The sequence below is a fragment of the Zootermopsis nevadensis genome, unplaced genomic scaffold (genome assembly GCF_977971745.1).
Source record: "Zootermopsis nevadensis isolate Lab colony 2312 unplaced genomic scaffold, Znev_1.0 Znev_ptg000011l, whole genome shotgun sequence".
NCBI classification, from domain to species: Eukaryota; Metazoa; Arthropoda; class Insecta; order Blattodea; family Termopsidae; genus Zootermopsis; species Zootermopsis nevadensis.
Genome location: NW_028259143.1, coordinates 6,274,261 through 6,418,439, shown reverse-complemented (window position 1 = coordinate 6,418,439; position 144,179 = coordinate 6,274,261). Strand labels below are relative to the sequence as shown.

At 36.7% G+C, this 144,179-nt stretch overlaps 13 protein-coding genes across 33 annotated transcripts in view; 7 read left to right on the top strand and 6 right to left on the bottom strand.

Moving 5' to 3' along the window:
- Positions 1 to 2,126, top strand: part of LOC110828098 (insulin receptor) — a 52,048-nt gene extending 49,922 nt beyond the window's left edge. For all 7 annotated transcript variants that reach the window (XM_022060443.2, XM_022060445.2, XM_022060441.2 and 4 more), the window contains one exon: positions 1 to 2,126. This exon is cut by the window's left edge and continues 6,679 nt beyond it. The gene's annotated coding sequence lies outside the window, so the exon portion shown is untranslated.
- The window catches only part of cin (Molybdenum cofactor synthesis protein cinnamon), a 114,871-nt gene extending 109,125 nt beyond the window's left edge, over positions 1 to 5,746 (bottom strand). Inside the window, exon 1 of one of the 2 annotated variants that reach the window (XR_015534689.1) lies at positions 5,624 to 5,746. The gene's annotated coding sequence lies outside the window, so the exon portion shown is untranslated. Of the gene's footprint in view, positions 1 to 3,232; positions 3,458 to 5,623 lie in introns of those variants that run through there. The other variant, XR_015534688.1, reaches the window with a different exon arrangement.
- Positions 3,634 to 16,669, top strand: LOC110828090 (uncharacterized). The gene is made up of 8 exons (XM_022060419.2): positions 3,634 to 3,859; positions 4,753 to 4,970; positions 5,445 to 9,931; positions 10,510 to 10,691; positions 11,344 to 12,064; positions 12,258 to 12,392; positions 12,960 to 13,080; positions 13,715 to 16,669. Exons 1-8 carry the CDS (start codon positions 3,780 to 3,782, stop codon positions 13,906 to 13,908), a joined length of 6,138 nt encoding a protein of 2,045 aa, XP_021916111.2. The 5' UTR covers positions 3,634 to 3,779; the 3' UTR covers positions 13,909 to 16,669.
- Positions 12,198 to 36,881, bottom strand: Sym (symplekin scaffold protein). 2 transcript variants are annotated; one of them, XM_087347163.1, is made up of 22 exons: positions 36,569 to 36,881; positions 35,098 to 35,291; positions 34,432 to 34,537; positions 34,010 to 34,137; positions 32,387 to 32,542; positions 30,362 to 30,510; positions 29,958 to 30,112; positions 29,172 to 29,456; positions 28,407 to 28,580; positions 27,636 to 27,779; positions 26,455 to 26,656; positions 25,692 to 25,899; positions 24,302 to 24,497; positions 23,818 to 24,059; positions 22,736 to 22,914; positions 22,117 to 22,288; positions 21,462 to 21,580; positions 20,910 to 21,097; positions 19,935 to 20,111; positions 18,636 to 18,722; positions 17,597 to 17,692; positions 12,198 to 17,210 (listed from the first exon to the last, which is right to left on the bottom strand). In XM_087347163.1, exons 1-21 carry the CDS (start codon positions 36,629 to 36,631, stop codon positions 17,609 to 17,611), a joined length of 3,408 nt encoding a protein of 1,135 aa, XP_087203289.1. In that variant the 5' UTR covers positions 36,632 to 36,881; the 3' UTR covers positions 12,198 to 17,210; positions 17,597 to 17,608. The 2 variants fall into 2 exon arrangements, with proteins under 2 accessions (XP_087203289.1, XP_087203288.1); XM_087347162.1 differs by having other exon boundaries at positions 12,198 to 13,885.
- Positions 36,882 to 37,019: 138 nt separating this feature from the next.
- Positions 37,020 to 39,005, top strand: Sbat (LSMD1 domain-containing protein Sbat). The gene is made up of 3 exons (XM_022060420.2): positions 37,020 to 37,448; positions 37,758 to 37,923; positions 38,867 to 39,005. The coding sequence occupies exons 1-3, from the start codon at positions 37,368 to 37,370 to the stop codon at positions 38,977 to 38,979; spliced, it is 360 nt and encodes a 119-aa protein (XP_021916112.1). The 5' UTR covers positions 37,020 to 37,367; the 3' UTR covers positions 38,980 to 39,005.
- On the bottom strand, positions 38,688 to 45,514 carry arg (arginase). Of its 2 annotated transcripts, none has more exons than XM_022060402.2 (6): positions 44,900 to 45,514; positions 44,712 to 44,784; positions 43,528 to 43,631; positions 42,809 to 43,074; positions 41,999 to 42,237; positions 38,688 to 41,285 (listed from the first exon to the last, which is right to left on the bottom strand). In XM_022060402.2, the coding sequence occupies exons 1-6, from the start codon at positions 45,017 to 45,019 to the stop codon at positions 41,026 to 41,028; spliced, it is 1,062 nt and encodes a 353-aa protein (XP_021916094.1). In that variant the 5' UTR covers positions 45,020 to 45,514; the 3' UTR covers positions 38,688 to 41,025. The 2 variants fall into 2 exon arrangements, with proteins under 2 accessions (XP_021916094.1, XP_087203296.1); XM_087347170.1 differs by having other exon boundaries at positions 45,342 to 45,514.
- Positions 45,515 to 47,521: 2,007 nt separating this feature from the next.
- LOC110828080 (fumarate hydratase, mitochondrial) lies at positions 47,522 to 54,543 on the bottom strand. Its single transcript, XM_022060401.2, has 7 exons — positions 54,410 to 54,543; positions 54,102 to 54,227; positions 52,649 to 52,849; positions 51,566 to 52,004; positions 50,478 to 50,681; positions 49,756 to 50,048; positions 47,522 to 48,070 (listed from the first exon to the last, which is right to left on the bottom strand). Exons 1-7 carry the CDS (start codon positions 54,524 to 54,526, stop codon positions 47,939 to 47,941), a joined length of 1,512 nt encoding a protein of 503 aa, XP_021916093.2. The 5' UTR covers positions 54,527 to 54,543; the 3' UTR covers positions 47,522 to 47,938.
- Positions 50,556 to 67,818, top strand: LOC110828083 (acyl-CoA:lysophosphatidylglycerol acyltransferase 1). Of its 6 annotated transcripts, none has more exons than XM_087347169.1 (8): positions 54,659 to 54,737; positions 55,685 to 55,838; positions 55,922 to 56,130; positions 57,138 to 57,352; positions 58,967 to 59,103; positions 59,579 to 59,727; positions 60,054 to 60,205; positions 60,646 to 67,818. In XM_087347169.1, exons 2-8 carry the CDS (start codon positions 55,825 to 55,827, stop codon positions 60,889 to 60,891), a joined length of 1,122 nt encoding a protein of 373 aa, XP_087203295.1. In that variant the 5' UTR covers positions 54,659 to 54,737; positions 55,685 to 55,824; the 3' UTR covers positions 60,892 to 67,818. The 6 variants fall into 6 exon arrangements, with proteins under 6 accessions (XP_087203290.1, XP_087203295.1, XP_087203294.1 ...); XM_087347168.1 differs by having other exon boundaries at positions 54,678 to 54,816; XM_087347166.1 differs by having other exon boundaries at positions 54,678 to 54,907.
- A 5,225-nt stretch (positions 67,819 to 73,043) lies between these two features.
- LOC110828103 (uncharacterized) lies at positions 73,044 to 101,609 on the top strand. Of its 3 annotated transcripts, none has more exons than XM_087347160.1 (4): positions 73,044 to 73,451; positions 89,470 to 89,593; positions 90,618 to 90,777; positions 96,122 to 101,609. In XM_087347160.1, the coding sequence occupies exons 2-4, from the start codon at positions 89,485 to 89,487 to the stop codon at positions 99,645 to 99,647; spliced, it is 3,795 nt and encodes a 1,264-aa protein (XP_087203286.1). In that variant the 5' UTR covers positions 73,044 to 73,451; positions 89,470 to 89,484; the 3' UTR covers positions 99,648 to 101,609. The 3 variants fall into 3 exon arrangements, with proteins under 3 accessions (XP_087203286.1, XP_087203287.1, XP_021916152.1); XM_087347161.1 differs by lacking the exon at positions 73,044 to 73,451 and adding an exon at positions 81,861 to 82,018 and having other exon boundaries at positions 90,621 to 90,777; XM_022060460.2 differs by lacking the exon at positions 73,044 to 73,451 and adding an exon at positions 81,861 to 82,018.
- LOC110828104 (uncharacterized) lies at positions 101,297 to 109,656 on the bottom strand. Its single transcript, XM_022060461.2, has 2 exons — positions 106,789 to 109,656; positions 101,297 to 105,407 (listed from the first exon to the last, which is right to left on the bottom strand). The coding sequence occupies exon 2, from the start codon at positions 105,340 to 105,342 to the stop codon at positions 103,423 to 103,425; it is 1,920 nt and encodes a 639-aa protein (XP_021916153.1). The 5' UTR covers positions 105,343 to 105,407; positions 106,789 to 109,656; the 3' UTR covers positions 101,297 to 103,422.
- A 142-nt stretch (positions 109,657 to 109,798) lies between these two features.
- Positions 109,799 to 116,440, bottom strand: LOC110828106 (dehydrogenase/reductase SDR family member 11). Of its 5 annotated transcripts, none has more exons than XM_022060462.2 (8): positions 116,181 to 116,440; positions 116,006 to 116,101; positions 115,053 to 115,216; positions 114,116 to 114,281; positions 113,127 to 113,256; positions 111,951 to 112,080; positions 110,763 to 110,912; positions 109,799 to 110,094 (listed from the first exon to the last, which is right to left on the bottom strand). In XM_022060462.2, exons 3-8 carry the CDS (start codon positions 115,209 to 115,211, stop codon positions 110,053 to 110,055), a joined length of 777 nt encoding a protein of 258 aa, XP_021916154.1. In that variant the 5' UTR covers positions 115,212 to 115,216; positions 116,006 to 116,101; positions 116,181 to 116,440; the 3' UTR covers positions 109,799 to 110,052. The 5 variants fall into 5 exon arrangements, with proteins under 5 accessions (XP_021916154.1, XP_021916156.1, XP_087203297.1 ...); XM_022060464.2 differs by having other exon boundaries at positions 116,204 to 116,440; XM_087347171.1 differs by having other exon boundaries at positions 116,251 to 116,440.
- Positions 116,441 to 120,082: 3,642 nt separating this feature from the next.
- On the top strand, positions 120,083 to 126,661 carry LOC110828093 (uncharacterized). Its single transcript, XM_022060421.2, has 5 exons — positions 120,083 to 120,125; positions 121,195 to 122,084; positions 122,984 to 123,094; positions 124,741 to 124,956; positions 125,667 to 126,661. The coding sequence occupies exons 1-5, from the start codon at positions 120,120 to 120,122 to the stop codon at positions 125,812 to 125,814; spliced, it is 1,371 nt and encodes a 456-aa protein (XP_021916113.1). The 5' UTR covers positions 120,083 to 120,119; the 3' UTR covers positions 125,815 to 126,661.
- A 3,336-nt stretch (positions 126,662 to 129,997) lies between these two features.
- LOC110828114 (uncharacterized) lies at positions 129,998 to 143,577 on the top strand. Its single transcript, XM_022060489.2, has 3 exons — positions 129,998 to 130,458; positions 135,321 to 138,571; positions 142,613 to 143,577. Exons 1-3 carry the CDS (start codon positions 130,453 to 130,455, stop codon positions 142,755 to 142,757), a joined length of 3,402 nt encoding a protein of 1,133 aa, XP_021916181.2. The 5' UTR covers positions 129,998 to 130,452; the 3' UTR covers positions 142,758 to 143,577.
- The last annotated feature ends 602 nt before the right edge of the window (positions 143,578 to 144,179 follow it).

Genomic DNA, 144,179 nt, shown 5'->3' with positions numbered 1-144,179 from the left:
TTTCAAGGTTAACTCCCACATTTCCTGGACGTAATGTAACTGGTTTATTACGTTGCGAAAATTTCCTGTATTACCAGTACTGCTAAAAGTCTTTTATGCGTGTATTTACTTCGCAATATCGGGTACAAATTGCGCTGAATCACTGTTAGTGCATTTTCCGTTCAACATTATATCTCTGAGAAGTAGTTTTATGACCGGTTGCCGCCGTAATAATTTATGTTTTTTTCCACAATACATTGTTACGCATTCTTCAGTTGTCTGTAATGGAATTCGTCATAACGTGACAAACTTTATTTTTTGTTTCATACGAAACACCATGTTTGAACACTCCTCCATCTAATTTTCTAAACTGGAAAAATCAGCAACTTTCCCGGGTTTATACGTATTTTGGATATCCCAGTGTGTAATTTTCTAAACAATAAAAATCAATAATTTCCCAGCGTTGTCTCTTCAAAAAGAAAATCTTTTGTATTTAGAAAATTAAAAATGAAGAAAAACCTGTTATTTTTCCGGGGCAGTATGTGGAAGAGAAATATTTGTTTACCTGTATACATTGTTCATACGATGCTATTCTATAATTTTTCTGGAGCTGTCTAACAAGAAAACTGTTTTTTGTATCTACGTTTTCCCTCCTCCTGATTTGCCTTTCAGGGAAAACGCGACGTTACGTATGTTTTTGGACACCCATGTTACTAGTTTCCAAAAAACAATAAATTGAATACAAGAAGCCAGTAATTTTCGCAGAGTTTTTACTCCAAGAAGAACATTTCTGAATGCAACATTTTTTTCAGCATGCCATTTGGGAGGAATGCATCACTAAGTTTCTTTGGACACCCCTGTACCCTATCCTTGAAACTGAAAAATTGAGGAGTATTTTTTTGTTCTCGCCATTTTCTTCTGTGAAACACTTTTTGGGAGAAATGATGAGATGGGCAGTTCATTGTTTATACGCACACACACGTACATACATAAATATAATTTCAGGGTGAAATTTGATTGAAATAGGCCAGATAATTGAGGTTTTGTTCCCTGAGGGGCCGAGATCTCTGCCGGCAATGAGGCCCACCAAACCTCTTACACAGTGGTCTCTTCCACAAGTTAAAGCTGATCGAGCATTAATATGATCTTTCTGCAGAGGTGCAATACTGCATGGAGCTTTACCTCCACTCCCCCATACAGTCACCCATTGACACAGCGATTATTATCATGCGGATATAGGGACAAACTGGAATTGTATTTATCCCTTGGATAGTACTGGAGTAAATCTGATGGCTTTGTTGATTTTATGGTGAAGTATATAGTTCACTATGGGAATATTTCATAGATGAGTGTCTTCTGGGTTGTACACTGTAGACTAAATGGTGCTACAACCCAGAAGACGGCCATCTTCATACTCACTGCTGTGAAAACCTCAAATCCTACTTTACAATATTTCATGTTTAAATATTGGCCAGTCTGATCAATCCACTCTAATATTTTAACGTGGGATCTATGAATATTAAACATTGCTCACAAAACAAGAAATGCTTTAGGGCCCTGATATATTCCACATATTATATTCCATATTATCTCACATTCAGATTAGGACAAGAACACAGGGCCATTTTAAGAAGGGACTACCTTTAATATATATTTACACAATTTTATAACTTCATCCAACTCATTCTAAATGCTAATATATATATTTAGTTCCATAAATTGCTAGTTTGAATCCAGCACAGGATTATTAAATGCTTTCCATTAGCCCCAGAGAAAAATATATGCACTGCTTTAGAACTGTTGTCATCTACGATCTGCACACTTCACGTTTTACAAAACATGAATAAACACACTTTTATGTCTTCTGGTAAAGAGAGAACATAAGACTAAAGAGTATTATGTAGAAATAATCAGGTCTCATATGCATCAAAGTGTTTTTGTATATTTTTATATGTGCCAAAACCTAAGAGTATTAATACGTTGATGTTTTTGAAGACAAGGTAATATGTTGTTTGCTGGACACAGTTGATATAACATGTTCCAACAAAAGTATGAATCTCTCTGATGTAAAGTTTATGTAACTCTACACTGGCAACTGTGTATGTAATTACTGTATTATACATTAAATATGAAGTCTCCCCTTGCAATCTCATTCCATTATTCGTGCATTTATCACAATTTAAGAGGTTTTTGCTATGTTACTTTAACTACTAATAATCTGTACTACATATAACATACGATTATGGATATGTAATGATGATGTTCTTCTGGATGTGTTTTATGATCAGACGCTTTGTAAAAGTTTGGTTAGTGTTAAAGAAAACAAGCCTTAAAGTTCAGTTGTGGTAAAGGAAGAAGACAAACTGTATTTGCAGTGTGAATTGGACTCTTTATGTTGTAATCTGGGGTGGGTAATAGCTTTGTGCCTTCCAGAATTCTAAATTTTTTCTCATGTATGAGGAAGTATTGAATAGTTGTTACAGATGTATGAATGCCTTGGCTGAGATTCATACCAGCCTTCATATGAGTTAGGAATTGTCACAAATTGTAAGAGCTCTAATGGAAGAATATTTGTTTGTGACCCAAAGAGACAAACCTACATAAATTATAGGTGTTTCAGAGTAAATGCTGAAATTAATATCTGGACCCAACAGAGAGGAAGTAACAGGATGGTATAAGATTCCATAATGAAGAACTTCATAGTTGGTATTCTTCAACAAATATAATTATGGCGATAAAATTCGGGAAAATGTGATGGACAGCATGTGTAGCATCAATGGAAGAGGTAAGACGCACACAATTTTAATTAAAAAAAACAAGGAAAATGTCACTTAGGAGACCCAATATAGATGGAAAGATAACATTAATCTGAAACTAGAGGGGCAGGGTCCAATGGCAGGTTATGTAAAAGGTAAGGAATATGACTACCAGCTTCTTGAAAAAGTGTCCTTAATGGAGTTTACTGGTGAGGAAATTTTTCTTTGATAAAGACAGCAAACACCAATAGTAAATTTAATTATGTATCCTTCACAGCATAGTTATTTGCACACAGAGTCTGAAAGTATTTTCCCCCATGATGAAAGAATTCATAAAAATACATCTTTTAGCACTGTCAATTAAGGGCACTGTTTTGAACATTTTGTGGAGTGCCCAAGTGGACTCAGAATTTTTTTTGGACATTCTATAACTTACTCACTCAGCTGAGATGCCTCAGATAAAAAATAATATTTTAAATTTAATAAACACAGTTTACCTGTTAGATAAATTTAACTAGTGTTCCAAACGCTATCCATAACTGATGATCTGAACACTGTATCACTTGGTAATGTGAACCACTTTATGAAGCTGTGTTGAAAATGAAATTGTTAACAGGGAAATTTGCTTTCGAAACATACTTGATACAGCAATTTATTTGTGAGTCTGAATTGGTATGCAAATTTATTAAAAGAGTAATACTTTTGAAGACGGCGTTTGGCAACAAATGCTTTCACTGTCCTGAAACGTGTGTATAATAATACTACTAATTCCGGGGTACATTCTGATATAATTTGAACGAATTTTAGTCCTGCAAATATACACAGGCATGCCATCTATACAGTATTTGATACATCTCAAAGATATTACTGAATGCTCAGATATACTCACAGAAACTATAACCTGTGCATTGCGGATTACGGAAGTAGCGGCTTGAAACATTCGTTTGTTTTCTAACCACATTAATCGCGCCAAATAATAGTTTATTCTGTGGGTTTGGTGGGAAATTTGTAAGAATTTTGTTTGCTAAGAAATTAAGTTTAGATATGGAAGATATCGAAATAGTGATCGACAACCTCTCAGATGGAGTAGAGATACTTCAGAAGAGTCTTCAGTGTGCTATATGGTTTGTAACACGAAAAGCTTGTTTGACTGCAATATTCAAGAGTCGCAGAAGTTGTTAATTCAACGTGAAAGTGCGCACATGACATTCATGTGTACGATATTAACATAATTTATTTGGCAAAATGTTATATCTTGTTTCCCTTTATTCTGATCAGGTTAGGGAATGTTGCATTTGGATGGCAGCAAAACAAAATTTTTCAATTCCAATTGTGCTGTTTTTCTTTTGACACAATTATATTTTAATATGATCCTTTATTTTGTGTGTCGTAAAGATCATAAATTGCTACTGCACTTTTGCAATATTCTTGATGACAATGTCAATTCATGTTTGACCACTGTCATGACAGTTCCCAGTATTAGGTCTACTTATGACATGGAATACACACCTTCCCATCTTTGCTACAGGTGTTCTCAAGCATTGCCCCTTTCACTGATATTTGAACATTTATTCTGTGATCCTACATGAACCAATTATAAAATGTCCCACCCTGTCAAATCAGAATAGATGAATGGTTACTAGGTCTCCTTGTCCAGTTGTACATATAAGAGTGCTATTATGCAGCAACTACTACAAACCTGGCCACTACATACAATTTCTATGCTAGTATCTCATAACATCTTCAGCCTGGGCTAGAATTTGGTTCCAGTGTTTGGTACAGATTTATTGTTATTAAACCATTAATATAGGGAGAAGTGCAAAAATATTAACTTGTTTCAGCAATCAAACAAAAATGCCATTTATCAGTTCTGATTTTTGTAAGACTATAGTAGTATCTTCACATGTGCAAGCACACACATAATCCAAAACTACAGTATGAAAATATGAGTCCCTTAACACAAGAGCTATAATTTTGATGGCTGAATGAATATTGATACATTTGATACCATTATCAGTCTAGAACTGCTGAAAAATCCAGTATATACACGATGCTCCCATTCTTTTTGCTGGGAATGCATAATGAGAGTTATGAAGAAGAATCAGACTGCCCATTGTCCTTTGTGCAACAAGTCAATTAACAGAAGAAGCATTACACATGATGAGAAGATTGGAAAGCTGGTGGAAAATGTGCAAAACTTGATTGACAGCATTGGAAAGGACACAGGATTTGATAGTAAGTATGAACTTGTTTTTATCCTATTTCCTTGTTTTGTAAGGAAAAACAGGCATATGAAATTATGTCCATGTGTTCATCTCCGTAAAAAGTTTTGAACCACTTGATGAAATTTTATGAACCTTTGTATGAAGATAATGTATAACCTCTGTTTTGTAACAACTTTGAGTACTGAAAGAATTACATGAGATGCAATTAGCCATAACTTTTGAACTTGTAGCTATTTTGTATGTCAGACATAGTTTTACCGATGTCTCTGTATTCCATCTATATAGACCATGCTGTATCAGAGATGAAAGCTACCACATCTGCTACTACTATTACTACAGTTAGTAACTGTGTCCTGTTTCATTCAAGTATTGGCTTTTATTTTCATTGTTGTGTTTTATCCACTGGAGTATTCATGTCTCTTCTACTGGCCTTGTATTATTTTTAAAACATGTTGGGGAAGTTAAATGACCTTTCTTATTTTAGTTACATCACATAAGAAGTTACCATATTCAACTCAGGAAGCAGTCCTTGCTTCTCCAAAGTTTCAGCATAACAAGCAGGAAACTGCTAGTATACAACATGAGGCTTCACCTCAGAAGCGTTCCCATCCAAAAGTAACTACTTCTAAAGAACGCTGGTTGAAAAGGTATAAAAAGTCTTACCCAGGAAAACGTGACAGTGATGTAGACCTTCTTTCTATCAGTCAGGAAGAACCATTTTTTCCAAGTTTCACATCAGGAAGTAAAACAATGCTTGCAGTGAAGAGTAAAGTTGACAAAGTGAAGGTTGCACCCATGGAGAAGGTTCAGGAGTGGTTGCAGAGGAACGATGATGAGTTTGGTGAGAAGCCAGTACAGTCTCCTGAATTACAACAGCAGAAATCAGAAACTGTTACAGCACCTGCTGATATTCACAAAGGTATGGATGATGAGACAGATCTAGTGTCTGTTTCTCAACAACGGTTCTATGTAGCCCCACCAAAAGCAGATATTGGAACACTTCAGAGCTCTTCAGATGGATTATGTACATATGATACTGTACAGCACACTTCTAATGCAAGAAGAGTATTTACTTCCAGAGATGGCAAAGAAAATAAAACAAAACTCAGCAAAAAAGTCAGTGAGGCACAAAATGCTGAAGGTGATCCCTACATATTTATTAGCAGTCAGGAAATGAGAGCAGTGTCTAAGAAGAAACTGAAAGAGAAAGGTAAAATGGCAATTAAAAAGAAAGTAAGTAAAATTTTTAAACCAAGCAGCCCATCTTTTGAGAAGTATAATAAAAAAGATCCTGCTGAAAATAATAAATCATCTTGTAAGAGTCCTGTATCTGATGTTTCCTTCATATGTCCTGTCGAAATTAATAATACATTTGATAACCTTGTGGCTAATACTCGCAAATTTGAACCAGAGAAAATGGTAAAAACATTTACTAGCAAGGTAAATTCTCAAGATGATGACAGTATTGAAGATGTGTATATATTCAGAACATCATTACAAGTTCCAGTGATAAACCAAAAGAATGATGGTAGCACCACAGAATCTATGAGTGATGTTGACTTTTCTTCTGGTAGTGATGATGAATGGGGTGCGGCCAACCGAGTTAATCTGCAGTCTATACAAGCAAGTGTTAGAAGCACTAGGAGTAGCACTTACGGTAATATTCATACTAAGAAAAGTTGTACCAAAAGTAATTTTAAGCAAAAAAACAAATTAAAATCTAGTGAAATTTGCTCTAGAAGGAATGCAGAGTTGGAGGTTCGTGAGGATCTCGTAAAGAAGACCCCTCTTAGTCCAACCAAGAAATTAAATATTTCTACAAAAATACATTTTGGTATTGATGATATGAAGGAATGCCTTGCTGTTTGTAAAGACACAAACAAATCAGAGGATGATTTTGTTACTTGTTCATCAACAGATAAGGCACACTCTGGTAAGGAAAACATAATTTGTTCATCAACAGTGAAATCTGGTAATGAGGACAGAATAAATTTAGATCAAGTCATGAACACGACTGTTATTTCACGATCACCGGGCTGGTCTCGTATTTCACAATCAAAAAAGGATTTTGAGAAGTTTAAAAAGCCAGTGCTTAGAGCACTGAATGTGAGTGGAGGTGAAGTGTGTATACCTAAAAAGCATGTAATATCAATAAGTGAAATGCCAAAGCAACCAGATATTACAAATGAAGTAATGTCACCTGTTCCAACAATTGATGATTCAGATAGTGTTATTGGAATTCCTGTGGTAGCATTTAATAGTCCTAGTCCTGAAGCACTGAACAGAGTTAAGATATTGTCAAGAATAGTGATGAATCTAGAATCTCAAATGGGACCCAGTTCTACCGGAAACATAGAAGGTTCCACAGAAACAAAGATGCATCAAACTGAGAAAGATGTGACTTTAAAGAAGTGTACAAGTCTTGGTTCTGATGCTTTCAGTGAACCTACTTGTGCACTGGATAGTCCCAAGTCTTGCCAGAAAAAGGAACTGATCAGTGTGATTGTGTCATCTTTAGAACACACGGATCAGTTAGATCAACATAATGAAGGTAATGAGCAGTGCATGTCTCACATTACAAAATCAGGCAGTAATGAGCCAGGTGCTCAAGACTGCCACAACAAAAATAATGATATTATCAAGAATTCAGTGACTGACATGGCCAAGGAGAATGTATTAATGGTCCAAGAGTCTAACAGCTCTGTAGCTTGCGAAGAAGCCATAGAAAACATTGAAAGAAATCCTGTGATCAACCAAGTTAACACACTAACCAGAGAAGATCACATTCAGAACAAGAGGCCTGTTGAGCTCATGTCAGAGTCTGGAGACAGTAGGTCATCAGACAGGCTAATATCTGTTGAAGCAGTTCAGAATGGCAGCATCAGTTCAGAACAGTCATTTATTCTTCAAGGGAAGGGAGAGTGCAACTCAGCAGTGCCTTCACTACCAGTAAGTAGCAGTCAAGCCCCACAGAATCTTATATTATCAAAGGAATGTGATCAAGAAAAAGTGGCAGCACCAACAGATGTAATTAATTCAACAGAAGAAGCTAAGAATTCTTTACCATGTTCAAGCAAGGAACTATTAGCAGATGTTCAACCAATAACAAGCACAGAGCCTATGGAAATAACCACAGAGACCTCTCATCAGACAGAAATTCATTCAAGTTATAATAATTCGGTTGGACTTGCGATCGCACATCTCAATAAAATTCACATTCCATTCATAAAATGTGGAAGACTGAAATCTTTAAGAAAATCAACAAAGTTTGTGCTTCTTGGTTCGTTAGCACCAAGAAGAATGACTATGTCTTCTGAAACATTTCAGGGATGTAGTTCACCTGATAACTTAGGGTTGAAGTTTCGTGTATCATTAGGGATGAACTGTGAAGTAGGAATACAGACTAGTCCCAGGTTGCTTTATGCTTGTCACATGTCAAACATAACTGATGCAAAAGTCCAGACCACTCCTGAAGGAAATCCACAATTTTCCCATTTCACTACTCCTACAGACACCATTAATTGTACGCAAGGAAATGAAAATTTTGTTCCTGATAGTTGTGACAACATTTATACCTTTTCACATGCTATTCCCTTACTACATCAGTCACTACAATGGCAGACCCTAGTAAATTCAAACACAAACAGTAAAACTGAAAATTCATTAATTAGCCCTATATGTAAAATTAGTGAACCGCTTCAAGTAGACAAAAAGGTTGTGCACAGTGAAATAGAACATCACTCAACAGAGAATGATACTGGTATGAATAAAACTATAGTGTTCAATAACCACTGTGGATACAGTAGTCCAGTTGGTGTTTGTACTGATTATGAAATACCTACTTCTCAATTCAGCACAGCAACAACTATTAAGATTCAGCAGAGGACATCAGATAATGAAGGACAGTCCCTTAGCAAGTCACCAGAATTATCTCCAAACTCAGCAGTACACTCTAGTCATAGCATATCCATTGTACAGAAATTAGATGATATAAACACTGTTGACATTACCAAGGATCATTGTGATACTCATGCCAGTGAGAAAGTAATATCTGCCATGCAATATGATAATGCAAGTAATGATGAAAGGAATGCAGAAACACACAAACAAAATAAAATAATTGAATCAGGGCAAGATAGTTTTGCAGAACAGGCTATAGGCGACTTAAATTCTAAACCAAGGAAGTGTAAACAGAACGATTGTGATACGTCTGTAGAGATGGGCAGCAAGAGAACAAGCAGAGTAAACAGACAACTTAAGTTTTCCCCAAAATTTAATCCAAAATTATCAGATCCATTTTTGGATGTAAGTAAAGAAGATAGGGAAAGAGACATTCAGAAATTACCCAATAAATCATATAAGAGGATCCGAATGCCGACTGACTCTTCAGCTTCTGTGTCTACTGGTAGTGAATCAAATGCGTCAGATTCAGAAACACAAAAAATAAAGAAACCACGTCATGCATCTCTTAAGAGAGCCTCAGAGGAGGGAAAGAATAATGAGGTGCTGCCCAACCATGAAGCTACAAATGATGAAAATGCTGATACCTCCATGGAAGTTATAGACTTACTGACACCACCTGAAGAAGCTAATGTTGACCTTACCCCTGATATTGATGACAGAACCAATATTGAAGAGAAGTGGCTGGGAGAAAGTATACCTAATTCAGAAGAACTAATGGCAAGAGTGATGGCAAATATTGACGCTGATCTAGCAGAAACAAGGAAGCGCAAAATGAAAGAGGGCACTGATAGTGATGTGGAAAGGCAGAAAGTGTCACCTACACTTTTTACACCGTCACCAGCTGTTGCTGACTCTGAAGAACTGGGTACCAAGATGACATGTGAACTGGTGATGTGCCATTCAGAAGTAGATCCTGGGAAGAAGCCTGTTAAGGAGAGTTTCTTAGGCAATACAACAGTAGGCAATGACAGTGAGAGCCTTTGTACGCAGCAAAGGAGTAAAATCCAGGTTAGTACTGCTAGTATTCTCAAAGAATTCAGCTTCACTGACTTTAGACTCTATGGCTATTGGTAGTGACTTGATTTTGGGTGAGAAAAAAGTGAGCTCTTTTGTGACTGGATCTGTGACTTGAAGCAGAAGGTTATTAGGTCAACATCACTGATGCAATGTAGGAGACTGGTTCATGAGTTGAAGCCAGTGGCAATTAGCAGTGAATGCCATTTTGAATAATGTATAGTGGTAATAGTAAAACCTGAAATATAAAATGTGACATATGAAGCTTAATGTAAGATTTATGCATTAAAACGTGCAGAATTTTGGAATATGTTTTTCAAATTCTCTGGCATTCCAACTGCAAATCACTGAATATGACTTAAGACAGGAAGCTGTAACCTCTACATGACAAAAAATACACTAAATTCATGTCCATTATGCAATCCTAATTTTTGTGGAAGAATATAATGCTTGTAATGCATAAATGACAATTCAGTTATTTTTACATTTTTATAAATAAAATATGGATTTTATAAAATCAATGGAATGTGTATGCTTAGAGATATTTTTATCAATATGAATTAATTTTTCAGGGTGATATTCACAATCTGGAGTCTGAAATCAAGGAATGCAAAGCAGAATTTCAGAAAGTGATAGAGAATAGATCAGTTGATAATATTTGTCCTGAAACTGTATGTGGGGACAGTGAAAATGAGTCAGAGGATGACTTTGTGGCACCAACACCAAGAAAAGAAGTTACATCAAACAAGACATGGTTAGTCTAATTAGTACAAATTCTTATTATTACAATTTGATATGCAAAACACATCATAAGACAGTCTGTTGAGAATTCTAATTTAATTATTATATGTTTAGATTTGGAAAAATAAGGAACACCTTTTTATAACAGGATCCTAAAACACTAGATAGTTTCACTTTTAATACAGGTACTCTCTTCCAGATAAAAATTTTCATGAATCATGATATGAGACCCTTTTGGTTATTAGTGGTATCTTCACAGTTCTAAATCATAAATTAATTATAAACACCTCATGACATGTCAAGTTATTTGTTTCTAAGCAAATTTTTCTAAATTTACAGAACATACTCTGTATCTTATACACTTCGGGGGGAAGGGGGTTCATAGCTCCTTTGCCCTTCTGATACAATGTTTGATATCACTGTCTTGTCAAGGCATGCCGGGGCAGTTCCTTGGCATTAAAAATGCACCAAAGTACCAACCTAGACCATCCTGGCTCAAATACAGCCTTGTCTATGGTGGCTTTGCAACAACAGTTCTGCATCTACTATAAAATGAACTCAGGCCAATAATGAATGCAAAACAACAAATAAAATATCTATATTCCATAGGAGTATACCATTTTAGTTTTGTCAAATTTTCTGTAAATTAACTACTACTGTTACAGGGATGGCAAACCCAAAGATGATGCCAGAGCAGAAAGCAAAGAGGTTGCTTGTTTTCAACAAATATGCCGATTGAACCTTACAACTCCATCTTCAACTGTTAAAAATTCTGAGAAAACTGTGTTGCATAATCAAGATTCTAATTACATTTCACCTACGAGAAGTCCATCAATTATTAATTCTACTGATATTCAGTGTAAAAAAACTGGTACACCTAAGTATCAAACTGCTGCTCTTAACAGTGAAATCAAATCTCACACAACTCCAACAACATCTAAGCAGTTTGTTCTTCGACTTCCTCAAACAAATAATTCCACAACTTCACCAATGACGAAGGCAGAGAATGTTGCATCATCAGCTGTAGTATCTAAATCATCTGTCCCAGCAAAAGAGTTAACGCCAGGAGATATCCCTAAGGAAGTTGTGCCCCAGTCTTCACTCCAAACACTGAGAGTTCAGACACAAGCTTCTACAAAACTTTGCTTTGTATGTAGTGGTTTGCACACAGGATTAATTACCAGAGTGAAAACACTATCAAAACTGCTGGGAGCAGAGTTCTCAAATAAATTTGAGCCACATACAACACACCTTGTAGTGAAGGCCTCAGATAACATGATGGCAGACAAAACATTGAAATACCTCTCGGCAGTAGTCAAGAAGAAATGGATTGTATCCATTGCTTGGGTAGATGCTTGTCTTCAAGCAGGGAAGCTAGTACCTGAGGTCAGTCATTATATTACAACACTGTATTGTAGTGTCTTTCCCTTGATTGATTAAGACAAAATATATCTGGATTATTTAGTACAATAGGAGGAGGTGATATTGAAAATAGGGGAAACAACTAAACTCACTCACATAATGGAGCAGAAAAATATGTAAACCTTTATTTTTTTTTAGTAAACTGTTCTAATTTCAGGATGAATATGAAATGCTTGATTCTTCTGGTGAAAATGGGCCACACCGATCCCGTACATCATCTGATCTACTGTACAAAAATTTTGAGTTTTGCTGCATTGAACCTTTCACTGATCTCAACAGAGAACAACTAGAGGTGAGAAATTATTACCAAATATGTTAACATTTCAATAATATGTTATAATTTAATGGTATATAGTAACTCATGTTATAAAAGTTCAACAAACTTTCATGTTAACACTGAAACAAGAATGTGTGTAAGTTTACAGTATTGACTTTTTTACATTGTTTACTGCATACTATACTAGCAACATTAATAATTTTTGTGAGTTTTATCTTAAATTATCTTGCCTTCCATCATGACTTCAAGTTCTCATTCATTTTACAGAATACCCTGTAAGTCTGGGGACATAGGAGAACTCTGTTATTTAGCAAAATATGGAAAAATGTAGAGGGGAAAAGATGTTGAAAATTATGCGTTTGGAATCTAAAGTGTTAGAATTTTTTATATAGGATGGGCCATTATGGTGCTACACTCTACATTATCGATAGTGAAAAGTTATGGTGATGGTGCCACATTGACATGATAGCAAAGGAGGAATGTGTTTCCTTTAGTACCTGTGTCTCTTTTATTACTTCTTCCACCTAATCTGGAAACTACACTGCACTGATAATTGATTTTAATTTGTAGTATGTTTTGTAGGAGATTTTAAAAGAATGTGGAGCAGAAATTGTGAGTCATCCTGAAGAGTTTTCATTCAAAGCTGGACAATGTGGTATGATTATTGTCCAGATGGATACAGAGAGAGAAGAAGAGTGTAAAGGTAGGTGTTACTAAATTTCTGCACCACATGTTTGAAGAATTTTATGTTGGGGCTAATAGTGAGTTTGCAAAGCCATTGGGCTAGAGGACCCAGATTTATATTTCAGTAGACAAATTCAGATCTGCATTCACAGAGAAATTAAGAGCAGATTACATTCGTGTTCCATGAAGAGAGGAATGCCTTCACTATGGGTGCTGCTACTCAGCACCGCTACTTTTAGGGGAGACCAGTTATCTCTGGTAAGAGAACTCCTGCCTGCCTAATTAGACATCTGGAAGAATTGTTCCAGCCTAATCAATGAAGTAAAATGATGATATATTTTAAAACTGAAGCTCAAAAAAGCTGCAGTTGTTTGGTTTTCGGGACACTATAATGATTAATATATGGATGTATATATATCTACATAGCCTATAAAAATACACTGTTTCTGAGTAGACTATTTTTGTTGTGGATTTCAAAGAAACAGGATGCAAGGGTATGAAGTGAATCTAGCTTGCTCAAGTAAGTGTCCAGCGGCAGGCCATTGTGAACATGTGTGAATTTCTTGGCCAGCCGAATGACACAGCTTTTCACAGACTATGCTTCATATAGTTAATATGTTTGGAGTACACTATAGTTTCTAATCCTGTTTCAGAATGGTGGGAGCGCTATGGAGTACTTCCTATTGGACATGAATGGGTGTTAGAATGCATTGGCAGATACCGGATAATACCTATCTGGAACTTCTTAACTTGTCCTGTCAGTGAAGATCACGTGAGAGCACTAGGGTACCCTGAAGATGCCCTTGTTAGTGATGATGATGACACTGTAATGGAATCACAAGTGTGAGTGGACAGAAGTACAAAGAAACTGTACATAAACTTACTCACCAGCCCTATATTAACTATAATTTTTCCCATAAGATGTTACAAAATAAAGTTTTGTTTTTGAACTTGTACAAACTGGAGGTAAGATTATCATGTCAGATGGTAACCATGGCTTCTTTTAGATGTAAACAGATTACAGAAGACATCAGTAAATTCTTTATTTCAGATTCTGGATCTTAAGGTGAATGTAAGGACAATAATTAGAATAACAAAAAAATTATGCAGTCAAAGCATTTTGTACCAACAGAAATAAGGCAGTGAAAGTTAATATAATAGATGAAAGAAAATATGTCTGAAAACAGTAATGGATGAAGTAACTGCCTGATGTTTTATGTTCATTTTAGATGAATAAAATCCCACAGGGGCAAGTGAGTTTCTTTGTGAGGGACACGGCTGGCATGTATCCTGTAATCTGTCTACTCACAGTTTGAGGGAAGGGTGGAAGAATCAGACATAGAACAGGATACGTTTCAGATATAAATGTGTATGGAAAAGAACCGAGAATTTCAGTTTGATAATGGTTTCTATAAATTACCAGTTAATGCTAGTGGTTGAGGATCTTGTTGCTTTACATTTACTGCATTCTTCAGCTAAAACAAATAAGGGTAAAGTGGTCCATATTGGATTCTAGACTTCAAATCCCAGTAAAGAGATTCAGTATTTTCTATTTGTATGATGTTGGGACTTGTCTCTCTAGGGATACAGAGGTGAGACATAAAGCTAACCAACAATCTCCTACTGTCAGATCAGAGTATGTTACTTCATTATTCCCTATTATTCATTTACTGCAGATAAGCTGAAGACATCACCTTGCTAAAAAGTATTTTATTTTTGTGGAGATTATATGGATCTTGTAATTTTGAAACTTGTACATATAGGGAGTGCCACTTAATGTGGAACCTGCCATGACAGCATTAGTGAGCAAACTACCAGGAAATGAGTTTGGTCACAATGCAGAACATAGCTGTTGCATGCTAGTAGATGGTTTCCAAGTTATGTGGGACTCTGTAAATAGAGAAAGTTTTTAATTTTTGTAGAGAATATACAGTACTTATGACATTATAACTGAAAAATTTAATCATACTGCAACAGTGTGTTTATTGAAAGAAGTCTCCAACGGGAGAACTTCTGTGATTAATTCACTGGTTGTCTTGCATCCTACTACAGCTGATGGTAATGTAAAGACAGAATACTTTAAATAGTTTCCATAGCACTGGGCTATAGAAAATGTGATACGAAAAAGAATTAACTACTTTAAGCATATTTCTGGACAATCTGAGGATAACGAAAAATAATTGACTGAGGATTTAACTCTAAAACTTCAAATATACCATAATGCACAGGAAGATAACTTAGTGATTGTGCATTAATTTACAAAGCCATGGGTTTCAAATGTTATGTGGTGGTTGACATTCAAAATTTGCATTTCATGGATTTCAGTCAGTAGACTGACTATCCTGATATTTCACTCCATTATCCCAATTCCCTTGGCAAACTCTGGGATAGTACAGTGAAACCTCTATCCATCGTTCCCGGAACTATCGTTTTCCCGGATGCATCGTCCGTTTTGTTCGGTCCCGAATACATCCCATATAAAATAATGTTACATTTTCCCGCTTCTATCGTTCCTCGAACTATCGTTTTATCGCATCGATCGTTCAAAAATCTTAGTCCCGGCCCACAATTTTCCCGCAATGATCGTTTCTGAGAATTTAAAATGCTGGGTTTAGAGATAAATTAATACCGAAAGACGCACAATGTTTTTGGAATACGCAGTAGCCGTGACCTGTTATGTCGCCCAACCAGCACATTCTTTTGGAATGAGGGTCAGCGGTGCAGGGGTGATAGTTGGAATGAATGGCGGTGCTCATTGTCAGAAATTTTACGATTTTAATTAGGGTGCACTCATATTTCGTTCCAGCGATGCCAGATGGCATGTGCAGTGTGAATTTCTTCACAAATGCTTTTATTACAAGTACAAAGGAAAGGCTGGCGGCACTTTTCATTCTTCTGGTTCATCTCGTTTCCAGCGGTTCAGGGTCTTCTACAGCTACGTTTCGTTGAGTTCGGCAGTAATAGTATTTCCATTCTTCCTGTTATTGTTCGCGAAGAGGGTGGGAGTGGTGAGGAAGAGGAAGACGACGAATGCTAGCCCGAAGCTTTGCCGAAGCACACGCTGCATTGGCGAAAGTGAAGTCGTTCTTTTATGCGCTTAATATTAGTGAACGTGACGAAGAAAACATTTTGAACGTGGAAAGTGCTCTGTTTGGTCTAAAACGTAAAGTTTCAACAAACCAGTTGGCCATTAAAGACTTTTTTGGTAAAAAGAAGTAACTTTGAAAGAGAAACATTGTTTTTTTTTAATTTTTAATGCTTTCCCGCATCTATCGTTTTCCCACATTCATCGTTTTTATTTCCCACCCCCGCCAAAAACGATGCATCGAGGTTTCACTGTATCTTAAAATAGACCACAACCACTCCCAAACAAATGTTTGACTTAATCTTTATTATCTCTAAACAAACTGAATTTGTAATTTTTTTTTCTAAACTACATACACAGTATTATATATTATCAGTTACAGTAGAGGACAGGACAGACTCAATTGGACAAAGAAAAATAAATGATGGATCTGATGAAATGGGTTCAAAGTCATGTTCTGCAAAGTGTGTGTGTGTATCCATATTTTAGTATAAGAAGTAAAGAGATGCTACAATTATTTTCATTTATAGTATTTTTTTAACCCCACCCCCAAATTTCATTAGCTAGCTTTGTGAACACATACCACTGGTGTCAAATAACATACAGGAGTCTTGAGCTATACAGAACACAGTGGAAATGATAATGATTTTTTAATAGAAGTCATTGCACCATGTACCATTTTAAATATGCTGTGAAGATGTACTCTGGGTGAAGAATGAGTCTTGGAATGATGGTGGTGAACTTTCACAATAAACATACTTTTGAAGATTTCTGTCTTCTGGGTTGTTGCGCTGTGTAGTCTGGTCAATGTTAACCAACGTTTCAGAGGTCATACTGCCTCCGTCATCAGGTTGGTTAACATCGACCAGACTACACAGCGCAACAGCCCAGAAGACAGAAATCTTCATACTCACCGCTGTGAAAACCTCAAATCTTACAAACATACTTTTATTAACATGATTTTCATATATAACTACACTTTCAGCAGCAACATTCCTGTAGATTCATACCTACAAACTGTTGACACCTCTGACCCTTGTGGGTTTATTAAAAAGACTGCAGTTCTGGAAAAAAAATTGTGAGTTTTTATGGAATGTTGTTTCCTGGTTTCCAAGTTACAGTTGGTACAATAAACCATCTGTATTTTGGAAAAAGAGTAATTCTGAAACTGGCTTCAACAGTACAGTGTCTGTTCTGCACAGACTATGTGAATGCCAGTATGAAAGGAATGTATGCCAGTGAAGTAGTGAATGACTAAATCTCTCACTTTGATCTCCATAAATGTTGAATGTATTTGTCAACTCTTATCAATCAATAATAAGAAACCAAATATCAGTAGCACACACAGAAATCAGCCTAATACTGGAAAACAGGATTTGGACTGATGCACTTCTTAATGATTTAAAGTGCTAATTAGATGGCATAATACCATGGCTGACTAATTACATACCTGAAGTCTGTCTCAGTCCATGCCAGGAGGAGCTGGCTCAGATCGAATCTCGTCAGGTTCATCTCTGATATCTATTGTCAACTCAGTTGGAGACACCTACAACAGATCAACCTGTCTTGTAACACACAATGCTAGAAAAATCACATTATACTCCGGAATCAGCTATGAGAATCATAACAAATTATGCATTCCCCTAATATGAACAAGAATGGCACAGTTTAATTCAATTTTAAAATCCAAATACTGCAAATATCTTCTAGTGTAGTTTCAGTTTCATATTGGTCAGTGGCGCAAAATGACTTGTGGAGGAATATTGATTTTAAGCCAGAACCCCTATTACTGCATTTATTAGTAAAAGGAGAAGACTCAAAGAAATAAACCATCATCATTTTGTAAGTAAATCCTTCCAGCATCAGCAGATATTTTGCCACAGTTTTTATAACATCCTATGCTACTTCTGGAAATCACAAAGCTGCCTTTGTAAATGGTGTGCCAAATGATCATGAAATATCTTACTGCTTTTCTATAAACTACGTGTGTTTTGAGCTTACATTTATGTGAATAACTTATAGACAGATTTTCTTTCTATGTTCAACCTTCCATTCTGACAAAGACCTTAAACAATTTTTTGTATTTCAGAAATAAAAATGAAGTAATATTTATTACATCATTTTTAATTCCTTTGTACACCTTGTTGAATGCCTCGCTTTGTATCGAAGTAAAACTGTCTAAGCTGTGTGGTACAGAAATAAACTTCCAAAAAGACTGAATCATGGTCAGTGATCTTGATTCCACACTCCATCTATGAAAACTGAGTTGACCCAGTCTCTCATGATCAGGCAATTCAGAATGTACTTGACATATATTTAATTTGAACTGGCTCTATGTATGTCATTTACATTGAAAGAATTTGTTAAACACAGAGAAAGGTGTCTGTTAAAACTAAAAATTCAGCACTCGTGTTTTCAACATTTTACAGAAAATGTGTTATTCTAATGATGTAGAATTAGTAAATGCTGACTGTAAGACCCATACTTACAGCTTCCATCTTGACATCATATTCTTCCAAATGAGGCCTTCTATTACCTAGCAGGACATCCATGATCGACTGAGGAATGTGAGCACGCTGCAAGCAACACATCATCATATAAATATATAAACATAAATCTGAACCTAAAAATACAAATTACAGATCAGAGAATAGAACACTTACTAGAGAACAGCAGAAGAAACAGAGTGGAAAAATGTATTCTAATTAAGTCGCTGGTAGTTGCTCAGCTGGTCAATAAATCCCATGCCTTTTATGACACTTGAAGGTACATTAATATGTTCACAAGATCCTACCACTGGACCCTATTCAATCTGGTCCACACCTTTACATTTATCTGGTATATATAGATTCTAAGCTCAGAAAACCCCTTTGACCCTGGCCACATGACCATACAAAGTTCGTCCGTTGCAATTCTATGACGGGCGTCACGATGTGTGTTACAATGGACGTACAGTAGGGCACCGCTTATACGGCGGGTTAGGGACCAGACCCCCGCCATAAAGCGAAAATCGCCGTAAAGCGGATCTTTGCCTTTTTTCACTTGCAAATGCAAATCAAAGCCTAATAAGATGTTTACACTATCATTTAGTAAGTGCACAATAGCGCTAGGCCTAAGAAAACGATATGAAAGTAAAATGACTATCAGTAGTACACACATTGTGGCTGGTTTGATCTTCAATCCACACAACTAAAAGTTTTTCCATGTCGGCAATAAGGCAATCTCTTTTTCTTATGACTTTAGAGTTCATTCGTGTGGCACTTTTAATTTCATTTAACACTTTCTCCTTAGCGTTCACGATGGCAATAACAGTTTGGCGAGCTAGGCCTAGCTTACGTCCTATCTCGGCCAGACATGCCTTGTTCACGAAGTTTAATCATCTCTAAGTTGGTATTTAAAGTAAGAGGCTTACAACTCCTCTTTTTATCGCTACTACCCTTTGACGCCATTGTAATTACACTAAAGTAACACAAAAATATTATATAAATACACAGTTTGTAATAACTTTGAAGAATTGCTAGAAATACAGATAGACGCAGAGCACACAAAAGCTGTAAACAGATTGAATCAGCGACGAAAAAATGGCGCCGGACGCACTTCTCTGACTCAGCTGTTGAGCGCCGTATTAGCGAATCGCCGTAAAGCGGAGCGCCGAAAAGCGGGGCCCTACTGTACTTTGTACGGTCGTGTGGCCCCAGCCTTAGGTGGAGGACAAAAGCTGAGAATCTGGAAAAGAGAGAGGGATCGTAATTTATATAACAGAGATGAAAATAAAAGTGTATGCTAACCTGATTCTCTGTGAAAGCCATGACATGGGAAAGGAGTGGTTGCTGCAGATCTGGTGAGTTGACTAGCACATCACTGAGTTGGGCAGGTGGAAGCTGTAGTAACACCTGGAAACTTTGTGGTTTTGTTCGCTGACAACACTTGATGAAACCCTCCCATACTTTCTTCTGTTTCCAAACCTGAAATACAATTACCAACTACTATAAATGCTAGTTCAGGATGTTAATTTCCCTCTTTAAGTTTCCCTACAAGGGGGGGATGGGACTAAAGTTTTGGAAATCAGTAGAATCTTCCACATGCAGGTTGAAGACATTCATGTCCTTCTGAAAGTCCTGGTCTAAAAGGCATACTCTGCTCAAAGGAAAAGGACTTCCCACATATTAAAAGATCCTGGTTATTGGCAAGAAAAAATAAGTCATTTTAAGAGCCAGAAAGGAGAGATTTCATATCTTGCTCTGCTTGGATTTATCTGTGAATGTCCTCAATTTATTTCTCAACTTTGTAGATTGTTTCAAAAGAACTCTCACTCATACTGACATTATATATGCAACTTATGATTATTTTAATGGTCTTATCAAACCTTCAAATTCAAATAAAACTGCAGTGCACAGCAGACTCAAGCAACAGACTGGAAAAGAAATGTTTACCAGTCAAAAAATCAAATTACATTCTGTGGGGAATAAAACCACTGAAATTGTAGGAAAATTAATGGGACTGAAAAAACACGTAACTCGCAGGAAAACGCATTCCAAAAATGAAAATGCAAGATTTTACTGTAGACTATAATAGAAGAATATTATGAACTCAAGCAGGAAGCATGATTTATGACAATAGTGTATCACTCCTATATTTTATAGCTGCATCTTAAAATAATCTCCAACTACCACACATATTCCCCTCAGTTTGATATATTAGAAATTTATCTTGTGTAAATGCATCTGGCATGTCAAATAAGTCATAACCTGGAAGATGTTTACCTGTTTCATTATTAGCCTCTGTAGGATGTTCATGACAAAACCTATGAGCCGTGGGTAGAGAGAGAGGGACTGTATCACTGTGCGCATCAGTAAAGTTGGCAATGGGTTCAGCTCCATCAAATGTTGCATCACCACAGCCAGAATTTCCTGTGTGTATGCTTGTTTCTCAGCAAAGCACAATGATGTAGCTGCACATAAGAATAACATAAGATACAGGAAACCTGGACATTATTAACTCCATCTGTGCAAAATATGTAAATTTTGTTGATTCTGCATGTGCAGATAGTTCCCTACTCAAAATACAGCAACTGGCATGGTTTTACTGTGATGACGATAATAAAGGAATATATTCAATTTAACAATGTCAATGGGGAAGGAAGGAGGTGGAATATAGTCAAATACTGATATTTAAAGCTGTGTACATCAATGTGGTCGCTAAATTGCATATTTAGAAAAAATGATGGGTTGAATGGAAGAATTTACAGATGGCAATGAATGTGCTGAACTAATTACTTCAAACATTTATTAAGAAGAACACAAGAAACATGTTACCTTTGATAACAGTTTTTAGCTCACACTTGGAAGGATCAATATTGTGCAAAGCAATGAGAAGCTCTGCAGGAGTAAGAGGTGATGTGTGGCTCAAGCCCTCTGAATGTGTTCCCAGCAACCTAAGAATGAACAATAACTGATCAGGCTGAAGTCAATCAAATTCACAAAATTAAATGTACATAAAATTACAATGAAATGTAGGAGGAACCATCTACCTAACTATGCAAGGCCATGGCGGTGCTGGAATTTATATTACATAATGAGATTAAAATTACCCCATGAAGGAGAGTCGTTAAGAAGTTGCGAGTTGCTCTAATGGTAAATATTCCAACCTTTCTGCGGAACTGTAAGTTTCATCATCATGTTAATGTTGGTCTTATGGGTAATAATACCAAAGGACTTGCAAGTAGATACCAACATTTTAGACAAATATTACACACATTAAACAAAAACTTTTTTTCAGTATATATTACACTGTCTTATGAAATTATTTCTTCTAGTCCATGTATTTTTTTCTCTTTTACAACTCTTTTTTTTTCCTTCTTTCTTTCTCATGTAAACTGAACTACAAAAAAGGTGTCATCAAATCAACTGACCATATTACAAAATTATATTTAACACTGTACAATCTCTTATATGCATAATAAAATCAAACCTGTTAAAGACTTCTTTCACAACCACAGGGTTCAGCTTGATGAGCTTTGGCAATGCAGCTATTACTTCCTTCTTTGTGAGCCCATTTAATACAGGAATCAAGAACCGCACATCAGACACACGTGTATGGTATAAATCTCGCACTCGTGCAACCAGCTCAGCACTTGGAGGAGCTGTTAACACAAGATACACAACCTGGTAGAATATCACTGGACGACTTTATGACTTCTACAACTTGAATAAACATAAGAGAATCGTTGATATTTCTACAACCAAAGCTGTACTTGATTAGGTCATCAGAAGGATGGTGCAGGTACAAAAATGTAAATTTTACAAGATAAACAGAACATAATTAATTGTACACTAATACACATCCTGTAAATCCAAACTCAGAAAATTTAAAAGTTGTTAACAGCCCAAAACACAAGTATGTCAGAAAAACAAATGTAAAGCACAAAAAAGATTTAAAAAATTATGAGCCTAACAATATCAGACATAAACTGGACAAGAAATTTATAGATGCTATGTTAAAAATCATAATATGCACAATAATAAAATTTATATACAAAGAACACAGAATTGCTGGTATGTTAATTGACTGATTCAAATTTCTAACTTACTTTTATCAGTCAGTATATGAATAACCCTGGTGACGAGTGTTTCAGCACCTTTTGGACACTCCTCAACAAGCTTAAGCAGCTGAGGTGAGTCCATTCCCATCCCTCTAACAGGCTGTTCCAACAGGCGCAGAATTGTTCGTTTTACATCTGCCACAGTTTGCACATACACTCTTGCCAATCTACAACATACAACCACCAAAACATTCCAGTCTGAAACTACAATGGTCTATACTGTAATAACTAATTATACAGAGCACAGTATTTCTTGATAAGCTGACAGTAACTCAGTGTTTATCAATAAATTCCCTGCCTTTTATAAAACCTGAAGGTTCATTACCATGTTCCCAAGATCCTGTCCTGAACCAGGTGAACCTAATTTCCATGCTCACACACCATTCCCATAAAATCCATTTTAATGTTTTCTCCTGCCTATGACTAAGGCACCCAAGTTGTCTCTTCACTTCAGGTTTTTCAACTAAAATTTTTAATACATTTTTTGGCTATTTCACGCAAGCTACATGTCTTTCCAATATCATTCACCTTGATTTTAATATAGAATTTGGTAAAGAGTACAAATTACTAAACTACTCCTTTTCCAAACTGAAGAACCATCAACACAATGTGTAGATATATAAATTCATTATGGGTTTTCAGATAATATATTTGAATATCTACACAATGTGTTAATAGTCCTTCAGTTTATAATAAGTAATGAGCACATGACAGAATATTCTCCCCGATTATCTTGGACTTTCCTGATGACATAATCTAGAGAAAAATTAAAAATCACTTGAGATAAAGCATCCATTTGTGTGTTTGTCCACTAAGAAGTGGAAATGCCAGAACAAAATAAACTAAGTTCAGTGAATGTATGACATTGTAACAAACTGTGCCGTAGAATATTTAAAATATAATTTATTACAAAATAAAGGGACCAAAATATATCTGCTACTCATTACATAATATCCTAAGCTCATGACTCTAAGATCCAAATATTTTTCTGAGCGCTATGATTTCAAAGAGTTGTATATATATATATATTTTTTTTTTGATATTCACATCAGTGTTTAAAGAATACTCACTCATGAATTAGCTTCTCATTGACAGGAAGCAGGGCTAGGTACAGATATAGACATACTCTGACAGTATCCTCATTCCAAGCATCAACCTTGATAGGACGTCCTCTGTCTACACCAAAGAGGACATCTGGTGGTTGAAGCAGGCGAAGGAAACCCAGATAAAATATAGCATACTCTTCTATGATACTCCTGAGGTCCCCACGATCATACAGTTCCGCCACAGCCTTTATGGCACGTCCACGTACCTATAAAACCCCATAGTTTTCTTAGGTAACAAGCAATAGCAATGATCCAACAGCATAAAGTAACAATGTTTTGCTGACCATTACAAAACAACAACCAGCATTCAAAAGCATAAACTGCCACCTTCATAAGGCATTCCATGACTACTCACTCATACACCCTTCCTGATTCATAACATCCATCATTCACTGAAATTAGTTTCAGAGGAATAATGAACAAATAAGAGAAGGATAAAATACTTCACCTCTGGATTTTCATGTGCAGTATGCACAAGAAGAGCATTGAGGAATGTGAGCTGTTTGGGTGGTCGACGGATCACCAAGTCTTGCAACAGATGTAATCCAACAGGTGCCCGAGTCTCATCAGCACACATGTTCTTCAAGAGCTCTGTTGCTTCTTCTGTTATCAAGGGTGCTTCCAGGTACAATCGAGCTAAAAGGCTGATCAACAAACATAAATAGCATACGACCAATTATATTACAGACTATGATTTACTCCTAACTTTTCCTTGCTTCTGAACAATTCTCTGTGTGGGGCATGCTAGTCAACAGTTTCTTCCTTCACTGTGGTATGTAGGAAACAAAAAAATTAAAACATCATAGCTTCTACTTAAGTTCATTTATTATTTGCATAATCCATACAATTGTACATGTATTCCATGATCCACATACAGTTGCCATTCAACTGAAGATTTTGATTCTTTTTGGGATGGCAATGATTACTGTGGCATATTTCTAAACCTGACTAGCATGGCACTCTTTTCTCTGTAATGCAATTTATGCCCTGGCTCAATATAACCTTTCTAACCACATGGAAGCTTGTGAAGACAAATCCATTTTACAAGCTTGTACTTTTAAATTCAAGAATAAATCCCACTCATGAAGCATTCGGGCTTGAGAAAATTTTAAAATAACTAGCAAATTAACTCAAAGAGCATAAGAGAACAGTTCATATCCTGTTTTACTGGTGCCATTAGTTTCGGAGCTATAATGTGTACAACAATTTTTTATGATTACATACAGACAGGTATGTGTGTGTGTGTGTGTTTGTAACACATTCTATATAGTAAGAATGAACTAGTAAAAACCAAGTTTTAAGGAAGAGCCCTCTTAAATTTGTACCCATAAAAACTGATACTTCCTCATGAAAATGTGCCATTATTAACAGTTTATACTACCATGTGGTTCAGGAATGTATGCCCACGATTATAAATACACCTTGCTGTGTATCAAAGAACACCTTTCCGCATGTCAAAGTTCACCTCTCATATTTGCTCAGCTTTCACATGTCTGTCCCATTTCATTTCATGGAATCTTCAAGATTATATATGAAATCCATTCTTGGTGCTTAATGTACTTCTACACACTTCAAAAAATATGTGGGGGGGGGGGGGGGGGGACTATATTTTGCCCTTTCTACTTAGAATGCTTCATATGTAAGAATAATTTTGTATGTGATAATTATATTTTTAGAGTTTTTAAATTTCAGTTTGTACTTTGATATACACTACTTCAGTAAGTTCTCTTTACTGTGCTACCCTTTTTTAAAAAAACTAACAACTTTCTAATGCATCTTCCTTTTCAGAACATGACCTACAGAACTGAGAGTTGGGTTTTATACATATATATACTTACACATCTCTGTCTTTCATTTCTGCCTTTTCAATGAAATTGCTTGCCATTGCACATAAGAGTCTGTTGTAGCTGTATTCAGGACTTTGCTCTTGCTTGAGGAATGGTGGCATTCTATTGAATCCTTGCATAAAGCTGTATTCTTCATAAAGCCAAGCAAACCCTAAGTCCAAATGGGTTCTCACATCTTCCAACAGGAAATTCAACACCACTGCAATATAACACTACTGTCAGAGCTCTCACATTAAGCAATATAGCATGACAAGGTATTAGAGAATTGGTGTACTGAGGAGGAATGAATATTACAGAAATAACGTGATTTTTTTTTATTTTAAACAAAACAATTGTTATCATTTGAATTGCCTTCATTATACAAGAAATCTGCATGTCATGAATATGAATTGTTTTTGGAATCATCCATCAGACACAAATCCTTTCCCATTCTACCGGCCTAGAATATATACTCTGCCATTATGATTCACAGGCAGATATAATAGCTCATTTGATCTTGTCATTGCATCCTCAACCTTTCTAAAAGAACACATCTTAAGAGTACACGGCTTTCATTTGTTACAATACAAAAAGTAGATGGCAAAAGTCTGATAATCTGACACCATACAGGATAAAGAGAGTGAAATCACCAAAACCTATAATGAAAACCACAGTGTAGTCAAATGCTACAGCAGGAAATACAATCACAATTCGGAGTAAAAATTCTGTAGTTAACATACATAATGTCTACTCAAACAAACTTTTCATAACTCACCATCTCTAACTTTCCTATTGAAAGTAGCAGCCAGGGTGGTGATGATTTTGGTGCGCACTGCTGTCACACCACCTATTGCCGCATCTCTCTCTGCTTTCAATATCCGTTGCACAGCACCAGCCATCATTTTTATCATCATCTCATTTTCTAAAGGTTTTGTGATCTCTGAAAGCTTCAATGTCTTAATGCGCTGTTTCACAGCCTACAATTTTAGAACAAATAATTTATAATATTTTATGCAATCAATGCTGATGAGCAACAAGTATCAAGACTGCCATTAGCAATCAGATGAGCAACACATCACTAAATCAGGTGCAAGAAAATTACTAAAACATTTTTGTGACTGTAACAGCAAAGTCAATCAGCCAAAATGTCAAACATAAAATCAAAACAATAACAAGTCCAGCTCCATTTTAATGTGAAATTAAAATCAGAATATGCAATACTGAGATGACATGCACTATACTGCCTTCCCACACCATTTAATAATGTTATAATTCTTTAAACAATATTTATAATATGCAATGATGGTAAAATAGATCAGTTTTCATTTTCTGTAATGTATACATCTGTAACTAGAAGAGTGATGGAATGGAGACCGATGGGAAGAAGGATTAGAGGGAGACCACGGAAACGATGGATAGATGACGTGGAGGAGGATGTGAGGACGATGGGAGTGAGGGTATGGAGAATAATTGTGAATGATAGGACAGAATGGAAAAAACTCATCGAACAAGCTAAGACCCACACAGGGTTATAACACTACAAGAAGAAGAAGAAGAAGAAAAAGAAGAAGAAGAAACATCTGTATCTCTTGCATCATTTGTGTTGCTGGTCAATGAAGAAAGTCACAAAAAATACACATTTATAGAACTTTGAACCAAACTAATCTGATCACAGTGTTTGTACTAGTAATTAATCTAGGAGTGCCATAAAAGATTAATTTATTGACTAGCTGACTATTAGCTTCTCAAGAATGACTGTTCCACAGAGGCAATATCTACTTGTATTGAAATATTGCCAAGTAAGTCACAGCACTGACCAATTTTTTCCACTCTGGAAATGTTTCTGGTAATGATTTGTATATAAATTTTAAAGGGCAAATTCTTCCTGAACTAGCATGGCACATGCAGAATACAACAAACAAGAAAATAAGCTACTACATAAAATAAGTTCAGCACCTTGAGAGAGCCACCAGATGGTAATAGTGTTGCAGCCTTTGAGCGGCCCTCCTTCTCCTTTTCCATCAAACCACTTACAACAGTGGATATTGAACTCTTGGCTGAGCTAGACATTTGATAATTGTCATCAACAACAGACGCAACCTGGCGTAGAAATTGTATGTATTAATGATAAAGTTTAGTTGTTTTATTACAAAGATCAAATATAACTTAATTCAAAATTATGTTAATAAATTCCTTACCCCAAAATACTCAATACAATACAAGATCTAAATCTGAAATGCCATTTACATACATATAAAGTCCTGAATCTACGCGTAATCTGTAGAATCAAATCAGGATCATTAGAACTGCATCTAAATGGTAAGACAAACCCATAAGATTTGTATGAATTCAAATCTGCTGACACAAATGGCACACTTACATGTTTAAAAGTATAAAAGAATTCAAAATAATTCAAAAATCAGATAATTATATGTAATCATGTGTAAAAACTGTTAAAAAAATCCATCCATCCATCTTTTAAGTGAAAGAAACAGTCGACATGTTCACATCTGCTGTCTGAATGTACAAGATTCACTCTCCTTCAGTGCTACTGTATATTTATAATATAACATTTACACTTTATTATCTCATTAAAATTTTATTTACCTTTTCAGCTGAGACTAAACATAGAATAATCTGAACAGCAAATCAATCACTGATGCTACTTCTGTATACTGTGCTGGAGGCAGAGTATTTTATCAAGGTCATTATGTGTTAGGAACTTACTTTGGGAATTACTTGCAGTTTCTTTGCCTGTCTTGCTCCTGGCCCAAGTCCAATTGCAGTAAGCTGTGTGGCAATCAGTCGAGCCACGTGTTTGATCTGACCCTGGGTACCTGCTGCTGCAATTGGTGTGTACATGGCACTGAAGTGTGGTGGCATAGAATCAGGAAGTTTTGCCTAAAAAACACACAAAATTCAGGTTCTCTAACATACTGAACTTACAAGAAGTGTGAACACAATAAACATATTTTAAAACTAAGTTATTTAGACTTCAAACAAGAAACACCTCATACACTATTTACCTTTATATAACACTAATGTTGTTATATTTGTTCTACTTTAAACTTTCTTCTAAGGAAAAATAAGCCATATTAAACATACGCAAGAATTACTTTTGATGTAAGTTGTAAAATCCATATTTGTCTTTACAAAGACTCATCTTACCATAAACTTATCACACAGAAAATCATGTAACTCTTGAAAATGCCTGTCTTCTGAGATACAGCACCATGTAGCCTGGCAGATACAGACTGACATTTCAGACCAGCTTACACGTCACCCTATTGATGAATGCAGTTAGCTCCTATGAAATATTTAATACCTACCAGACTATACAGTGCACATTCCATAAGACAGTCATCTTCACACTTGCACTATTAAAATCTCAAATCTCACAAAAATCTTACTGAAATGTAATAGTCGTTCATAACTCTGCTATTTCTGAATCACTGCAGAAATGTCACAAGAAAATCAGAGGTCCAAACATACCATAGAAATCATGACAATCTGAGCAGCCAATTCTGGAGACAATCGCTCAACTATAAATTGCTCTGTAACATCAATGGCCAAGTCAGTGTGCTTCTTGTGATGAATTTCCATGCTGTGACTACTGATTCCATCATCCTCCTCTTCCTCTTCCTCCTCCTCATCATCTTCTATATCCAACCGTGGCTTTTTGTTTGCACTTACAGAAGTCTGGGACGATGACAAGGTCTCTGCCATGCGCTTTTGACGCTTCCGAAGTTCATCAATCTTTGGATAAGACTTGAGCACCTGTAAGTAAACAGTGTGTTCTTGCTGAACTATTACAGACTACACTTGGCCTGTCAAAAAAGAGCTGTGATTATATAAAGAAATCTTTAGAGGAGTAAAATATTTTAGGCATCAGATTTTGAAATACATTGTAAATATTAATTCACTGCAAGCAACAAATGATGAATTATTGTTACTTACCATAAACTTTAAGTTATAATACATTTTCTATTATTTACTGCTATGGCACTATATGATAAGCATTACAAATACCAAAAAATAAATTTATTCATTAAAACCTAGACGGTTGGTTACCTGATGGAAAATCATCAGTTAACAGCTTTATGAATTATACTGTATATAATCTCAACAACAAGAGGTTATTAAAGATGACAAACAGAAGGAAGAAATACCATGGCAAGAACTTGACACAGAGGAGCTGTGGGAAACAGATATAGACATAGAGACCTGCTTATCAAGTGAACCACTTAAAACAGAGAAGATATATTTTAACTTACATACCTCTTGATATGTAGCGCCTAAGTCAGTAAGTAATGTGGTGATATTATTGTGGTAATCCACTGATGATGGATGTTTCAGTAGATTCAGCAATTGCATCTTCAAGTGCTTCCTCACAGAACTAACTTGAGATTTGGACAATGTTGGTGGAAGGTTTGCTAAAACAAGAATAAAAGAAACAGATTAGTGCAAAAGCATTCACAAAAATGTTCAAGAAATTAAACATTAACTCTTCATTGGTATCTACATGCAAGTTCTACATGGTGTCACAACCCAGAACAACATAATCTTCTGTCTCTTTGGAGATGCTAAATTAAATTACGTTTTGATACGTAAAGTCTCATTATGCAGAGGGAATATAAAACCAGAAGCTTGTATGAAACATTACATTCCATGTTTTTACTTACTGTGCAGTGTCTCCAGAGCAGCTATTACCTTCCCCATGAACTGTGGCCGCATCTTTGCAATAAGAGTAAGAGAACCCATGCAAGTCATCAAGTTAACACTGCTGACATGCGGTGAACCATGAAACTTGACCAAAAGGTTAAACACCATCCTAGAAACAAATCCATTGACACAGAAAATAAAATCTGACTCCTCTAACTTGTGAAAGTAATGACTGTTACTGTTTTTCAATTCCAAGTGTGTGAGATACTAAGTTATAGCAAGCAAAATGAGTTTCAGAATACATTCTTACAGTCACTGAAATGGATGAATAAATTTATATGCAATTACTTAAGAAATAAATCCATTGCTATTTAACCTTTATTGTATGGGAATATGAGATTTAAACTTTCATATTATGGGCCTGCCAGGAGGAATTTATTGAACTGTGGGGTAAACAGTTTAGCAGAATATTACTGCAACATACAGATAACTAAAGTACACATAACGTACTTCACAGCACTACTACATAGTTTGTCCATTTAAACCTCAAAATAAAACCTATATCATAGACACGTGGTTATACATACATTATGTATATATTTATTTGTACTCAAAGCATTTTAATTATACTAATGAAAATCCTGATTTTGCTAAAGATCACTGTCTGTTTTATTTAATGCATACAGCTTAATGCAACAATATTTTTCTTATCTTGGAGCATTGAGATGGAAAAATCACAAATTGAAGACTGAGAGGAATAATGTCAAAGACTTATATGTGTATCCTTCTTTGTATAAAAGGTAACAGTATTAAAGTGAGTTACACTGAAGCACCCCTGTGAGGTTCCAGATCTGCACTGTTTGTGAGATCACGCCATCAGATAGAGACTGACGGAAGCACAAAGGAACGAAAGAAAGAAAAAATAAAAGAAGCATTTCTGCGGATAAAAACACTGTTTGCTCCTAAATACACATTTAGATGCCACACATTTAGTCCTCTAAACTATTTATAATTCAACCATCTCTCTTTCACACTTCCAAAGAAATCCATAAACATTCAAATGAAAATTAACTTAAATAACCCAATTTATATCTTGCCCATGCCCTATACGAGGTGCGATCGGAAAGTTTCAAGACTGTGCCTATAAAAACCCGTACACTTATCTCAGGTATTACATTCATCCATCACCCTCGAAGTAGTTCCCCTGGGAGTGAACACAACGATCCCAGCGCCGCTGCCAAGCCTGGAAGCATCCCTGGAAATCTTTCTTTGTCAGCCTGTCAAGCACCATCTGCGATTCTGCCTGAATCTCTTCTATCGTCTCAAATCTCCTTCCCTTTAGCTGAATTTTCATCTTTGGGAAGAGGAAGAAGTCACACGGAAAATAAGGAGGGTGCGGGATGACGGCCATGGTGTTTGAGGCCAAAAACTGCCGAACTTTGAGGGCGGTGTGCGCTGGCGCGTTGTCATGATGCGTCGCATGTGGAGTTCTTCCTTTAGAATCAGCTGACAGGTCCCATAGCCTATCCCAACAATGTCGCACAAGTCGTTGATGGTACGACGTCGATCTTCGTGAATGGCCTGCCAAATCTTCGTAACATTTTCGGGCGTTGTGCTCGAAGATGGTCGTCCAGAACGCTCGTCATCATCGACAGAGGTTCGGCCATTTTTAAAACGTGAATGCCACACAAAAGTTTGTGCTCGACCCATTGCGGACTCCCCAAATGCTTGCTTTAGCATTTCATAGGTTTCCGTAGCCGTTTTGGCGAGTCTTTGGCAAAATTTTATGCACACTCTTTGTTCATGAAAATCCGCCATTCTGAAATTGCAGGAGGGTCGGTGTAATGCACTACCAAAACGCCCGTAACTAAGAAACAAATGCTAATTCGATGATGCCGGCTGGCACACTGATTCACTATGAATGTAGGCCGCACCCCCTAGTGGCAGAAGCTCGTACTACATCCGGTTCGCCCTCTATTGACACAGTCTTGAAACTTTCCGATCGCACCTCGTATGTAGGAAAATACAAATTACAATATACTTACTTAGCTTCTTCTTCCAGTTTCCGTCTCCGAGCAATCTTCAATGTTAGAGGAACATCTTCCAAAGAGAAGTCATTGTCCCTTTTCATACTGTCTGCTTCAGGATAGGTCTGCAATAGCACTACACATTCCAGGAACTTCACAGAGTGGGTTCTAATACTGAAATGCATGCCAATTAATCAAGTATGACTGACACAAGTCACTCACTATCAACAAATTACAAATATAGAACCACTTGTGTCTCACATGATGTCACATATTACAATAATACTACCCAAATTAGTAAATCATGTTGTATACACTGCAATATGAGCACACAAAATCAAGCCTAAATATACTGATAATGTTAAACTCCACAGAAACAAAAGTCTTTAATTTGGTAACCACAGTTATCACATATCTCAGCAATTCAGTTAAATTTAATATGATTTCTTAGAATTCAATCCCTTTATGAAATTGCTTGCCAAAAGCAAATGTCTGTAAAACAAGAGCACTAAAATAAAACAATCAAAATAACAACAGTAGACGAGCAAAATCATACAAATGAAAGTCATACAGGGAAAGTGTTACTACTAAAAACATAAAAAAATGTCAAGTACTATTTTCAGTAGTGGAACATCTAGCTGGAAGACTACATCTTAAAACACTGCATACAGTTCAACTGAAAAGTCCATAATTAGTTTGGTAGGCACAAGAAGACAGTAACTAGTCAGATAATATAATTTACATTAAAAAATTAAATCCGTGGCGTAACAGCTCCAGAGAGCCAAAGCCGACTAGCTTAACTGCTGGCCTCACGTTCACATGCCTAAGCAGAGGTTAACGATCATCCAACCAGATATAGGCTGATGTGTGGTCAGCACGATAAACCCCCAGCCATTGCTAGTTTTCATGACCGGATTACGCTACTCATTGTAGCTCCCCAATTTCCTCACGATGCTGGGTTGGCACCGGTCCCTTACACTGGTCGAAAGCTCATGAGAAAATTTCTTCTCCCCCGAGACTCGAATCAGCGCACATTCCGTATCGCCGGTCCGAAGCATGATGCCTCAGACCGCGCGGCTACGGTGCGGGAATACAATTTACATACTTTTATTATTTGTATAACACATGGGTGGGGAACCTTATCATGTTGGAAGTCCGCATTAATTTAGCTGTAATCAAATAAGGCCGCATTCAAGAAACTTCAATTAGATATACTTAAAAATGTACATTATTTTGTAAAAATCTAACTACTATGTACTTAATAATTTCAAAAGATGAAAACTATTTATTACTTTTAAAGTTAACTAATCTTTTAATGATTTTGTTATTTCTCCTTTTTGTTGGAAAGCATTTGAATATTTGGTTGCAGCAAGGAAGTCTGCAGTTTCAGTTGATCCTAGGATTTGTTCTGTAAAATTTGGATTCAGTCAAAAGGCCACACTTAAGGACCTAGAAAGCCACATGTGGCCTTAAGGCCACAGGTTCCCCATCCCTGGTATAACAGGATCAGACATGAAGTCAGGTTAGTGTGACTGAGGTCCTTCAAGAAACGGGATCATGCCATAGTCATTTTTGCACCAGATGTGACAATTCACTATATTAGCATTGGCAAAAACTCAATTACAAAACAGTGATATTTACCCATCATTATCACTGTCAATCATATTTACAATCTGTGCTTTGATGCTTCCCATCATAGCCCATGCTGCTTCCATTTCCTCTGAGACGGCTCGAGCTTTAGCAAGCCAAGCCAGTGCCCCACGATAGACCTATAAAAATAAAAAACAATGATAACCTGATCATCCTCTTCTCTATTTATTTTTCCCTCCACTTCCCAACATTGCCACTTCAGCGATGAAGATGAAGAGAGTTATGTTTCTCCAAAACACTGGCATCTACCAATGAGTCTAAACCCACATAAACATCATCATCATCATAATCATCATCCTCACGACTGTGAAAACCTCAAATCTCACATATGACACTCTGTCTTGATACTATTCCTTACAATATTGAAAATCACAGAAGAGTGTATCCTTGATACAGCAGCCATCACCACTTACCTGGCTTGCTGCCTGAATGACTCGTTTCTGGACTTGGACTGAAGAATCCTGTAATAGCATAGACAGATTTGCCACAACTTTTGGTAACACATCAGGATCTTTCTTACTGAAACCAAACACATAGTAAGAAGTGAATTTTACCAACTCTGAAGGAAAAGTGGTAACATATAAGACATAATCACAACTGACATTTATGGTTTAACTACCTTCTACATCAATGAAGTTCAAATGGCAGCCTGTAAACCATATCAACATCACATATCCAGTCCCTAATCCTGTATGAAATTAATTTTGTTTAGAGATACAATAAAGTAACACAATTCTGTAGTTTTATGCCAATTACATAAAAATCAGTGCAACCAAAACTGAAATACCTGCCCAAATCTAAACGAGATCCATCATTTTATCTTGCTTGGTATACAGTCATAATAATATTTAAAATAACATTATTGTATTCACTTGTATACCCTTGACTGTAGAATAATCCAGATTATTGTTCTTGTTATTATTATTGTTAAATGTTATTTAACTACTTCATGTCTGATCTGTCTCTACACTGAAATTAAATATGAAAACTAAATCATGATGATAAAATTGACTTTTCTGCAAAAGCTGAACTGTTAGTGTCTCCCTAGAATTATAATCTATAATACCTGCATAACTTACAATGCTTCTTCAATAAAGCCTACAATGAATTTCCGTACATCCGCACTGCGATCATTTTGAAAACCTAAAACTTCATCTAAGAAGTTATCCAACAAACTTGCATCCTTGTTGATGATGATTTCTTGAACTCGACGAAGATGGTCAGTTTTAGTGTTGTCTGTTGCCAGAGATGCTTGATTTAACCATTCAACAATCTGTAATATATGCAAAGTAAAATTACCTTAATATTCCTTCCAGTTTAGTTTTGTGAAGGCACATGTCCGCATTTCACAAAACCAAGTTCATGATATGTAATTGTCTCAGAAGAAACATTTTTACTGAAATGACTGTGAAGTCCAAAATACTGTATTTTCTGGCATAATTTTCTAGAAAATTGAGACAGAAAAACAAGGTGTATAAATTACACAAGACAGCACCTATTGACTAGTCATAATAAGTTTTTGCATGATGTCTGTGCACAGGTAGTTCTGGGAAGTTCCAATACAGTTGCAAATATTGTGTTCCATATTAAAAACTATTCACTATTGTGATCACTTTTAGACTGCTAAGGGCAGGTGCTCAAAGGGATATAGGTAACCTTGTACCCCTATATAAATGACATATTTTATTTATTTAATTAGTGTTCTGTCTGACGACAGGTCCATATGAACAGGATCCTTCCATCCTTTTCTCAGACTGGCAGATGATCCAGAAGTGGTTTGCCATTGCCTTCTTCTGTGTGTGAATGGAGTACCTGTTGGGATGCCACGGAGAAACCGGGGAAGCCCCCGGAGGAAAACTCCGTGTTGCCTAGACCACGGCCTTGCCCAACACAAGTTATAAATTCGGGCACCGCCGGGAATCGAACCCGAGACCCCAGGATTACAAGGCCAGCGTTCTAACCGCTAGACCACCATGGCTAAATGACATATATATCTATATATCTACAAATCCCAACTAAATTCCTGCTTAAATAGTCCAAACAGGTGGAAAAACAATGAATTCAAAGATTCATAAACTTCATGTCTACATTTTAAATGGGAAGAACTATTACAGCTATGAAATTACCTGTACTGTATCTATTTATAAAATTAAAACAAAAATGAATTTAGTAATGTCTGCCAAATACCATTTTTGTAGACTTCATACATAATGTAACATGACAGTATTTTAGAATGATTAATACCATGTGTAAATAAATTTAGTCGTGATTATCAATGCAGACTGCTTAGTGACTGGTCAATTATTCATCAAATCGTTTGTATTTAACAGAATATGCAAAACAACTGGATCAATACAACATGCATAGGCAGTGTATTTCCAACACTTGTTCAATGCATTCAACCACTTTTTTGAAAAAGAATGTAATAAATTAACAAAACTGCACTTGTCTGTAAAACGCGAAAACTGAACCGAACGAGTTATCCGAGGATCGTCGATATCTCCAAGAATTCGCGTGTAAAATGCAAGCTGTAACAGAGATCAAACACACCTTATTGTTATCATCCTCAATAAAAGACTGTGCAGCTGTGCTTCGCCGAGAATCCATATCCATTTAAGTTGTCTTCGTCTGATTTCCTTCCACTAGAGGTTAGGAACGCTTTAAATAAACGATCACCAGTTTCCTTATAATTTTTTATTTATTATTATTATTCATTCTTCTTAACACACAACTTTTGATTCCAAACACAGCTTATATTTAATGTCAACATAAATAAGTACATCTAAAGGCTATTTGTGTTCTTTAAGACACTTCAACGTAAACAACACCTCATTTCCAATAACCATCAGAGCAGTCATACAATGTGAACATTTAGGTCATTTGTGGTTACCTTTCTTTGCGACAGAAATATCAACGTCGCGGATAATAAAGTTAACTTCATATAACCTCCGTGGGCACCAAGTACATTAATCTGCACGCTGTATATATAACGCAGATTACAAGTATGGTATACAGTAAAAAGACTTTCGTGCTTGTCTGATATCAGGAAACATAGCTTTGGTGTAAAATGTCTAATAATCTACTCCAATCGTTGGATAATGCGTACCCAAACCTTAGCCTATTCATTGCAAATTAACAGAAATAGGAAAACTCTGGTGAAAGGAAAGTGTTCGCCGTAGTTTATGAATATGGCCCACAAACCATCTAGAACCACATATGCTGGTGTGGTGTTTGTGTGACATTTGTTTTGATTTTACCGTGCAAGCAGACATGTTAAAAGTGTGTGCTTGATTGACATATTTCAAGGGCTAATTCAAAATGTAAATACTGTGGAAGAAATTTACATAAAATGCATGAGTCTGAAACATCAGAATCCATAACTAAGGGGTCACCAGAAGACAAGAACACAGAAAGTGATGGTAAAGGGAAGGTAAACATGTAGGGTATATTATATAGAACTTTTGAAATGTGTAGCAGAATTTACCAAACCTTTCAACAGAACATAGGTGTACTAATCTGCTGGTTCACACTCCATTGCCTAGTGAGGACCCTATGAGATATCCTTTACATATACACAGCTATTGTCAGAGATTTGGCTTCATATTTAAGGACACTATACCCATTCCAGTGATTGTGCCAGTGTCCCAGTAGGTTTTTTCAACAAGTATATATGCAATGAACACAGTAGTCCAGGGTCTAGTTAAAAATATACTGAAAACTTTTATTTCTCGTACCACAGAGTTCCACTTCTGAAACATCTGGAAAACAGAAGCTATGTAGCTGGCTGAACAAGAATTTCAAGATAGAAATGACAGATGGTCGAGTTCTCATTGGAGTCTTTCTTTGCACTGATAGGGATGGAAATGTCATCCTTGGATCATGTAGTGAATACTTAAAACCTGAAGGTAAGCGGTCAATGATATTTAGGTATTCTGCTCTCATTATGCAGAGTTGTACAATTTTGTATAAACAGACTTTCGAATTAAACATAAATTTATAGTTTTTTAGAATAAAAATTCAAAAGTAAATGCCAAAAATGTTGCTGTGTTTATAGTTTGTGTGCATTAAATGTGTGAATAGCCACAAATCAGTTTACAATGTGACAGGGTGTAGAATGTTTGAATTTGAAGCAATGTTATGGTTTATAAATGTAAATAACATGGAGCCTATGAAATAGTTCCCCATTATTTGATTGCAATTTGGTACAACCAGAAAACTCCATGAAGCAGAATTCTTAGGATGCTGACAGTATGCTCAGCCAGTCAAATTCCTTATCTTTTATGGAACCCTAAGGTACATGAACACTCTTTGCATAGACCTATAATAATTTTCTCTGTATTTATCAAGATGATATCTTTGTCTGTCAGTCTGACAGAAGATAACAGGTGAAGGTGTTTGAGGAAGATATTTTGGACCTCAATTGGTAACAAAGAGCATGAGCTTTGCAATTTGTATTTTTCATATCATTTTGTAAGATTCAATTGAAGATTCGATCAGTAATATATGTAGCAAGCATCTTGTGAAAAGGGGCGCACCAGGGAGACTGAAAGAATAGATGGGAGGACAATACAAAATGGATCTTGGAAAGAAGTGAAGATATGAACTGGAATCAGCTGACAGGACAGGGTTTAATGGCAGGCTGTTTTGTACACATTAATGAAACCTTGGATTCCATTAAAATGAAATTTATTGACAAACTGCATAACTACCAAAAATGCTCAATACATTTATAGTCTGAAGAAGGGACAATATATTTTTAAAATTTAAGCAAATTTTCAGGTGTCATATTTTCTTTGGCAGTGTATTCCAAGACAGTACCTTTTATAAAAGAAATTTGATTGATTACAGATAATGGTGTAATTGAAGAGCCACGTGTGTTGGGCCTTGTTATGGTTCCAGGAAGACATATTGTTTCCATACACTTAGATGATATTACAAACTGTAGTGGAGAAACTATGTAATGTGGGAACATTCATTTTTATATTGGCATTTTGGCAATATATGTACAATATTTTTCATGGCAAATAAATTGTTTCCAAAAAAAATGGCAGTACTTCTTGATAAAGTAATTTTATTTTAAGGTTCTGTAGATGCAGTTAGATTATTTTTTGCGTTTCCTCTAATCACTCAACCTCTCAGATGGAAGTCAGATGCTTCTCCCATGGCCCATGGAGACAGAGATGGCTAGCAGAACCAACAGACCTAGCTTAAACACTGTAAAAAGTATATATTCACATGCTGAAGTTCAGGGTGGCCATTCCAACATTTGGTAGGGCACTTGGAAAAAATCTCACTGTGTAAGTAAGATATACTTCATTTCTGTCTTGTGCTCCCAATCACTGATTTGTATTCAACATGTATTGCAAACTGTGTTGATAAGTCATAACCAATTAAATAATGACAATCAGTGATGATATATGGAATATGATTAAAAAGTTACAGTGGAACCACGGTTCCGGAGAATTTGACATAAATACGTCTATACAGTAAGGAGTTTATATAGTGGCTTTATTCTAAATATTTTCTTTATACACGCTTTACAATTGATTAAAGTTTGAGTAAGACAGTACTGCCTACCTTGAATTAGTTATGCTTAAGATGGGTCTGTGGTAGCTGAAATATGTTATAAAATTTGTACATTTTAGAGTATCAACATATCGTGCAAACACCATATCTATACAACTAACGCAACAATAGATTTCTTAATAATTCTTATATAAGATAAGTACTTGTGATATTGTAAAACGTTTTTACCAGCACAAAATTATCTAGTCTACGACGCACTTCTTCTACAAGCAATTTACAGCTCAGCTCTTTCCGCAATAACGAAAGTGGATTGTTGACGGTAGTAATGTAACACAACTATGCCGAGTGAACAGATGACATTTCCTAGGTAACATAACAATACATGCAAGCTGACCATTGTTGTCAGTCCATATTTACAAATTGTTGATATTTCCTAGGTAACCATCTTACACATTTTCCTGTCACTTTTTTGTAACACTTTTTTGTGGAATGACCCTTCCATATAGACGTATTTACATCAAAATAATGACAAAAGATGTCAGTTGACAGTTGAGCAGCAGGTACATACGTTTTGAGAACAAAGTTCTACTTAAAGAGTTTTGAATGACACTGGAAGAACAAGCTCCAATATGATTTAAAAAACTAACCCAAAGAAAGAGTTGCTTATGAAGATTTCTAGAACTGAAAATTCTGTTTTAAAGTACTTGTAACAGACCAAATACTGCAGAACATGTGATGTCAATATTTATGTTACAAGTTCTGTAGCTCACTTCAATTTCTTTTTATACCTCATAACAGTTCCAAACTTCAGGATGGATCAAACTCAATATGGCAGACCCATACAAAATTTTGTCAAACAATTTTCATCTTCAGTTTATTTATGGACCTAAAATAGCCATGTGTATTTTTAAAATTATTTAGTCAATTTTTATGAAACCTGCACTTTTATTATGAAGTGTTACTGTGTGCTCTTTCTTTAATCACTGGAAAGACTGACATAATACATTATTGGGAGCAGCTTGCATAAATCTGACAATGTATAATTGAAAGCACTGTCCTCTGGCTTGCAAAGAATTTGGAACTTCAGAATTTCACATGGATGATATCTGACACCCTGCCGTGAAAACTCTTTGGCTACTAGTTTGGGATTTTCTGATATTCTTCCAGGCTTTAGTAAATCTTTTGAAGTTTAATGAAATTGCAAATCCAATACCATTATTAAATTCATTATTAATTTCATTCAATTAACTCTATACATATTAAGTCCTATGCAGTATAAAGAAGAAAAAGATTTAGTAATTCAGACAAAATATGCCTTTTCTAAAATATACAATTCATGAACAAATATTCACTAATTTGAAAAGCCAGTCTAGCATAGTAATAAATATGTAGACATTTTACATTTTAATTCTAATTTATAAGATGAAGATAAAGAATACAGTACAATACATTTAATAAGAATTTTCTTATGCTACATTTTATTAACTATTGTGTGGAGATTGTGAGACAGAATGGAATGTCTGTTGGGGGAGATCAAGGACATTCTCTGGCGACTGTCCTCGTCTGCTATGTCCAGAAGCTGCTCTGATAATATGTTTTGCTGCCTCAAGTGTTATCTTCACATCAGTTGGGGAGCCCAGTCCTGGATTCACTTCAACCAAATCTACTGCTGACAATCGTTGTGTTCTGTATGATTCCTCCATTACCTGAATACCTTCTCGTAATGTTAAGCCTCCACGAACTGTTAAAAATAAAACAAGCACTAATAATATATTATAAAATAATAAATATATTTGTTAAAATTTTATGAATCCAAGAAACAGGGCAAGTCTGGTAGAACACATTCATCTTCAAAATTTTCTAATCTACACAGACATGTGATTGTGCTTTTGCTTCAGGAAAAATGTGGTATTCATATGCAAATTGGATAGTATAATAAATGGATTGCTCAGATACACTGGACAGTGAAACACAGTGTGCAAACGCCAACAACAAACATTCATCTACCAGGGTCCTTCTCTTGTTCACTATTCAGTTTTTACATATTTGTGCTGTACCAGGTTTTCCCATTAATATTCAATTGTTTGAAAACAAACTGGCATTATCACCAAGTCCAAATTAATTTATTTACCTGGCAATAACAAATAATATATCAGTTAAAGTAATAGTTCTGGGTAGAATTTGGTACGTATTATTAACCGAGTATAAACTGAGTACACAGACCAGCCATTCTTACAGATTGAAAGTGGTGTAAATTAATAACCAATATTTTCACAAAATTTCTGCTAACAAAGACATCTAAAACCTGAAACTTGTCAAATGTAACTGCACGGATTTGCACCATATGCAGTCATTCCAAGACATGCTAAAATGGGTAATATATTAGTGCATAGTGTCTGCAACAGTCTTTAGATGTGACAAAAATGTGTCAATGTTTAAACTACGTCACCTTACCTGGTGTCCCTGTACTTGGGGCTTCTAAGGCATCCAGACTGTCAATATCAAAGCTCACATGGAGTGGTAAGTTATTATTTGGATCAATTCTTCTCAAAGCCATATTTGTCACTTCAATGATGCCATATCTTTCAATATCTTCCATTCCAAAAGCTGTTATTGCAAATTTATCAATGACAAGTCTCTCATATGAATCAATATCCCTTAAACCAATATATGCAATGTTCCGTATAGACAGCCTGAAAAATAAATGATTGACTTTTGTATTTTTAAAGACAAGTGCAACAACAAAGATATTTCAGAGGCATTAGGTGTTTAAATCTATTATGGGGGTGGGGTGGGGTGGGTGGGGGGGAAGCAAAGTCTGGTGCACAACACAGGATTTTAGTAGTAATGTACATGCTGAACCCTGCGAATACAGTAAAGTCTTCATTACCTGTGACTCTACCAAAGAACTTTCACACATCCATATGAATTACTTACAGGAACTATGTTTGGAGGGACAGCACAAATTCATTTTTCTGAATTGTGGAGCCTTGTGTCTAGTAGACAGTGACCAATAATTTGGAGAAACATCACTCCCATCTTCAGGGAGGCAAAATATTTCTCCAAAACACTTATAAGACTACACAGCATTACAATCTTGAAGACCGTCATATTTTAACTGATAATGCACCAACAAGATAACATGATAATAAAATGGCTGTCATAGCAGTAGTATATGAACATATGAAAGAAAGAGCAGACTAGAGACACAGGGAAAAGGAACATTACTACTACTATTAAAACAATCAGCTGACTACAAGTTACCTTGGTTGTTGCCAATCCATGCCTGGTAAATATGGCCAGTAATCTGACAACTCCTTTGCCAGTAATGCTACAGGCATACCATGGACATTTCCAGTAGGAGAAGTAGCATTTGTGTTGAGATCAGCATGAGCATCCACCCACAATAAAGCAATATTACCTTTTGCTTTCACATGACCATCAATAGTTCCAATGCTACATGAATGATCACCACCAATTGTTAGGCACATACGTCCTTCATTTATGATACGGATTACACTGTCCGACACCTAGAATGAATCAGTGAAACATTTGCTTCTTTATACACTTTTTTAAGGATGAAGTTTCTTAAGTAACTTTTGTATGCTAGACTCACCATTTTGCAAAGAGAAGTTCATGAGTTCCTCCGGATGAATATACATACCTGGGGAGTATCCTTTAACACAGCTTTTTTTATGCTGGTTATAACATTGTATGCTATGATGGCCCCATTTGGGCACAAATATTTATGCTGACCAGGCTCACCTCTTTGCAAAATGTATTTTTTTTCAGGCACAAACCCTCACGACATGCAGATCAAGAGATAAACATATATTCACTGGGATAAACCTTGCTCTGCACATATTTTAAAGGGTAACATGTTTACTGCTCTGCATATACAGTACATTTTATATATATTTAATACAAATTAGTCTATATCAGTATGTAATCTACTTCAAGTTCCACACACACACAAAAATTACCTCCTTCTGACATGCCGCAATGTGTCCAAGTGCAGTCATGTTTTTAACTATTAATCCTTCTATTTGTTCATATGTAACATCTCCAAAATCCTTGACATCACAACCTACAGAGAACAAAACAAACATAACTGGAGAATCTTTATAACCAGGAGCAGATGTTTTGATTCTTTGGATGTTCTAGATGATCAGCAAGTTGCATTAAGATACATATGAATTTCTTTAATACATTCTATAATACTGCATATACACAGTTATAAAAAATATGTTTAGTAACCCCCCACTCCTGTGCCACAGATGAATTCCAGATCACTTGCTCTTGCTCATGTCCTGTCTCACAAAAGCAAACAAAAAAGCATCATGCTATGGTAATAAATTTTCTTCCGATATATTTTGTGGGCAAGTAAAAATAAATTGTATAAGCAATATACTAATAAAACTTGATTCCACAAACCTATGTAATTTATATCTGTATTAGAAACAAGTATTGTACTCGCGCTATGACATTTTCTATATTCTTGGCTCAGGCCTATGAATGATCTATAGAATGTAAATAAATTAATTAATTTTCTATTCCATTCATAATTATCTAATTTTATTTAGAGAGTAATCATATTTCTATTGGGACAAACATTTTTAAAGTACTTTTGCACTTCAACACTCAATATACGGGAACCTTCCATTCACAATCAATATTTAGCATGTATTTTATTTCCAAACAGCAGAATTGTTCCCTCCCTTCCCACATAAAATAATTGTGAATTCTGTTTTTACATCTTGGAAGTCTTGAACGGTACAAACTTTAAAATCCCTTTATATAGAACAATGTACATATGGAACACATTTGTACATTTTCAGACAAATTATATGTGATTCTGTGTTAAACATTTCTCCTCTTGGGATTTTTATCATAGTAAATTAAAGTAAAATTGAGGCTTTGATGCAAACATTCAGGACAGTAAAACTGGATTTAACCTAAAAAATACCACATACACCAATAATTAAATAATACTTTACCCCATCTATCCTTTAAACATATTAAATATAATTTAAGTGAGAACTAGAGGCATTTACTGGCAAAGTCCAAAATAATACTGAGAGCATTATGCATCATGACATCACATGCCTTTACTTTAGTAAAGCTTTTGTTACCAGACTTTCAAATACATATAATTGTGGCAGCTTACCAAGGCCTTGTAACTCTTCTATTAATCCAAGATTTCTAAAGGCTTCTGGTCCAGATCCTACACCACCCTTCAACTGGAAATTAAATAAAAGATATCTAATATCTGGGTTGCAAATACAATCAGTTGTAACAATGAGTATTAAAAAATCCTATCAGTTTCAACACTGAGTACAGAAAATCTTGTATTACCTGTCCTTTATCAAATGGCACTCCAATAACACCAATTTTACTATGGCTTCTTCTCAAATTTATCACAAGATTATTTCTTGAAAGTCTATTAAAAATTCTTAAGCTACACAATTTTAACATGACTTCTTCTGGTATAATACAAGCTCCTTACTGAATGTGATGAAGTCCTCTATAAGACTGGTTACACACCAAGGCCCTTTTGTAACACATATGAACAGTGTTGCAAATATACATCTTTGTGCTAACGAAGGAAGGATACTCACTGACCTACCACAGACATGAACACCACGTTAGGCATACTGCAATAGTTTCAACATCCAAACTCTAATAGGTATCTAACAGATTACAGTCATCCATAAGTAGTTTCTTAAACTCTGCTTAAAGCAGTAAATGAAAGGCCCTTCCCCATTAACCACTCATAAATGACAAATGCTCAACTCACTTGTGCTGATAATTATATCCTACATCAAGTGCCTTCAACTGTTAATTATTTAGTGACTATATGTGAGCAAGGATATGTATAAGGAATCCGAAGTCCATTTCACTTTGTGATAATCCAAAAAAATAAAAGACTGTAACTGCTACAAAAAATAATCCTACCAGCAAAGATCTCGTGACCATTCTAAAATTTATTTATGTGCAAAAGTAAAAACTAAGATAACAGAATACTTAAAAACAATAACTTTGTACCATAGATGGTTTATACTCATTTAAACTAACATAAACTTGTAATAAAACAAAATCATCTATTTGTTCCTGGCTTTTGAAATTACACAATCTGTATTTCCTATCTTTACCAGTACTGCAATGCAGAACAGATGAATACTAACACTTTCAATTGAAAATATTTAGTAATGTGTTTTTAAATGGAAGGGACTAGTGACAGATTTTCAGCTGAAAAAAAGTGGCTTGTGAAAAAATGTGATTGACAGTGATATAAAAATCTGTTTGAAGTATAATTAAAAATCAGGATAAGGTATACATTAGTCCAAAATACATACTTCAAACACTTTTTCTGTTTTGAAAGGAAATTGACCTTAAAATAGTAAGTTGTGAGAATGCAAAATGGATTTAAACTAGAATTTATTTAGAAAATGAACAGTTATCATTCTTTTAGTGAAAACCCTATTCCCCGGGAGTTTTGTATTAAAAAACTTGGTCAGTAAATAAAATAGAAAACGGATAAGCAGGCATAAAAAATCTTGCATTACACGTTATTTCACCATCTCCATGTTGAACATTACTGGCTGTAAGATATGGAATGTTTAAGCTGAGTGGCAGAGATACAACTATAAAATTACAGATTTCAGTCCGGTGAAATCAGCATGTTCTTGGGCATCTTAAAAAAAGTGTTATGGTATCCAAATTCAAGATCATCTTATTCATAGGCTCGTTTGAAACTTACCTTCTTCTGCAACCAGGATCCACATGTCAAGACTGGTGCAAGTGTAAATTAGCAACTCAAATCTGAATTGCACACTTATGAAAACTGATATGCACAAGAACCCCTTTTAAGCATCATCCACAACAGATATGAGAAACAAAACGTTACTTCTCACAAAAATAAACTGTGTTAATTTCAGGTATTGGAGATAGCACATGAAAATGCTTCAATATTATGATAAACTGATTACAAAGTGAAAAGATGATCAAGGAAATTTAAACCACTCTCACATATGTTAAATCAGACACAAATCAAGCAATGCTGTCGATATGGGTCTTCTGATCTGCAACGTCATGTGGACTTTGTGACTAACCATGTAACACCTACAATGCTAGAACACACTTAACGAGAATTTGCATGGAGATTCAACCTTTGTATTTAATAAACACAGATCATGGTGAATCAACTTAGCAAGTTACTCTACTTGTTCATTCCAACATGTGTTATAAAGCAATTCTCAAATTTTTCTAATGGGCTGTTTGGCTCCTGGGAACCATGTGTGTACAAGAATAGTTTAAATGAATATTTCTTAAAATAATTACCATGTCAAATTTACCATAAAAGCCAAGATTATACAACAATATAACAAATTTATAATAATGCATCCATTACGTCAGTGCTACATAATACAAAATGTACAATAAAGACGCAATGTAGTTAAGCTAAATACTCTTGCCAGTTTTCTGCAAGGCACTAGTATTTCAATCAGTTGCCAAGTATTACTTCTGTGTGCTTCCTAACACAATCTAACTGGCACCACTCTTCACAGTGTGTGCATAAATAAGAGTACAGTACATTTAAAAATGTTTGAATGTGGCAGAAAATATTTATATTTAAGTGACAGTTTTCTTTGTTAAACTGTGCTCTGACATACAGTATTCAAATATTTTATCTCCGTATGTCATAGCAGTGAAAGATACAACACAATCAGCTGAGATTATACTCTCTGTTTCTTTAGGTGGCTGTCCTGTAGTCATCCAATACTTAAGCAAAATGGATTAAATTAAATTCACACTGGAATTCCTTTATGACCCTTGAAGTACACCTGTGCCTGTGAATCCAAGATCAATGGGCTAGTTAAAGAAACAATCTCTCATACTAAGTATGTTGTAATGCCAGCCCAGCAAAACTAATTTCATAACAGGACACAATAGAGAAAAGATAATAAGCAACATTAGTAAGAAATATAAATAATTTAACACCAATCATATCTCTTACATTACCAAACACACTATACAAAACTATAATAAAATATTTATTATTGTCATCAGACACAAAGCATAAAGGAAGAAAATGACAACCAATTTATGGAATGCAAAATATCAGACATGAAATTGCACAACAACTTTTCTTTAAATTCTGTATTTGTCCAGCCTTCAAATTATTTATTTAATAATGCAAAAGAAGAAGAAGAAAACATCAATACCGCGACTGTTATCTTTTATCTTGAACACTGCACTCTATATTTCTGCAATGAAAGAGAGACAGCCTGTATTTTTGACTGAAGAAACATGTCGGTATGCAGAAAATTTAAATTTGCAGAACACGGCAAAACCTCAGGTACTATGCATATGCATTAGACTTCTCAGGCTGTTTTACTTGGGTCCCAGCATATCCTGAGGTCTCACAAATTTCCCAAAATCTGCTTCTGAGACAAGACCAAGCTTCAATGCTGCTTCCTTCAGTGTAGTACCTTCCTTGTGTGCAGTCTTCGCAATTGTAGCAGCCTGTAACAGTGGAGGGTCATTATTCTATTACATTCTGCTACCTGGTGGCCTAATTTAAGATTTTAATCAAGTACTGCCTTGATTTTGTTTTCTTTGTTTTTATGTAACACAATTGTCAACAGCTCAAACTATAGTGTTAAATGATAGGATAATCAATTGTTAATCAGAAAGGCTATGGAATTAAACTTTCATGGCCTAATTTTAGGTATTATCCTGGCATTTGCCTGAAGGGACTGAGAAAAAACCACAAAAACCTCAGTCGGGACAAATGGTCTTCAGCCCAAGATTTGAACCAGAGAACTCCCAAATACAAAGCAGGAGAGCAAATCACTTGACTGTGATGTTTGATGGAGGGACCAAGAACTACAATAAAACCTGTATGTTCCTCGTTTACGACTTTAATATATATTTATACGATTATTTATTTATTTATTTCCTATGTCAATTCATACTCATTCCAAGAAAATAATTAAACATTAATTCCACAGATAAATATAACGTCTGACTACAATAAGCAACTTACCATGAAAATGGAAAGCTACAAACAGAACTACGGATCATTATAATATATTGCATTAAATATCTAATAGTTTTTAAAATATTTTAAATTGATAAAAACCTGAAGACGACGGTATTACCCGTCGAAACATGTCGTTTTAATAAAAAGAGCTAAAAAATATAATGTAAAATCGTATTTACGATTAAGAGCGCTAATATAATATTTTACACAATAAAATGTTTTAATATTATATAAGTTTTTTACAACACCAATAAACTTCAAACGTTTGTGTATAGACTGTACAAAATAAATATATTTAATCAAACACAAACATGACACATATAAGATACAAAACAAATATATATATATATATATATAAAAAACCTGTTGTGATAGTCAGTCTCTGGGCTGAGATTTGAACCCAGGACATTCTGAATATGAAGCAGGATTGCTAACCACTCTACTAAGACGTGTTCCTTAAATTATTTTGTGCTCCTAGTTTTCATTTCTTAAAAAGGCCATTTTACATTAGTCTTTACTCAATTCTAAGGACCACATAAACAGTTTCTGCTTGAAACAGTTTTTTGACGTAAATACGTCTATGCAGAATGGTCATTCGGCAAAAAAGTGTAACTAAGATGTGTAACGAAGTTGTGTAAGATCCATATCAACAATGTGAAAATATGGACCAACAACAATGGTCAGCTTTTATATGAACTCCTATTATGTTACCTAAGAAACTAATTGTTACGTCATCTACTCGGCATTGTTGTGTTACATTACTGCCGTCAACAATCCGCTTTTGTTATTGCAGAAAGAGCTGAGCTGTGAATCGCCTGTAGAAGAAGTGCGTCGTAGACTAGATAAATTTGTGCTGGTAAAAACGTTTTACAATATCACAAGTACTTATCTTATGTAAGAATTATTACATTACATTACAGAGACGTATTTACGTCAGATTCTCCGGAACCGTGGTTCCACTGGAAACTTTTTAATTTAATTCAGGCTGTTTTAGAGATGTTCAGTTGTACATAATGTTATACTATGATACATATTGGTTTTGTACATTTCAGAACTTGTAAAATTTCATTACTGTAGCTGAAAATCTGGAGGCATGATAAAATATCAGGTTCTCTCTCCCAATATTTAATATAGTTCTGAGCTATTTGCATAAAACAATACCTACCTTGTCATAACCAATGTGTGGATTCAAGGCTGTGACCAGCATCAACGATTCATTCAGAAGTTTTGAAATTCTATCTTCATTGGCCTTGATGCCTGACACACAATTATCCGTGAATGCCTTACAACTGTCACCTATAAGTCGTATTGAACGCAAAACATTTGAAACCATTTGTGGCTTGAAGACATTAAGCTCAAAGTGTCCATTACTGCCACCAACAGTGACAGCAACATGATTACCCATAACCTGAGCAGCTACCATTGTAATGGCCTCACACTGGGTTGGATTCACCTTGCCTAAAAAATTGACAACAAACACTATATTAAGTACAAAAAAGATTCAACTGCTGTTTAATGTGTGATGAACAAAATTAGAAAACATATCTTCAATAACAGCATATTTAAAACTAAACTACAACACAAGATTCAGTCAAAACTTACTGAGTATCTGAGTAAATGCTTATATATCACTGCAAAACAGAGAGTTCTTAACTTCTCAAAGACTCTGTTCCATGGCATCAGTCAGACATTGGACAACTTACAAAGAAAATCCTCCATGACAATACTTCTATGAAATTCCATGCATCACCAACATTTTTCTGGGCTTACAAAATGCCATGTTCCAACAAAATGTGGTGCATGGGTTTTAATGATACACACTTTGTAAAACTTGAGTTCTTAAGAAAAAATAGCACAGAACTGTCAATAATGCAATTTCAGACACACCTGGCATGATACTGCTTCCAGGTTCATTTTCTGGTAACATGATTTCAGCAAGACCACATCTTGGTCCTGATCCAAGGAGTCTGATATCATTGCCTATCTTCATTAAGCTGCAAGCAATAGTATTGAGTGAACCAGAAACTTCTACCATTGAGTCATGTGCAGCCAAAGCCTCAAATTTGTTTGGAGCAGTAACAAATGGAAGACCTGGTAAGACACAAATATTTTATATTACTATATTGCCGCATGTATCCTACAAATTTAGGTAACAACTGCTTTAAAAACATCATGTCATCCTTTGAAAGGCATTGGAAGAATATTCAAATGCCCAAAACTTTAGCATTATGTGGGAAATGTTAAGTTTTGGCTTATTATTACTACATAAGATGTTAATTATCTCTAATCAAATTGACTATTTACCACAATTTCACATTAATTTTCTGGTAGTAAATTAACATATCATGACCACCATCACTGCTGACTTTAGTTTTTCACATAATTCTGATTGTGGTTTGTGTTCTGAATTGACCTTCCCACCTTTTATACCATCTTCTACACGCAGGGACACACAAGTATGTGTGCAAGCGCACACACACACGCTAAACAGTAGCGATAAAGGCAGAATGGGATAGAAAAAAGGTAGTCGCCAATCACGTATCATTTTGTGCAGCAGTGTTTGCTCCTCTGTTACATGCACACTGCTCATACTGTGCTTATAACAGGGAAATGTTATACTGAATGTTAATAATGAACAGGGCATACACAGACCCTTCTGTACGAAGCCAAGCCTACTGTGCACAGCTCTGCTGCTAGATTAATTTTCTGACTTCGTAACCATACCAATATCTAAGAATGTATTCAAACCTTAACATATAGGAACAGGAGATTTGAATCCCCATACCATGGGATTGTCAGTTCTCTATAAGCCTAGGGTTAAAAGTTCAGCAGTATGTTACTGCAACATACAGACAACTGAATCATGCACAGATAAGACTTGTCATTGAACACAGAAAAGCTTGAAGGCCTAGTATGGATTAATGTGCAACAGTACATTTTATAGGAAGGCGTGAACCTAAACTGGCATATTTTACCTGTAAGTTCACTGATCTTGCTAGCACACTTCTCAGCAAACCCAATCCTGGTATTGAGACCAGTACCCACTGCTGTTCCACCCAGAGCCAACTGGTAAAGTCTTGGTAGCGTATCCTTCACACGATCAATTCCATACTGCATCTGTGTTGCATAACCACTAAACTCTTGACCTAATGTTATAGGCACTGCATCCATAAGATGAGTCCTCCCAATTTTAATGATAGTTTCAAATTCTTTTGCTTTATTTTCCAAAGCTTTCTGTAACACATCTAGACCTGGCATCAAAGTATTATGAACCTCCAATGCTACAGCAATATGCATAGCAGTGGGAAAAGTATCATTTGAACTCTGACTCTTGTTGACATGGTCATTTGGATGGACAGGGGTTTTAGAACCAAGCTTGCCACCTAGGATTTCAATGGCACGATTGCTGATGACCTGTCAAGAAAGAACAATTTAATAGCACATAAAAATGTTATCAATGTCTATAATAATAAACTATATTTTCATGACTATGAGACAAGATAATATTGCTTTCAGTTGCTTTACAAACATAGGGCACTGTCTTACATTCCATAATAAAGAAAAATGTGTTAAAATGTGATTCAACAATTTCTAGGAAAGTGGAATTTAGGAACTATGGTATATCTTTATTAACTCACACATCCATCAAGTATCATATCATATAATATGATATTTAAAAAGCTGAAATCATCAGACATTTTAATACCAACAATACTATAGTTGGCCATAATCTAGCTAGATCAGTGTTTCTGGAATCATCACTCCACTTTTGAGGCACATTTCCTAATAAACTATCAATCTAAAACAAAACCATATACACATATATATGGAGAAATGGTATATTACTGCAATATGATACAGTGTAACACACTTCCAATATAATAATTAATGTAGCACTGACTGTGACACATCAATGTATCTATTTAGAGACATCCCTTTTTATTTCACTGATATCTCACCAAATCTCTTAACTTTGAATCTACAGTTTACAAAATGAGAAAGTTTTCAGAGACAATTTTCTCCTACAACACATACTGTTTGTAATGTAACAGCCTTACCTCATTTGTATTCATGTTTGTCTGAGTACCTGATCCGGTCTGCCATATCACAAGAGGAAAATGATCATTGTACAGCTTTCCACTGATAACATCATCAGCAGCTTTGGAAATAGCATCAGATATCTTCGGATCTAAACCATAATCTTTATTGACAATGGCAGCAGCTTTCTTCAGAATGCCCATTGCAGTAATTATTGGAAACTGTGATAAAACATCAATCACCACCCATTTTATCACTACTTCTTTCAAATAATAACTGCTTAAGCATTAACTCTGAGGCTTACTACAAAGTGTTACATTATTTCTTTCAATTCTATTACTGCTACATACTGTGACATTACAATTAACAGGAGAAGCAAAAAATTGAGTTCACAGTTTGCTACGTAAAACCCGAAATGACAGAATTATAAATTTCACCAATAAACTGAATAGAATATACTGGGAAAGAAAAAATATATGTTTTCAGAGCAGCATAACTGTGGACTGTGGTCTTCTTGTAGAGGTTCACCAACTTTTTAAAAAATGTATTGCTTCTGTTTATTTGGCAGAAGTGCCTAAAGATGAAGGTTCCTCTGAAACTTTGGTGAACACCTACAACAGCATCATAACCTACACGAACACAGTTCACAATCTAAGCCTTTAAAAAGATACAAAAGTTTTGTGTATGATACTCAAAAATCGACTAGGGTTATTATTCTGAAGGTTGATAAATGGCAACTTAGGTAAAATTCTGCCAATACCTGTGTGAATATCCATAACTAATTTATAATTTCAAGATGGTATAGAAATAGCAAAAATAGGCCTGAATTCTTGTATCATAAAGCTAAATTATAACACTTCAAAGGGCCATCAATTACTTATCTTAACACAGACTTGGTTCTCTTCTTATGATTAAATGACATTCTTAACTGTTTGGAATCTTGTCAGGGTGATGTATGTCACAGTCCTATTTAAGCCCCTGAACTTTAATACTTACTGAATTATGCACACAATGAAAGGCCAAACATCTCCCCTACAACCGACACACTTGTCCTGTTCAGATAGTTCTAGCCCTTTCGTCACTTAAACATAATTACCACATCATAAAATATGCCACTTAAACACATTTTGTTGAAGTTTTAAGAAAGCCTGAAGGATATAACACAAATTTTTACCTAAAGATTTACATCATGTAATTATGTCTTTTGTCAGAGTTCAGAATTATGGATCCTTGTTATATGTTAATTAGGTGTGCAACTAACATGCCCCAGAACTGTGATGGAGGGAGAGTATACTTAATGACAAATGTGAGGAAGGATGGTCTGTGCTACAAATGTTGACGCATTGGGCAAGCCACATCTACTGGTGACTGAAGCGAAAGGATAATTCGTTAGAACAAGATTTTGGGATATAAAGACTTAATATTTATGTTTATTGTACGGTAATACAACATATAAGGACATGAAATACTTACAGGCATCCTCTCCGTTTCCACGCCAATGGGAAAATTTTTGATTGATCGTACCGTTTGTGAGCCATAATACTTATCAACCGGCACTTGCACTTCACCAAGGGTGTCCTTCTCAGTTCTAAAGTTTGCCTGTTTTAAAATAAAATAATGCAATAACTGTTACGAAGTTTGGGTCACATGGAAATTCTAGCTTTTGCCACTTTTCATCATTCATCAGTATGCAATTGAAATTTATAAATAACTTCACCATTTGATCTCTTCTATTTTTGGTACCCAACTGATAGCATACCGGAATACTGTTGTTCACTCACCATACTTGCTATTTGATGTACGTTATATATTATTTTTACTTTTCCCCCATATAATCTCTCCGCCTGCACCGCTAGTTTTCTCCCTGTTCGAGAAACTTGCATAATTGTAGAAGTCATATTGCTCCGCTTAAACCCTCCTCCTTCCTGTGAAATAGACCACTCGAAACGGCAAGATCGGTATATGACGTAAGATTGTGGGCAGTAGACAATCAGGAGATCCGAATACTGGTGAAAATTACGATACCTATGGTTGACGCCATGACACTCTGAAGATGGCACCACTGCCGACGTCGGCAGTAGGAGAACGAATATTTTGCATTCGCTACAGGTTTTGATGATTATGTGTGATATGTGTGTCACTAGTGTTAAATAATGTGGATTTCATGATGAATATTAAAGTTTTTGATGTAACGTATTGTTGCTTCACAAATGAAGTACAGTTTTTGAGAATATAATTCAGTAATAGGTGATGGCATGGGGGTAATAGTGGTGATAAAGGCAAGAATGTAATAATCAGCGATAGTACATAAAATTATTGGTTCATACTCGGTTTCGAACTTCGTGTTAAGACATGCAGGATACAGGCACGCACATGAGCAGTTTAATTTGCCAAAGATGTGTCGTGAAGCGTGGTTTTGTTTGTGATAATATTTATGGTTATTTTCATTATTCATATTTTATTTTTTAAATAAAAATTATTTTGCCTTATTTTTATATGAAAACGGAAATATAGATTTTCTATATTCATGGTTCTTTAACAGGTATTATATGTAGCTTTGTGCATTTGTTTTAGCTCTGTATTAGAAAGCTTATAATGGACTCATAAATTTGATTGTGGGCTTAAATTATATTGTTTATTACAATTAGTGCTAAGTATTGGTCAATTTAAGAATGTAGGGTGTTCGTGTGCTTTATCAGTAGATGCTGACCAAAGCACAATGATTGAGAATAAGAAAATATTTTATAGGATTTGAGGTTTTCAAAGTGATGTATCCGAAGATGGCTGTCTTCCAGGTTGTAGCACTGTGTAGTCTGATAGAAATTTATCAACGTTTCAGAGGTATTTGCTGCTTCCATTATAAAACTCGCCCTGATGATGGAGGCAGCAATGACCTGTGAAATGATGGTACACTTCTACCAGACTACATGGTGCTGCAGCCCACATGACAACAATCTTCAAGAAAATATGTCTGTTATGTTCATTTACAAAGATTAAATTGTATTGTTTTACACATATAATTGCTAATGTTTACATATTTATGTTTTTTGTTATAGGGTCATTTATCAACATGGCCAGTTTAAATCCTCTTGAGTGTAAAGTAACTTTGAGACTATCGATGTGAAGATTTTAGGAATAATCTTGCCTAAATATTATTATAACACTTTAACCTTATGTTAATTGCCAAAGCATCAAAATGGAGTTTATTAGGTAAAAAATTAATTTACTTCCATATTAGTATTTACTTGAATTGTTTGGTATTCTTCAGAATTAATTTATGTAATCTGTTTCAGCTGTATTGCATTCCTGTGTAAATGTTTCCTGCGCACCATATTTGTCATATTGAACAATGTTTATTGCATCCCTACATATGTTGTATGGATGGTGATGATTTTTCCACTTAAGAGATACCACCCCGACTTATATTGGAAGATAGAAGGCCATTTTTTTCATTGGTTGCTAGCAATGGTCAGCATGTGGAGCTGGTCAGCAGGATATGACAGTGAGTTTGAATCATTATAAAGTTATTAGTTAGAAAATATTAAAATATACTCAATAATGAAAACTTAGTACAGTTTTGTAACTTTGGCTTTTGGTGTGAGCTATGCGGAATGCTGCATATTAACCAATATTTTGGCAATAACTACAGTTGCCATCTTCAGGGTGAGTGTATACTGGGGTCAGTTCTGGAAGCCTTATGTAGGGTAGGTATAGGTGGTGAATTATAGTTGATGGTTCTGATTGGTGGAGTGGGCCACTATCCAATGGGAGAGCAGATTTCTTAGCCCTTTTGAGGTTCTGGTGAAGGAGAAGAGATTAGAGGAGTCTTAGGGCCATAAGAGGTGAGAGGAAAGAATTTTGAGGCATAATGCAAGGAGAGGAGGTGAGAAGAATGTTTCATGTTTTGGAGAGGAACGTTAATCAGTGTTTATGGATAGTGGAGGTAGGGTCAGTAGCTGGGTGACAACAGGTGAAGTCAGTCCTTGCTTAACCTATAACCATCTTCACAGTTGTAGTTGTGAGGGTGTTTAGTTATTTTGATTGCTTCTCTGATTATGCAGGAATTGACAGTATATAGAGACGATGTGGAATAGTACTTGTATCAGTTTGCTAAAACGTTCTTTCAGTATTCTTTCCTGCATTAATGTAATAAAAAATAAGTAACATGTTTCCACAAAGTAACCTTGCATGGGCATGAACATATGAAAGACAAATTAGGTTATTGTGCTTTGAAACTAGATTATAGAGCCAATTAGTCTGTAAAAGCAGGTGAGAGCGCACAGAGACTTACCAACTAAGAACACATAGATTAAATAATTGTGCTAACTATTTTGTCTGCATAATTGACTTTCTCAACAAGGAAATAATGGGCCCTTATTTTGTAAATATGTTATAATATTTTATCAGTTTTCATTTTTTGTTTTTAACAAGTGAAGGCATTACATTATTTTAGACATAATACAATTTCTGTCTGTAAATAAGTATGGATTTTCTTCTCTTTTTTTGTAGTTGTAGAGATAGGGGATGATATTAGGATTTGCCTAGAAGATCGTACACTAGTCATAGCTAATCATCAATCAACTGCGGATGTGCCACTCTTAATGGCAACATTCAACACAAAGAAAAATGTCCTGCCAAATCTTATGTGGATAATGGATAGAATCTTCAAGTACACAAACTTTGGAATAGTTTCCATACTTCATGAGGATTTTTTTATTGTTTCGGTAAGTTATATTGTCTGTCTCCTTTGTTTTTGAAACAAGGGTTAATGAAAAGTAGCATTATTCTCTATAAAAATATGTGTTCTGTCAGTGTATGTTTATGATTTATCTTTTGATACATTGAATAGTTAATTTCTGTTGTATTGTTTTCATTACTTTTCTTGTATAATTTTAAATGATCAGTAATTTATTATGTCAGTCACTTGTTTGATTAATATTCAGCATTGAGTCATTATGTCATTGTATATGTGATGTCATTGCCAGTGTCTTGATGTTCAGTTTTGGTACTCCTACTTCATTTAGCTGAGAGATCTTTCAACTTTCTTTCATGCAGTGGTGAAAACAGTTTACTTTTCTTTACTGGTTCTGTATCTTACCAGAGTGGGAGCTTCCATATTAGTTTAGTATCAACATCAACCACTCCAATTACACCTTTCTAGTCTTGTTGAATTTAACATATTAGACCTATATGTAGGAAGAACTTATTACTTAAGTATGGACTTTGTTTATGTTAAAATTTTGTTCGTAAATCTTCAAGTACAAATGTTTCTTTTTCTACAAAATGAAGTAGGAAATATATGCATAGCATAAGAATGCTGGCACATCAGCCAAAATCTGATCTTTACGAATGGTGCCAGTGATGTCAAAGGTGTCTGGCCTTTGAGTAGGTGCCATGGCCGGCCTGAGAGATTATTTTAGAAGAACTTCTTAATATCAGTTTTCATGAAAATATATTCGCACTTCTTGAATGGTTCCTTGCATACAGATAGATAGGACAAAGATAACAGGTGCATTTTCACAATTATTAGTTATGAATTTGACTAAAAAGCACTGCTTCTTTGTGGTTTAAGTGTAAGTGGCTATTTGCTGCAAAATAAATATGACTGCTGACAAGAATTTTGTGACGTGGGGTATCAAATCATCTCTGAACTTTGGACATGAGGTTAAGATAAACCGAAGAGGCCGATGGTCATCCACTGTTTTTCATACATAATCACAGTTCACTTTTTTTGTTGTCCTGTTATGTGGTATTTATCTATTTCCTCGTAGTAGTTTAAATGGAGGCCATAGATGCTGCAATGGAACATTTTCACAGAATCACTGAACTGTAATTTCATGTATCTGTGGTATCCTGTTTCTCATAAAAAAACTGATGCTGTTTTTTTGGTTACTGACTGACCTTGAAATGCACGGTAGTTTCCTTCATTACTCGTCCCCTGGTCTGTTGTGAAATTGCAAATAAATTATTGTCCCCACACGACTACCTGAATCTCTATAACTTACGTTAAGTTCCCTTCTTGTACTGATATTATTAAAGACCTTGAAATAATTGAATATAGTGTGGTACCCTCTCTAGACTAGGCATCATGCTTCATAGTTTTGTAAGGTAAAATTTAATTAGAGAAGTAATGAAAATATTAAAAATATTGGTAGACTTATTATAAAATAAGTATACTTTACTGTGGTTTTGTTGTAATTTATAGTGAATTTGTAATTTTTTATACAGGTTCTTTGTAATGTAGCATTTCGTTAATACTTAATCTGAATTTGTTGTGTTTAGAGGCTAAGTAATGCTCAAATCTTGAAAGTGATTTGTTATTCTTGTTTTTTTTAAAGGGTAAAGACAAACGTGGTGAATCTCTGCAAGCTCTTGTTAAACACCTGCGTGACTCTTACATTCCTCGCAGACGTAAGTGGATGGTACTCTTTCCAGAGGGAGGATTTCTTAGGAAGCGCAGAGAAACTAGCCAGAGGTAAAGAGAAATATTTTCCTAATGCAGATGACAGTTGATGATGTCCACACTACAAAATTCTCATGCTTTTCCTGAATCCTTCAATTATATCTTATAATATTTTTCTAGGGGCCATTGAATTCTGGTATTAAACTTGAAACATTTTATGGGGGTTATTAACACAAATGTAATTGGGATGCAAACACAGAAATAGGAAAAATATTGCATCAGATATTAAATATGCATTTACTATTCATTTTTATAATATTTTACTATTACATTACTATTGAATTCATTTAGTTTTTTGAAACATTAAAAATTTGGGCATACATCACACGAAGGAAGTTAAAAAAATAGTGTGTGTTGGGAACAGTTAGAGGAATGTACTAGTAAAGAATGGGTATGATTGTCATAATTAACTTCTGCTCCCTTTTATTATTTTAATAACTATGTACATAGAGCGTGTGAAGTGAACTATTTATGTTTTCTTGTTCAGGTTTGCAATCAAGAACAATCTGCCAATATTACAGCATGTATCTTTGCCGAGAGTTGGGGCACTTCAGACTATTGTAGACATTGTTGGTCCACAAAAGAGTAGCGGTTCAGGAGGCAACAATAATAGAGATCCTACAATGAACTTTGATGGTATGAATTATGTGTGGAGTTTAAATATTTTTTTAAAAAAGAGGGCATCTCTAAACTTTTATTTTTTGTTAGATTAGTTATCATGAATTTGATGTTTGTCTCTGTCTTCATAATGACAGTCATTTAAAAATGTCCATTATTTAGCAGTTTTACTCAGTTAATAAGCTAAAGATAGTATTTGAAGTCAAAAAATGGTTTGCCTGTTAATGATCCTCATTTGCATTGTTGTGAAATTCTGTATGGTTGTTGCATGTGAACATGTTGTCAGAGAATGGCCTGTTTCTGTAACTTGTTTTTGCCTCATTGTGTACTTTGCCGATATACAGGTATGGGCGTGTGTCCGACTCACGTGAACTGGGTACTGGACATAACAATAGCATATCCTGAAGGGAAACCTCTTGATCTTGGAGCAATTGTGACTGGCTACAGGAAGCCCTGCAAAACTTTCCTCTTCTACAGACTTTTTCCATGCAGAGATGTAAGAATTCATATTTTTGTTGCTGTAGTAAATAAAACAATAACAAAGTGGCTGTTAATTAATGAATTTTTCTCAGATATAAGAATTCTGTGTCCTGCATGGTAGTTAGTAAAGTTGAAGAGTAACATGACCCCATATTTCAGATATATTTTTCTTCTGGGTTGTATAAGAAAGTCTACAAACTTATAGCATTAGAAGATTTTCTGTTGTTTGTGTATTTTAAGGGACTGGAGGAAAGATGCTGGTTATACAAAATGCATATGTTTTCAGTTATGAATAGTTTGTTAATATTTCACTTTTAGAATATACCATGTCTATTGGATGACTTTTGACCATGCATGTAGTGCTGAAAAGTTGTTTGATACAGTATAATGTTGCAATTGGTTTTGGGGTGCATATCTGTCATTCAAACATTTAGATTATTACCGATATCATTACAGGTTCCACGTGACCATGAAGCCATGACTAAATGGTTGTATGATCGTTTTGTGGAGAAAGAGGAGCTACTTGATGCCTACTACAAGACTGGCAAGTTTCCTGTAGAGGGTTTCTGTGCTTCTCCCATCCCTCCTCAGGAAGTTTCTCAGGATTGCCTACGGTTTGCCATCCTCCATCTCTTCTTCATAACATCAAGCTACATCCATTTTCAGCTTCTCTCTTATGTTGTGTCATATTTCTGGTATTGAAACTGAAACATTTGAGATCAGCTTTAACAGCAGTATTTCAAAGTTATTTGCATCACTAAAATATGGGCATAAATAACATCCTAGAGTTTAAATTATAATTGTTTTCAGACAAGTATTTTCATTTATCTTTCACAAATTATAGGAGTAGTAACTCTGTGTCTGATGCAGCTCCAAAAAGAAATTAAATCTTTATTTGAGAGGAATTTATTAGTCATGAAATTAGCGTCCTAAAAGTTTAGTTATGTTTCATGTTGAATCCTAAAAATCACATTTGGAACAGTTTATTGTCATTCTAGTGCACTGAAAACCTTCAAAACTATTATGAACCTATAAGAAAATTGTGCAAATGACTGTGAGATATGTGATATGGCTGCCGTTACAACATGGTACAACCTGCTGTGGTGATGAAGTATTGCGCTCCAGTCTCATTTACTGTGACAGAACTCAGCCAGCATTGTATATTCAGTAGGAAAAACTTAGTCTTTGGTGCAGTGGGGACATTTGAGAGAGTACACTTTTGCAGTTATATGAAACATGAGACTTCTTTACTTGGAATGAAATGCTGCCAAATTAAATATTTATGTGAGAAATGTTTTAGTGGTATGAATTTAACAGTGTTGCGTTTTATTATAGAAATCATTCAAAATTCATGCTTTAAAGATATGGCTATGCTGTTGATGTCATTGTAAATGCTTCTATCCTACATGAGATTTGAGGTTCTCGCAGCAGTGAAGATATCAGTGTCGATCTTTTGGGTAGTAACATCATGTTTACATGTATGTAGATATCACCATTTTGGAGGAAAATGCTACTTCCATCTTCATGGCTATCTAGTTGCGAGTTGCTCGGTGTTACTGTCCAGAAGACCGACATTAACTTGCTTCTGTCCCATTTTAGCAATTTTGTGGGTTACACACGCAGGTAACTGAGTGGGAAGTGTGAACATATTTGTTAATATGCTGTATATGAGTTTTTAACTAAATCTTAAAATGTCAGATGCTAACTTATATCTCTTTGAATTTTCACACTGCAATGGATGTGAATAGTTCAATTTATTCTGATAGGTTACCACTATATCTTTTAGATGATTAATGACTGATGTATATGAAAGAATGGATTTCCATTGACTATTGATTGATTAATCAATCAGTCTTTAAGAAAAGATTGTGTTGGAAATGCAGTTCTGCCTTAGTTATTATTTATGCAGGCTGTAAGTTATAAGTAATCACAGTAACTAATTTATCTACAAAAGTCATGTGATTAATTAATTTTTCCTGACCAGTCAGTGGTTTCTTTCTAACAAAATGTATTCACATGGATATTATACTATAATAAAGCTGTGTAATATATAGTCAAATTCATTGAGCCAGTAATAAATGCAGCTGTTACAGTCCAAGTATTGCAATTTGGGAAAAGTTAGAACATATATGAGAAAATTATACAAACCTGTTTAATAAATATTCATGAATTATTCAGAACTCTTGCATATGAAAATGGTTTAAAAATTATATAGACTTGATAATGTCCACTGCTGGCTTTCTCAACTGCTCAATATTTTTCTCCCTTTGGCAAAGGTCACACCATGTTGTGAGCTGCAGTTAGAAATTAAGTACATCACACAAAATGGCAGCTGTGAAGAAATTTTAGAGTGCTACAATTCTGGACTAATTTCTGAACAAGATTTCTTGTGACACATTTCCATTCTAGGAATAGTTGGGTTGTGTACTAATGCATTTTCCATTAAATCAACATATTCCATTTTAATCTTATGTGATTTACAGAATATTTTAATGGTGAAACATTTTTTAATTTGCACAATATTTCAAAACACTTTATAAAACTGACATAGAAGTGTTTTACTGTTGATTAAAATTAGTGATGTTTTGCAGTAAGTTTCATAACAGCTGCATTTCATTTCTTTTATGAAAATAATTCATGTAAAAGTTAATTTTCTTTGTGAAGCCTTGGCGAGGAAATTTATCCCAGTCTGCCTTATATGCTCTTTGTGTAATATTTTGCAGGTAATTACTATAATATATTTGAAATTAAAATCAATGTCTGAATAAGGTGTGTCATTCTAACATACCTGTCTGGTTGTGCTTTTCAGTAATGATCATGGAATCTCAAGTATTTTAAGTAGCAAACTAATTTCTTAATGTTTAGTTGCTAATTGGCTTTATTTTTAGCTTTTCATAATTTTCTATTTGAAAACAAATGTACATTCCACTTTAAATTAAGTTTATTTAATACCAAATGATTTAGTTCTATTATTGCAATGTAGAATTTATTTTGAAGTGTTTCTCAAACTAAGAGGCACTCTGGAATTCCTACTGACATTTTTTACCATACAAAATACATGTTTTGAAGTGTATTTTATGTATATGAATGAATATGCACATGATGGATGTCTCCTTAATAAACTTTATTCACATATTTAATCCTTCTGTCTTAAGATCCCAGGACTAATAATAGAGGGCCGCACTGATGGCCTGATTTACCAGTCAAGCATGAATTATCATTTTTCAGGTTGTCTGCATTAAAAAGACATGAAATTTATGTTATTTTCTTGGCATCAGCTATATTATTTACTTGCCAAATGTGAGGTTATGAATACGTGCCATTTGCATTGTGTGGGAAATCTGAAATTTTTTGGATTTGAGGGGCTTTCTTCCACGATCTTCAAGTGTGGCATATTTAAAATAGTCTTCATCTGTATGCACCATATTTTTCAGCACAACCTCAGAGTATTATGGAATGTATACATGTGATCAACATTTGACTTTTCAGCAAAACGCATAATACAATTTTAAGGAAAATGAAAAATGGTGATTGAAAATGCCTTAAAAGTAGTATACATGATATTGGTGATCAGGCCTAGTACACAGTGTCTCAATATGTGGACCAAGTGAGTGTAAGAGTAGTTTCCCTCTAATATTAAAAGTGAATCTCCATACATCCCCATCACTGCTTTGGATTACAATGGAACATAGATTTTAGAGACTGAAATTTAGAATATTCCCCCCACCCCACAAGAGATCAGAGCTTTAGTATATAGATGATCAGAAATCAGGTATTAATGATGTGAACAGTAGATACTCATAAATGTATTTATTATTGAAACAGAAGTGAATGTCTTGAATATCTGCCCTCTTTTTTATAACTATCCCAGAATGTAGACCCCTAAAACATTGCTCATTTTTTAACACTTTTATTAAAACTAAGATTATATAAACTGGTGGTACAGTTAGGCAGTGTCTGCTGATATTTGGAGAATTAGACACACAGTAACTTAGCACGTTGTATAAATACTCTTCACAGTAAAGTTCTTAAAGTATTTGTCAGTTTAAGGGATGTACACCTTTAAATTTTGTTCACATTAAGTCTTGCATTTCTTTTAATGGACTGTCTTTTTTGTGCATATTTCAGAGTTCTCTTAAATAATTTACTGTTCTCCTGTGGTATGATATTTGTAGAAACATGTACTATAAACACTTTTTTTAATAATTGTTTATTATCTATCTTGACCATAAATGACCACTTTTTGGTAATGAGTAGTGCATTTAAGATCTCAAACTGCGAATCATAGCAGTATCGTAATCAATTGAAACATGCAAGTTTATTAATAAACTGATTTAATCTGCTGTATTGTGAATGTTTTATATATTAAATCTTAACATAAGGTTATCATTTGTGGCTGAAATGTATTCTGAACAGTTATATATAAAAAGTGACCACAGACAGTGTTTTTCTTATAAATATAAAAAATTGCAAGAACCAGTCAGGAGGTTTGAAATACTTTTCAGTTTGACAGATTCTGGATTTCAAATATTGTGCCAGGTAGCCTGTCTCAAGCCTATAAGTGATTGTCTCGAAGTTTGAGAAACACAACATAATTCTAATAGCATATCAGGTCAAATAAGGAACATGACTACTATTGTCTTGAAAGCTTGCATTTGTATTGAGAATGTGAAGTGCTTGTTCTGCTGTAAGGCTTTAAATTTTCAAATGTAAACAACTGAAATGTATTTTTTGAAGTGGGACTTGTGTTAAGACACAAGGCATCAATTTTTAGGTGCTATTCATACTCTAGCATGGGTGAAGAACACTTATGGGCTCATGTGTGTCTATCACACTTCTCACAACAATGAGATCTAAGGGTTCCAACTGTTTGGACATACTCTGGCACAACAATGACCTGGGATCACACTAGTGTGAGAATGAACCAAGGGTCAACAATGAACTGGGATTGCGGTGGTAGCACATATGCACTCTATAATAAATCTGTTCTATTCCATATTTGTATGGTTGCTGGATATATAGGATTTTTTTCTGTTTGAATTTATTTCTTGTAAGTGGAAAGATATGTAAAAACATTTCTTTGACTGGAATGAAATTTATTTAATGACATTTACATTCTTACAAAATTAAATCATGTAAAAGAGCTTTATTACAAAGTTATGCTCACTGCATGTTCCAGCACTGTCCACACACTCTTATAATATTATCAGTGCATTTTGACAGATATGCTTGAGGAGTAATGTGATACATTACTAAAAACAATGAAGTTCATTTTCAGTATGGCCCTTGGTGTTCAGTACATGTCTTATTGTGTTAGAAAAGTGTGAAAGTGGTATTTTTACCTGACATGATGCTGTCCTCAAAAGACTATAATGAATATACATTGCTGTGTAAACCTCACCTTTCATATTGTCCTTGGTTCTGATTTATAAATGTATTCTTTGGTCCATCCTCACAGAAAGAATTCTCTTGATGCTATTTCTGGAATTCAAAACATATCATCTATGTCTTCATCAAACTGTCCACCATTTTGAGAAATGCTTATCTAACCAGCTACAAGGAGTTAATGCACAGTGTGGTAGAGTTCCACATTGTTGTCCTCCAGATGTGATAGGTTGTACAATATTTTAGGCTACCTCCAAGTGTCACTTACTGGCTCATAATAAAAATTGACCAACAAGTGCCAGAATCACTTGACACAAAACTGTTAACTAGAGCCTAGACTGCAATACATCAACAATTATGTCTATCAGAGATTTAAACTGCTGCTTGTGACAAAAGGCAGTCTTTAAGTTCAAAATATTGGATGCCCCCCCCCCCCCCAAACACACACTTCATTGTTTCCTTCTGGTAAATGCTTTGAACTTCCAGCAGCAAGTGGCAAATGAATTGATGCAAAATGATACTACTTCATATTTTGTATTATCTTTTTAAGACTAGTCTTGACTGATTTATTTTGTACATATCTGTGTTAAAATTTATGCATTAATACGAGTTTTTTTTCCAAAAACTTTTATACTCTATTAACTGATTTACTGCTACAGTTGACTTTACCTCATCATGTTACATTATTTTCTCTGTTGACTGTGACATCTGAAGTCATTTTCTAGATAATATGGTGGTGCAATTTATCAGAAGACTGTAAATATTCTGCTAATAAAGCAAAGTACAGAAAATATTAAATTCTAATTTCTTGGAGGGAAAAAAGATGATTTTAAAATGGCATCTTTTATTAGCCATGGTGTATTTGGTAATGTCTTTTATTGCTTTGCTTTGTTTTTGTCTTCATCTTATCACCTTGTGTGAAGCTAAGTTGTAGCTTTGAATTTATGCAAATGCAGGTCACACCTTTTGTGTCACAAATAAACTTCATACAATTACTTCAACCATTTTCAAAGTCTGTGACACTGCTTGTTTTCATATCTCATTCCTACTATTAAAATATTTTAATGGACAAAGTGTAGTCCACTTATCAGTGTTGTTTATTTACTTCATTATTTGCATGGGATGGAGGTGTAGCACCTCTTGCTTCTACAAGAAATGAAAAAACAAAACAGTGATCTTCATTTCTCTACCTCAGTGCAAGAATTTTAAACGTGACTTATATGCTATATGAAGAATTTAGTAATGTGACATAACCTTGTAACTTGTGGTGAGTATATGTGTGGTTTTTAAAGCATGGTACAATTGAGACTTTTTTTAATATTCTGAATTTTAATTAAGTAAATGTAGCCTGCTTTGTGCTGGTATCAGTTGATAATTCCTAAATGTGCACAGGGTACTTATGAAGAACTGTTGTGGTTCTAAGGAGTCATTTTTGCTATATTTGTTGTAATTCCTTGGCTTCCTAGCAGTGCTTGGAAGTGAGGCAGAATGTCATTCTGCTTCTTTTAATTTCACTACTATTTAGTTTGTAGTTGCCTTTGCATTGGTATATCGATAGAATTTAAAACAATAAGGTTCTGCCACAATACATGATTATAAGAAACTGACTTGCAGTTCAGTTTAATGGTACTGAGAATTTAATTGGGGGGGGGGGGGGGGTTTCCCCCATATTTACCAGAAAGTTTATCCATATTCATTAATGGATGAAATGGAATTGAAAAACTGCCATCCCACAAAATCCTTTAAGTAGCACTTGGTGTTACTCTTATTGTGTACACTTCTTTCTACAAGGTGGTTGAAAAGTCATGCAACCCTCTCCTGATGCATGTTCTGTTTGTCAAAAAATAAAATATTATTAAGTGTTTGAAATGACCATCACATTCAGTGATGCATGCATTCACTCTATTCCTCATCTTTGATGCAACCCAGTAAATATTTTCTGTAGTGACAGAAATTGTTTACCAGATCAGGTACCGAGTTTGGCACAGGAAAATTGGGAAATATATCTGTAAACTCATTCTGGAAAGTCAATGAGATGCAAGGTAGTGTTCAACAGTGAATACTCATTGCACTTGTAAAAGATAAATTTCTGAACTTTGTTGAAAGATTACTGATGAACTGGTGCAAGGAGGTTGTAACATGATGTGACCTGTGTGGGCTACTGTATAGTCACAAAAATATTGTGTGTATATTAATAAAACTGTAATGAATTGTAACCATCAATAAATATTTTAATATAGGTTGCATGTTTGTTTGATTAGCCTTTATAATAACACTGCTGGCCAAACGACAGCTGAAAATAAATTAAATTTGGGATTTAACAAGGAAAACACTAAATTATAGAAATATGTAAGCGTAACATCACTATTTGTGTACATTCACTCACTTAATTTTATTTCTGCAGCATGTTTTAAAATCCTTATTTGTTTTAGCTCTGTATATGTGTGAACTAACTCATTTTCAGTTGCAATGTAGTAATGATATTTACTTGTCTACGTCTTAGAACATTTTCATATTACAGATTTGGATATGACTTCAGAAACTGAGAATTTTGGCCATTTCTGCTGTTTGCTGCTGTTCACATTAGTCAGGCCAGGTGCCTGGAGAACTAGATTTATGCCTGTAATTATAGTTTTAAACAGTTTCACAATTCTGCAATAGTTATAGAATATGCTATGTATAATAAACATCTGTAAGGAAATGGTGCTGTTTCTGTCTACACTATGTTGTACACCAAAGTTATAGTCTACTTTAATTTCTTTGTGTATATCTGATTACTACATGTACATTCAAAATTTATGCTTGTGTTTTGTTCAACTCGTGCCCAAACTTTTATCCCATATTTTTGTGACTGGCGTAGATTTGCGACTTATTGTGAACAAAGAACTGTGTAATTAAACGTAGGATTACTGCCACATTTCACTTTTTACTTGCTATTATGTTTTCACGATCAGTACTTGAACAAGCATTAGAAAGAAGCAGTAGCTCTAAAAAATTATTGACTCTTAACATTTTAAAGGAATTGATCTTTTTGGGAGAAAAAAGTCTGACTTCCTTTGAGGTTTGCATTTGAAATTATTTTTCTATTCTCTGAGGTTTCTATATTAAATGATAATGCAGATGAAAACATTGTAACACTATTTTAGTCCAATTGTTGCTAATGTGTCATAGTAACTGATGCCGAGTCTATAAATAAAACACGTGCAATTGGTCTTATGAGTCCTGCATGCTTATCATTTATACCAGGTGGAAGTTTGGCAATGACCCTTGACCAATACACAGAAAATATAGCTAAATTTAGTGTCTATGAGGGCTCATCAGTGTTCATTAAAGACTTTGTGGCATGCATAGAGTATTTTATTAAAAGTACCATGCACCAATGATAGAATGGGATGTATCCAACAGATTACGAAGTTGAAGAGATTTAAAGAAACTATGTATGATTATTTAATGTAGAAACTCTTGTCTGTCTTCGAAATAAATTGATGGGGAATTTGAAATGTAACTGTGTAGTACCATTACAAGTTTTTACACAGTTTGTTTTGTACACACACTCACAGATAATGGGACTGACATTCCTAGAATTCTATCTTATTATTCTTCATCTAAATTCCTGCTGAGGTTACTATTCCTACTGTAGAATTTTGAAGTGTGATGGAAGACAAAGTACATATGTTAAACTTGAATTCATGTTCCTGTTTTGTATTTTTTTTTAAAATTTTATTGGCAATTTTTAATCTGTTATTCATCATACTGATGAATTAAGAATTTTGGAGATGAAATCTGTGTTATTTTGTCTCAGAATTCAGACAACATTGACACTAGTTTTTGAAGAAGAAGAAGAATAAAATGGAAGTTTAATATCTTCGTGAGGGTAACTATATCTGTACAATTTGAGTTGAACATATTTAATAAAAATAACCCTTCATAAAATGTTTATAATAGTTATGTAGTTCAAGTGAGTTCTTGTAATCAGATTTTTTAAAAGAATAAGTATTGAATATGAATGTTACTGTAGACTATATATTAATATTTTGAAAATATTTGTGCAAATCTTTCTGCACAAATTAATAATCAAAGTCATTTGTTTTATACAAAATTTGACATTTCTCAAAACCATGAATGGCTGCTATATGTAGGACACTTAACAACTTGGATGTAAATAATTTTAAGATAATTACTATAATTAGTTTGTATAAATAATGAATGGCCAAATGGCATGGTGCCTTTGACCAAGAAAAGGTTGAATGTAATTTTCATAGTATTGTTGCCAATTTCAAGTTGGCAGGAGTGAACATGTTTTCAAAGTCAGGATTAATTTGTTTAAATTCTGCTGTACGATAAATATTTCAAATGTTGCTACACGTGTAATTTATACAAATCATCTTACAAATACAATACATTGAACTTAACTGTCAGTTACAAAGTGATAAAAGCTGATAAGGGTATGCAAATCACAACATGAAAATAATATATAGTTTTCTTAAATGATCAAAATTGTACCAATTTTGTGGTAAAAATTATACTTGTTTTAAATTTAATTTGCAATAAAGATGGAGAAAAATGAACACCCTTCTATCCATCATCACATGTTACTTGATTTCCACTAACCACTCCTTACTCCAGATGGATGTTTTACATCCTAAGCTTTTGTCATCTCATTTTATTGAACCCTATCTTATACAGCACTAATTAATTACGTGTGAATATTTACCTCGACTAGAAAAGTCACCAATGCAGAAAAGGCAGCAGTTTATAAAATGCAAACTAACACTGTTCTGAAGCTAAAATATAAATGATTGTAGCCGATGCTTGAAATTCTGATATCAATTTCCTTATTCTTATCCTGCATCCTGGTTATACAAATACATGATAGGAACAGTTCTTTCTTCTATGGCTCTCCAGTCCGTATTCGGTCCATGGCCTCCTCAATTCTCCTCTTCCATTCGGTCCTTCTGTTAGGTCTGTCTGTCCGAGGTTGAGGTTTAGAAACATCTTCCTTTTTACGGTGCAAGGTTGTTAGCCTTGCGACCAACCCCCAAACCTCCAACCTGGAGGACCAGGGTACCTGTCTTAGTCTGAACTCTCCCCCTCGACCAATCTGGATAGTATTTTAATTAGTATGACTCTTAACTCTGGACATTGTGTATTGTCTAGTTTTCAAAACATAAGGAAGAACCCAATTGGATCGTCTGTCCTCTGGTGGAAAAAATGCAGTACCTACTCATTTGGACTGGTATGTATGAACTTCACGTTAAATAGACTATAATTAAAATGCATTAACCTTGATACTTTCACGAGTATTCAAAATTAAATTGATGTACTTTTTTTTAAATAAGTCTGCAAATAAATTACGCACTGTCCCTTTACATTCAGCTTTTCTGCAGTATCTGATAAACCCATAATATGGTTTGTAATTGATATTATCTGTTAAAATTAAACTTTATAACCGAATGTGGGAAGGAAGGTAGAAATAATTAAAATATACAAGAAAAAATAAATACAGAAGGGAAAAAACTTAGACAAAAGCAAAGGAAAAATGTGGACACGGAAGACGAGTTGGGGTGCATTATATTAAAATGAATCTTTCAGAAACAACTGAGCCAGAACAGAGTCCAGTGGCGAACATATTTGACATTAAAATGAGAAAATCGGACAAACATACTTCAATATATTCAGCATACTCACCAAGTCATGACACTGGTTTTTATAACACGGGCTTACTAACGTGTGGTTAGTCGTCTGTTAAAACTAAGAATTCTGAACAGCATGAATAATAATTGACAGTGAAAAACGTCTATTTTCTAAACACGTTCTTTGTGGTCTTACACACTTTGTTTGACTTGATGTTCATTTACTACAGATACAAATCTAACACTGAGTGGACTACACAACCGGCCTGGATAGCTCTGTGGTCGAGTCCCGGTCTTATAGGTTGTAGTCTAGTCACTGCAGTGACTGTGTTATTCGGCTTAACTGATGCGGACCAATCAGATCCGAAATACCAAATTTACTCCACATCCATTAAGTATATTCTAAGGCCAGGCTTGCACGAGTAGACTGTATGACACGACCTCACTATTACGTGCTTTGAATTTATGCAAAGACCGCACAAAAACCAGTACGGATACCACGCGTTCTCATCGGATTTATTAAGACATTTTGCATTATACGCGAGCCGCACTTTAATTTTCAAAGCAGCTTTTGTGGGTTGTAACTCTAAAAGGTTCTAACGATCATGTGTTATATTAACATTGTTTTTCTTATAGACTAAATCCATTATTCTACACATTTCAATGAAACCACGAAGCCTCCATCTTCAGGTGAAAAAATCTATACTGTTGGGTCCTTAAGAAGGGCTAATCGCAATCTCTGGACAACTTTAAGTTAAATGATAGGTGCTATATTAGCCTCTGAAACAAAGCATGGTCCGTATGAGATGATAAGAATATATTGGAGTAGAATTTTTCTAGTTCGTGTTTCAGATAGTTAAACTGTATTTGACAATGAAGTCTTAAATGTTGACGCCTTATCTAAGCTTGCTATTTGCGATCAGAAGGTAAATGATCTGCAAGAGTTGCGGTATCATTAAGTTGCTGCATAAATTTAAGATAATTTGTCTCTCTCGTCTGATGCTTAAAATTTTGTAAAAATGTTGTCACTAGACTTATTTGTGAATTAAGGAAAGTGCTGAATTAGTTACATTCACCCCTTTGTGTAGCTGATTATTACACTTCCCTTCTTGTATTTTAAGCGAATTCTCAGATTATTAAACTTAAAGTACCTCAACAGCAGAAACTGTAACAATAACACACTATCCTTTCTTCTTCGTGCTCTACTGAGAATGGCAGAGAGAGAACTTCCTTCTCCCACTACCACTGCTCGTGTCTTGTTCTGTTACAGCGTATCTAGGGTCTTATTTGATTTCCTCGCCTCAGAAATCAAACCCGCGGCAGTGCAAAAGCCTTATATTCTTCCACACCACAGTCACACGAGATGACTCAGCAAACGCAATCTTCGTTCTTTGCGCTAAAATACAACATTAAGATCAACTGAGAAAGATGTTCATGAGGAGACTGGATTGCGGAATTATATTTATATGTGTTAACAATTCGTCCGAAAGAGTTATTTAATCTTGGATGCAGTGAGCTGTGGGAAGAAAATTATAAATTTATCTTTTATCGTGGTTAATTACAAAAGGAGTGATTTAAAACCAACAATTTAACAAACTTCATACTGTCGAGTGACAATGGCTGTACTAGAAGATATTACAGATAGTTCATTCGAAATTGTAAGACAATTTATTATGTGATCTGTGACATAAACTCTGTGAATAATAATCACTCTATCGTGTACTGGCAGTTAGAAGACGAGAACAGTTTTACTAAATATGTTACAGAGTTGTACACATGAGGGTTTGCACCAGTGATGACTTATGAAAAATACGCTATATGCTATATGTCTTTTAGTATTCCCTTTGTTTTAACTTAAAACTTGACTGGATGGCATCTAAAATTATAAAATATTCGAGACACAAAATATTATTTTACATGAAGTTTGTGTTTTGGTTATGGAAAAAACTTGACACCAGGAAATTTGCGCACAAGATTGTTCGTAACAGTTCGCCCTACGAGTGTGTGTGATACTGGAAGACTAATGAAGATATGAGAAAGGATTAGCTCAGTTATCTTCCTGTGTTATAAATTCCAAACTCTATCAGTGGGTTACGTGTGTGTGATCGAAAGTAATTATATAGGACTACAAGTTTACTTGAGACTGTCCTCATGGAGCTGCCATGCATTCTGTTTCATCTTCCAATCCTATGGGTTAAGCGGCGTTGAAGGTTCAGGGAGCTTCTCCCCTACAGGCATGGCGAGGTATGACAAAAGTATTTATACTTACACACACACACTATATATATATATATATATATATATATATATATATATATATATATATATATATATACAGCATGCAGCAGTCCTTTTTTTAAAGATACTTGTCATTCAGTTAATAAATCCCGTTTTAATATTATATTCCCATTTACGTCTAGGTCTTTACAGCTCATGCCTGGCATCTGTATACGTTTAGTTCATATTCATACTGAAAAAAAACGCATTTGGTTTTACTGTGCTGTTAGTACATTTGAAGGATTCTTCTGAACACCGTAATGAACCTTCGTGTTCCGTAAAAGCGAAAAATTTCTTGTCTAGATGAGCGACTTACAGATTCTCAAAAAGGACTCGTTATATGGAGCTGGTTATCGCATCCAAACATCTGCAAGTTTTACGTAAACCACCAAGTGTCTAGTCGTCTATTTAAAAGCAAACAGTGGCATTACTGTTTGAATTGAAAGCAGATCTACATGTGTCACTATTTCTGAACAGCTGGTCATAAACCCACTTTTATAGAAAAACATTTTCTGGAAACAAATATAGACCTAGAGTTTATACTATAAAAATAGAAGCAAACTTTCGCATCATGTTATTAAACGAGTAAAGTGATGTACGCGTAGAGCAATAATTCTGGCGTTTTTGATGTTATTATTGCCTTTAAATATTCAATTCATGAATGCTATATTTTCTGCCCATCTTATAAATAGTGTAAAAGAGACGAGGTGGATAATAAAGGATCTCTAGCAAAAAATTTGATCAACATTGTTCCAATTTTTACCTATGAATGAGATGACAACAAACATTTCTTTGGTTAGCTGTAATTATCTCGAAAACAGACTTGCAGGAAAAGTGTTCTGGGCTTTAAATAGATGTTTCATTTTTCTCTATAACGTTTGTTCGAAACAGTTTTTGCTCCGATAAACACGCTCCAGATGCGTGCAGAACGCACCTACGTCTCACATGTACACAGTGAGGTGTTGATGTCTGATTTTAACCAAGACTGCAATGTGCTGGCACAATTTAATAACAATTTCCCAGTATAAAATATAATGAAAATCCGATCAGCGGTTCCCGAGTTGTTAATGCCGACATAACAAAGTAAAGAGTGAATTGTTGCATTTTCATTCCGAACGCATCTATAAAATATATTTCAATGCACAGTCATATGAAACTCTCCCACAAAGAATCTACAAACTATACATATAAGAACAATTATGTTAGTAACAATATTTTTGATACATCAGACTAAAAACAGGCAAACAATTAGACCTATTATTGTATATAAATACGCAGATATTAATATGACGCCATCGAAATGGAATGAATATTTTAAACAGTCGAATAGATTAAAACAAAGATGCTAGGTGCAGTGAATATATATCTTGATGCAAGAACAGAAATCTCTAGAGCGTACAGTAGTCTCGTAAGAAAGATCTACAGTAGGAATTTTCTTGCAGCTGTTATTATATTAACAGTTATTTCCAAAATACATTAAAGACTTCGCTAGGACAGACTTTCAAATGACGCTGTTTGTGGCGTTTCGTGTCACTGCGTTTTGTTCTGAAGTTGTAACACGGTAACTTCTGTCTTCATAACTGTAATATGATTGTCCTTACTCTAATTTAGGATTTTAGAAAGAAGACATAATTTAAGCAATTTTTCACGCAAAGGAAGTTGTTACCAGAGATGCATGCAACGCTAATCTGTTACAAATAACTCATTGCAAAATAGGCGTACTTAAGATTCCATACACTCTTGACCATTTTACGTAATCTATATGGCTGAAATCTGTAGGCCTTCACGATTTATTCAGCCCCTTACATATTATAACGAGGTATTTTACGAAAAAGCTCTGGCCTTTCTGGTCTGCATTTAATTGATATCTGAAAAATATCAGTGAAAAAACTTTTCCTGTCATCTCTCAGCAGTTAGAAAACAATAGTTCGGGAATTCCGAGTCCAAAACTTTTGTTTTTTAACGTCCTCTAAATAAAATTCGGGGTACGTTTCTGATTATTTTGAACGTTAAGAGGACATAGTTTGAAGGTTTCATAAAATATTCAGTAATACATTTGCACAAATATTGTTCGTGATATAACAATCCTTTCCATAAAATCACAGTAAATTAATACATTTCATCCAAGGTGAACTAGTCAGATCAAAAAAGTTCAGCCCAAACTTGGTTTGTTGTTTGAACCGCAAACCGCTGACCGTACTTCACCTGGTTTAAAGCATACACATTTTACTCACACCACCGCATGTAATAAAATACTCTGACAATTCTGTCAACTTGAAACGTTATATATTTAAGAGTTTCTTATTAATTCCATCATCTTTCGTAGTCACGCCATTTTGAGCTAGGTCATCGAAGCGTCTACAGCGAGAACTTTTAAAATGAAGTGAATGTTTATCGTTCCGGAATCTGCTTCAGAATGAATGCTCATCTGTCAAGGCAGAACAAAGAAGACTCCGCCTTGTTCTTGAAGATACACAGCCTAAAATTATAAAAAACAAAAATATTAAAGCAAATCTCTTTTTCCACATAAATAGGACTTCATTTTCAAAGCTTGCTAGTAAGAGAGGCAAGACAATTATTCTGCTTGAAGATGGCGATCTCTCGGAAGTTGCGCGCCTCTGAAACGTTGATCAGTATCTACCAGACTACACAGCGCAACATCCCAGAAGACAACGATCTTCATATTCTTCGCCGTGAGAACCTGAAATCTAAATTATTCTGGTTACTTGTGTTGCCTGTAGTAGTCGCAGCGTTCCGTTTTCAACTGTTTGTTAATTATTTCAACTAAACTTTCGGCATACAACAGGAACACAAAAATTCATGAACTGTACCCTGCCATAAACCGCACAGTAATTTAATGTAGTGGATATATTACATTCAGCAGTTCTGTTGTTAGTATTCAGTCCGGCAAATGTCAAAGAATTTCAACACGAAATATTGTACAAATTTTGTGTAGAACACCAACCCTTCTCAATCTCGTTCGGTCACTCAGACATATGACAAATTTCCCATCAAAGGACTGGAAATATTCGAAAAGTGTCCTTAGTATGGACACTCCAGCAAATGCCCTCCTTACCACATGCTTCTACCATTCCCATGACATTCAGCAAAGTCTTCCCAATGCTCTTGCATATACGAGGCTGCTTCTTGCTTCTGTTTCGATCCAATTGGGAATGGCAACGTTATAAAAATACTGCATAAATTTTAAATTTTATCTGTGGTAATTTACTGTGCTCTAATTTTAGGACTGCCTGATTTGCACTGAAAACCATACGAACCCCATAAATACAAAACGCAGATTTACTGATTGCGTAGTTGCCACTGGGCTCCTGTTGGTTTGCGATGGAATCTGTTTAATCTTGTAGGTTTTCTAATAGTCTTATACCCTCAAGATAGAGGCGATATGTTCTGCTGAAATGCTGGTGTCGGTGTCATGATCAAGAAGACTGCAGTCCTCAGTAGAAAGTAGTTGATCATTCTAAAAGGAATCCAGTTCCAATCCTGCACCAGTCGCGTTGCCGGAGTAACGGGAATTTCCCGCAAGAAACGGGGCGATAAGGCAGACCTGGAGACGTTTTTCGTGTGTCGCTCGCCCCGCTCCGCCTTCAGCTAACAGTAAGAAAAAGTTCAGGGAGCTACACAATACGTCGCATCTTATGATACTGGTATTTACAGAGTAAGAACACTCATCCTGTACTCTTATCAAAACGTATTTTATATAAATTGTATCTGACTTAGGCTACTCCAAATTGCAAGGGTCCTTGTTTCACATTCTACGGAAAAATATGTAAGGCTTGCTGGAATTTTGCTAAAGAATAATTACATAAACGGACGTCTTAACAAACGTTATTCAAAGATGAGTAATAGATCCCTTTGTGTATGTTCCGAATGTTGAAGCTTAGACTTGGGAACAAAAAAGGAAGACAGCTTAATTATGCACTGAAATACACAGAATTTGCTATATGGAACTTTCGAACATAGTTTCTCTCGAAGTTGTTTCCCAGAAAGATAAACACAGGTTTGCTACTGTTTGTATCAGACCCAGTTCCTTGTGTTTTCTCTCATTTAGCAACAGCTAGCTTCATAATTTATTCTAATCCTAAATCGAGATGGTTGATATCAGCACCATCGAAATAAGAACTGGGACGACTACACTGTAGCCCTATAAATGTTAAACATTCAAACAAAAGAGTCCCACGGTCAATTTGGATTGTGTTACACGGTCAAAAACCTCATACCGTGCAGCATCCTTCCTCCACATGCAACCGATGTTACCCTGCAATTTGAAGATGCAGCGAACATTGAATCTGGGGCGGGTTCACACGTGGACCGTGACGGCGCTACCCAGATTTTGCATAAGAAAGCAACACGAACAATTTGTTGCAGACTATGTAAGACAACAACTGGATCTGCATTGATACGCATGCAGGCTGGATGATTGTGAATCGATTCCCGAAATAGTTAGAAACAACCGAGCCATCTTAACACGAAAAGTTCAAATCCATTCGTACGGTGCTTGTGTTGTTATTTTCTGTCTTAAAACAACTTAGACATCAGAACGAGTTCTGAACTCATCAATGACCGATCTCCCAACATGTTTTAATTTTCTCCAGCAGGCTATTTGCAAATCCTTTTTGTCATATTTCTTTGATAAATTGTTTATAAAAAGAAAGGAATTTAACTTTCCCATTCGATAAGAGGCTGGGTAGACCCCACAGTCTGGACGCAGTGGATGGAGGAAAAATACTGTATTCCCGTCGCCCTTTTATGCATATGTTTACTATAGGCAGTCACTGCTCTATTGCTTTATTGTTAACTTCAGTTGTAAAATTTAATTTTAATTTCACTTTAAAAACCAAAGGTTTGGTCGTAGTACTTGGATTGGGTGGTGGGTATTGGAATTGAGCCAGGAGAGTCTAGACAGTAAACAAACTGACAAAGGCTAGTGTTCGATTCACAGCAGGGATTTTTTATATTTGCACCGCCACTATGCCTGAGGACCAAGGCGGGTTATTTTGGATTAACCTATGCTTGATTGGAATAAGTTACATTGGATTAGGTTGCATTGTAGTGGCTTAGGTTGGGTTAGGTTACGTTAGGTTAGGTTTAGCTAGGTTAGCCAAGGCAAGGTTAGGTTAGATAAGGTTGTTTTGTTTTGAGACGGGTTACATTGTCGTGAGGAATTTCTAGCATGTTCATCGGGTGGTCGTGGGGATGTCCTGGAGAAGTGCTGGAAAAGTCATGGAGAATTTCTGAATAAATCTTAGAGTGGTGTAAGACAAGCCCTGGATAGTTTATGCGGTATGTAATTACTTATGGAGAAGTGCTGGGGAAGTCCTGGAAGGTTATGTGGAAGTCCTTAAGCGGCGATGGATGTCATCATATGTGGGTCGGTTATTTTGGATTGGTTTATGTTTGATTGGAATAAGTTGCATTTGATTATGTTACGTTGTATTGGATTACGTTTGGTTAGGTTAGGTTAGGTTAGGTTTAACTAGGTTTGCTAAGATAATGTTAGGTTGTTTAGGTTAGGTTAGATAAGTTTGTTTTGACTTGCGATGAGTTAGAATGACCTGGAGAATTTCTAGCGTGTTAATTGGGTGGTCGTGATGTCCTGGTGAAGTGCTGGAGAATTCATGGAAATGTGTTAAAGAAATTCTGGATAAGTCGTAGAGTGATGTAGGATAAGTCAAGGATAGTTTATGCTGAGTTTGTCATGGAGTATTGCGGGAGAAATTCTGGAGGTGCTGGAGAAGTCCTGGAGAAATTCTGGATAAGTCGTAGAGTCGTGTAGGACAAGTCCTGGATAGTTTATGCGGAATTTCATTGGTCATTCATAATTTCTGGAGAAATTCTGGAGAAGTGCTAGAGAAGTCCTGGAGAAATTCTGGATAAGTCCTAGAGTGGTGTGGGACAAGTGCTGGATAGTTTATGCAAAATTTCATTGGTCATGGAGAAGTGCTGGAGACGTCCTGGAAGGTTATGTGGTAGTCCTTATATTGCTGAAATTGTGATAACTCGTATGGAATATTATTTCCACCTTTACTAAGAGTTCTACCAGAGCTCGTAAGCACTACGTCGTGGAGGCATGCAGAGGAAGACTGAAAAAGCAAGCCAAGTGGTATACTTGCCTCATGGACTCGCCTCGTAAGGACGAACGACATCGGTACTTTGAAAAAGTCGTAACATATTAGCCTGTAACATTCCTGAAATTGAGTCCTTCTTGAGAGGCTGACAGTCGTTCGGTTGGTCTATGCAATTCCCGACTTTTATGGAGCCCAAAGCTTTATTACAGTGTTCACACTTGCCAAATGACTCCAGTATACAGCTTTTCTACTCTGTTTAAAACTCGTTTTAATATTATCTTCCATCTGTTTATGTGAAAGACTCAAGGCCCCGAAAGTAAATTTTTGTACGCCGGTCGTAACTCCGTTACCCGGATACGCCGCGCGGTTCACCGTGCCTGAGATAATGAAATCGCTTCAGGAGGTGGTCACATCTCCTCCCGCCGGCTTAATAAGGCAGGTACAGGTAGCCCGTGACATTCTCCGCAAGACATTCATCGGGCAGCGTGACCTTCTTGTGGCTTCTGCGTGATCTTATTCGGAGTTCAACGTTTAGGCCGGAGTGTATGTGGTCCCTAGGTGAGGGTGAAGGTCTAAATGTCTATGTTACGTTCCTTATGCTTGTGGAATTACCGCAAGAAATCTGGTGACCATATTCCTGCCTTCTGAAGTTCTAGTGTTATTTTGGTTAAATATTCCTCCTTTTTATTAAAGTAAACTTGCATGCGTTCACTGTAAGTTAATAAATACAACAACAAAAAACACCGTGTCCGTTGTCCATCCATGTACATATGCTGTCGCTGAGACTACTTAACGGATACTGATTAAAAATGGTATTGTGGGGTTTACATTAAAATAGATGAGGGAACTTAATTTTGGTTCGCATCGGCCCAAGATTTCTTCACACGAAGTTCTACTTAGTTCCTTTTTCCTCCCTTCCTTAATATTTGTCTTCGTCTCTGTATTTATCAGCTATTTACATTTTCCACCAAACGGATATAACACCTTTAATAAAGGTATAATATCTTTCTTTATTTGATGATTTTCTGCCTTTAGCAGACGTTTAAATACGTCCAGGTTTTACATCTGTCTTCCTTATGCCACTAAGTAGATCTACCCCCATAGAGGTAAAAGAGAACCTACGAGTCACAACTGAGGAATTCTAGAAGTGTATTCGCTCAGCGCCGCGTGACAACGGAATTAATCAGATATATAATATCTTCTGCTGCTTCATCATGTAACTCAAGTCTCCCGTCACAGTGAAACGAGATACAAGACGCCAATGTATCACAGAAATACACAAGGAACGGGAGACTGGGGAAATAAAAGTAATAAGTTTCTTAATTTGTACAACACTCTTTGCCAAATGTTATTGAGGTGATAGAACCTAGGAGGCTGAGAAGAACAGGTCATAAAGCAAGCATGGAAGAGATAAATATGTGCAGATTTCAGACGGAAAACTGAAGAGAAAAGACCAATTGAGAACCCTAAACGTAGAGAGGAAAATAATAGACTGAAGAAAATTGCTTATTAAGGAATTTTATAAATTTTACTCATTACCATATAAGCATAAGCATAAGTTGGAGAGGTGAGAAATTCGTACAAGACTGATTGAAAAATCCGAAAGGAAGAGACCGCGAGGTAGACCCAGGCATTGGTAGGAGGATAATATTAAAATAATCTTAAATGAATATGCGTTTGTGGACTGGATTTGTCTGTCTCAGGATAGAGTTCAGTGGCGATCCTTGTGAACATAGTAATGAGATCTGGGGTTAGGATGAAGATAGTAATCAGTGCATCTACCGACGTACGAACACGGTGCCGAAACCCAGAGGAACAACTAAATCAGAAGTGTCTCGATTTGTAATACACAAATAAAATAAATACTTGTGTAAAAGTGAACTTTGACACTGTCTGGAAAGTTTAAACTAGCTATTACATTAACAGAAGTAGATCAGAAGGTGATTTAAATGGGCTACATTAAGGCAAATGAACAAATTAAATGCAATATCAACTCAACAATTACAGGCCACATAACTTGAAACGGCAGAGATAATCTGACATATAGTATCTTTTGTAACACTGGCGACACCAAATGGCGTAACCAACACAGAGTGAGTGGACGCTTTTTCAGTAAGGATGAGGAATTTATTCTGGTGAAACACGTATTTTGTGTCCCTTGTTTCTGAAATCTGCCCGTGCTATAAAGATTTCAATGGAGAAGGATTTAGCCCACATATTTGAGGAGTTCTCCCACCATCTATCCTCATCTCTCCTCCCTCCAGGAGTTCACTTCACCGTTCGTGCTCAGTGAAGAGTGACAGAAGAAAGAATTTCCAGAGGGCGGACGGTCAGTCGAACCACGAGGGGCAGTGACGCGCAAGTTGTTTTCATACAGTGATCTTCAGTTCTTTACTACAGGTGTAACTCACTGACATCTCGCGATAGACGAACAAGGATTCTTCTCAGGTACGACCACTAACACAAATATTTATAGATAATTGCTCAGATGCAATTAATTCTTCTAACTTGCTCTTTGATGAGGCACCGGAAACACTAGGAAGTCACATTCGAAAGTGCATCATTACTGGGGGTAATATTTTTTCTTATTTATTTTCTGTTAATTACGTAATCTCATTCTTTGCGACGCTGTAGGCGTGGGTTAGAAGACCTACCATATTTATGAAAATATATGTGAGCGAAATATCTTATTTTAAATTTATTTTTATGTCCATTAATTGAGGGTAAATATTTTAGTTGGAAAAAATGGAGGAAAGAGAACACTTGGGAGACCTAGGCGTTTATGCGAGGGTAATATTAAAATAGATCTTAAAAATAGGGTGTGTGGGCGTGAACATGTTTAGTCTGCGAACACGTTAATAAAATTTTGGGCTGCGAGAAAATACGAAATTTTTAGACCGGCTAAGTGACTACCAGCTTCTCAAGTACTCTGTGCCATGGGGCTTATCAGAATATTATCAAAACTACAGCAGACTTACGGCTTCCTTAAGTTTATACATAATTTTTTTTATTTATCTGCGTTGTTCCATCGATCTTTTAAGATTATTATTTGCAATGTCTGAATTTTATGAGTGGTATTTATATCAGCTTCTAATTGTTACGATGTTGTTTATTCTCAGTATTTTAAAAAAATTAAATCCCTCAGGCAGATTACGACCATTTCTATTCTAATTCCTAGTCTGTAATTAGGTGAAAAAATTGTTAATGAAACACCTTGGAATGTGGGTGCGCAATTAATAGGTTTTGCAGCAGAGTGTTAAGTATCTGTCTGCAAATTACTCATCATTGTATTACATAAGACATTAACCCTGAAAAAGAGAAAGCATGTCTATACTCTTTGCCATAACTGCAATTAGAGTTCGCTGCCAAGGTTACAAATGAGAGCAGAGAGTCACAGGGCATAGGAAACGTCTCCTCTTACGTAAGATGACAGCCACACTTTCCACTTATACGTTTTATGTAATTTAATTTAAACTAAAGTAATTCACAAAGTATAAGTACGCCTACAGAATATTTCATATACAATAACTGGGTACTGTAATTCATATTATACGTATTGTAGAAAGATGTAACAGCGGAAGAAACTGAATTACATAAGAAAATGAAAAAGCGTAATTTCAATTTTCGTAAGAGTCGATTATGTTTATTGCTCAATTTCGTTCTATATTCCAAGCTCATTTCACCCATAGTAAAAAGCAGGAAAGAATGTCTTCAAACTCGCCGCCGAAAGAATCTCAAATCGTACGTATTGGATGCCATATTTATACTTAAAAATGTCAGCGTTACAAATGCCACGATGAATGTTACTACTGCAGGTAACACTTTTTGGTCTGTACTCCTAGTTAAAATCTCCATTGAAAGCGAATTTTTTATTTCATTTACATGACATCGCTACAGATACTTATAAAAATATTACTAAATCCATTTTAATTGCGATAAAACTAAAAGTTTCGTTCCGACTTGAACTGCAGCCTGGAACATGGCCATGTCTACTCACAAACACAGAGGTGTGGCCAACTCGCAACCCTGGCGTCTGTTTTGTTTGTGAACAGATGTGTTTATTTTGTTCCGTGTTTGTTTGCCCAAGTACTTAAATGAGTAGTGACATCTCAGAATTCCAAGACACTTCAAATCAAGGGAGAGGGGGAATAAACCCTTGCAAAATGAGTGCATAAATGAACAGCAATTCTTTGTTATGTGGTTGCCTTAAAACGAGGAAGTAATCGTCAATTGTGGCTGTTGGTAAGGCGGGGAAATTAAAGGTTAAAATGTGTTTTAACGCGTCATGAAGAAGCAAGACAGGGTGAAGGCGGTCCTTTGAATTTCAGATCGAGGGGCAAGTGAGTGGGCAAGTTCAAACGTAGGTCGCCATTCAACCGTGGGAACATATCCTCTTACCTGTTCAATAGGAGACTGTGTGGGTACCAGAGTCTGGATGCGGTGGCAGAGGAAACCTTTCTTTTCTAAGCAGGGGATTGAATAAAATCGTCCAAATCGTAACTAGTCACTTGGACTGGCTGAAGTGATTTGAATCACACAACGAGGGAACATTAATTCAAATAAATGAAGCACAGTTTTTCTGTCCTCTTCCAAACATGATCGACTCTGGAGCCCATCTAATGCTTCACTACCCAAAAGGGTGTTGAGGGCAACGCGTCCTGAACAGGCCCAGACTTTGACATGATGCAACGTGGCCTTTAGCAATGTTTAGCTTCGGAGGCCCCATAACATTAGAACATTTAATACTAAGGACAATATGGAATATTTTTATCTTTAAGATTTGGTGTGATCTCTAACGAAAATGCAGGTAACTAAACTAGCAATAACGTAAAATTTCAACAGCAATTAAGGCTTTTAAAACAATACAATTAAAATAAAAACTTATTTCTTTGTCTGGGGCTCGTAATAACAGGAGGTCCCATGCTGTAGTTTCTTTAGGTTTCCGACGCTGAGAACTAGTGTGAAATTTCTCGCTTCCATCTAATAACAAGACCTCATGGGAGCTTTGCTTCCAATCGCCGTATGTCTTCACAGCTTGGTGCTTCCACGAACAAGAATTTCAGAAACTAAAAATTGATACACGAGTGTTCTGAATATGTCGGTAGCAAGGGATAAGACAGGCAGGTAGGCAGTCGAACTGCAGCAGAAAGGAATGCATGGAACGGTTGGTTGTGTCCCGTTAGGTGGCGAAGCCCTTCAGAGGCAACAGGGTGAAAGTGGTGCTTCATAGTAACGGTATTCCTTCAATAGCACAGGTGGCCGCCACTACTAGACCACATTTAGTAATAAAATAAGTGACGCAACCAAAACAGGAAGACACGGAAAAGAGCCTTTCTCGAAAAGGCAATGGTTGCTCAGCTGCTCAAGAAATTCCCCGCCTTTTATGGAACTACAACGTTGATAAACGTGTTAACAAAAGCAGCCACTTGCCGGATTAATCGGAAATTGGATTCTCCTTCCATCTTCAGGTAAAAAAGGACAGAACCCTATATGTTGGGCATTTTATGTTTAAAGTACTTTTAAGTATGGTTTCTAACTGATGAAATGTGAGCAAAATAATACACATTCTCACTCTATTCTACACAACTCTCTTGTTTTGTGTTACTACGGTGTAGTGCCCTGCCACAGAAATAAACAAATGTTTAATAAATCTGAATAAAACGCAGTTTAAGTAACAAGTTAACATGTTTCCGTTTGAAGGCTGAGGAAATTCCAGCAGTCCGTTATACCGCGATGCTTGATCAGCAGCAAGCGGCCATACTAACACCACGACCCGTCTGGAGGGTTAAGGTCACTGCTTCGTGATCGGAATGCAGTTTCCTATCATCCTTGACAAGAATCCAAATCTACATCACATCCTCTAGTCCTCTAGGCCGTTGACCCGCACAGTCTGTGACGTAATGTAAACAACAGAAAGAAAACTATCACACTTACCTAGAAGGAAATGTACCGAAATGCATACGCGTATAGTGGGTAGAGCCTAAAACTGTACTGTAACCTAAAAATCTGCTCATGTCATGAAATTAGCCTACAGTTTTGTGGTAAAAAAATTGTTTCGATATGACTTTGCAGTATAGGAAACTTCTCCGTATTCGAAAGGTCCCGGGTTCAAATCTCCCCACGGTGATCGACTATCCTCGCTGAGGAACTTAACCTCTGCGAGACATTATAACTTTTTCATCCCCTCTTTTACAAAAGTTTTCTTTTGTGATATGCGCCATTGTCATTCCTACTAATTCAGTTACAGTTCTCATTTTAACGGAATGCTGGTAGATGCATTTGACCCGTATTTCCTTCCCCACTTCTGCTAGCAGAAAACACGTTTTTTTTATTAATAGGATTTCGTAGAAACGATTCTTGTAGTAAGTATTACATTTATGTCGCAGAAGTTAATGTACTGCCACCGGACATTTTTAATCGCCTATTTTGCTTTCATGGATTACGTCGCTGCGCAAAGGTCAGTGCATGTAAGATTCGAGGTTTTCACAGCGGTGAGTACGAAGATTTCTGTCTTCTGGGTTGTTGCGCTGTGTAGTCTGGTAGATGTTTACCAACATTTCGGAGGTCATACTGCCTCCGTCATCAGGGCGATGAGTATGAAGATTTCTGTCTTCTGGGTTGTTGCGCTGTGTAGTCTGGTCGATGTTAACCAACATTTCAGAGGTCATACTGCCTCCGTCATCAGGGCGATGAGTATGAAGATTTCTGTCTTCTGGGTTGTTACGCTGTGTACCAGAAGACAGAAATCTTCTGTCAGTGCATGTTTCTTAAAAGAATTAGGATACGCGGCAAGGAAGGTAATTATTATGGATTCATTCTTCATACTCGAAAACCAGATTTTACGTCTGAAATGGCAACAGAGTGTGTAAAGCACACGCATGTCAAATAATACTTTTTATTTAATTTTTGCGGAAACCCAGTTTGTTTGTTTGCTTTGATGCATGTATAGTTCTGCTCTTGTGGGCATAAAATGCGTAAGTAGTGATGCTAGATGGCAGATTGTTTTATCTTACAAGTTCTGCTACGATTGGGCAGTTTTTAAACATATCTCTGAAGTATGGTCGCCGAAAACATGGCTGATATTTTCCATTGCTGTTGAAAGGGATGGGAAAGGACGATTGGAGAAACGAGGGAACGAGATGAAAGTGCGAAAAGGGGAAAGGAAAGAAATAAAGGAGAGAAGGTATCCCCCAACCCCCCATCAAATTCTACGGGACTCTCGGAACATGCGGACTTTATATGTCCATTTTATGCACTCCGTAAGCTACTGATAAGGCATGGAAACGAAGAACAATAGCTACGAGTCACAGAACCAACTGCATTCTGCAGCAATCAGCGTATACACGCTGTAAATGTAGTTTAGGAAGACAACTGCTCTCAATTGGTATAAGATATAATGCCATGCTGGAGGCCATGACTTACAAATAACAACGAGCAGTACTTCCTTCAGTAGGTCAGGCAAAGGCAAATGACGTCAGCATAAGCATCGTTTCTGCCACGATGGGATGCCGGTTGTTCACCTCCTGATCATGGTCACAGGGCCAGCTGGAGGAGGCAGTTCGCACTGATTGTGAAGACAGTTACATCATTGGCGTCAAAGCATAATTATCGTTCGACCGAAGCAGCAGTTCTCTGATATTTTGCAGGAGGTCATATTAACAGTTCTATTCCAAGCATAATATTGTCACGCCATTTACAAGGGAATTTCTCCCAAGCTGGTACCTAGGTTATGATTCTTTAAAAAAAAGCCGCCAACACATGGCTGTTTTTATTATATAAAGTATCATCTTAAATAACATTTGTATCGTGGACAAAGTACGGCTGGGGCTGACCACTCAACTCCCCTCCTCCAAACATCGCGGAGGTCCAAATCGAATAGGAGATATAAGTTCCCTATCCCCGCGACACATAGGCATGTAGCGTGACAGCTGTACTTGAAGTTTTATAAACAATTTAATACATAACATCTCCTAAAAGCAAGAATACAAAATTCTTGTGGCTACCATATTATATTAATGTAGATTCTACAAAAGAATAACCTTAACTAAAGTAACATATTTTTCAAAGATGTATCACTGTCCATTTGCGGATCATCAATTAACTGGTGACAATTCAGTTTAGACCACAGAAACTAGAATAGCTGCTGTGCTCACGTGTTGGTGATAGGGATTAAACAGGAAGGATGAGCAATTATGTCCAACATTGACATAAACATTTATAAAAATCTGTTCTTCTTTAGTTCCTTCGTGCTGACCGCACTTAAACACACAGACACCGCCATATTAAAAACCAGTTTTCCTTATAAAACACGGAAAGTAAGCCACGAACATTGAGTTCGACGATTTGTACTCGTCTGACAAGAATGTTAGTGTGTGGCCTTATATGACAGAACCTTGACGATACACATCTTCGCATGTAGCAGTGAATATCAGTTACGTCTGTAGAAATCATTACGTACAACCTGAGCACAACTTTTAACTACACGAAATACACTGTACTGGAGCAGAAATAACTGAACTAATTCAGGGAACATGAATGTGGAGATCACGAATTAGGAGTAAATAATTTCAGACGTCGCCATATGATTCAAGACAACTTAAACACAGACATTCGTCAACCACACTGTTTAAAAACACAAAGTTTCTGCGCACGTAACATAGACTTATGCCGTTGCTGAGCGTCTTTGTTCGCTATAATAATTAAATATTTATAATTCTAACTAATTGGGTACATTTGCAAAAAAAGCGTGGTCACGAAAGGAAAAACGTGCCACCCGGCACAAATAAATACTGGCCGTCGAGTACATGGAAGGAAACGACATTCATTCACGCCACGAAGAAAACAAGGCATAATTCACCACCTGTGCAATAGTATTCAAGTAGAATAAGGCAAAGATGAGTCGTAACAGAGTAACCACACTGAGAATCCAGACAGGAAGTACCAGCGTAGAGAGTATGCATATCATGAATATACAAGAAGCCGGAATATTACGCCATCTTTATGTACACACCATAAGTTAAAAGGACGCCATTTGAAATTCTCCACCGACCGTATTTTTGTTCCGTAATGACTATTAAACTGACAGTCGATTAAAAGTGTAACTGACATTAACACCGATTAAGTTGATACAATAATTAAGATATAAACCGATTAAGTTGTTCTGTTTTGGGAAAATGATTAAATGCACAGACTACTCACGAGTCAGCTACGTCTCTCTACAACTACATTGCAATATACATCAACGCGAGATTGATCTCACACAAGATGTATGAGCTTCTGTAAGGGCTGTAGTCTCACGATTTGTCAATAGAAATATATCTCATTTATATTCTGATACATGTATCCAGATGTAAACCTACCGTTGCTGTAACATAACCTGTATTTAACAAAATGTTTTACCCTGCCGTACAGCTTCGTATCCTGTAATTTCCAAGAAAATCTTTAAAAATATTTCGGTATCTACCTTATTTTCAGGATCAGACAGAAAACCATAAAATGTTTAAGTCATAGCATACATACTGTGTTTGACTTTTCTTTTTCGATTATCACTTTATATTTGGGCATTAAGAATATGCATGGAGACGCACAGAGGTAGAAGCCGGAACAGATGTTATAGGCCACATTTTCGTGTTTGAATGAAAACTAAGAGAGTTTTAATTACGTATTCAAAATTATAGATACTATATTCATACAGACGGAAGACTTTTACTGTAGTCATGGGCTGATAAATCAACTAAAAACAATTATTTTATACACGTCGCTTCCTACAATTGGCGTTTCACTTTCTAATATTGTATCATCACTTTCAAGAGTTATTGGTGCAGTTGTCTTAACAGTAATACTTGTTGCATTGTACGTCTGACCCTTGTCCAGTTACTATCGTCTGTAACTGTTGCCAGGTGAGGAGAACAACAATGAGACTGCCACGGCCTTGCCGAGTTCTTCAGTTGGTGCTGTTGCTACTTTTGTGCCTAACGGCAACCAACATCTGCCATGCGAGGCCCCAACAACAATCCATATCAGGTAAAATCTGGTTCCAAACATTATATTTACAACATATGAGTCCAACCTTTGTTAGCAATGGAGAGTCAGTATGCTGTGAATAATAATTACTGCCTCTATTGTAAAATAACGATTCTCTGGAAGTTCGCTTTCGATTTAAGCAATTAGACAGAGTCTGAAAATGTGTTGTTGTAAGAAACATTAAAAGGCGACAGTTACTGGTCTAAGGGATTTATTGTTTTTAGAATCAGGAAAAATGTTGTTATGTCGATTGTGGTCAGCTGCGACGTGGTTTAATCCTTCACGTGGATACCAACTTTTCTGCGAAACTTATGACTCGCGTTCACAGCCCAGAAGGCTACATGTATATTTTCACACTTGTAAGAACCTATAAGCTATTAAATATCTACACTGTATAAATAATTTACAGCCATTATTGTCTGTACAATCTACAAGATAATGATATTTACAAATTATATCAAATAATCTTCTTAATCTGATATTTTGATATAATCTGCCACATTTTTTCAATTATCTGCGTAGTTTATAATTATGTTTCAACATATCGAGATCCCACGATTATATGAAAAAATGTTTTACTGTACATTTTACGTAGATTGTTATTGTATTAATTTACTTCATATTTCAGAAAGGTCAGTTACTGATCTTATTTTTAACATTTTGCTTGTTAGTAATACATAAGGTAAGAACCTTTAGAATAACTAAGCCTACAGTTCATCATATAAATTGTTTTAATTCATGGTGGTTGCAACGTAAGGGCGGTTTGGGGTTAATTTTTCTAATGTTACTTTGAATAACAAATAAAGATGAGTATATCCGAAGAATCAGACTTCTAACGGGAATATAACAATTAATTATATCGCCTATATATATATATATATTTATTTATTTGCTTCTTTGTTCATTTATTTTAAGTCACATTTCGATCACGAAGCTAGGTAACTGTTTAACAAAGTATCTAACTGCATGACAGCAGAATTTTTTTTTTATACGAGTGCAATAAGCCCTATCTTTTATATTGCAGCAGATACTAATTCCGACATAAGTCGGTTTCCAATCACCCCAGATGGGAAACAGTCGACGAATGAAGATAAGTTCTTCGCTCCTGGGGGCTGGCGACCTGTAGCATCGGAGGGATCGTCTACAATCGGACATCAGATCCACATTGACCAAGATCGGAGCAGGTATAATAATAGCTTTCGAGGCCCTAGGGCAGCAGCCCCACGACGAAGCCTCAGTAATTCTACAATAGATTACCCGCCATTAAACAGCACACATAATGATATAGTCTCAAATTTAATTACTGGGCAGACAGTTCTTAATAATTTCTCCATCCCGAGAAATGACAACCGAAATGGGGCTTATTTCAGACCGGAGAATAGGCCCAGTGTTGATGGTAAGAGTAATTCGTTATCTTTAAAGCGCAATGAATCTAATAATATTAATTGGAAGCAAAGGTTAGAACTCCCAGCAACAACTAGGATGGTTCTTTCAAGAATTTTAGGTGCCTTTAATGGTAGCAGAAGTAATGTTAGTAGCAGCGCTACTCCAAATGAGAAAATTAACAACAGGCCTAAGCTTATACGCTTCGTGCCTCTAGGTTTATTTTCATCTATGACAAAAAATGCTAAGAATGTTTCGTCACAACTACATAAAATATTACGTAATAGATTTAAAAATAAGACGATCGTTGCTAATTTGTCTGATAATTCTACCGTAACAAATACAAGGAAAGACAACAGTTCGTTAACCACCAATGATGAACAGTTTTGGTCTCCAATCGTGCTAACGTCAAGTGCGAAATCAAAAAACGAATCTCTGGACGACTCTTCAAATATTAAGAATAATTCTTCCAAAAATCTTGCAGGAACAAAGCGATATTCAATATTGACATCTTTCGGAAACACACACGAAGCATCAGATACAAATTACTTAGTTGATATAAACGGGAGTAACAATGCTGGTTCCAATGCTACAAACAAATTCAAACGCAATTCGACGAAAGAATCAGCTTCTGAAGCATGGCTTCCAATTGTGCAACCTGCAAAAGGTAATTCGAAGCTTTTAAATCATAGCATTCTAGCAGAAACAGAAAACCCCACCTATTCTAATTCAATACGCATACGTGATACAGATAATACATCTTCCAAGCCACCCGATACAACAAAACATTCACGGAAAAATTTGCATACGGCTGAAATTAACAATAATACGTCAGCAAGCATGATGAAATCAAAATTATCTGAAACATACCACTACGACAGCGCATTAGTAAATACCTTCCTTTCTAATAACATGCAAGACGTGCGTATTCCAAATAATAAATATCCCAATAAAGATTTAGATAAAGTAGAAACGGTTCATCAGAACTCTAGTAAGGCTTCATCGTCCGAAACAAAGCGATGGCCTGGCGGGACTTCTGGCATTGGATCACTGGACGATTTGATCCTTTATCACACGTACACAAGCGGGCATAAGAAGCCAAAACCCACAGCATGGACTCCCCAGGTCAGCCCTCACAAACCGTCTGTCACAATGCATCACCAACCTGGTGGGGGGTATATTGGCGTAATCAAGAAGCCCTCAGTCACAATTCACAGTTCTCACTGGGATTATGAACCATCATCAATACCTCCTCCTGAAGACAGCTATTATCCCACTCGGCCACCAAAACCAGGCATTGTGGTACTTGAAAACAGACCCCATACACCAAAACCACCATCTAACAATCATTACCCTAATCACAGGCCTACATATGGAGGATACGAACCCGAGAACAGCGGTCCCCCGTCCCCGTCAACCACGATGTACCCAGTAGTTCTCATCACCCCTCGCCCAACGGTTTCTCACAAACCGTCCACACCCGTGTATCATTACCCTTCGTCACATGGAGATACAGATCATTCTTACGTCACGACACCACACCCCTCGCACGAATCATCTTCAAAACCTTCAAACTGTCCCAATATTGTTATTACCGCAAACGGAAATTTGACTGCAGGCAATAAAGAAATATGTCCCGATGTTAACATCATGATTACGTCAGGGGTCACTAACAACAATGTAGTGGTGTCTGGCCCCTCTAGCACCACTCAGACTTCTGTCACGCCATTGATTGAAGATATTTACGAAGGAACAGTAACAACATACAAACCCTCCATAGTATTTAGCGAACCAGTGCAGCCTGTAACTACTATTTTCAATTCGGTAACGTCTGTGGTTTCGAGCATGTTAAGTCCTCTTCAATATCCACTCTGGTATTTTATGCTAGCTCCAGTTATGGTCATAATGGCTGGTGGTATTGGCATTGCGGCGTTGCTGTATCCTTGGGCCGTGGGCTGGAGGTCTAAAGGCCGCAGGGGGAGACTTGAGAAGAAAGCATTATCATACCCGCCCCCAAAGCCGCGTAGAAGACGCTCTTATTGTACCGCTGATTGCGTTGCTGAAGACTTCGTTCATGAAGCAATTATAACATTTGAACGTAGTTTAAATACTGTTCGATTTTCAAATTATGTGAATGACACTTTAGGTACTGCATCTAGGAGAAAAAAGTCGACAAAGAATAGACGCAGAAAAAGAAAAGATTTCATAATTAATTGGTGGTGGCTAAGAAGTGATACATGAAAATACGTTCTGTGAATAAGATTTGAGCAACTTCTCCGTTTTTATTGGAGACATAATTAGGTGACACCAGAATCACGATTCGAAAATTATTGCCTACATGTAACTGAAGCCTGCTTTACGATTGTCTGGGGTAAAAATATCAGACGCAGATGACAATTGAAATAGTCATGCACACTTCATCTAGAGTTTCACTCGCGTCTACACAGAATTTTGTCGTCAGCACACGTGTATTCTTGGCAGAAAGTTACCACCAATAAAGAGGAAAACAGTATAAAGGACACAAAGGTTTTAAAGATGAACTATTCCATCATTAGCATACTCTTGTTACAACGCGGAATACAAAATGTCTGTCAGAGACGACAGGTTCAAAAACGAGAAATTGCCTATAGAAATTTCATGTTTGCATTATTAAGCGTTGTATCCTGGTTATTTGAAGATTTAAGACTTTTTCAGAGCATTTTATAACCAGGTGAACAGAAACTTACAAGAAATTGCCATAGTATTGTCTTTTTTACACACAAACATTCTCATGAAATTTAATACTAGAAACTCTTGAAGTTTATGCAAATATTTTTTAACCATGTCGATCAGGTAAAATTGCCTGAATGAAGTTTTTAAATGTCTAGTTGAATACTTGGTAGATAGCAAAAGGCCTAAGCAAAGTCGTGGAGTGAGTGTTTATCCGATTCTGAGAAAAAGAAGCTGTCAGAGTAAAATAGAGCTTCTGGTAGTCTAGGATATTAGCAGATGACAATAGTACACAAAACTGCTTATGATTATGCAGCAGGCAGCACGAAGGACATCGAGTCGTGTGTAGAAGAGGTATTCTGTACATATGACAGATTCGAGAATAACAGAATACACTTCCGCGCTTTCATTTTGCGTGCAACACACGCCTAACGAAATATTATTAAGCTGGCTGCGTTGAGTGTTAATTTTTCTATTAAAAGAGCTCATATCTCAGGCCTCATAATAAAATTAAAGCGTTATGGCTCTCGTCTGGATTACCAAACTCACAAAGGAAATTTAAGTTTTCAGTTTATTTTGCGCAAAACAAAAACTAAGTGAAATCACAGACGACTTAATCTTTTATGTAAATCGATGCCAAACTACTTCTACAGTACTTTCAACTGTTTAAGGAATACCTCCAGAAATCATTATTCAAAGATCTTATGTATTTTTTAAAATGATCTAATATCTTATATTTTAAATTGTTCAGTGCTGTGACTAAATAAGCTGCTTAAGGAAATATATCTGCGCAGATTGGAATTTTGTTTGTTGAGAAAGTACTGAAAACAATTAAATTGCATTTTAATTTATGTAGAATTAGAATCTAAACTCTCCTTTCTTGAAAAATGATACAGATTTTTCTATCTGCTCCACAAACATTCCTTGATAAGTTTTATTTTTATATCTACATGATTCTGAACAGAGGGACATAGAAGTTTAAAACCCCAAAGTGTCTTTTAAAAAATGGAACATTAATAAATCATCTTAAAACTCATAACACAGTTTACTGCATCACTTACGGTGAAGGTAAATTTTCCAGGGATACGAAAGTGCTGGAATGGGAATATTTGAAGAGAAATGTGTTATTTTTATGTAACTGTTTGTTCTATACACCGACAGGTATATTAAAATAATGCACTTCTGTGAATACGGAATAATTTTCTGATTCTCCAGGAAGTTACGGTCAAGGGATTATGCAATTGTTATGGAGCAAAGAGCAGTGAATAATACAGTTCTTGTCTTGTGGTATTGTAAAGTAGGACATGTCGGCCTAACACGGTGATGGAATAACTTGCTCTGACTAATCCATTGATCTAATTACTGATTAGAATTTAAAACGGTTATGTTGTTAGTATCGTGCTTTATTATGTAACATGTGAATGTATTAACCTTATTAACCAAATTAAACTCATACTAACAATTACAAGTTGTTTTTGTTTACTAACCTATAATCAATCCCCTTGGAAAACTGTACACAGCCTGATGCTAATTTTAACCAAATACGAAGCGTGTCTGAATTATGCACCTCTTTTCAGCGAGCGATATCGGGTGGGGCAAAGAAAACGTGAGGTTGGTCGTAAGTAACAGAGGCGTTCAGCAACTAGACAGAAAAATCGCTTTGGCACGGGCCAAAGTTTTGTTTTGAAAGTGAGTAGATAGGTAGTGAAGCAGTCCGCCATGATCATTGTGATGATGTAAAAAATTGTGCCCCGGATAAGCAATCCAATCGCTCTTTTAGCACACAGTGCCTTAGGTGAGGTTTCAGGTTCGTACGGCGGAGAGTACAAGGACGAATGTCCTGAGTCAGTGCGTTGAAATAGTCCACGACTGCCTCCTTCAATCACCATTCTAAATTCTCTCTAAAAAATCATCCCATTGTTTCATTAGATGACAATTTCTACAATGGAAACAGCGTAACTAAATAATCTACTCGACTTATTGTAACTTTATCAGAGTACGGTTGTAATTCTGTCAGGTAACACTTCTCCTTCTACTTGTCTCCCAATATCGCTCTCTGAAGAAGGATACGTTGTTAACATAATTACTGTATGTGAACAATTTTATTTGGAATATAGTTTCGACAGTGTATTACGACCATCTGCTTTTATACAGAACTGATAAGTGGCTCTGTTTCCATTATTGGACCACGTTTCTTGGAATTGGTGGATTCTGCTACTTGTTGATTGTAAAAAATGTGTACTGTTCTGTAGCAAACGTTTTCGTCTGTCGTTATGGACAAGTTAGAAACCGATTCCTAAGTCACCTTACCTTCAACCACTGCCCCAAACCAAGTCTGGCTTGGAGGTATAACAGTGATTTGGCTACAAGTTCAAATATGATATTAGTCATATTTGTCACATATTTTTCTTATTGGAAATTTGATGTCATTTACAGAGTCAGGCTTGAGAAAGGGGATGATGGAAAACAGAGAGGAGGGAAGAGTGAAAGCACAGCAGATACCAAGCAAGTGACAACCCCTTACAACAATGCCACTCTTTTAGAAACGTCTGTCAACAATACGGGGCGTGCCAAGCAGTCTTCTCCTGTGGGAGATTCTATAAAGTCTTTAGCAAATCAACTGCTAGGATCACACTATTTCGAAAGAGACAGTGACGAAAGTGAAAGATACAGTGACGAAGACAGCAGAGATACAATGGTGGACGAGGACGTAAGAACGCCACCTAAACTAAAGTCACAAATAAAATATAAGCAGAATAATCAACATGCAAAATTATCGCCGAAAACAACAGAAGTTCCTGTATACGAACATCGCAACGATGGTACCGAAGAGGAGATGAATCACAAAGGAATTGCTGTTCCCGTCATAATTGAAGATGAAGACGACGTAGAAGAAACTATTGATAAACTTACACAAGCTCAGCCGATTATCACACGACAGACTACAACATCAGCTTCTCAAAAAAGGAAACCTACATCGACGATGACCACATCGAAACCACATCATGAGACTACGTCATCTGAAGGTGTGTCAACCTGGGTCCTTCTTAGTGGCAGCAGTCCCCCAACGACGCCTTCACATCTTCAAAACAAAGGGAAGACTAACAAAACACCAACCCCAGGGAACCGCAAAGCTACACAAACCACACCAACAGCAGCACCCTTGAAAACGGCTGATTCATCAGAGGTGACTCAAGTCTCGAATCAAGTTTCTAGCAGTGGCTTTGGACAGTCAACTATAGAGCCGTATTATTATGGCCCTCGCCCCCTTGTGAACACTGAGGGTCCTACAATATCTACAAGAAAACCTGCTGGAATAGTAAGCCTATCGTCACAGCCACACACTCCAGTAGGAAAACCTCATTTGTATGAAAATGAAACACTCGAAATGTTTAAACTTACGAAAACACGGAAACCAAACCCAACACGTACAACGACAGTAAAATCAAAAGTTGTATCTACCACACCCATCACAACAACTCCCATCCCAAGTTCCCCTCCGAAACGATACCCTGTTAACCAACAAAACAACAACCAGAAAACACAGCCGAGAGTGACAACAGTAAGTCCAATTTTAATGACAACAAATGGTTATAAAGACACTGATGAACCTGTCAGACATATAGCCGCAGTCACTACTGCTGAAAATGAAACCATCTCTTCTGAAGAAAACGACATGGAAGACAGCAACACGGAAGCAACTGTAGAAACCACGACGAAGCGCCGCAGACGTCCAACTGGAGGGAACAAAAAGAGAAAGAAGATTAAGAATCGACGTAGACGACCCACTAACCGACCAGAAGTAACCGAAGACCCTGAGAGCAAAACTGGTGATCTGAACGCTACTTCAACTAACAACAAACTGGCTACAAAGGAACGCCCTCTATCGACTAGAATATACAACTATCTTGCAAGAGAGGTGATGTCTTCGGTTGGAGTAGGGCTGATTGGGCTTGTGGTTACAGCTGGTCTTGCTGGACTAATCATGTATCCTTTCGGTGGAGGACTTGCCACAAGAAGAACTTACGAAGAAGTGTCTCCTCATCACACGAATCCCAATGCATACTATCATCATGGTGAATATGAAAGCGAAATCGACAACAGTCAATCAGAAGAGGAAGTATTTGGAAAACTGATAGAGGGTATGAATGATAAAGGTGAATTCACGTATGGTGGGATAGGTCAGGACACAACAGGCTATGCTGGGGTACCAGGGATTGGTGGCGATCAGATGAATGGGCAAGGATCCAAATACAAGACAGAAGACGTTGGCATAGAGGGCATGCACACATACAGTCCGGCAGGAGAGGCAATGCACGAGATTCGACAAGGTGTAAGGTACGGAGCAAGGATTGAGGGTGTTAACAGTCAACAGACAGGGGTGCGGTACGATTCTGCACAGCAGGGGACTGCAAGTTACACTGGTGCAGGCGAGAACATAGCGGGGCAGACGTTCTCACGTGGCAGCCAGCAAAATTATGGAAGCAATTTCGGCACCGGTAACACGCAAGATAGGTTTCAATATGGAGGAATGGCGACAAGGAGCGGAGAAATAGGAGATTCAGTAAGAGATTCACAACTCGTGTACAGTGGAACTGTAAATGCAGCTAAAAAGCAATACACAGCGGGAAGCGTGAATAGCAATACACACCATCATTTGGGCACAGAGACCACTGCATACGGAGGACCGTACTATACGCCAAGTTACGTGGAGTCACAGCCATATACGCGAAATCTTTATGGGGGTTTGACAGCCGTAGGAGGGCAGATACACGGAAATGTGCAAGTGGACAGTAAATCCGGGCGGTATCATTCAGGGAGCACAGAACGATCTTTAGAAAACAAACATAAAACTGAAAGCAACTCTGCCGAAAATTTGCAGTACAGAAGAGGTATTTCCGACAGCAGTAAAGAGTACAGAGATATTATAGGCACACAGCCACGATCAGGGGGTACCGTTATTGCTGTTTCTATTGGAAGACAATCGGGGTTACAAGGAAAGGAAAAAGAAACAGAGACTAAGCAGTCGGAAGGGCATAAACTAATTGAAAATATTTCAAGAGCTGAAGTGAGCTCGGGTCAACGAACATACGAACCACACAGAAAGCAAATGGTCGAGGACAGAAGTGCTGGAATTCACGAGAGAGACATGGAGTACGGCGATAAGCTTGATATCTCAAGCAGAGTATCTCCTGAGCTTCAGAAGAGAGGTTCGATCATTTCAGGTTTTGTTGAACACGGACCTAGAAGTTTAAGACGTAGGCGAGATGTCCATATGCCTACAAACCTTAAAGTTTCCGATGATGATATAAGAGACAATGAAATTGACAGTAATAATTTGAAAGGAAACGCGAGACAGAATCAGACTAAAAACCATCCTGGCCATGAGAAAAATTCAGTGTCTTCATACTTTGTACCAAAGAATATGGTGACATTAAGTGGCCATACGAAAATTAGTGGAGGAACTGCAAAACAAGACGTAGGAAGCAAAATAACAGAAACAGAGACGTCAACAATAAATGGAGGAGAGACAACTGATTCGATTGAAGGAACGAGAAACGTCGTTCAGGGTACGGCATCACCGATTGAAAGTACAACTCTCGAAGACATATTATCTACCACGACAGGATTTAACAGTGACGATACTGATGGTGAAGATTCTGGTATAGAGGAAGACGAAGATGCAGAATACGGAACAACTCCAGAAATTACGACAGTTTTTGACGAGACCTCAACAAAAGATTCGCAAATCGACACAACTAAAATTCCAGAAACAAAGTTTTCGCTTCTGGGTCTCTTTCGGCGTATAGCACGTTTTAAACTACAAATGGGGCTAAACTTATTGAAAAGCACATCCCAAGCATTGACGAACTACATAGAGGGAGTTCAGAGACGAATGGATTATAATAGTTCTAAGGTCAATTCGCGCAAGAAGTTTCAGGATAGGAACTTGAAAAGATAGGTCACTGATAAAAACGAACACAAATGAGTAAAATATAAGGAGAAAGCAGCAAACTAGTATGATTAAGGTGACTTACAGGGCAGTTTAATTTAATTACAAATTTTTGAATTATTTTAAACTATTGAGGAATTAAAAGTGATATATGGGTTTAGAAATGAAGTGTAACACACGTGGACCGATTGGATATAATTTTGTTGTTTCGAAAAAATTAGTTAAATCTACGAGAAATTATCCAATGGCAGATGTATTTATTACAGAAATATTGTTGCCTCATGCGGAATTATTTTCAACATACAAAGTGCTAATTTCCAGTACGACGGTATCTTCAGAAATTACATTTTTAGCAGTTTAAATCCACATTAAAGATTCAGCTTATCATCTGATTCCTACACAATATGTACTTGAATTTATCGACAAATCAATTCATTTGAAAATTACACGTTAAGTTATTCACACACGATTCCTCGGGATCAATGAAGGAGAGTTATGTATTTCAAGTAATTGGATTTTGCTATACACTTCTCTTCTAACACACTTGCGGAAAATGTTTCTGTAAACAAAATATGAGGACCACAATAGCCTTTTAAACTTTAATTAACTTTCACCTCTTCTCCCAAGATCGTTCACTGTACTACGCAACGGAAGTTCAGCATTTTATCTTTTATTAAAATACTTTAAAAAACGAAAGGCTGTGTCGATGAGTTCATCCTACTAAATATAGAGCGTTTGAATTATTATGACATGTTTAATGGTGTCTATACTTTCATACGTGGATGTAATTAGAAAACGTTGATCCTGTGAAGTCAACTTTTATATTAATCTCTCCAATGAATATATTAACCAAGACCCAGTTCCGTAATAAATTACCTAAGACGTAATAGATGTATCAATTAGATCCGAACATTATAGAAATATGAGACTTCTGATTTTGTCACGGCGGTGAAGATGTCAATGTTGACCATCTGAGTGCCAACGCCGTGTGGACTTGTAGGTAGATATATCCCGCAAGTCCAAACCGCGTTACCACCCACAAAACCAACACCAACATCGAAGAAATATTCGTGTGGCAATGTTCTGTTTCTTGGAGCCAAGTACCATAGAGTATTGAATTTCGTACGGTTGGCTTGATATGTAGTCAGGACGGCATCCTCACAAATAACGAAAACATGTAAACAGTAAGATGTAGAAATACTGTAGGTAATTTAAGCTAATTTTTACGATTATACATTTGCATGTCATTAAATACGAGGGAATCTTTCTGATTACAGATCTTATATTTAACGTCACATGGAATGGCTTATGTAGACAGAGAACGTAAAGATGTTTATTGTTCTAAGATCATAAAGTGACCATCGTTCTTGAAGGAACAAAAGTGGCTTGACGTAATGTAAATGAAAAGAAAGAAAGCGCCTGTTTATTTTATTGACATTGTTTTTGTATCTGGCATGTTGATTATTAACATGGAATTGTATTATTCCTCAGTGACGAGAAAGACGGTTTTGTATGTTATTAAATGCACTGAATTTTCAAATGTTTGTGTATATTAAACATATTTTGAATGCTTTACAGTTTATACTTTATTTTGCTTGAAGTAAATGTAATTATAGTCTGTAATATGCTACTATTACTTAATAAATAAAAGTTACATCTCTGGAATACATAATTTTATGTTAACATTAATATAACAAACGAACATATATAACAAAACATTAATTCAATCAGTGTCATATTGAATATCAGTATATACACAAGACTGAAAACTCAATACATTTCCGTAAAACAGAATAACTTTTATATTTCAGAATAAAGACACAATAATATGGAACCATATGCATAACTTAGTCTCCTGCTAAACAGATACACATTAATATTTGTAACGATATAATAATAGACAGCTGTATTGAGAAATCGTTCGAATAATTACACAAAATAAAAATAAATAAAGGTACTATATTTATCAAAGATGGAGCCACATTTGTAACACCCATTATTCATTCCTATGGAAACATTTCTACTGATAACCTCATACACACCAGCTCGAAAAGAAAACCTGTCTGTTTAACGTGCCGAAATCTTGTACACGAAACATTTATCGATTAACAAATATCAGAGATCGGATTTGGGTAAGAATGTGAACATATGCGAAGATTATCAGCAAAGCAGTCGCGTTTTAAATCATTGCCATCAAGGTCAGCTTTATTAAAGGTAAGGAAGCTTCTACATTACGTTTCAACCCTCTAGTGTCCACTGACAAATTAGATGTGACGGTAAATGTTCACTTCCGATTCTACGTCATACCTCGCGTGATACGAAGAAAATGTGTCATTCTAACATTAAATTTAATTTTGACGAATACAGACTGAATGTAAGAAAAATGGGAGATGCGAAGAACTTCTGTAAACCATATACCAGAGCGTGCTTACTCTGTAGATCCCGGTTTCAAATCTCGGCTTTGAGATCAATAGTACCCACTAGTAATTTTCGTAATTTTCCTTAGTCCCTCCAGCCTAATACTGGATTGTTTCCTCAAGACAGGCAAGGAATGGTTCTCTCGGTAGAATTTTCTTAACAACATTCACACTCACTACATCACTTAAAGCTATATCACATGTAACTTAAAAGACGTCATTTAATAAACTAACAAACAATTGGCATCTACTATTCGAAAATAATTATACTTCCTGTGAAACTACTAACGAGACACGAAATATGATTTGCCTATTGAAATTTGTAATAAGTTACAACAGTGTTTATTAATACATTATCATGACAAAACTAGCAAACATTCATTCATAAAGACTTCTAGATGAAATCGCACTTTAAATAATAATTTTAATCACATACAGAGTATAAATTACCTTAATCTAACTAGTCTCAATTCTATTGTCCAGAGAAAAATAAACAGTTTAATACGGACAGAATAATGTCGTTTTGATGAACTATAAAATTACATTTCCTTGTACAGTACTACTTCATTCAAGCAACTAGTTTACTCTGGAATTACCCACTTAATGTAACAAACTCAAAAACTTTCTTCAAATGCAATATTAAATAAACACATTTCACCGTCTATAAAAAATGAACGCAATGTTGCGTAAACACGAATTTTTCTTCAATACACAATCCTCTGCTTTTCTTAACACTAACTATAGGAAAGAAATTACTAGAAAATTATTTAGAGATACACAGCTTGTAATGTTGAAATCTTATGGATACGATGCGAAATAAGTGCGTCGAAAGCATGGTTAATCTTGGGTGATTTGAAGTTCTCACGGTAGTGAAGATGTCCATGGCGATCTGGGTGATGAGGCCGTGTTGACTTGTAAATGGGTACCAACGTTTCGGAGGAACATACTACCTCCATCAACTCGGAAAATGACGACAAGTAGAAGAAAAACATAACGTAGACAGCTAGAAAGACTAAAATTTGAGACTATCTTTCAAAAATAAGACAAACGCCTAAACAGTGAAAACATTAGTGCGTCGTAAGAATACCGCCGCAATTGGCTGATGGTAGGCACATAAATGAACCTGGCGAAACTATCTGTGTAAACGATACTGTTAAACAACATACAAACAAGATCACTGCAATTAAAGAACCTGATCAATTAAAAATAACCATGCCATTATTGACTATGAAGAATTACACAGACCTACGTCCCAAACACATGACGAATATTTTGCTTGTAAGAGACACTGACTTGTAGTCTCAGTGAGACTATAAAGTGTAGAAACATTTATTCACTGAAACCACAAGTCAAACTCTCTTATTAATTCAGCCATCAAGTGTTTGGTTATGTATTCTTCTCGCCATTTTCTTCCTCTTCGCTGTTCCTCTGTCCATTTTCCGTCTCTTTTCATCTAATTTTCTGTTATTTGACCGCAGGAGTTTGTAATCCTGAATCGGTGACGTTGTGGTTGCGTTGATATTAGGTACCAGTGTGCTTCTCTTCTTTCGTCCCAGCATCATTGGAACAAGAAGTGCCATGGTGGCTGGAACCATGCCCGCGCCCACAGCAGCCAGGACAGCTTTGCTGGGTCCTTTCTGCTGAACTGGCCTTGAGACGAGCCTTACAGGTACTGCTCTAGTATCGTTCTTCTCTACTCTTTTCAAGGCGTCAAATCTCTGGGCTTCGTCAACAGTCTGGAAGGTGCTCTCCACCTCCAGGAGGCCACCGTGCGAAGTTGTTGTATTCACCGTCCCATTCAGAGCCGGCAGGACTGTAAGTTTGATGGAACGGGTGGAAGTGATAGGTTTTGTGTTAAATGTAAGAGCTCTCTGGTATGAGTGATGGCGAACAGGTAGTGAATATCCTTTCGTGCTGGATAGCAACACCCATTCACCTTCACCGCTGTCGGGATAATTTTGAGGACGCCCACCGTCGTGATACACGACAGGAGTGGGGGGTCTGCGATGTGCTTCGTATTTGTAATCATCCTCGTATTGGTCTTGATGTTGAATATATTCTGTTTCCTGAGATGGCCATGGCTTGAAACTCCCAGCCCCTCCCGGACGATTTACAGGCATTGGCCAGTTTTCAGGCGTTCCTTCAGTTATAATATCTGGGTGATTCGAAGTTATCCACTGTTGATGAAGTCCATGGGTTGGCTTATAATTGTAATCACTCACAGGTCGTTCCAAGTGAAACGGTGGGTTGTGGGTAGATTCATGTGGCCAACTCTCAACTGTTGGTCGATTACTGACTAGGTATTGTGGTTTTATTGGTTTTTCATACTTCCAATCTGTTGGCCTATCACCATACTGAGGTCTGTCCCATGGCTTCAAAGGCTTTTCTGGACTCCAATTTTGTGTTGACGGCCTATTATCCCAGTGGTCTGAAGGCTTGGTCCACTGGGGACGTTTATTGCCTGTGTTTGAAGACTGCCATTTCGAGATTTTGCTGGAGGACCATGGAACTGCTTCAAGGGTGACCCAGCCGTCGCGGTCGTCATAAGGATGATTATGATGTTGGGCGTGAATCAGATTCCAGTGAGGTTTCGATTTACCATCAGCCGATACAGAGTCCTGATACTCCTCATCCTCAAGGTACAGGTTTGCCAATCGATTGGTTGGTTCCACTGAAGGTTCAACTACAGTTAAGTCTTTACTTCTGTTATCAGTAAAGTTTTTATTGTAACTGCTGCCAACTTTCACAAAAGATGCCGATGTTTCGTTCTTTGAAGACTGCCTAGCAGAATTTAATTTAGATTCAGCATAGTCGTTAAGGAATTTTTCCAAGACTTCTTGTGAGTATGGTTTGAAAGTGGGAGACGGTGTCGTATTTATGTTGATTGTTTCACTACAATGTCTTCCATTAGTGCAATCAATGGAGAAGTGAGGAATATGGACTGACGACCGAGGAAGGACTGTGGTGCTTGGGCTGGTGGGATGATGTGAGGATGTGACATGGAGTTCTCGACGCCACTGTGGGTCAGATGTAGTGGTGTCAACATTTGATCCCACAGTATTGTTTAGTTCATCTCCGATTGAGAATGGCCTTGATGTAATAATGACAGAATTGAGACGCGCTTTCCCAGGTTCTTGATACGGGGCTGGAGCACGATACAGAGCCAGTGGTCGATCAGGAGACTGGGAGAAATGCAATGTAGTCGGAGAGCACATCGAGTGCGATAGAAAAAGAGCAGTCAGGAGTGAGAACCTGATATTTATTACTTTCTCCAGTACTGAAATCATAATAGTAGGTGAGTGTCAGATTGTTCATAAGTTTTCACTCCTGCAGTGCATGCTCCACATCCAACCTGTAACAGGAACAGGCAATATAATTAACGGCGTTGTCTGTTATCAAAGATGCTATTTGCACAAACACATAACTTTAATGTTAGTTGTCTTAACGTTCCATTCCATTAAATAGCACTATAACTAACTAAAATTGCTCTACTTCCAACTCATGACTAGTAAGAACTATTTCGAAGACTTGAAGTGTTTTCAGACGGTAGAACCTATATAAATGGTTAAAATAATGCAGACTATAAGGAAATGAGTACATGGAATGATGACTACGAGGTGTGCAATTATCCCCATCTGTGTAAATCTTATTTCCAGGAATTTTGTTTAGTAAGTGATGACAAATAACAATGAAATTAATCATGATAGTTTTAGGTTGTGTTTTAGGAAATTAACACCAAAGAAGTTTGTTTATGAATACGTACTTCCGGAACTATATTTATTCAAAATGAATAAAAAAAAAAGTCAAATAAATTTCACCAACCCCACCGAACAAAATGCCTGTACGCAATTCTTCGTAAAATTAATACAAAGGGAACAACTAAACAAGGTAACAATAATATAAGGGCAATGATCCCCCTCTTCGTAAACCTACCAGACCATAACGTTGTTGTCCAAGGTACAGTCTTGGAAAGAAAACTATAAGACGAAAATTAATGTCAGCCTTTACTATCTCAAGTACTTGGCATACTGCTATTCGGAATAACAAGATGTTTTATACGAACACACTTAAATTAGATACCAATAGTGTATCCGACAACGTGTATGACAAATACCCAAACTTATTAAAATCTCGTTCTTCTTAGTGTATAATTATGTTATTAATTTAGTATGTCTTAACGAAAAATGAATTATGAAAGTTTTCCAATAATGAATTTTATAGCCTTTTATATAGAAGGTAAGATTTATAGATGCTTATTTCCACATTAGTGAATGAAAGTTTTAAAATTATTTCTGCTGAAAATAAACGCAAGGAAAACTTATCAAATCCCTACAAGACACATAACGTAGACACTATCCTACTAGCGTACGAGATTAAACCATAACCGATGCATATAATAGTACCCTACTGTTAATATTAAGACATGCTGCCTGGAATCAGGTTTCCAGACGTAAGACCGGAAGATAAAATATCCTGAATTGAATGGTAAAGCGCATTCCCTGAACTTAATCTGATCATTACTTTGTGAGTATAATTTGCACTTAAGCTTTTAAATTCTGATCGAGTAAAGAAAAAAGCACGTGCAGGAAACGATAATAAAATAATTCTAATAATTTTGCTTAGGGAATAAAATTAATCACCTGTAATTAATGTTTAAGTACAACATGTAAACTATAAAATAAACAATAAACATAAGTGCTATATGATGAGGAATTAATAGCGTAACAACTGACCTGTGTATTTTCGAAAAATATCCAACGATGTCCAACTCCTTGGCTGTAGATACCACTCTAAGATTTAACTAAAAGTCCACTGTTTATAACCACTTCAAGTTCATTGTATGCCGATCACGAGGAAACTGAGTTCATCTTCTGGGATACAGTCTTATAATATACCAACAAGAGGTTGTGAAATGTATTTTATAATAATAAAACTATTCGCTACAGAGGAGAATAGAAAGATAAAATATTTGTCTCTTTTTTTAGTTTTTCTCCCTGAGCTGTGATTTGTCCGCCTTCCTTTCTTTCCGTGTTGCTACTACATTTGACCGGCTGGTGCTTGTCATTAAAACCCTTCCCTACTCCTTCATATCCTTTCAATGTCTTGCCCTCAATTTACTTGTAGAACATAACAAACCAACCAACGAAGTCGACTTCTGCTTGATCAACGGAGCGAACTAGATTTTAATTCTTGAAGCACGTACAGGTATATAAAATCGGGGTATTTTACGACTTTTTGCTCCACTATTCGTCTGCGTTACTCTTCATAATTATCCACGTCTTCTCGCCTTTATTCTTCAGCGTCTTATTATAACCCACTTCTCACACCCTTCTTAATATCCCTTGTTCCACATTTGTAATTGTGCGCACGGCGTCACTGACAATTTAAAAACTCTAATAAGCGTTTGTTCCTATAAAATGGGCCAGCACAATTGTGTTTGTGAACAGGGAGCTGATGAAATCGCATGGGTAACAGGACAACAGAGAAAACTGAACAATGTTGAGGGTCATAATGGCCTTTTCAAAACCCCCAAGCCTTAAATTATGCTGTTTAATAAACTCTTTTCGATCTACCAGGCTTCAAAGATGGTTCTAGAAACGTTGTTTGGTTCTTTCGCCTTTGAACCACCTGGCACGGCTGGTAGGCCGAGTAGAATTCATTATAGTTAGTTGCCATGAAAGCTCCAGATCATAAAAAATACTGTTTGTTTGACAGAAAACTAAAATCTTTCTAATGGCTCAAAACTATATACTGTCCTCAAGAACTTCCTGGGTCATATGGAGATGATTCCTAGGCAACCAAGGAATCGATCACGATAAGAATCGACGAGTTGCATGATTATCTTATCTGCCTCTTTCCCAATAAGTTTCCGAAACCTAGAAGACGCAAATCAATTTCACTATCGTTATAAATTCAGTCCTGAGGACATTTGATGATTAAGAAATGCTGGTAAAGGAGAAATCAGTTGTGATCCTACTATTTTATATTATAATTACTGATATTGAATTGTTCTTTATCGTAACAGTGACGACAGTTCTTTTATTTGAAATCTGACGTCGTATCTACGTATTTCGCTGCATTTTGTACTGTAACTATCACGAGAAAATATCACGATTAATAAACAGCCCTATGAACCAACACCATGTGTCACCTATCAGAGTTGTTCATTTCTAGATGCAATAGCAAACTGTGTCAAGCAACGATCCCTCTTCACAACGGACATCTAATTTTCTTTTTGTTGGTTCCGGGCACCGGAGATCGAATGGTTAGTTCAGACTGTGGCTGTCAAAACGTGCGCTCTCAGAAAAAGGCTATGAGAAATCTTGATAGACGGTGACTGGACGAGTGATTATCATGGTCCAGTGGAGTAACAATAACCCACAAACGTCAACACGTTCGATTTTAAATTAACCTCAGAATCTGACAACAGTCTGCTCCAAAATCATGGAAACGTTTTTCTTTAACACTTGGAATCTATATATAGTGCTATCTGACCTAAACTGTTGTCCTGCTTTCCTTGTTTCATTGAGGTATCGAGATGCTTTAAATCTCTCAATTTTTCAATAAGTATGTTATAAGCATCACATCACTAAAGGTCACCTGACTTCTCTACATTTTAATTACCTGCTATCAATATATCAAAAGCCGCCCACAGCAAATGCGTATAAATTCCACTTTAAAATAAGTCTTGAAACGTATAGAATATTGGTTACAAATGACACAGAAGTTTTCTTCGGTTATTTGTTTTTATTTAACTATTTATTCTTTTATTTTCAACAGGACATTCCTGTTTCACGTTGGCATGTCTTAATCTACATCAGTAAACAAGATAGAACAATCTGCAACTTAATTTTTTCTTCTTTCTGTAGATTTAGACTCAACCGCTATTCTGATTTAATAACCATCATTTGAATGGCCTTCCTATGTCTTTATTTCAGTCTGGTTTGTAACGAGGTGCAAATTTCGGGAGTTTGTCACTTAACATTTGCAGCTTAAACTGTGAGAAAGAGGTGATGACTGGAGAGAACGAGAAAGATCAATTTTTCAGTCCGTGTTTGTGTGCCCTGCTTTAGTGTCATGTGTTTCTCCAGTGATGATAACGACAATTAAGAGCACGACATTATTTCACACCTCACCGAAATCAGGTCCTCCTAGATCGCTACTCAGATTCAGAAACGCTTCTTTGATGCTAACCAAACTGGTAAAACTGGGTCGAGAAGGTTTTCTTTTGTTCCCTCTTTGTTGAGGTACTCGAAAAAAAAAATACCGTTCCGCTTCGAATCCCTGTCACACGAAAATACTAGAACGCGTTCTATTTTTAGTTGTCTTCGAAGTTATTTTTCTTTTGTGCTCTAAAATGCAAGACCATCAATCTTAACTCTCTGCTACACAATTGGCCTACCTGCCTCAACAAACCACGGTAGGAAACTCTGCTTAACATTACAGTTTCAAGCACAATTTTAAGCAAACTTGACAGAGGCAGACTCTCTCGGAACTGTTATAGCATATCTGTCCTTTATTAGGTGAGAGACACAGCATTTATTGTCATGACGAATATAAAGTTGTGATTGCAAGGTCTGCGTGTAAAGCTGACCACGTTCTCAGTAATGACACTAGAAGGCAGAATGCTCTATTTTAAAGGTGTTGTTATCATTAGGAAGTTTCTAGAAGTATTTATAATGGGGATTAAGGTTTCAAAGAAGCAAGGAAGAGTGGAGATTATGAATGAAGACACGAAAGAGATCATTCCCCATTGAACATCAACCGGTCTTTTCTAGTGATCAGTAATAAACTCTTACAACGCAAGATTAACTTAAAGACAGTGAACTTAATAACTTCATAATATACCATGCCAAACAATATATAAACCTGTAGAGTTACATCCAAAAAAGGTGATTACACTAAGTAGCTGGTCAAAGTTTTACGTGAACAGCTCTATGTAATTTGCAATAACCATCGGTAAAAAGTGAAGAATAAGTCCCTTAGCTGCTGAAGTACTAGGCGAGTGATTCCATTGGTTTGATAACAATTTCATTCACCTGTAAAAAACAACAACAAACTAATGGCTTTCAAGTTTAAAATAAATTGCTTAAATAAGTTCTTAACAACCTAATTGGATAAAATAAAAATTAATTCAGTTAAATAATAAAATATACAATAAATACTACACGATATCTTATTTCTAGTTTACATTTATCATTTTGTAAAGAATAATAGACCTGCGGTGTCATAATGCGCGCGCGTTCCTTACCTTTTTTGCTAACAGATGTAATATCACAGAAATTCTTTGAATAAAATGTCATTGCTCTCTACTACATTTTCTGTGTTTTTTAAAATTTATTTGCATAATAATATCAACATCGCTGTTCTGAGAAATTTCGTTTATGTAACAATAAAATACACTGAAATAATGACCTTGATACGTTATACAAAATTAGGTTTGCACACGCACGAAACCGGAAACAACAAATTAAATTTGATGGGTTTTGAACCATGGTCCTGTATCCCAGTCGAGAGGTTAGCACTCTTTCTTGAAACGTAAGATCCTAAGTTTGAATGTCGGTCTATAAAGAGTATATCCTGATTGAGATTGTTTTTTTGTGGGGGGGGCAGGCAAGTGCATTAATTATATCTTAGAATATGACTGCTCTTCTCTGGACGCTGCTGATAATCCACATTCAACCGTTTAGACGTCAATCGAACTGACCTGTACGTGTGTGGGAGAACTCAGGGCGTATTCGATGGCGGACGCCACGTCACTGGGGTCCAGAGACGGCTTTTTGTACACTGTCTCGTGAATGTCTGGCCCTAGACACGTCTTAAATATGTTAGATTTCACCAGCCCAGGGCTTATACTCTGAAAATTACACACAGAGACATTTTGAATCTGAGTTCCTTCACCGTGAAATACTTATAACAAATTTAATTTGAAATGGACGTCACGACTTCCAAGGTGCACGCTTTATAATTTTCACGCCTCGGAATTAAGACGTACAATTAACTGCAGGTTGCGACAATCTGCAGATATTTAATTTTAGCGACTAAGTTGGAATGAGTTGAAATGAGATATTATAATTAATTTATTTATGCTTCATACTCTGGTTCCTCCAGATTTATACATGGCTCTTCATCAAATATCATCACAGTGATCACAAAAAGGAGGATGAGATGGACAGGACCTGCAGAACTGATTTGGGAGATGAGCGAAAAAAATAAAAAAATAAATTTACTTGGAATATCTAAAAGAAAGGGGACATTTCGGAGACGTAGTCGCAGACGAGAGGATTTTGTGTGATCGGAGAAAATAATGTCTCCTAATGAACCTACCATAATGTAAGACAAAAGAACTGCCATTTTTGCACGAAGAAAGTGTAATCAAAGGAAACTTTTTTCTGAAAATTAAAAAAAACTACTTATGTTATCTGCAGCAACAACGAATAATCTTAAGGTCTGTATTATTATATTATACAACAGCAGTAAAAAAAATTAGTTCCTTTGTTAGAAAATTTGGCAACAAGCAAACAGTCTATGGAACAAGAATATTATTAAGATGAGCCTCAGAGAAAGAGGGGTAGAAATTATTGTTTGAATTTATTTGACCTTGGACAGAGACGACGTTTAGGCTTTTTTGAACACGGTAACGAACCTTCGGATTCCACACAAGACGAGAAGTTTCTGGACTGGTAATGCGACTAACAGCTTCTTAAGGACTACATGGACTTTGTTATTTCAATTTAAGGGCCACTTGAAGAACCTAAATGAAGTTTTTCGCGTTTGGGCCTAAATCATGAGTTCGCAGCCTGATTCTGATGAAAACTCATGGGCCTATAAGGCATTCTATGTGAGTACTACGACCATCTAGTTACGGTGCAGGTAAGGTCTGCTTGTTCCTTACCGTGACTCGGATCCTGGTGTTGACTTCTGTGAGTTCCTGGCGCAAACCGTCAGTCAGCGCACTCACGGCGTGTTTGGTGGCGGCGTAGAAGTGCAATGGGCCGAACGGATGCACCATGTGAGCCAGGGTACTGCTTAAAAACATCGCCCTGAACTATTTATTCAGTTACAATGTCCGGTGTTTACCTTTCGGACGGAAAGGCCGTGTAATCTGTTTGCTTTCTGAATACTATAAATTGCCACATATAAAACCATAATGCTGCTAATTGTTTTATGCGTAATATTAGCTTCCATTCAGTTCACAACATTTTGTCATCAAATATCCTAGCCCAAAACTATAAATTAAAACATACAACACTTTAATTGAAGAACCCAATTTAACAACACAGCAGGTCCCAAATGGAAAAGCCCATCTCCATCTAGAATAAAGAAAAGTAGGCTTATGCATTAAAAAGTAACCCAATCGGCTTCTAAAGCCAAACCGAAAGTTCCATTTCAATATTATTATATTTTTCTCTGTAGCAGATGCACATAATTTCATTTATTTACACTGCCATCTTTCTGCAGCAAAGTTCTTGCAAGCGATTTTATATGAAAAAAATATCTGAATCAAGTGATGAATAGTCTGAAGCCGATATCAATATGAATAGCAATTCCGAGTCCTCCACAAAGGAAGTGAATCTAAATAAAAGCTGTCCTTTCGAAGGAAGTACGCGAGGTTTAACCTAAACACTGTACTGAACTAAGTGAACTAGTTCACGCTCCAGAGCCTTTCTGCGCACTGCGAAAGTACGGCTGTACCCAGTAGACAGCTCTGGTAGTCGTCACCAAATTCTATGCTTCAAGACTGGAGACTTCAGGTCCTCTTCCCCCGCGGCTCCAAGTCAACAGGACAGCTACGTTGCGAGTTCTAAATTGTCTTCACTCTTAAACAAGCCGTAGCACTGTTGTGCCGTGAATTTTAAATTATTATTTTTTTCACAAATTCGTAATAACTGCTGCTCATGATTTAAATTTCTGTTTGGTGATACGGAACATAAACCTAAAACTACTTAGTTATATTGTGTGATCAACAAGGCATTAGTTCGCTTCACGGCTGCGCCGCCTAGAAAACTCTGTGTAAGTCAGTCATTAACGTAGTTCTAATCAAACTGTCAACATAGACTTCTATACAGACCTGCAGAGGTTAAAAATGTGTCCATACTTGGCGTTACGACGACGCATAGAGGCTACGGCTTCTTTGGTGCAAAGGCACAGTGCAACCACATTAACGTCCAATAGGTGTTTCCACTCATCAGGATTACCCTCTGCGTGAAAAATGTAACATTCAGTAATCAGTGTCGAGCGCAATCCGATAAAAACGCTTGGCTCAAAGTCAAAAAGAGAAATAAATAGTCAACTGAAATGAATTTATTACCGAATTCAGTGGCATTTTCAGCATCCTACAAGCAAAACAATGCAACGAGCACGTTCGTTCATGCGCTTGGTAATAAAAGTTGTATCATTGGCAATAATCCATTTATTTTATATGCCGTGAAGGTCAACGAACTTTCTGAACGACGAACTCTTTTCTAGAAAATTTTCACAGTTCGATTTGATTTTCATATAACGTAGGTATTATATGTGGCGGCGAGTATGAAGATCATTGTCTTCTGAGATGGTGGACCGTAGTCTGATAGAAGTTTGCCGACGTTTCAAAGGTGCCTATATCATCGCCTTGGTGCAACATCCCAGAAAACAGTCATCTTCACAAATGAAATCGGGTCTAAATTTCCGATACCAAATTTTATCTAAATCCGTTCAACAGCTTTAGAGATACAACGTGTGGACGGACACAAATTCTCCATTATGTGTTTACTTCCTGTAAATAATTTATAAAAACCCTTTCTAAATTAAGGTAAAGTTCTAGAACCGTACTTATGACAAATTTTTGAGACCTCCTATGCACAAAATAGTTTATATTCCTACATTTTCACACTGAGTTGATATTTCACAAACACACACTGAATTTTTCAATAAATAAATCGCCCTGCGTTTTCAACAAACAGAGGCACCGATGTTTTCTGAAAAAATATCCTTATAGACTGGCGGTTTAAGATCGCAATAGACTGCAACACACTCATAAATAATTAATTTTTAACGGAGTAACGGATCGTTAGTTCTCACCGATAAGGCTGTTCTGACCAGTGACTCCTGCGTTGTTTACGAGTATGTCAACACCTCCCAAGCATGTTTCGATCCATCGGAATGTCTCCAGAACTTCATTCTCATTACACAGGTCACATTGCCTCGGATATAATTGCCCGAAGCTACCGTCTTTTGTAGCCCATTCCTGTAGAAATTAAATTTGTTTCCGTTACCTCCTGTTACACTAAAACATTACGGTAATCAAGAATCAAAGGCTATCTCCATTTATCCGTTTTGTTAAAATATTTGTCTTGATTTTGCGCATGACATTAAGGTTCAACATCGTGTTAAAAATTCGTTTTTGGATTCTAATCTGAGCCACCTGAAGATGGAGACAGTGTTCTTCCGAATCGTTGGTGTCTACCTATAAATACACATGGCATTACCACCCAGAAGACCAACAACGACGTTTTCACCATCATTAGAACCTCAAAACTCGCTCACACTTTAATCCAGTCCACACCTTCATACCTTATTTCTGCAGGATCCATTTTAACATCGTCACCGCATCAAAGTCTAGTTTTCCTACATAAGGCCTTTCCATGAGGTCATCTGACAAAATTTTTGAACATATTTATTATTTCCCCACCCGTGCTAAAAGTGCAAGTCATCACAATTTCCGCGATTTGATCACATAAAAAAAAACTGGTGAAAAATTCGTTAGAAACCACTTCGGAATCTTGGAAATAATATTAATAAATTCGTGTAGAATCGGGGTGTGATGATGTGGACTTGATTAAAGATGGGGTCCAGTGGTGGATTCCTTTGCAGAGCCTTCGGATTGTGTAAAATGAGGGGAATTTCTTGACAAGGTGAGCGACTATATTTTTAAATACATGTCTGTGTATTCCAAACTTCAGTCCGGTGAATATCAGTACTTTCAGATGTGACCGCAAGAATTCGCTAACATACACACCTGAAGAAGTTCGATATTGCGGTCTAGAGCAACAACAATCAGACCTAGTTTAAGAAGCCGCCGGGTGACGGCAGCACCTATTCCTGAGTTGGCTCCAGTTACTAGCGCCACTTTACCCGACCAACGTTCCATTCCAAACTCTGATAAGGAAATATCCATACGTTCTGGAACAGTAAATTAATTGCACTGTACATGTATCATGTTGGACAGGTGATCGATCTATATCAGTAAATCTGAAATTACCCGGAGTTTTCAGTCAGAGCTCCAACGGTATTAATTTTGGGGCGAAGGGGGTTTTAAAAATGAAAATGCAGATTTCCACAAATAAGTTCTTCGATTGACAAATATATGTTGGATCCGTCAGAAAGGAAATAAAATAAAAAAATGAAGGGAGGAATGAATAAGAGATAATGAAAGAAATGAACGAGTAACGTAAAAGGAAAGAAAGGCTTACTCTTCGTCACGAGGTTTAAGTGAAGAGAGTGCATCCTCTAACCACTCAGATGAAAGAAATGTTACACTAAATTTATAAGATATCCAGACCCATTTAAATGACAAATATAAAGCTAGGTCAAATACCAAAGATAAAGCTTGTTTCAATTTGAAACAAAAGATAAATACAGTCTTAGCCTCAACCTAGTGTCATCTGAAAGATAAAGCTATAATTATTACCAATGGTAATGATCAGTGTTATTTAGCAGAGTAATTTCTCTTGAAGAGAAAGGCAGAGACAAAGTTCGAAAACTCGTATGTATTTTACACATACAAATGCGAAATATTCAAACACTCTTCCACAACGAATATGATCGCTGCTGTTTTCTGCTGCAATAACGTTACTTTATTGATTATACAGTGTGTCCCAAAAAGATGTAAACAAATAACAATTACATACGTCAGTATTGAGTAAAGATATTTTTCGGACATTCTGTAGTTTACATGGCAATGATACTCACTTCAGAACGTCTTCAGAGCTTTGGCTGACTAATCAGCATTCCAACTTCGTATTTTAAAAGCCCCGGATTCGATTGTTGACGTCGATACGGAATATTCTGAGAGCGGTAATTATATGACAATGAATTGTATAACAATAAGTTACATATAGATTCTACGTAAATTCCACTGACTTACCTGCACGAAAGAAATAAACTTACTTTACGACACTAAAATAATATTGCAACTTTTCTAAGCAACGATTTACCCCGTGAAACTGAAGAGTTATTTTGCATCAATTACTGTATTACAAACACATTATACCACCTTTGCATGGTTCTATAACACATTTAAGTTTAAGCAATAACACTAGTAACTTGTAAAAGCTGCACACTATTAACTATATTGACAACTAACTGATAATACGCTTTGACTGAGTGAAGAACGTAACTAACCGCTGGAAAGGAGTAAACATTTCATATGTTGTTCTCCCCCCTACTGTTTAAAAAAGCAACTACTGTCGTAATGAACAGAGCCAGTTTTTTGTTTCCAGTGCGTTTTAGTGCATTATGTAACTGTTACCAGACGCTTCACCTTTGTTAGGTTCAAATATTCTCCTAAGTTCCTTATGTTAGGACACTTTCACTTTCAATCTTTCTCTCAGAACTAAGAGCCAAGATTTACAATCACATAAAACACATACATTTTTATACAGTATAAGGACTACATGAAGATAAAATTTCTGACTGAATAATTATACAAGTTCCCTTAAACAGATCCGCTATATCGTTTTCCTTCTCACAGTTTAAGGGCACTACAATTCCCAAACCGAAAGTCATTTAAGATTTTCTGTGAAGAAATCATATATTGTAACCCATATTACCAAAAAATAAGCTGGTTTTAAAAACCCTCACATTATTTGTTATGTTAATTGTTATCCTCTGGGATGTGGCAAAATATTAAGCCTTGAGACCACAATTGATATCCTCACCGTCTCGAGAACCTTAAAGCTAAAAGAAAACATATCCTGATCTTTATTTCATACGGGATCATCATCACTGAACAACTGATTTCACATCTGGAGACAAAATATAAAATTTAACACAACTCAAAAAATACATTTTCGCCAAAAAGTATGCCAAACACGTCATCAATTCACTCGAATACTTATGTATATCTTCATCAACTTCGTATACATTTAATACACACGTATATATTATGCAAAAATTTAAAAATATCCAGTTAACTGGTCTCAGTATGCATACGAAAGTAATCAAACCAAGTAAATGTGAAAAAACACGCCACGTTTCTGCCGTCAAAAGTCAAGATCAGCACAGAGACATAACGTACAATGCATTATAATTACAAGTTTAACTAATCTGTGGATAATCAACAGTATGACTACAGACTGAACTTTAAGAAAGCGAGGTAGAAATGTACCCAAGCTGCCTGTAGTCCAGTATCTTCCTGGCGTCTTTGATCATATGGCTAGCTCGTTAGGTTTACTGTAAATTCGAGCAACTCATGCACCGTTGTGCTTTCTAATAAGTGTGTGAGAGTGTAATTTACTCTAAAGGACTACTGTAATTGTAGTTTAACTAGAGGACATGAACGTATGTTTGTACGTTCTTGTCACGCATGAAAACGAAAGTTGAGAAAGTGTAGCTCAGATCGGCGCGTTTCGTAAGCTGAAAGAAACCAGGAAGTCTGTAAGCTTTTGTAGACACTACCTCAAAACAGCGCTCGCACGAAAGAGCTCTTTATTCGTTATCAAGTATGTGCTTATAAATATACAGAAACTGCGGGACATGAAAACATTGCCAAAAATTTGATTTATAGATACGATATTTCCACAACGGGAGAAGATTTATTTGATGACTTCGTCTATTTGAAACCAAATTATAAATAAAATTTTTTTAAAAGAACATGTTCAGCCACGTTGGGTAATTTAATGGACAATTTAAGACATTACACAACGAGGAAATTCGTGATTTGATTTGTAAACCAATTATTGTTAGGAAAATGAAATGAGAGGTCACAATGACATGAAAATGTGGCTAGAATTGGATAGACGAGGAATGCACACACAAATTCAGTGGGGGAACCCTGTTGGAAAACATTCACTTCGACGACTAGGAGAAGGGAGGATAATACTAAAATTGATCATATGAAGATGGGTTTGAGGATGGGCGGTGGATGAAACTGATTTAGGATCGTGTTTAGTCACGGGCTTTGGTAGGCTCACTAAGAGTGTTGGACCTTTCGGTCATGTTACCCCTTTCTTCGTCAGTTACGAGGGTGAGTCAAATGAAAACTGTAAAAAAAAAGAAATTAATTTATTGAATGAAAGCGATACACAACTACATCATTTTTCTACATAGTCTCCATTTCGTTCAATACAGGCCCTCCAGCGTTTACGAAGTGTATGGATTCCTCTAGAAAAAAGTTCTTGTGGCTGTCTGCGCAACCACTCGTGCACCTCTTCATCAGAACGGAACTTCTTTCCTCCCATCGCCTCTTTGAGTGGCCCAAACATGTGGTAATCACTTGGGACTAGGTCTGGTGAGTATGACGGATGTGGAAGACACTCAAAGTGCAAGTCTTGGATTGTTGCAACTGTTGCACGTGCAGTATTGGGCCGAGCATTGTCATGTTGCAAAAGGACACCTCTAGTCAAAAGTCCACGTCGCTTTGATCTTTACTTTACTTTACTGTAGATGCTTTTCAGCTATAAAACGACGAATGGTACTGTAATGAATTATAAAGGATGTAGCAGAAATCGATTGTGGCATATTTTAGGTACTGCCCCCCCCCCCCCCGCATTTCTCTTGATTGTTAAAAAATAAGAAAACCCAAGGTTAAGACTGTTGATCGCCGGGTCAAAGATTCAGGTGAATGACCTCTTGCACACGAAGCGGATGTACTAACCATTACAACTCAACGGCTAGTCACAGATGATGGATATTTTTAAGGTTTGTTCGACTGGAAATTCTGTGCAAGAATCTCTAAGCTCACATTTCACATTAATATACATTAAATTTACGTAATACATTAAGCTGTAAATATACAGTATAAGTACCTATAATAAATGTAAAGCTAAATTTATCGTAGCTAATTAAACACCATGCTTTGAATTCTGCGATTTAATTTCTATGACCAGGGTATTTCATCTGAAATTAGCAAAAATTGTGGCTAATTATTATGGCTCACCTTCACCTATCTTGCGTCACACTCTTCGAGAATCACTATTGCATACAGCTGACTTTATTTATGCTTGTATAACTTCATTTAACGCTTCTTTTCTCGTACATTTGTGTGAAGTTTACACTTACAAACAAGTAAAGATATAATTTACACTTAAGTGATTTAAGTAGGTGTGAACAAGTTATCACAAAAATTTCTCGGATTTTGCGCCGTGTAGTTTCGCAGAATCTGACCGACGTTTCGGAGATCTTTAATACCGCCATCATTAGAGTGATGAGTTTGAAATATCGGTCAATTTCTACGAAAATGCTAGAGCAATAATCTAAAAGGCTGTAATTTTCACACTCACAGCCGTGAGTACCTGATGACTCACTACGAACTATACAAAACGAAAATAATAAAACATGAACTCCTTAAGCGAGAGTGTATTCACTGATTGCAAAGGGAGAGTATATGCATGATGGCGTGGGAGATATTGCAACTTTCGTTCCCGCATTATAATTTAGAGAAATGTTTGTTTTGCCCACTGAGTCTTCCTAATCACAATTAGACTGCAGTATGTGTGTATTCCTGGCTTTCTATGCATTTTTGTTCTTGACGCCATCATTTCATGCGGACATTTTTGGAACAAACGAACTGAAACCTTTTCTTTCTTAATCTGAATAATGATAAACAACTCTTAGAGACAGCAATAGTGACGAGAAATAGACCGTAGAGAGGCAAGTTGACAGTTGGAAGGACCATGGTTCGTTACCTTGAAGACAATTGTATATTTTGAATCCATCTGCGTAAAATTTCTCTACCACTTCTCCGCCTATTACAACCCTCTCCCTTCATTACTAGTGAAATAAATAAAAGTGTTCTTATATAAATGATTCATTCAGAGTTGAGATTTCGAGACTTCTACTGTGTAACTGGACCAGGATAGCAGAAATGAAGGTAGGCTGTGATAGAATACACATAACAATAAGCTACAGAGAATTCAAACTCACATTTACGCAGTTTTACTGAAACGTGTACAGTGATACTGGCTGGTAATAAGCAAACTAATGTACATTAAGACACAGCCAAAGATTTTAATAGGTAGCCTATAGTTTGAAAAATTTCTTCAGCACGTAATTATTATAACAGAGTTGTGGAGAATCAAACCTAGGATCACGAGGTACTAGTAACTGTTATTCGTTTTAATCTTAATATTCTAGTATTAAATGATGCATTCTGCAAGATTACTACAAGTCGTCGTAGTTATAATAGGGACACGATAAAGGAAACTTTAGAACTTTAGGTAATATTTATGGTTAATTTGAATATATAAGTGTGAATAGGTTTCTAGTTATAAGAATGAAGATTTCTGTCTTCTGGGTTGTTGCGCTGTGTAGTTTGGTCGATGCTAACCAACGGTTCAGAGGTCATACTGCCTCCGCTATGGGGCGCTGATGACGGAGGCAGTGTGACCTCTAAAACGTTGGTTAACATCGACCAGACTACACAGCGCAACAATCCAGAAGACAGAAATCTTTATACTCACTCACATTTTCCAAACTTTTAGGGGTTAACCCTTTTACCCTGGCACCAACGAATTTAGAGTCGTTTCCAGGCGACAGCACGTAGTTATAGTAAAAGGGCATGAAGGCTGGGAGACGGTTGAACCTAATGGTTTGTCATTAAAATATGCGGAGCTCAAAATATGAAGATTCTGAAAGCTTCGTCAAACAGCGACAACTTACAAAAACTATTATTACATTAGAACGTAGTGGTTCAAATCTGCTAACAGTCCCCCGAAGCTCAAATTCTGTGCAGGCCTACATCGTCCGTTTCTCCCATCTTAGCCGCATATCCAGATTACAGAAGCCACCTAGATTTCGGTATTCTAGGGCCTACTAGTACTAGGCAATATGCATAAATCATCAGGTTTCATATCATGTTTAAAATATCGCATGCATATCGCCACGTGATATGCTTAAGGCTGTGTCATTAACATATTTTATTTTCCCTTTTGGCTTCTCAGGTCCAACTAAGCGTGGTATTCTTCGTTCTAAGTGGATTATTCGCAACAACAGTTCTATCGGAAGAAATCGAAGTGACCGAGAAAAGTCTAGAGAATGGCGAAGAGATCAGCAGTAGAAACAATGACAAAATCAGTGAAGAAAACAGCGAAACCTCGGCCAGTAGTAACAACAAGAATGTCACGACTTATAAGAACAATTGGTCTTCAGCACCTCAGCCGGAAGACATTCAAAGGATTATAACCCCGGTCATTATTACGTCACCTCATGCGGACCGGAAAAACAATTTCTCTGCAAGCCCCATGCTGGACGCCATCTACAACCCAGAGTATTACCAACTTAACCACGAACACTACCTGAAAACAGCTCAGAAACATAACTCCCACACTTCCGAGCACCACTACTCGCCCACAGAAGGAGATGATGGGCAGAAGAAGCATCAGTATTCACAACCCCTGCCACCTGACCTTTTCCTTGCTCAGCAGTATCTGAAAGTCCAGCAGCTGAAGGAACAAGAACGAAGTAACAAGCAGGGCTTCCCAAAGCCAGCTCTACCTGAAGCCAAAAGTAATGGTTACAACTTTAACAGTGATAGCATATCATACAAGCCTTTGAAATTTGATACCGATATCCCATCCATCTTATTCACTTCAGACAAAGGATCGTCTATGACGAAAGACAGTGGGTATGACAGCAAAGAAGTTCCTTTCCAATATACTCTGCCGACTCCAATGAAGGGTAACACCCACCCTTACCCATACCAGAGTCCGTTCTTCAGCGGTGAGACTGACATGGAACCTCCGACCACCTCGAGTAGCTCTACAGCCGCCAAACACTATCAAGCGGGCAGCTGGATAGATGGCTACAAGACCGGCATCACCTATCAGGAAGGGTAAGATACTTGCTGTTACGGTTCTGAACAATTTATCTTATCTTCTTTAAGATTTAGGTGAAGAAAATCTGAAATGCTATAAGAAATACCGTATCAATATTAAATGCATACATTCATTAATAACGAAAGACTGTTTCCAAACTGACAATAAATGGATCCAGTAGCAACTCTTGATCGCGGGATTCGAAAGGACGATTTTAAATTTACGATGAAAGCAGTCGATTAGTAAGTTACATAACAAATATTTTATGATAGGATACCTGATCGTCAGATTTATTTAGGCGCAAGAAATATTTAAAAAAATTTAATGTCGTCTAAAACTATGCAGCCTCCCTCCGTCTAAAGAGACGCTACTATAGTAACTAGTCGTAGCTCGTGGAATTACCTGTATTCGAAAATGCAAATAATTTGCTCTATTATTCCACTAAACAATTGGCATATCACCATCCTATCTGACGATATTTGTGTCAGCGGCTAAGACCGAAACCACAATTCTTTGGTATCAAACTTGAAGATAGGAGTACAGCCAGGTTTAAAATCGTCGTATGCACGTCTATTAAATATAGTCATATTTCCTTTGCATAAGCAGATCCAATTTTAGAATACGAATCTTAAACTGAAATAAATTAGGAAGTGTATGCATAATATAAGAATTATGGCGCATTCGCCAGAATACACGTTTATAATTATGACCTTTGGTCTTTACGAATGGTTCCAATGGCAACAGATTTTCCGGGGTCAATTACCTTTGCGTGGGCTAAGTGTAAACAGATTTATATTTCTGTAGAATGGAACAACGACATATTTTACGGAATGTGAAGTCAAGGTGTCACCTTCCACAAACATGATTTTTTACGGTTATTTACTGCCCTCAATTTACTAACTCGGATGTGTTGCAGGGAGAAGACGAGTATGTGGAAGAAAGTGTTGAACATGCTGGCAGCTTTCATACCACTCGGTCTGTTCCTAGCAGCTTTGCCCCCCAACATTCTGACCATCAACACCACGCAGTAAGCAAAATGCTCATACTTTCCTAGCATATGACCAAGCATTTGTGTACAACAGAAAGTTTCCTTTCATGACCGGGCATTCTCATGGTCCTGAGTAGAATTCAAAGCTAATTATATTTTACATTCTTCATTAATGTTTAGTATCAAACAATATCACACAGGTCTAGCATTATGCCAGGTTCTAAGACATATTTTTGTTCTTCGAAATTCCATTAAAATGCTGAAATATAGTGAACACAACCCACTATCCGGAAAGTTACATTTAAAAATACAATTTATTACTATTCTACAATATAACTTAAGTTAACTTGTAAAGTTGAAGACTGAAAAGTTCTGTCAAGAAATTTTGATTTGTTGAGTAAAGATCGGCTTATGTGATAACAGTAGAGAATTGCAAATTACTAAGAACTACGGAGTCAGTTATAGTTTAGGCCTATGCGATGTTTTTTTTAAACTGAAGATTACATAAAAATGTAAAATATATTTCCGGGTTATCATAATTATAGGGGATTCAATATTTTTATTTTCCGTCTATACACAAACTTAAAATAATGTTGTTTAAAATTATTTAAAATTATAACATTCTCAGTAGATACTGCATCTTGTTACATTTTTTGTATCGACAATTAGAAAGACTTTTTACAAGTCACTTCCCTCTTCCCCAAGAGGATTTGGAGAGAATCTTACAAGAATGACCAAGCGCTTTTGCCTTTATGTTCATTTTATAACACAGACTAATTCCTCAGGTAAAAACTGAATGACTCGGAGAATTATGTCCTAAACATTTGTTTAATACAGATATTATCGTTAACTCTGTTATATTCAGCTCTATGGAAAAAGGTCAGATTATTACAATTACTACTTTTTCAAAATAAAACTAAAGCACAGTGTTAGGAATTACTTAAATTACTCATATTATTTATACCTCTCAACAATATTCTACGTTATTTGTTCCTTCTTCACTTTAAATTATACGTCTTTATTCATATATAAATGGAATAATGTATTGTTTTCTATAATTATGCTATAAAACTAGAAATAATATGCTCATAAATACAACTTCAAAGAGAAATTTATTAATTACGTTGGTGAAAGCGTTACAGATCAACTGTTTTGCCAGATAATCTGCTTTAATAGAACAGAAAACGTGGTACTTTAAACGTAACCGCAGACAGCTGATGGTCAGCCGAAAAGACCAGTAACAGTAGAAAATGACTTCTTATCTAGTTCAGTGAGACATATGGTGTTAGAAAGAGGTTTCGTGTTCCTCACGCTTTGTGAACACTCAATAGTTTATCGAACTTGTAAAAAGCAAATAAACAAGCGAAATAAAAATTTAACACTGCTTTAAAAATATTTTGAACACAATGAATGAGAATATTATGTGGTATATCATCCAAATATTTGCCTCAAAATGCTATCTTCTTAGTAAATATTTTCACTGGTAACTACAGTGTACAAAGAAGAATTCGGGAACCGATAGCAGATCGCGAGCTATCAGTTGCTAAACACCGCTTCGTTGATCGAACCGGCACACATAACATTCAATCATATTAACTGTTGTTTAATAACCTTTGTTAATTGTGCATTAAAGATAAAAGCGCCCTAGGAGAACATCACAGTTATATCAGCACCATCTGTTTTAGGCCGGATCTACCGGGCCGTCTACGTTCAGTGGACCACGAGGATTCTGGCAAAACTAATTCTATGTCGTTCCCCATCCTTGATTTGTTGGACAAGTATGGGATCGACTCTCTTGATGACCCAGAGTGTGAAAACCGGATATTCTGCGAAATGTCACGGCTGGGAGGGGAGCCAAGCGGAAACGTTGTCCAGAAAGCCTTTTGGCACCTTGCGCATGAGTAAGTACTCAGTTCTTAAGGTTTCTGAAGATGGTGCGTTATAATAGTCCAGGTCTTTGGCTGGTTCAAACAGGGGGCCAAACAGTTAGTGTTTCTGTCCTTACCATTTACCTGAAGACGGCCTTGAAATTTCTTGATTATATGAGCGATTATTAGCTGCACAAGAAGTAATCCATTCAATTAATTTAGTTGCTAATGTTTTAATGATTTTTATAATGAAAATATTAATTTCTTACATCCTGGATAGTCTTACTTTGTTTCATATAACAACGCTGTACCAATTGCTTCAAAAATGGTAGGATGGTGATAACCAGATAAGCATTAAGGAGAGAAGGATCATGACATTTTGGGAATTATTCTGGCTTTCGCCTGGAAGGGGGGCGTGCGGAGAAAAACCATGAAAAGCGTCCGTCAGGTTAACTGGTCTCTCACTGAAAGTATAACATAGAATTTGGCACCTACGATTTAGCCAGTAGCTGCTGAACAAACATTCTTTTAGAGGTTAAACGAAAGCATAATAAAGATGGCTGTTTTCTGGGACGTTGCTGTCTCCATAATCAGGGTCTCTCCCGGCAAACTTCTACCAGACTACAAGGGCACAACAACTCGGAAGACAGCCATGATTATACGTACCTGCCACAGTGAGAAATCACATCTCACAAGAGTGGGATTTACCTCAGTATTTATAATCCGGCGTGTCTTTGTTTCAGCACCCCTGATAAGACAGCGGATGACATGGGGATGAAAGAACTATTTAAGGCAGTGCGAACAAATGCCTGCGATATCTACAGATGTAAAGAACAGAAGCAAACTACAATTACAGCCCCAACACCAATACTGAAAGAAGAGAAACAGTAGTAAACGAAAATGTATATTAGAGATAACCACATAGTATTTCAGTACAACATGAAAATAGGCCACGACCGAAATTTTCGAAAACTATTTCTACTCATTATTCAAGATGACTCTCCCATATAGATGATTTTACTTCTACAGGTGAAAGAGAATGAATAAGTAACCAAAGAGCAGAGCTGAATACAGACATCGTCTTAACTTGTAAGATATGCTCCTCTGCTGAACATCTCTGTTTGTTATAACTTGCGACAATCTGGTAGCAACTTGTCGATTTATCAATCAATTTAAGCAGGCTTCTCAGCCAAAGTTCTAACAAAGTCTTACGTGCAAGATTATCTAAGTTTTATGTAGCTTATTCAGGGTAGCCGGGATAACTCACTCACAGTAATCAATGGATAAAGGCTGGACACAAGGCATTTGATTCCGGTCAGAGATCTTTGCACCACATTTAGGTCGACTTCTATTCAATAGGTACCACGAGCTCTTCGAGTGTTCAGCTAACTCACTTCTATCTAACGTCAGGGTTAAAAATTCGTAGTCCTATATCCACTCACCGGTACGTCTTCTTGATGTGGTGCTTAATCACGTACAGGCACAAGTTCAGTGTATTACGCGCTAAAATTTTAGTTTTAAATGAAGAAATAAAAACCCCTGTATACATGACTGTCTTCATATACTACATAGTACAATAATTATAGACTTAGCGGTAAAACATTTTACATTATTATAATAACCTGAACTGATAATCAAAATATACGTATGTTGTTGTAGTTTTATATTTATGATGCGATCTTTTTATTTGTTGAAATATTATTTTGTTTTATAAAAATAAATAGATTAATATAACAAATGGCGTCATATTGTTCTAAAATCCTACATGTAATTATAATTGTTTGCACACTGATTGATTTTAAAGGAAGTATAATGCGTATTTTAACTATTCTTCTAGAATTTTCCTTGCTCTAATTACCTTCTGATTCAATTATAACTTTTTCTTTCCTTTATCCTCCAACTACTCTACGGATCGAACAACGAACTCCAAGGAAAACTATCCTTCATGGGAAGTTCATAATCACTCCCGCCTTTTATAGAACCTGAAGGTTTATTACCATGTTCACAAGTGTCCACCTCTGTCTTGAGCCACACGAATCTAGTTCACATCCTTGTATATCTTCAAAATATCCATTTATTTCTTATCCACAAATCTACGTCTAGGTCCATCTCTTAAGGTTTTCTAAATAAAATTCTGTATGCATTCTAAATGTTCCCCATGCGTGCTATATGCCCCATCTATTCCATCCTTAATTTGATTATCCTGATAATATCGAGCGAAGAATTAAATTTACGAAGGTCCTTACAGAGAATTTTGACGGGGAAACCTTTCAGGAAATGGTAATTTTGAAGAAGATAAAGGAGATCCGAGGTTGATATTAACAAATATGTCGGGAAAATAAATTCAGCGGTTGTAAAACAGGTGGAGCGGGCTTACAAGTCGTGTCTAACGGCGAGTTTTGATATTAGAGGCGCTAAATCTTCCGGTTCAGCTACCAAGACGGAATCTCAGTACTGCCCTGGATATTGCGGAAAATATGATACAGGTAACACTTCATATCCGCTTAATCAGCCGTTATATCAGTACAGAATTGGCGACAACTTAAGAAAGTCAGTAATAGCTTAGCTCGTTAAACATAAAAGAGCTGCATTCCTTTACACGCCAATCCACTTGTTTGAAGGCCTACCAAACAACGCTTTCAAAATTGTTACACTTGTTTCTTCCCACACGATTCTCCATCCAGCGTCGGAACATTCAATCTGGGCTACACTTCGGCCTACGCGAAAGACGCTTAGCCCCTTGAAGCCGAACAACAGGGGGAAGAGAAAGCAGACAGAGAGAAGTTGAGAGACATTACACGTGACTGACACAGAGAGAAATTTTCGGATACGAAACTTCCCAGGTGGGTTGAAGAGAATGTATGTCTTTCTGTATTCTACAGGATTTCTGAATTGTTATTTTACATTTGGAATGCGGAATTTATTACAGTTTTTATGTTAACACAAGGGAGAGCTATTTTAGGACAGGATTTTTATATATTATTTAAAGGACTGCGTGGGAGGTACATCGAATTTTAATTGGTATTAACCTTGGTAAATTTGTTATTATCTCGAGGATTTTATTTTAAAAGGTATGTAACTTGTTTTCGTAAGATTCTACAACGCAGCCACAGGCGGGAGAGGCATTAGTCAATATGGGATAGAAAAGTGGTTTACAGACTACTAATGCTAAATTTACATCACTAGCGGAATGTTCATTTCGTGTAGGAAGCAGTTGACTTGGTCTGCAGTTATGAATGATTGGTTCGAAGAATTCAGCCCCTAACACAAAGAAAAGACGACAGTTCTCCATTCCAAAGACCAACTGTTTAACACTGTTAAAAAATAATCGCAAAATGCAAAATAAAGAGTTACTGACTGTTGACTCTGGTGGTACAATTACCACTGGGGTTTAAAGGGTTAAAAGGCCATCAAAGACAAATGGCGATGCCACAAAGGCATAATCTTTTAGTGGTTAAAACATTGTGGCTGAAGAGGCTTACCATGGAAAGGACCTACACGAAAAATTCTGGATAAGTCCTAGGTTAGTGCCGGAGAAGTCCATTTTAAGATTTACGTAAATATTTGAGTCATAGAGAAGTGTTGGAGAATTCCTGGAGAAGTGCTGGATATTTTTTGGAGAACTCCTGGAAAGGTTCTGTGGAAGTCCTTAGGCGGTGTGTTTGATCTTGTGTTGTCGGTTAGTTAGGATTAGTTGAAGTTAGATTAGTATTAGTTAATTTTGGTTAGGTTGCGTTTCGGGTTACGTTGGTTTAGGTTATTTTAAGTTAGGTTAGGTTTCTTAGGTAAGGCATGGATGTTTGTAAAAGGGGGGCGAAGTTAGTGGCCTACTCGTTGTGCCCCCTGTTCGCTAAAAACGACTGACACTTGTCGCCTTGTAAATAGACTAATGGCTGAGAGGCTTAAGTCTGGCGTAGGAAAAAACAACATTTGTGTTTTTGGCAACAAAAGCGCGTCTTTAGAACGGAACAGTAATTCAACGAATGACATTTCTGCAGTCACCCGAGCGATGTAACAAACTGCAGACAGTCGAAGCCTAGCAGAGTGCGTATGAAGAGTTCATATACCCTAGTAAGCAAGATGGCCATGTAGGTCAGGAAAGGAAAGTAGGTTAGTGCTGTCGCAGCTTCGGAGCGGTGGATGAACAAGTGTGAGAGCGGGTAGACCAAGGGTGTCCAAAACCATTCTAAGCTTTATGATGTTTCCCCTTACCAAACACATGACGTCATGCTGTCTCCACGGTTATCATGCACCGTACTGTGAACATGCCTCTATGAGAACGTCGGAACATTCGCTTCCTAACTGATCCTTTACAAATCATTCCAACATTAACAGATTTTTATGCCATCTTTACCGCAGACGTTCGCAACGTTAAACTAACATTAAAGTTTCACATTCATTGTTTTCAGAATATATACTAGAATCTTTCGAGGCTGATTATAATTTAATAATTTGTAGGCGAATTCACATCTCTACAGAGCGCCTACCAGAATTGTTCTGCCCGTCTGTACGATGTTACAAATCGAGAATCAAATGTACGTGAGCGCTAAGGGCAGATACGATTATGGGCTAATAAGCGTGTCACGATTCCCAAGGAAAGATTATTTAATTAACTAAAATTTAATTTAAAATGTGGCATGTTACAAAATGGGTTAAAATGTGAGATTTCAGGTTCTCACGGCGGCTAATATGAAGGCGACGTTTCTGAGTTATTGCACTCTGTAGTGTGGTAGAAGTTTACTGACGTTTTGAGGTAATTGCTGCCTTCATTATCAGGCCCTGATGAAGGAGGCAGCAATCACCTGTGAAACGTAGGTAAAATTCAACGAGACTAGATGGCGCAACAACCCACAAGACTGCAATCTTCTAGTGTAAATTGTAATTCACAGGTAATCCCAGAGGTCCAGAAACTACTGGTTTGCCCAACGTCTCGTTCAGTAAATAAGAGTCGATTTGGAAATCCCTGGAAGGATGAAAAGAAGCGGAGCTGTTGATACTGGATCTAACTTCACTGCCACACCAGGAGGAGAAGTATGAAAGAGAGGGGTTTGAGGAGGTGTTTTAACCAGACCTGTCTTCATTCATACTTACACTGCGAAGTTGTCTGCTTTAGTATTGTTCTCTGCCGGCGCGACGTCGTTAAATAAAGGTCATCAGTCATTAGGCATTCGTTAGTATCACTAGACAAAGTGATTCTTTAGGAGTTTCATGAAAATCAATTATTTCTCGTCAGTTCTGAAACAGTTTTTATCGCTACTGAATTCAATACACATCACATGACTTATAAAGTACTGATGTAGGAATCCAAACAGTGAAGTTAGCAAAGAAAATAAACAAACAGGATCATGAAATATCTGCATTCAGCCAAGTGACAACCACTGAAGTAAATAGTTAAGAAGAACACGTGTCTGGGAGTGGAGCTTATTATATCTCGAGAGCATCATATACTTTGACACATCCTACTCTAAACAGGAAGACGAAACACGCCTACTTAAAGACGAAGACCAAGAAAGACCCAAAGAACACATAATGTCGGTAAGTTAGTAATAAAATTATTACATAACAAAATATGTAAGAATACATGCTAATGTACTGATTCTTCTCTGTTTAGAATTAAAGTACATTCCAACTGGCCGATTAGATCATACACCAGGGTATATCATTCAGTACAGTGACTGATTAGAGATTGGGCTGCAGGGGTTCGATTCCCGGCAGAAGAATTTTTCTCTTCATCACCACGTCAAAACCGACCCGGGGAACCTGCCCCCTATCTAAATTGTTTTGGGGGTAAAGTGATTAGAGCATGAAGCCATCCATCTAGTATTGGGGTTGCTAACGTTCTCTGTTACACGTCGCCTTCATATATAGGTGTTTGAGTGCAGAAACATCTTAATCCCTCTGTATGGAAACATGCGATTTTAATTCCTAATCCATGAAGAATCTGCAGAATTTAACCAGTCATTAAAACATAATTTATAACAAAACTATTTTAATTTGACATTAATCAGGTTGAGATAATTCATGCATGCTCAGTAGTATTGGTTGTAGTCAATACAAATCACTTTTGACTCAAGCCCTTGTTACTCTAGAAGAAAAAACTACGATAATTACATATATCGTGCTACAAAAATAAGCAATTTGGATACTAGCCTACATAATAATATCAGCACAGATAATGGTGAACACTTAATTACTTCCCCATTTCTTGGCACGCCCTAATATTTCTGTTTGACCAGGCACTCTTAATGAGCAGAGGACCTTCGGGCTAAGTCATTTTCTCTCCACAGTACTATGCTAATTAAATCGCTTTAACTCATTATGGCTCTGTTTTGAGTACAGGGGCACCAGAGGATTGATGTCACATGCAGAAATGTGCTTATGATGGGTCTGTGCCAATGTAATGGTATCTATGGGCTAAGTTACTAAACATAGGAAAATATACGAAAATATTCGTCACAAAAAGCTATCCACTTTTTCTATACTTTAGGTCCTCTAATGTAAACAAAATTACGGTCCTTGAAATTTTATATACTAATTAATACTGATAAGCACTTGATGCTTACGTTATTTTAATGAAGACACCTAAACTCCATATGTCGAATGTGGGTTTTAAGTTGTGTTTGCCGTGTGGTCTTATAGACGTTTACTAGTATTTCGGAGGAAAGTATCGCCTCCATCTTCAGGATACACAATCGACATCTTTACGGACGCGAGAAATTCAAATGTCGGATTTCAGTTGCATAGTCCATATAGGCCTAGGTAGAGTGTCTTCGGAAAACAGAGTAATGAGGCTCATATTTAGACTCAACAGCCTCTCAAACTAAAACACTTCACTCAATATTATCTAACGAGTGGATATGCAAATATAGAAATAGATGGTTTGACAGAAATAAAATTTAAGTCACTAAGTCAGCAATGCGTTGTTGTGGCTGCAAGAGGAGCGGGTTCGTTGACCGGCTACTGTGCACCATCACAGCAGGAGCGGACATTCTTGTACGTAACAAAATTATTAGCAGGTTCAGCCTCAGACATTACACATTCTACTGGGTCGAACACTAGCCTAGTTTCTGGCTTCATATTGTTCAATGGCGAACTAGAGACTTAATGCAGTTTAGTTCTTCCACACGTACGCTTTTTTTCTCACTTCATTCCCTTCCTCAATTCGATCTTTTCTTCCTTGATATTTTCTTTCAGTCATTATTTGTTTGCTACGGGATACAATTTTAAATTTAATTCCTTTTGCCCTTATTAATTTCCTTCCCTGTTTCATCGTCACCTCAATGCTTATTTCTTTTTCTAATCCCATCTTTATTCATTTGTTTTTGAATAGACATATCCAGAGTGTGTCTTTTTCCTCTTTCTTATTTGTTTCTTTCCTTTGCATCTCTGCTGCTTCCTTGCTTTACTTCTTTATATCCTCATTGAAATTTCTAAGTGTTGCTAGCAACCACTTCCATTACTTCCTGGCTACCGAAAGAAATCACGCGCAAGCTATGCTTTGAATGCAAAAGGCAATCAGTAAGCTCGTGTCTCTAGCATCGCCAGACAGATCACGAATATCCATTCACTATCTCATTCGATTTGTGTACTTCGTACAGTTAAATTAAATAATCTAGAAGAAAGAGAACAGTAAAATAGACCATGTTGTTAATACGCGTCGTTGTGGTCAATTGCCCTAGTGGTCTGTACTCTACTGTTTGTAAGAGAAAGTAGGTCTACGACCTCTAAGTTTCATTATTTCCGGAGGGGATGTGAAATTTAACACCCACTAGAAAACCATTCGCTTGAATGTTTATTTGTTTGTTACGCGTACAAGACGTAAGCAATCCGTGTCTGCTCGACGCATCCAAACAGACAATGCTTTTATTACTGTGATACTGTTGCATCCAAGGACTTCATTTATTAAAATTCACTAAGTCTTAAAAGTGAGGCTTTTAACATTAAAATGCGCAAAACAACTTAACTGCACTACATCTGAGCACGAATTAAATCAGTATAAAAACCCCAAAGAAAACACGAACCTGCTTATAATTTCTTATAAACTCCGGGAAGTCACAAATTAATGATTTTCTAATGAATTTTAATCACGAGCCCGACGCTTTATAAACATTTCTAGGTCGTAAAAGACACGGCAAATATTCTTCCACAAAAGGAGGAGAATTATTTTCTTACCTATTCGACTGTGAGTTTCTCAAAGAAGAGTATGTTCCATGGAAATACTTAATCAGTGTAGTGTCCTGATATTATGTTTGCTATTACGGTAATTTTCGTAGTAAAGATGGAGACCAGCAAAGATTCCGTAACAATTCTAAACTGGGGGATGGGGATCTGAGTTCTCTGTCGACGCCATTTCAATTTCTCGGCACCGAATGGGTGGATAACTGTAAATAATGAATTGGGAAGAATGGCAAGGTAGCCAGTGGCGGTGACTTTGTTTGTTTGTTTGTTTGTATGGCTTGAGGCATTACGAGAATTGTCACTACAGCCAGTTTCCGGCACGACAGTCGTAATCAGCACCTACCAAATACTACGAACTACATTTACACTAACGTAACAAGTATTCCTAATGTAATCCCGCCTTCACTAAGTGGGGTCACAGAACAGAAAGCCAAGCTCTAATAATTATGTGTTAATTCCGTCATGTAGGTTTGTGTACCGAAGTGCCACTTTTAACGCCACACAGTTTCATATTTTCATGTTATTGCACACTATGTTTTTATTGAGCACACTGGCGTAAAACCAGGCTTATTATTAAGCAGGAACTACACATAGTGCCTAAAGAAAAACAAGGCAGTCTCATTTCAAATTTTGTAGTGAGCAGAATGAAGAAAATGTAATTCTCTTACTCCGTGCCTCTGCAGTCCTTGAAGGACCTTAGCAGTCTTACATATGGAAGGACTTTTAAGAGATTTTGCCATTTGGGTAAGCAGTGATTATTTCCTCAAACAGCGTTAACAAGTTGAGTTTTGTAATGGTGACACATTTTTCTTTGCGGTACGGACTGAATTCTTACTGTATACAATTTTGTTTCTTTTCTTCTTTCCATTTGTTTGCAACTATTTATTTTATCTTTTATACTGAGACTAAGATGATTTTTTGACAAATCTAATATCACTTAAAGTTAAAACTGGATGCCTGAAGGCAGAACGGTGTCTCCTGAGGCTCGTGGCTCAGGTGATGCCTCATCAGTATAGCTGGTTGGGTTTCATTATTTATTGTAGCATTCATCCTGATGGTAGCAGGATGGAATGAACTGAGCGGTCCAGAGCGAAGGGCACTAATCAGTTACACCGCTCTTCATTCACCTCTATCAGGACGAACATATACATAATTATCTGTCCAGTTTACAGCCTCCGGACTAACGTACTGCATGTCGACAGCAGGACAGAAGAAGCACGTGGCAATCAGTTGAAAGCAGAGCAACTGGGCTAAACAGCGTGAGCGAAAGAAGCCTTCATATACCGGTCTGACTGGGCAAGAATACTTAAGATGTTCACACAAGTATTTGGGTAGCAATAAAAACTGAACTCGATGTAAGCAGAGCGGAAAACTATGTATTTATAGTGTCTTAAGCACACGTTATAATCAGGGTTTGAAACAGTACACCAAGTCCTATTCGCCAAAGAGAAAATTCGCATGACATAACAGGACATCCTTCACAGATGTTACACATTTTAGAAGTAGGCAAAGTTCAGGAGGTTCCGTCGCAATGGCGTATCTATTACAGTAACGTACAGGCCCACACAATTTAACGAAAAACATAAACGTAAAAATGACTACATACTTTCAGAGCGTGTCCTCGTTTATTTTATTTCATATGTTCACACTTCAACGGAAATATGTAGTTAAGGAATCACTTCCAGTCATTAAAGTAACCTTCTTATTTGTTTACGACACTTTCCCGAAGTATTTTTTCGCGGAACAATTTGGCCCCAAAAGGAATGGGAGATGATTTGGGCGGGATATAAGCAAAACAATCGGAATAAATGAGAAATTCATATAAAAATTTAATATAAAAACCTCAAGGAAAGATAACATACCAATTGTGACACCCAAAGCACAAAGCTTTGGTCGGGACACCTGAAAGGGCGAAAACACTTAAAATGCCTAAAAGTATATAGGAGGATATTATTAAAATATATTTTAAATAAATAAACCACGAGGGCGTGAACTGGTTTCTTCCTGCCCAAAGTAGGTACGAATGACTAATAGTAAATATGGCAATGAAAGGCGGGAAATTTCTTCCCCAGTCGAGCGATCTTCTCAAGAAGGACGCTGCTCCATGGAGTTGATTAATTATTTTCATAACTCTTAAGTTGGTTTTCTTTCAGCTTTGAAAGTAACATTTATGCAGCCATAGAACAGAGAATAAAACCACTGTCATTACTATGTTACAGAATAACGCGATGCAGTACGTAATCATCGGCCTGATATGCGCGTTGGCATCAGCAGCTGAAGACGAAGGCGCGCAAACGGCAACAACATCGGCGAAGATTCCAAAAGTGCAGATCACACGGACGGCACTCCACGTGGCAAGAAGTCTGGATCCCGACTCAACGGAAACTGTAAATGTGCGCACTCGAACCGGAGACATCGCCACGCTAATTGTGAGGAAACGCGGCGGCAAGTCCAATCTTGCTTTGCCGCCTCCAGTGTCCATTACATCGTCTGCGATCAACGTCCTCGAAGAAGCAAATCGGGAAGGAAAATCAAAGAATGTTGCGTCATCAAACGTCCCGTCTCCAGTTACATTTAGATCTACGGGGTTCTTAATTGAAGATGAAGATCATCAACGGAGTGGCAAATTCACAGAAGACGTAATTGATATCATTGCACCACCTAAGGACTTACGTCCATCGACATCACTGGAAGAACCTGTTAAGGACCACAACGAAGGAAACAACCGAGAGAAGAAGACAATTAATGTTCCACCTCCAGTTTATGTAAGATCGTCGCCGATAAATATTAAAGGAGAACAACAGAGAGCGGAAGACTACTGGAAGCGAGGAAGGAGTGTCATGCATGTTGACTCCGACGGTATTCCGGTAATCCACGGAGTTCGGATGCCTGACGATGAATCCGATCGGCAGACATGGAGAAATGCTAGAGTTATTAACGGTATCTTGGTCCCTTATGACAAATCAGGTAACAAAGTTGATTCAGGAGATAAACAAGAAATTACAAGAAAAGCCACAGTGCACTTTGAACATCCATCATCAAATAAGAAAATAACGGAAGGCTCAAGTCCAACGCAACCACTGCTATACCTTGAACACGCCGCAAAGAAAAAGAACCAATACAATTATCCGTATGCCAGCGATACCCACTCGCGAATCCTGGAATATATCAATACTGTAAATCAACGTGAGGCCGGCCGGCTCAGAAATGTTTCACCTAGAGCTCGCATGATTAGTTTCCCTGTGTCCAGATCGGATCTAATTCAGGATAACGAAAGTGGACGAAGTACTAGTGACTCTGAGTCACAGGCCAGAGCGTTACATTACCCTGGCTCTCCCATCTATCCAACATCGCTCCTATACACACCTCCTACTTCCAAGATATCCAGAGTGTCATTCGAGGAAGGAGTTCGTACTCCGGTACTTCAATACGCTCATCCAGAACTTGGTGTCCAGCCTGCAAAAGTAATGCGCAAAAACGACGAAGTCGAAGAAGTGGACGAGTCGAAACAGAACAGCGAGAAGAGTGACGGAGAGAAAGCTAATCCGTTGACGCTCGCTTACTTTGCGCAGGACATACACAGCGACAGAAGCCCATACGCCTACGAGCCGGGAATGCAAAGAAACGAAGAACAGGCCGAGGTTACCACTGCGGACCCCAGTGTGTATAAGAGATCTAGCAGTGATAAAGAAAAATTCTCCTCTGAAAGCAGCTCTACACCGTGGCCTAAAAGCTCTCTTGCTTATTTCCACGAACAACAAACATCCGACGATTCATACGGCCTAGCAAATGACAAGTACATCAAACGTTATCCTTACACCACATACAACACTGTGTATTCTGACCAGAGTAAAGAAAGTCAGAACAGGCACAAAGGCCCAATTGCAGGCTCAGGATATTCGAGATATCCGTTCGGAAGTGGTCATTACACAATCCATGCTCACATGACCCAAGAGAGGCCGTTTTGGGAACGCATCGGAGATACGATTAGGGAACATGTCCAGACAAGCATGGAAAAGGTTAACGATATTACACGTCCAGTTGTCGAACCACTCGTGGAAGCCACACACAAAATTTCTTACAACCTTGGTTTTGCAGGCGAAAGTAACCGAAACGTAATACAAGACAAGGTTGGCAGTGCTGTTGCTGCGTACCCTGTATTGCTTCCGGCTCTGGGGCTTGTAGCTGGAGGAGCAGCTCTCGGACTAGGTGCAGTAGCCGTTGGCAGATTCCTTGATGTCGACGTAATGAAGCGTCGAATTGGTATCCCGGAAGACGATTCTCAGGAATTGGAGGCGGAACATAAAAGAGCCCTCGAGAGTATCATGAAGAATCTGAGTGACAGGGAGTCGACACGCGAAGGAGGAACTTGGGTCGTTGCTGAGGAGTTTAAAAACCCAGATGAACAAAGGAAGGTTCTTGAAAATGCCGCCAGAGTTCTGAACGACGGACCAAAAAGTAGAGGCCAGGAAGATTCAGAAAGAAATTTGAGAGATAAACAAATACAATGGACGGTTACTGGTGATTCTACAAAACAAGACGACTTTAAAATAGTCGATGCCATTAGAAGTTTAAAGAAATCAAGAGATTTAGCAGGAGAAGGAACTTGGGTGTTGGTTAGAAACATGAACTCAGGAAAGAGTGAAAAGATGCAGCAAGCAACTGGTCGCCAAGTTTGGTCTACAGCTTACGACATTGTAAATCAGGATGATCAAGAACGAAAAACCATAGAATCTATTGTTGGAACGATAGCTAAACAAGAAGGTGTTGGACACCGACAAGGCAGCTGGATTGTAACAGAAGAGCCTACTCAAGATGGGAATCAAAATCTCAAAAAAGGACAATGGGCTGCTGATAGGGATAGAATTACTTCCAATGAAGGGCAGGCCAAGACCAAAAGGTCGCTAAATGACGGCGTAATTTTTGTGGTCGAAGAAGATCCCGACTATCATAGTCGCCAACAAATTTCATTGCAGGAAATGGACTTATCAAACACAAATTTTAGAAGGGAGAGAGAATTAAATCCAAAAATTCTTGAAGATATAGCCCACAAATTAGCCGAGGGATCTCTAGGCCCCTTTGACATTGTTGAGGAAGAAAAATCTCATACATACAAGCACAGACTGGAGAAGAGGTCTGGGCATGACATCGACGATGCAACAACGCGGCAGTTACCTGTTTTTTCTCGTCATACTATATCAAAGAGATCTTCAGACGATTCTAGCCAATCATACAACAAAGAAGATGTTGCTGCAAGGCTGGAAGAAGGAGAACAGTATTTGGACAATATTCTGTACAACTTTGAGTCAAGTCAACGAAATATACTGGCCAGTATGGCTAGGCTAGATAATCACAGGGGTGATTGGAACAAAACTCCGTGTGCTAAGAAGATCTTCTGTGACGTCATGGTGAACCAGCCAGCTGATGCTCTCATGCTTATGGAGAAGAAGATGGCCACCTTTCTGTCCCTGTAAGTTATATCTAAATATTTATCATATTCAATAGCTAATTCAAATGAAGTGATATAACTTTTATACAAACTTGATATAGAATGACACGAAGGTCGTTTCGAATTGCCCATCTCAGAAGTTTTGCACCAAAATTAAGTAAAATGTGAGATCTTGACGTACAACTTAAATTTACTTAAACTCTTCTGTCACTAAAATTCAGTACGTATGGAAGATTCGAAGGGAAATGGCATAAACGGATAAGAAATCTATGCTCCTTGAATATGCGTATATACGTATAAATATTACAGTATTTTACACTCTAATTTTTAGTCCACTTACATTTTTTCATGGCATATACGTTACAGAACATCAGGTTTAGTCTAATTTCAGACTCCTAGACTGCTTAAAATTTATCCTACGGGTGTGTTTCGTAAGTCTGGAGCCACGTGCAGTACACTTTTTATCTTTGCCCCAGTTGTGTGATGACAATAAGCAAATACGAGCACGTGGAAGTAATGATAGGCCTACATGAAGATGACAGTGATCTCGAAGTTGCATAAGTTAGCGAAGCCGTAGAACGTTTCTTGTTAATAACTCTCTCAATATTCTGATATTTTCTATGGTTCCAGGTTTATGGGACAATCTATAGGAGAGAGTAAACGGAGTATCGTAAGTCCGGTAACGTCCATGGATTATTTCTTAGCCGAAGTGATATTTTCATTATGAGATCAATAACGGAGAAATTACTGTAATGGATATTGAATACCTCACAATACCCAACCGACCCCTAGCATGCAGATGAACTCCTGTAACAACATGGAGCAAATTTCTTTAAATGCTAACGGTCTATCATCTAGGTGATAAATTACATTCCCTTTACGGAACCTTATGGTTTATCAACGTGACACTAGAGCCCACCACAGGAAACCATTCTGAACCAGCCATATTCAGTCACTACCTTCCCGCGCTATTTATTTTCTATCAATTTCATTATTACTGACCAATCTGCGAGTATATGTTCCTTCTCTTCAGATGAATTTCTTGTATCACTCAAGCTTGCTATATTATCCGCCCATTTCGATCGATTTCTAACCCAGAATATATTCTTATTCAATTTATCTTAAATTACTACATATGTGGTGTGAATATTAGCCCTTTGAAGCAGAAGTTATTCCAAATAATACAATTAATAATTCAGTGCGTACATCAAAGAAAATAAAAAAACTTAACCAATACAAAAATCGACTAGTTAATGCTGTTTTAAGGAAGCAATTCCTGTTTACACTCAGACTGACACGAAACACATAAATTCAAAATGCTGCGTTACTGATTATTGAAACACGTGTTATAATCACCATTGGGATTTATTAATTTGATACACGATTCATTTAAAAAAATCAGGCAATAAGTAACTGACAACGGCGTTTTGTGTCGTCATTATCGACCGATAGCGTCGGATAAAGTGTAAGACGATAAAAGTCCTCTGCATTGCTTTTATAAAGATCTATGAGATTATAATTAATTGCATCCTTGAAGAGAAATTCAATTTTCGAGATTCTGTAGTCGGCCTACACTTCCTTACATGGACTTATGAGCTACAAGCTCATTCCACATACGAAAATTTCCAATATATTATGAAAGGAAAAAGATGCACCTGTGCTTAAGGTGAAAATGTTTGTGACTGGGCTGTTCTTCGTGCTGGCATCTGGGTCAGTCAGCCTCACGAAGCAAAAGAAGAGTCCAACCATAGTCGCTTTCAACTTTCTCCGTAATCTTAGCCCAGTCATGGCCAAGTGGCCTATACGAGCCGTTTGTGGCACATAGTTAACGGACTCTCTCAATCTCTTTATAGAACACAAGAGAGACAACCAGGTTCGACGCTTATTTATCGTCGCTGTATCAATTATAGACGTCACTTAGAGTGATTCTGTGAGGAGAATAAAATACAGTTACTTCGTAAAGTTCTTATCACCGTGGCTGAAAATGGTTCAGTGGGTTCGAATCCTGAAAAAATATTTAGGGTCTACATATATTCGGGTTTGTATGGTTGCTGTCCTGTGTAGGCAGAGACCCCGTGACGTGTCAGTCCCCCACTGCAGGAATCCTACTAAATGGCTCTATACAATTCATAATTTCAGAATTAATCTTGAACCGGTACATCAGCGAAAGCTGCAGAAATAAGAAAGTTGACGGAAGGAGTTGCTGATCTTTGTACTATTCTCTCGGTATTAGACTGGAATCACTGAAGAAAGCTATAGAGAATCTCTGGGTAATGTGGTTTGGATTAGATTTATCAACCTTAGGATAGGGACCGGTGGCGGGCTCTTGTGAAGATGGTGTTGAACCTTCGCATTCCATAACAGACAGGGAATTCCTTAGCTAACCGAGCGAATATTAGCTTCTCATGTAGAGATCTTTTCCACCGAGTTAGTCAGCTAAAGAACAGATATTAACAAAATAAAATTGAAAATAATGCCTGAAAACTAAATTCCAGAGCTGTATAGATACTAACCGAAATGCAGATAGGAGATGCAACGGACAACAAGAAAACCTTGAAATCTGAACATACAAAGAGCAATTTGCATAATGTAGTCGATAATTATAATGATGATTAAGGCAGGGTTGAATGCATGAATTTATCCATTCTTAAATCAGTGACGTGTGGAAGTTTGGCCACCACTGTCTTCTCTGCACAAAAGAAAGCTGTAGGTAGGTGCTAACTGATGCTTCCACCCGACCATGAACTCCTACCACACACATACCTGCTGAGTAGCGGTGACGACAGAACTTTCCCCAGTTTCGTGACCCACAGAGCCCCGACATCGATGCAGAACGAAAGTGATACAAAGCCCACATGATTACACGAAAGACCTAAAAATCCGCACTACACACGAAAGCGCCTCTACGTCATGGCAGTAACCTTCGGAGGCTGCTAGAAGACAAAACTGCAACTTCATTATGTAACAAGAATGGAAATATGTACTAAAATTTTTAATTAATATGTATATCGTAAATACATTCTTCGCTATGACTCTGTCTACGGACAAGGCGCGCTCTTCCATTAGTCTTCCTCTGCCCGTGATCTTATAAGATACACCTGTGTAGGGTCTTGACTGAAGGTCGAATTTTTTGGAGCACAGCTTGGAAGTTGCCCTTCCCAGGGCAGTTCCTCCTCTACTGTTCCTTTCCTCCTGTTTCTATTGGTCATACTTCCTGTATAACAGATCCACACTCCAACTCGACTCACTTCTACCCTGGATATGAAGCTATTCGTGCCTTCGAAACGTTAATAACCGCCTTTAATACTACATGACGTCTAACCTACACTTTCACAGCAGTGAAAATCTCAAAACTAACATTATCAAGTTTCCATTTCCGCATATCAGAGACGCAGGTCGTTAAGCGGATAGCAACGTGATGATGAAAGCATAAGCAGAAACTTTATATACTGACGTTTTCACTTAAAAGAAAACAATGTAACAACGCATCGCGCAGCGAAATCTCTAGGGAGAGAACAGGCAAAGACTTCTAAAGTATTCGTAATAAGCTTTTGTACCGAAAACTTTAACTGCAGCATATTGTTGTGTGCTGCAGTTAAATCAGCATCTTGATTAATAATTGTTTAAGTTTATGTGGACGTGGACGGGAGTAATCAAATAATTATACCGACTGCCTTATGCTTGCATCAACCAACATGATTTTATAAAGGTGCAGTAAAGTCAAATTCACTATGCAACGTCGTTTATTTATATTTTGAAGCACGAAACAGAGATCTTAAGTAACACATCAAGTTTAATCTATTGTTTATAGCAAAATGGAATAAACCGGCGTTACAATCTTGTTATGCAATAGAAAACTCTACCACATATGGTATTTGTATGAAACAGATGACTGTAAACAATGCAAGTTTTTTATCAGCCTACTCAATAATAGAAGTCATTTCGATAGGGATTTAATAATGACATAAAAAGAAACTTATTTCAAATAAAACGACGTCAAAGTCCTGTTGTTAAAATTTGTTGCCATGTACATTCTGTAAAATAAATCTGTTATTGTTGCAGGATCCAACCCAATGAAGCTGTGTCATATCACCTAAGTGACGTCATGGATGCTGTAAAGAGGCATGACTGCTCCGAGTTCATTTGTCTCGGCGCTGTGGACCACAGTAGGGTTGACACACCCACCCAAGGACCCGGTCCGAGATAGACAAGCAACCGGCAGAAACGCAGTGAAAAGATGACAAGAAGAAGGGGTCTTGAACTCCAGATAGACGATTAATTTTTGTCCGAAGTGAATGCAAAAATATAAGCAAGGAGTTTTGTGTAACTTGCGAAATTATGCCATAATAAAATTTCGTGTTAGGGTCATTGCCTATAAACTCGAACACGATTAGTGTATAAATTATCGCCGCCCAAGCATATCAGTAGTTGACTGAATGTATGCAGATGAAGCAGCAGTGTGGGCCGCGAAACAAGTGATTTTCGATTATCGAACCGTTCTTCGATCCCGTTTCGGTCGAATAATCGAGAATGTACTGTAATGCGGATGATCTAAGAACAGACGTATCCCAGCAAACTGTGTACACATTATCAGTATTGGTCTTCTGGGGTGTAACATCATGTGGATCTGTAGACATCTAGCTACAAGTTCACACAGCATTAGACACATAGACTATGTGTAAAATGACTGCGTGGAGTATAATTGTTAGGTTCCCAAAAATCGAAACATGTACTACACTTGCCCGTTGGACTTACAAATCAGAGTTATTGATTTTGTAGTCAATACGACACTACAATGGAAAGCAGCCGGAGTTATGTAAAATAAAAAGAAATTTTATATATTTTACTACATATAAACTTCCGAAGGTTAAATTATTCGACCGCTGTTATTTTTCTATATACAAGTTAATTAAATTACCAAAATTACACATTCATAATATTAAAATATGATTCATGTTATATTGCATGTTTATAAAACGTTATTGTGTATGTACTTCTTTTTAAACCAATAAAACGTTTTCTTTTAATTCTGTGTTATTTGAAATAATGTACTTTAATACCCGGCTTCATATTCTCACGAATATTACATCAATGTGAACAGAGTTCTTACTTTTATAACAGGAAGATTTAATTGAAAAATATTCAACTTTAAATTTAGTTTAGTTGTTACTTTGTAGCACTTAATACTCAGGTTTTATCGTTAATCTATCCATTAATTCGTTCAAGATGCGATAATTTAAAAATAATTATTTTAAATTAGGGTGTGGTATCATGATCAACATTATCATCGTCTACGATACTCTACAAGGGTAAATATGTATATGTCCTAAAAGTTTAGGAAACAAAAAGTATTATGACATTTACTAAAAATCAGGTATATTGATTCAAAGACGCAGGCTATACAAATGTGATTATTCAATTAAGACATGAACTTAACGCTGAAGTGATAGTTCGCTTAATTACATGAAATATGAATCTTGGGTCCTAAAGCAGCATGTAATATTGTTTAACTTTCAGACTGAGGCCTGAAAAAGCGTAACCTAGTGCTAGCTAGCTGGACAATTACACGCAGGGCCTATTGTAATTTTTTTCTATTTTGGCTGTTAAAACTATTTAGGAACGTTTAAGT

Bases quoted from the DNA above. Each gene is read 5' to 3' on its own strand.
- LOC110828090 (XM_022060419.2), top strand. From the start codon at position 3,780: ATGGAAGATATCGAAATAGTGATCGACAACCTCTCAGATGGAGTAGAG. The intron at 9,932-10,509 runs GTTAGTACTGCT...TTAATTTTTCAG, and splicing joins AGCAAAGGAGTAAAATCCAG to GGTGATATTCACAATCTGGA. The intron at 12,393-12,959 runs GTGAGAAATTAT...TATGTTTTGTAG, and splicing joins TCAACAGAGAACAACTAGAG to GAGATTTTAAAAGAATGTGG.
- Sym (XM_087347163.1), bottom strand. From the start codon at position 36,631: ATGGATATGGATTCTCGGCGAAGCACAGCTGCACAGTCTTTTATTGAG. The intron at 35,292-36,568 runs GTGTGTTTGATC...CATATATTACAG, and splicing joins TTGAGGATGATAACAATAAG to ATTGTTGAATGGTTAAATCA. The intron at 18,723-19,934 runs GTTAGCATACAC...TGTTGCTTGCAG, and splicing joins TGGCTTTCACAGAGAATCAG to CGTGCTCACATTCCTCAGTC.
- Sbat (XM_022060420.2), top strand. From the start codon at position 37,368: ATGCATGAGTCTGAAACATCAGAATCCATAACTAAGGGGTCACCAGAA. The intron at 37,449-37,757 runs GTAAACATGTAG...CTCGTACCACAG, and splicing joins AAAGTGATGGTAAAGGGAAG to AGTTCCACTTCTGAAACATC. The intron at 37,924-38,866 runs GTAAGCGGTCAA...GATTGATTACAG, and splicing joins TGAATACTTAAAACCTGAAG to ATAATGGTGTAATTGAAGAG.
- arg (XM_022060402.2), bottom strand. From the start codon at position 45,019: ATGTTAAAATTGTGTAGCTTAAGAATTTTTAATAGACTTTCAAGAAAT. The intron at 43,075-43,527 runs GTAATTTTTGTG...GATTCATTCTAG, and splicing joins TTGCGGCATGTCAGAAGGAG to GTGTCGGACAGTGTAATCCG. The intron at 41,286-41,998 runs GTAAGGTGACGT...TATTTTTAACAG, and splicing joins CCCAAGTACAGGGACACCAG to TTCGTGGAGGCTTAACATTA.
- LOC110828083 (XM_087347164.1), top strand. From the start codon at position 50,632: ATGTGCAGCCAAAGCCTCAAATTTGTTTGGAGCAGTAACAAATGGAAG. The intron at 50,685-55,921 runs GTAAGACACAAA...AATCTGTTTCAG, and splicing joins AGTAACAAATGGAAGACCTG to CTGTATTGCATTCCTGTGTA. The intron at 59,728-60,053 runs GTATGAATTATG...GCCGATATACAG, and splicing joins TCCTACAATGAACTTTGATG to GTATGGGCGTGTGTCCGACT.
- LOC110828080 (XM_022060401.2), bottom strand. From the start codon at position 54,526: ATGACTTCTACAATTATGCAAGTTTCTCGAACAGGGAGAAAACTAGCG. The intron at 52,005-52,648 runs GTAAGGCTGTTA...CTTTCTTGACAG, and splicing joins CAAACATGAATACAAATGAG to GTCATCAGCAATCGTGCCAT. The intron at 48,071-49,755 runs GTAGGTATTGTT...CCACTGTTACAG, and splicing joins CACACATTGGTTATGACAAG to GCTGCTACAATTGCGAAGAC.
- LOC110828103 (XM_087347160.1), top strand. From the start codon at position 89,485: ATGAGACTGCCACGGCCTTGCCGAGTTCTTCAGTTGGTGCTGTTGCTA. The intron at 89,594-90,617 runs GTAAAATCTGGT...TTTATATTGCAG, and splicing joins CCAACAACAATCCATATCAG to CAGATACTAATTCCGACATA. The intron at 90,778-96,121 runs GTATAATAATAG...TGTCATTTACAG, and splicing joins ATTGACCAAGATCGGAGCAG to AGTCAGGCTTGAGAAAGGGG.
- LOC110828104 (XM_022060461.2), bottom strand. From the start codon at position 105,342: ATGATTTCAGTACTGGAGAAAGTAATAAATATCAGGTTCTCACTCCTG.
- LOC110828106 (XM_022060462.2), bottom strand. From the start codon at position 115,211: ATGGATATTTCCTTATCAGAGTTTGGAATGGAACGTTGGTCGGGTAAA. The intron at 113,257-114,115 runs GTGAGAACTAAC...TTTTTCACGCAG, and splicing joins TGGTCAGAACAGCCTTATCG to AGGGTAATCCTGATGAGTGG. The intron at 110,913-111,950 runs GTAAGGAACAAG...TGTAATTTTCAG, and splicing joins ACACCAGGATCCGAGTCACG to AGTATAAGCCCTGGGCTGGT.
- LOC110828093 (XM_022060421.2), top strand. The intron at 122,085-122,983 runs GTAAGATACTTG...GATGTGTTGCAG, and splicing joins GGCATCACCTATCAGGAAGG to GGAGAAGACGAGTATGTGGA. The intron at 123,095-124,740 runs GTAAGCAAAATG...CATCTGTTTTAG, and splicing joins CTGACCATCAACACCACGCA to GCCGGATCTACCGGGCCGTC.
- LOC110828114 (XM_022060489.2), top strand. The intron at 138,572-142,612 runs GTAAGTTATATC...TTATTGTTGCAG, and splicing joins ATGGCCACCTTTCTGTCCCT to GATCCAACCCAATGAAGCTG.